The sequence below is a fragment of the Sapajus apella genome, unplaced genomic scaffold, assembly GCF_009761245.1.
Source record: "Sapajus apella isolate SASKATOON/1434 unplaced genomic scaffold, GSC_monkey_1.0 scaffold5, whole genome shotgun sequence".
NCBI lineage: Eukaryota > Metazoa > Chordata > Mammalia > Primates > Cebidae > Sapajus > Sapajus apella.
This window is the reverse complement of record NW_022436945.1, coordinates 5423380-5567558: the sequence shown is the minus strand read 5'-3', so window position 1 is coordinate 5567558 and position 144179 is coordinate 5423380. Positions and strand designations below refer to the sequence as shown.

At 39.7% G+C, this 144179-nt stretch overlaps 1 protein-coding gene, 2 long non-coding RNA genes and 1 pseudogene across 3 annotated transcripts; 3 read left to right on the top strand and 1 right to left on the bottom strand.

Moving 5' to 3' along the window:
- Positions 1-42540: 42540 nt before the first annotated feature.
- Positions 42541-125474, bottom strand: CD38 (CD38 molecule). Its single transcript, XM_032272932.1, has 8 exons — positions 124836-125474; positions 83829-83958; positions 70176-70311; positions 54340-54425; positions 49835-49908; positions 48211-48303; positions 47798-47884; positions 42541-44769 (listed from the first exon to the last, which is right to left on the bottom strand). Exons 1-8 carry the CDS (start codon positions 125084-125086, stop codon positions 44706-44708), a joined length of 921 nt encoding a protein of 306 aa, XP_032128823.1. The 5' UTR covers positions 125087-125474; the 3' UTR covers positions 42541-44705.
- Positions 80151-81912, top strand: LOC116546772 (annotated as a pseudogene).
- On the top strand, positions 89164-102296 carry LOC116546778. The gene is made up of 3 exons (XR_004266834.1): positions 89164-89176; positions 99882-99885; positions 102218-102296. It is a non-coding gene; the product is annotated as an uncharacterized LOC116546778 (long non-coding RNA).
- Positions 125475-129834: 4360 nt separating the features above from the next.
- On the top strand, positions 129835-139001 carry LOC116546757. Its single transcript, XR_004266828.1, has 2 exons — positions 129835-132684; positions 134768-139001. It is a non-coding gene; the product is annotated as an uncharacterized LOC116546757 (long non-coding RNA).
- Positions 139002-144179: the final 5178 nt, after the last annotated feature.

The following is a 144179-nucleotide window of genomic DNA, read 5'->3' as shown; positions in this document are numbered from 1 at the left end:
TGGGATGAAAGGTGCATGCCACCACGCCTGGCTAATTTTTTGTAGGGATGGGATTTTGCCATATTTGCCAGGCTGGTCTCTAACTCTTGGTCTTAAGTGATCTACCAGCTTCAGCCTCCCAAAGTGCTGAGATTACAGGCATGGGGCACCATGCCCAGAGAATGCACTGAGATTTTTATGAATGTAAATTATTGTTGAGTCATGCTTTAAGGTTACTGAGTAGTAAAATCTGCAGTCACTGTCTTCATTAACATGACTTTACTATTCTAGGAAACCCTTGCCCAGGAAGACAAAAAGACTTTATATCAGGAACTTCCTGGGAAACTGATTTAAATGAGCATGACATTGTTCAATATTTCAATGGACTGTATCAAATGACTGTTCATATACTCCAGGAGAACCTTCTCCTGGGAGTCTGTATTAATACATGCTCACACTGCTATAAAGAATACCTGAGACTGGGTTATTTGTAAAAGAAAGAAGTTTAATTGACTCACAGTTCCACATGGCTAGGGAAGCCCTCAGGAAACATACAATCATTGGGGGAGGCAAAGCGGAGGCAGGCACCTTCTTTACAAGGCGGCAGGAGACAGGATGCAAAGGAGAGAACTGTTAAACACTTTTAAAGCATCACATCTTGTGAGTACTCACTCACTATCATGAGAACAGCATGGAGAAAATCACCCCCATGATCCAATCACCTCCCATCAGGTCCCTCCCTCAACACCTGGAAATTAAAATTCCAAACCAGATTTGCGTGGGGACACAGAGCCAAATCATATCAGAGTCCTTAACTGGCTGTGTCTTCCAGTCCTGAAGGATTATACAATGATCCTTACCCAATCCTAATCAAGCCTCTGTTTTAAAAGACCCACCTTAAAACAAATCCTGAAGCCTGATGAGCATTTAAGCACCTTGACTTTGTCTTCTTTGCTCTGGAACGCTACTAAGGCTCTGCCAGGGTGGCACTAAACTCCACTTGGCTGACTAACTGGCCATTGCAGTGGTATTGTCAGAGAACAGGCATTTGAGAGTAAAAATGGGTGAGTAACCCTGCATCTGGGCTTTGTGAAAGTGTGCCTGGGGTGTGAATGTGCTGGTGTCTGTGTGCGCATGCATGCTCTCAGGGACTTCTGAAGAAAGTGACACCTAAGTGGAGTCTTTCTTGGGCCAGATAGTTTCATATCCTATTTACCTGTTTTTGTCTGACCTGCTGTCATTATGGATCCCCTTTTTTGGGCCATCACTGAAGTGTGAAAACGGTAACAGTACCTGTAATTGTAAAGGTCACATGGTACAATGGGTGGACTTGGAACCACAGTTGAATCTTTGCTCTGCCAATTACTCATACAATGGTTTAGGGAATATCTCTTAACCTTTGAGTCTCATCTTTAAAATGCAGGTAACACTATGAGTTAGTCATGGTACTCCAAGGAAACAGAATCAACAGGATGTAAGGAGACACGGAGAAAGAGAGATTGGTTTTAAGAAATTGGCTCACATGACTATAGAGGTTTGGCAGATCCGGACTTTTCAGGGTAGGCCAGCACGCTGGAATCCCAGAGAAGCGTTGAGGTTCCAGTCCAAAGGCCGTCTGCTGGCAGAATTTCCTCTCCCTTAGGGGACCCCAGTCTTTTCTTTACGACCTTCAACTGATTGGATGAGGCCTGCCATATTGTGGTGAGTAATCAGCTTTATTGAAAATCTGACTGTGGTGTTATGATATACATTAGTTTTCATCCACAGTTCTGGCTCATAACTCTCATAGCCCCTGTACGGTCCTTTGCTATAATGTTGAGGGGTTAGGCTTCTTGGCAGGCCTCTGATCTCCTGCCCTCCTTTCACTCTGTTGTTCCCTTATCTTTCTGACTGTGGGTCTTAAGACCCTCCCACAAGAGGGGCCCACCCTATACCCTGGGGAAAGGAATGCTGAGGTCATGAAGCTTCTGTAAAAACCCGGGAGGACTAGGTGCAGTGAGCTTCTGAATAGCTGACCCCATGGAGGTTCCTGGAGGTTGGCGTATTCAGGAAGGGCACGGAAGCTCCACGCCCCTTCCCCCCATACATCACCCTATTCTTCTCTTAGTATCCTTTGCAATATCCTTTATAATATATCAATAAATGTGTTTCCCTGGATTCTGTGAGCTGCTCCAGCAAATTAATCCAACTCAAAGAGGGGGTCATGGGAACCCTAACTTGAAGTTCTGGAGGTCCAGACTTACACCTGGTGTCTGGGGATATGGGGAGCAGTCTTGAGGACTGAGCCCCCAATCTTTGGGATCTGACACTGTCTCCAGGTAGATAGATAGTGGGTAGACAGTGTCAGAATTGATTTGGAGGACACCCAGCTGGTGTTCACTGCTTAGTGCATGGGGAAACCCCCCACATTTGATCACAGAAGCCTTCTTCTGTGCTGATGACTGTGGACTGAGAGTAGAGAAAAAAACACAGTTAGAGAAAATTTTCCCTTCACCCTGATTTAAATGTTAATTTCATCTAACAAAATACCTTCACAGAAACATCTGCAGTAACGTTTGAACAAATATCTACGTATTATGTGGCCTGGTGAAGTTGACATGTAACATTAATCATCACATAATACCAGACTTTGTTTCCGCAACAATAGCAAGAATCCGACTTGATCTTCTGTCATTTTTCCAAACCCCTAATATTACCATTTTCTTCTTTTCTAAGGTTACCAATTAGCAGTTACTATTTTTTTAAATTGACTTAATTTTGAATTTTTTATTTTATTTATTTTTTGACACAAAGTCTCACTTTGTTGCCCATGCTGGAGTGCAGTGGCATGATCTCAGCTCACTGCAGACTTGACCTCCCAGGCTCAAGTGATCCTCCCACCTCAGCCTCCCAAGTAGCTGGACTACAGGAAAGCAGCAGCACACCTCACTAATTTTTCTATTTTTAGTAGAGATGGGGGTCTCACTACATTTCCAAAGCTGATCTTGAACTTCTGGGCTCAAGTAATCCGCTTGCTTTGGCCTCCCAAAGTGTTGGGATTATAGGCATGAGCCACCATACCCAGCCTTAAATTTATTTTAATAAGAGGGTTTATTTTATTTTTATGTTAAAATAAAAGCTAGTATAATTTTATATATAATAAAATAATTATAAAATTAAATACCACATTAAGAAATTTAAGCTCCTTAAGTTTAGTTAAAAACTGCTGCCTCATCTAGGCTCTGAGACTGAGTACTGTTCCCTCTAGAAAGACAGAGAGAAAGAAAGAGAGAGGAAGGGAGAGAGGGAAGGAAGAAATAAAGGAAGGAAGAAAAGAAAAAAGAAGAGAAAAGAAAAATGATGGGCATAGGAGAAAAAAAGGAGAAGTAATCAAAGGAGCAAAAAAACCTAAACAAAATAGTTTTCTTAACCCAAGACTTGTTATTATGTTGTTTCTGGGAATTATCTAAAATCATTACAAGTACCACCAAAAATTGTCTTTCATGGATATTTATTTTACTTCTTTGAAAACATAGACTCCTAAGAAGGAAGCTCTTCTTTTGAACAAAGGGAATTCAGTGTCTAAAAGCTAAGAAAGAGAGAGAGAGAGAGAGAGAGAGAGTATATGTTTGGTGGATATTTGGGGAATGAAATGCTGCATGCGCTATAAACTTTTTTCTCTCTTTTCCCTAAAAACCTATCAGTAAAATCTACTTGGAATGCTAAGCAATGAGTTCCTTTGGAATGTAAAAAAAAGCAATGAGTCGTACTTCAAAGTTGCTGCTTGGCAAAAACAGAATCAGTCAGCCAGCCAACACATGGGCGATAAATGTCATTTTGCTCAGCAAGCAGGGACTGGACATCTGTTAGGTCCAGGCTCTGGCCCTGGCACTGGGAGTGTGGAAATGGAGAAGACCTGCTCCCTCCTCTTGTGATGCTCATAGTAATTAGATGGAAGTGGTGGGGGTGAGTTGTCTCCCATAGAACAAACAAGTTTTCACAAGGTTATATGTTGAATTCTCTATTCTTTTTAGAGTAAGAAAATAATGTTTAAAGACCATTGTGGTTTTAAAACAACTGTAATAAATGAATTTCACTAGCAGGTGATTTTTGTCTCAACCCATCCTGATTAAAGTTGGAGAAATCAAGTGTGTATCCCCATCAGATTCAAGGTTTCTTCTTCCTGTTTTAGTCTGCTATCAGTGGCATATGTTGGTAACCACTTCAGAATGTTGCTTCTTAAGGCTTCCCAACAGACTCATCCATCAGTATTCTTGAGTCTGGAGCCAACCAATGCCCTATTGTTCAATAAGAATCACAGTGTTCTGAAATTTAACCATGAATCCGATATCCCATTGGTGACTGATTGCCCTATAGATGATTCTTGGATTGTAAGAGCTTCCCTATGGAGGAAATCTAGAGGGAAATACTAAGCAATCAAACTTGTGTTGAACACTTTTGAACCTAAAGATAGCAAAAAGGACATCAAACCTCTGTGCCCACCAGACCATCAGGAAAGGGTTCAAAAAAGATTCTCATTGAGATCAGCAGTGAGTCACTTGCTTTAATCAGTTTCCTTATGTCCCACGATTAAGTGTTAGGAATACAGGAAGTGAACTTTGTATAAGCCTGGAGCATCTCTTAAAATTATTTTAATACTGGAATTGAACAGAATGTATTTTGCTTTCCAGAACCAACTCTTTGCTTAAACCAGTTGAGCAAAAAGAGACATTGAATATTTTATTATAATTATTATTATTAAAAATCCCTATTAGATGAGTCTTTACATTTGTTCCTATTTCCAAATATCCCATAGTAATGCATCTATTTGTTCACTGTCATTCATTAAACAAACATGTTATTCATATGTTATGACAACCAACAGGTGCCATCACTTCAGTCACACTGAGCATCTGCTGTTCCCATTCTTTTCCCAGATTTAGTCCTTCCTTTGTGCTGTTCTCTCTAGAATTTCATTCCCCAACATCACTGCCTGATTCAACCTTCAGGATGGGGCGCAAACATTGCCTCTTCCAGGAAGCCTCTCCTGACCATCCTGGCTTAGTTGCTGATAATGTGCCAAAATGGCCAATTTGCTTATTTATATCCATCCATTCTTCAAGGGAAAAGGCAATTTATGTGGTCGTCATAACATATGAAGTGTGTAGAGTTTTAGCCCAATCTTATTAACTTGGCTTCTTCAGTACCATGTAGATGAAGCAGTAGTAGCACCACTGACAGTAAGAGCCATGTCACACAATCTTTTTTTTAAAAAAAATGCATCTAAAACCACAATGCAGTATCTTCTCCCCCCCACAAGACTGGCTAAAATGGAAAAAATAAACAACACCAAGTGTTAGCAAGGATATGGAGCGACAAGAAGTCTCATACATTGGGAGAGTATCTGTTGGGACAATCACTGTTGAAATTTTTATTGGTAGCTATTACTAATGCTGAGCAGATGCGTAACCTATGACTCAGCAATCCACTCCTTAAACATTCGTAAGAGAAATGCACACACAGATTCGCCAAGAGGCATGTACAAGAATGTAGTATCACTACTCTTATTAACCCCAAACTGGAAAGTATGCAATTTCCCATTAAGAGTACAATAAAGAAACAAGTTATGATATATTCACATAACAAAATACTGGGTAGCAATAAGAGTGAGAAAATTACAGTGCACAGCAGGAATGAATCTTGCAAACACAGTGTCGACCTGAAAAAGCCAATTACAAAAACGTTTATGAAGTATGGTTCCGTTTATACATATTAAATAAATGTCATTGGAGACCATAATTCAATTAATTCAGGTCCTGAAATAAATACTATTCAAAAACATGTGTTACACATAAAACTTTGTGGTACACAAAGTTCAAAAGAGGCAAAAAGCCACTCTGTGGTGTTAGAAACCTGGATGTGGTTTTCCTTGGCGGGCAGTTACTGGTTGGAAAGGGCATGAGGGACGCTTTTACAGTGGTTACAATGTTGTTTCTTGACCTGGGTGCTTGTCACACAGTGTGTTCATGGGTGTTCATTTGCATGTGTGGTGAGAGAGAGAGCAGACTCTCTGGGATCTCTTCTTGTCGGGACACGAATCCTGTCAGACCAGGGTCCCATTCTTATGACCTCATGTAACCTTAATTATGTTGTTAGAGGCCCCGTCTTCAAATGCAGCGACACTGGGGACCAAGGCTTCAACCACATGAAGTTGGCAGGGAGGCAGACCACAGACATTCCACTCATAACAGGAGCTGCAAACACTTCACATCCATTTTTAGTTTGCTACACAGGAGGTGTTCAAGGTACTCAGGGGCAAGAAGTGCAGCAGGAGCTAATAAGAAATGGAAACTGGACACTGGAACCTCCTGGAAGCTGAGGCTGCCTCTCACTTCTTGGTCTCCCTCAGTGCAAGTGCTCCATTCTCCTCTCTCAACTGATGCCTGGGTCTATTGCTTGTGGGGTATTCCTGACCCTAGACCTTGAACTCTCAGCTTCTATGGTTGTCACCAGATGCCATCATTCCCTGGCCTCCTGTTTCAAGAGAGAAATCTGGTTGGCTCAGACCAGGCAATACTCCCCCCACCTTATTTCAACCCCACTCCCAACACACACCTCTTGAGTCCGGTTTCCATGAGCTGTTTCAAAGAGTGTATTATGTGATGTCTAGGGCTGCCCCTTCCAGAAGCAGATGACTTGGCAGAAATGTTTCTAGTATAAGTTCTTATGCGTCTTAAGTAGTTATTATGGAAAAGTTTAAAAATCAAAATCTTATAGTCTGTAATTTGAGATTTCCTAAACAGTTCAGAAGCAACCCACCTGTACCCATTAAGCATGCCTTCAATCACAAGCAACAGAAAATGAGGATCTAGATTTATCTTTAACATATTATAAGATGTTTAGAGTTGGGTAATTCTTGCCTTTGGTTCAGTGGCTTGATGTGCCAAGGCCAAAGTCTCTGATATTTTCTAGGCTTTAATTTCATGCTTATGACCACATAGTCTCAAGGTGGCTGCTACATCTCCAGACATCACATCAACTAGCAGTATATGTCTGCCTTTTCCAAACAAACCAAAAAACCAAAACCTTAATCAGACCTTCCAGAAAACTTCCACAGAGACATATTATTGGCTAGAATTATGTCAAATTACAACCCCAAGCTTCAAAAGACTCTGGAAAGATATATACATATGTGTGTGTGTGTGTATATACATGCATATATACATACATACATACACACACACAGACAGACAGATATATATATATATATATATATATATTTAACTTTTCTAGACTTTAAAAGGTGGCAAGAGAGAATAGAGCTGGAAATGGTAGTTGGGATAGCCAGCAGAAATATGTACCATATTCTTTTGGACAGTATTTTAGCACCTGAATTAACTCAGAATTCTTTCCCCTTTGGTCTCCAATGACATTTATCATATACAAAAAATAGAAATGTTAGAAAACAAAGAAACAGACACATGAAAAAATGATGATGTTATTTCCCAACAAATGCAGCCCCAGGTATAATCTAGATATCGCCCACGCTGACCCATTCTCTGAATGATTGGGTGTTGAGCCATCCAGCAACCCAGAGATGCCTCCTCTGGCATTTCAGAGAAGGGAGTGTCCACATCCTGTAGCAGTGTCTCTGCAAGCATGTCTCGGCAGCCATCCCAAAAAAACAGAAATAGAGAATCCATCCCAAAGAACAGAAGTTGAGACCTACAAGTTACCTTGTTTGGGGAATGCTCAACTGAGCCATCCAAACAATGCTCAGTTTGAAAAACTGAAAGATGCATTATTTTTCCTCTTGTTGAATAAAAACATTTAAAAATCAGAAACCATAAGTTTTAGATAACAAGGACTTTTGTGGGGAAATATGTAAGCTCTATATGTTTTCTTCCTGTTTCTGTCTTCCGGAAAGGGACCCATAAATCTTTACAATAATTTGCTTAAGATTAATCACCAGTTGTCTCACTTTGCTATTTCCATTTTAGAAAGGAAAAATCATTACGCAATAATGCCACAGGGCCTCAGAGGGACCCAAGGGATTTTCCAAAGGGTGCCCCAAGATGCTTCAGTTCAGCCAGATTGACCTCATTAGCCACACCTTACTTGTGCTGCCAAGACTTTGCTTAAACCCTACCCTTCACCTAAAAACCCTTTGCTCCTCCACCCCATTTATTAAAGTCATCTTCTTCCTTAAAGACCATTGCAGATAGAATTACCTTTTGCTGCAAGAAAACAGTAACTTACACAAGTAAACAGGTTTATGCCCCTAGTGTAACAAAAAACCTAGAAGAAGAAAGCCCCGGGCTGGTCATTAGCTCCTCGGTACCATTAGGGATCTGGCCTCATTTGTCTCTCTGCTCAGCCATCCTTAGTGTTGTGGTTTGAGTGTTTTTGTTCCCTCCAAATTCATGTGTTGGGAGCTGAATCCCCAATGCAATAGCATTGGGAGGCGGTGCTTGATGGGAGGTGTTAGGTCTGCCCTCATGAGTGAATTAAAGCCTTATGAATGGATAAATGTTGGAATAAAGCTCTTTACTATAAAAGTGGCCTATGAGAGAGGGTTTGCTTTCCTGCTCTTCTGCCACATGAAGAGCAGTTTCCCTCTCCCCTGGTGGATGCAGCATTCAAGGTGTTGATGGTTGATGTGATACCTCGGTTCTTGTCTTCTTGGTTTGAAATAATTTAAACAAGAGACACACAGCAAAGGAAGTGTGGCACAGAGCAATTTATTCTTTTGATAAAAGAATAGAGAATAGACAGTATACCCTGAGAGGGAGATTTCAGGGTGGGCTTCTTATAAGGGTGAGACAGCAAAGATGGTACTAGGGAGACTCCCTTTATGGGAGCCTTACATGGTTATTCATAAGGAGGTGGAAAGAGGTGTTACTAGTAAGCCTGTTCTGGGCAGTCGTCTTGATGCAAGTGGGCAGTAGCTGCTTGTTCACACATCGCATTCTCATTAACATCTTAAATCTCCACCCAGGGGTGTGGCTTTTACAATCATAATGAGCAAGGGGTCAGTTTGAGGACAGGTAAAATCAAACTGTGCATGCTATCTAGAGAGGAAAGTCCCTATTGAAGATAGCTTTTCTTGAGTGAACACAATTACAATTCGAATGCTAAGGCTTATTGTGTTGGCTGTACCATCACCACAGCTGCTACGTTCTGAGAACATGGTCATTTCCTTGACTACCTATCCTGCCTCAAAGGTACCATCTTGGAAGAGGAGACTCAGCCCCTCACCAGACAACAAACCTGCCCCCACTTGATCTTGAATTTCCCAGCCTCCAGAACTGTGAGAAATACATTTCTGTTCTTTATAAATGAAACTTTTCAGGTATTTTATCATAGCAGCACAGCATGGACTGATAAGCTGTGGTGTTCATCTTCATGCTTGTTGTTCTGTGACTTTCAGCTGGCTACTCCACTCCAGCATCTTACCCACATTGCAGATAGGAAGACAGGGAAAGACGAAGGATGAAGGACCAAATGAAGGCTTGGGCCAGCTCATCAGTCCTTTGTCAAGAGCTTTCCTGGAAGATTCTCATGGAGATAGGTTTATGCATCAGTCCTAGACTTAAAGTGAGGCTGTGATGGGATGTATGCCTTTTTTGCTGTTTGTTTTGGTTTTTTATTAACATAAATGTTCACATTGCAGCCCAAAACAAAAATCTATGCTATGTTTAGAGGAAAAAGAAGAAATTGATATTGAGTAGGTGACCAGCAGTACTTGCCACAAGAACCCATCACAAATTCTGTCTCCTTATGAAGATTTAGCTGACATTCTCAGCCTCAGTGGTTCCTGCTTCCAGACCACCCACAACACTTTATAAATGCATTTTGCGTTCTTAGCAAGATATTCATGCCTGTCTATCTAGGACGTTCTTTGGCAGCTATAAATCTTTTGTACATCCAGACCATGCACTACATTTCCTTGAACAGAGCAGATATAGTAATTGAATAATTCAATGGATAACAAATATGTAAGTCCTCATAACTTTTTCCTTTGGACAACAAAAATCAGCTTTTTGTTTTGTCTTTTTTTTTTTTCTAAAAAGTTTTAAATTTAAACTCCCATGTGTTTTATAAAGACAAATTCAACTTAGATATTTATCTGCTTAGTACGATTTGATGTTCTGATCTGACAAAACTCTTGTAAGTGGATTTGCCTCTCAGCAGGGTTTATTCCTGAGTCTTAAGACTTTCATTCTACTTGACATGTCTAAAGTCTTAATAAAATATTATTAAAATTATGTTAACATAATTTAAAAAATCATACTAGAACACATTTCTGTCAAGGTTTTGGGTTGATTTTACCACTTCCTTTCAGATTCCAATTGCAATGCTGAAGATCTGATTTTTCAAAGCCCTGTTGTATTAGTCAGTTCTTGTATTACTATATAGAAATACCTGAGACTGGAATACTATGCAGCCATAAAAAAGGATGAGTTCACATCCTTTGCGGGGACATGGATGAAGCTGGAAACCATCATTCTCAAACTGACACAAGAACAGAAAACCAAACACTGCACGTTCTCATTCATAAGTGGGTGTTGACACAGGGAGAGGAACATCATACACTGGGGCTTGTCAGGGGTGGTGGGCTAGCAGAGGGATAGCAGGGGTTTGGGGGATTGGGGAGGGATAGCATTAGGAGAAATACCTAATGTTAATGATGGGGTGATGGATGCAGCAAACCACCATGGCACATGTATACCTATGTCACAAACCTGCATGTTCTGCACATGTACCCCAGAACTTAAAGTATGATAAATAAAATTTAAAAATAAATAAACAAATAAAAACAAATACCTGAGACTGGGTAATTTATCAAGGAAGATGTTTAATTGGCTCACGGTTCCACAGGCTGTACAGAAAGCATGATGGTGACATCTGAGTGGCTTCTGGGGAGGCCTCAGGAAACTTACAAACATGGCAGAAGGTGAATGGGAAGCTGGTGCTTCACGTGGCCAGAGTGGGAGGAAGTGGGTGGGGGAGGTGCTACATGCATTATTAAACAACCAGATCTCATGATATCTCACTCACTGTCATGAGAACAACACCAAGGGGATGGTGCTGAGCCATTCATGAGAAAGTGCCCCCATGAGCCAATCACCCTCTCACTAGGCCCCACCTCCAACACTGGGGGTTATAACTGAACATGAGATTTGCGTGGGGACACGGATCCAAACCATATACCCGTCAACACTACCTGTAGAGCTGGGATGAGGGTGACGCTTTGCATTTTTACTATACAGTCTCTATGACCTGAAATTTTGTGTGCAAAAGTTTTCACTTTATGCTTCTTGGTCATTCTCATTAGATTCTTCAGAGCTCTTCAGAATAAAAGTAAACTCAGTTTGGGGAAGAATTTGATGAAGAAATGCCAATTTGCAAAAAGCTACTCTTCACTGTGGCGACCTCAATGAATGGAGGGCTAGAAAATTCTGTTTTGAACATATTGTTTTTCCTAACACCTAAAGATTACAGTGCTTTCAGGTGACATAGTTTAACCATTCAAATTTCTATTATTTATTGAACATGTTTATCGTGTATGCATTACACAGTAACAGGCACTTTGCTAGGCATTTTATGTATGTTTTCTCATTCAATCTACGCAACAACAATATGTGGCAGGAATTTTATTTCGACTTTGCAAATGGGAAAATAGGCTCTGAGTGGCTAAATATGCCCAATGTCACATAACTAAGGAATAGAAGAGGCAGGACTTAAACCTGGGCCGGTCACCTGCAAAGTCCACCCTCTAAACCACATGCTACCTTATTCCCCTCCTGCACCATGGTTTCAGGATCCCCTCTAGCAGAGGAAGGTAAAGGTTTTTTGTTTTTGTTTTTTGTTTTTTGTTTTTTGAAATGGAGTCTTGCTCTGTTGCCCAGGCTGGAGTGCAGTGGCACGATCTCAGCTCACTGCAACCTCTGCCTCCCAAGTTCAAGTGATTCTCCTGTCTCAGCCTCCCAAGCAGCTGGAATACAGGCACCCGTCACCGTGCCTGGCTAATTTTTGTATTTGTAGTAGAGATGGGGTTTCACCATATTGGCCAGGCTGGTCTCGAACTCCTAACCTTGTGATCTGCCCACCTCAGCCTCCCAAAGTGCTGAGATTACAGGCATGAGCCACTGCACCTGGCTAAAAGTAAAGATTTTCCAGGAATAATGGGTAACTTTCTGTGGACTCCTGGTACCTTGATATTTAAACCATGGAGGACAAAACCAAGATTAAAGGACCCCAAAGGCTCATTGTAGGTGCTGATGAAATTTATAAGCAGAATACAAACAAATCTCATATGGTACCTTACCACACCAATGATATGAGTTAAAGTAAGATTGGGCATTTGCTCTTCATACCTGGAACCTTCTTGCAGATGATTTTCCTGCATTGAAAAAGATCTATATCTAGAAAAGGAAAGTATAATTTTTTTAAATAATTGAAATGTTGTTAGTTCCAATAAATGGATAATATAGTAGTTTTCTGTCATATTAAAAGAATCTTACATATAAAATTGTATGAATATGAGGACATGATTTAATGTCCCAAGAAAAATTTAAATACTAGCCCTTCTACTTGTTGGCTGAGTGGGGCTGGATGAGTCTTTTTTTCACCTCCTTGAGACTTGGTTTGCTCATCTGAAAAATAAAATCTAATGACACCTGCTTTACCCACTTTATAGGATCAAAGTGCTTCAGAGATTGTCTGTGTTCAAATTCCAAGTCCATCGTTCACTATTCCTGAGGCCAGGAGCAAGTTATTTAATCCCATGATGACTTTAGCTTTCTCAACTGAAGTGAAAAACAATAACTTTATTTTCTTCATAGAATAATTCTGAGGATTAAATGAATTCATACAAATAAAGCTCTTAAAGCAGTGCTTGGCATAAAGTGTGCCCTAGAGGAATATTTACTATTATTATTAATTGTGGCGTGTGTCCATATGTGCTTGAAAAGAAGCACCACGCAGGGCTTGTGGTTGCCATTACTGGAAAAGTTACATCAGAGAGGGCCTTTTCTATCTGCAGACAATGACATCACGGTTATCTGTGTAACAGGTGAACTGGTGGACACAGTCAAGAGCAGTGCCAGTCTGGATAACAAGATCCAACACAAACAAAGATTTTGGGAACTGGAGGGATTAATCTAGAAGAATCCGAACCTCAGTGTGAGTGAGCCTTCCACATTCAACTAGCAGTTAATTAGCCATAAAAAACAACTAATTATCCTAAATGGATTATTCATGTTACATCATCTACCTGCTTGCATTTTGTTGTCTGCAACTAACTTCTCATCATCTTCATGGCCTTCGTACAAAGTCCTTCCTTGACTTTATTTAAAAATGCTTTCTAAAGTGATTTATCTTCTTTTTATTTTTTTTTAACCTTAAGTATGTTTATTTCAAAAGAAATCCTTATTTATTCATTACTGGTGATAATGCAAAATGATACCCTCTGTGTAGAGGGGAAATTATTCATGCATTTACCTTTTGTTCCAACAACTGAGCTCCTAGGAACTCATCTGATAGTAGACTGCATAGGTAAGAAATGCATGCATGCAAGGTAATTAACTGTGGAAGTGTCTGAAAAGCCAAGATTGGAAACAATGCACATATGTAGAAATAGGGACTGGTTGAATATGCTGTGGAACAGCCACATAATGAAGTATTGTGCGGCCACTAAAAAATAACAAGGGCTGTCTCTTTGTATTGATATGGAGAGATATCCAGAATGAATATATTGTTCAGTGGAAAAAAGCAAAGGGTTTAACCACATATAGTATGTTGCCTTTTGTATAAGAAGGGAGAGGATCACTATATATCTATTATATATATGTTTTTAGATGTGTGCGTGCATGTGTGTTCCTGCATGTATACAAATAAACCAGAGACTCATAAAAATGCTTTACCTGTAGAGGGCAGGAAGGAAGAAGATGGGAGACACAGAGCAGAAGGGCTTTTCTGTTGATCTTTCTAAATAATTTTGACTTCTGGATCATGTAAATGCCTTGCCTATTCCAAGGGTAGAATCCCATCACCTGACAATGAAATACATTTTTAAAAATTTAAAAGAAGCCCTCTTACTATCATAAATGGAAATTCTACTTGCCATAAATACATGGTAACCATAAAAATAAGTCATTACTAAAATCTCTCTCTCACACACAAACACACATATACACACACACATGCATGCACGTGCGCACATGCACGACACACACACACACATTTGTATATGCACCTCTCTGGGTACCACCCTTTGGAAAACATTCCTTTAAACACTGCCTTAGAGGTTGCCCCCTCTAGGAAGCTCATTCGAACCTCTTTCCAGGATGGGTTAGCTGCCCCTGCTGTGGGCTCGATCACTCTGTGTTACACTCTATTCTAATGATTTATTTGGGATCTTATTTTCTCTGCTGGACTTGAATTCTCTGATGGCAGGAAATATGTCTTTTTCATCATTATAACCCCAGAGTCTAATTACTTGTAGGAGAATAAGTAAATGCATACACATACATTAAGAAAGAATGAGTGACTCAGTGCATTTTTATGTAACCAGTGCTCTCTGTGGGCTGCAGTTATCTTTTCACAAAAGTGGTGTGGGCAAGGCTATGGTCCTGAATACACCCTGTGTGTTTCTCTCTGGCTCACAGCCTTCTATTAGTTGTGTGTCTCCAGAACAATTGGTTCAGAGGTTCTTTAACCTCTGCCTGCGTACACTTGAACCTAGTTGACTTCCCAACATTTGCAAGTCCTGCAGCCAAAGAAAATCCTCTGGTTTCACCCCATTTGCTCTTGGAATGCCGTTGCCTCCCCCAACATTTCCAGGGATACCTGGGTGATGTTGACAGTATCCTGTTCAACTCTCACTCTAGATTTCTTCTCTTGCTGAATTAATATCTCTGCTTGCCTTTTTGCCTGCCTCCTTGCTGTATGGCTTGGCCATATGGAAGATGAAGGTTTGGGGGTAAGAGCAGGAGGACTTTTTATAGTGTTGAGAAATAAAAATAAAATTATAAGACCCCCAACCAACTGAATTAACCTCTGCTTGGCCGGGGGGTGCTCAGAAAAACCTTAAAAACTAAGTTCCCAACCACGGAGCATGGAGCATCAGGCACACCTCATTACGGCCCCGCCTTTGATAGTCACCATTAGGCTTTCTTTACTGAGGGTTAATAAACAGGAACCAGCCCTTTTGAAGAGTTACTCTGCCGCTGGTTACAGCCAACTGCCTGCAGCTGCTCCTCCATTTTTGTGGGCTCAACACAGAAAATGACCAATGTTCTCTTCTGGTAAGGAACCCTGGGCCATGAAGTGGTTCTGGCCAGTTGATGGAGCCTGTGCACTGAGGGCTCCCATGTCCTCTGCTTCACCTTTTGACATATAAGGCCTAATTGTAATATATCTAAATGTTAAGCCTCCATCCAAAGCAAACATGTAGCATACATGTTAGCTTACTGCACATGTGCATGCCTCCCCTTCATGAATATTCACAACTCCTCCTAGAATCTGTTGAATATGTCTACTTAGCCAACCTGTTCAGCATCAATTCCTGCCTCATCCTTCCCTCTCTCAAAATGCCTGCTCCCGGTTTCTGCCAGAGGCTACACTTCCCAGCCTGCAGAATGGCCAGCCTCTAGGAGGCAGCCCTTTATAAGAAACAAAGCTCTCCTTTCCAAATGTATTGATTCTTCAGTTGACAGTGGGGAACATGAAGCCACTGAAAACAGATAATGAGACGTCACTGTTCAAAAGTGCCCAGACTCTCCCCTCCAACAGTGAGTGGCTCCTGGGCTGTCTTGGTCCTTGGCTCTCCATCCTGCCTCCACCTTGTTGGGGCAAATGTCTTCTGAGAACCTCTCCTAGCTCCCACTTCCCTAGGCTCCAAGACCCTTACCCTCTCTCTCCTTGGCATCTCCCAAAGCTGAAATTCCTGTTGGTATGTTTTATAGAACTGCTTAATGCTTTAATTGCCATTTTACTCTTGTAGGCCCTGTTCAAAGAACCTCATTCATCTCAAAGGTAAAGCCCTTTCCAAGATTTTGCTTGAGCCAGGGTGCCATGAAACCAGGCCCTGCTTTGAGCTCAAAGTATGATGGCGTTTTGTACTAGCTTAGGGAACCTCCTGGATAATAGCTCCTGTATGTAAAAAAGAAGTAGAAAATGGATTCTTTCCCACCCACCTGGAGTAAAGCCCAGAGGTTGTGGGGTGGGATGGGATGGTTCCTCCAGCTCCAGGGATTTCTATGAAACATGACTTCAACTTGACTATCACTGCTGCTTCCCTTGCTTCTGCTCCTCCTCTCTGTCATCAGGTAGTTTCCTGTGGCTGCTGTAACAAGTCACCACAAACTTGATAGCTTAAAACATCACACATTTATTCTCACAGTTGTAGAGGCCACAAGTCCAAAATTCTTTCATTGGGCTGAAATCAAGGCGTTGGCAGTGCACATGCTCTCTCTGGTGGCTGGAGAGCAGAATCGCTTGCTGGCCAGCCTCTAGAGCTGCAGTCCTTGCACTGCTAGCTGGTGGCTCTCACGTCTATTTTAGAAGCCATCAGAGTAGCATCTTGCCCTAGTGGTCACATGGCCATCTTTATCAGACTTCCCTCTTATAAAGACATTTGTGATTATATTTAGGGCCCACCTGGATGATCCAGGATAATGTCCCATCTCAAAATCCTTAATCTAAGCACATGTGTGGAGCTTCTTTTGCCAAATAAAGTATTATTATTCACACATTCCAGGGATTAGAGCCCAGATCTCTTGCAGGGTGTGATTCGGCTACCACACACCTGTGCTGTGCTGTTCAAATGGAGCATCGTGCTGCCTAGTAGGGGGTCCCTCTCTGAGTCCTCATTGCAATGGCCCCTGGCATCTCTGCTGACCTTCACATCCCATATGATTCTCTAGTCTGTCTGGCAGCATTCCAGGAGGAAGGCTAGATCTGGCCTCCGTTCACTGGGCCGAGAAGAAACAGCTTCTGGATGTGATGCCATCCTTAGGGCCATTATCCTGGAAACAACAGACATTATTTTTTTCTGTATGCTTTTCCCCAAACTTTTTGCTCTCCTGGAAAAAAACAGGACACATAATAACAAGGTAGAAAGTGTAGCAGAATCTCAAACTGCAGCTGTTCCTACCAAGAAGTCAGCTTAAATCCATCCTGTCTTTGCTGAACCTCTGCATGTGGGTTACACCTGTGTTTTATAAACAAATGTAGACATCATCAGGGTTACTTCCCACACGTTATCAAATTGGAAATGGCAACAGGAAAGGAAAAGAGGAGAGGTACTTATTGCTATTTAATCCCTTGGTAAATAAGAAAGTGATTTAGAGGGAACTGGGAAGATTTCTGCCTCTGCTAATTTGCATTCTGGGATCTACCAACTTTTTGCCCATGTCATCATTGGTGGGCCAGTGTCCTAACACTAAGAGGGAAGATTCATGAGTCATATTGCCTGAGTACAAGTCATGGTGTAGCCACTTACTAGCTATGCATCTTGGGCAAATTATGAATGAACTTTTCTATTGTGCCTTAGTTTCCTCATCTAGAACATTAATATCTGTCCTATAGAATTATTTTTGGAATCAAGTGAGATTGTTTGTAGAAAGCACTTTTAATACCCCCTGGGCCTTCACAAGTTGAACTATGGGACTATGGTAAAGGGAAGAGTACAAATACATTGAAGATGAGTAGACTAGGACTCAAGTCTGGACTCCACTACTTACAACTGGGAGTACAACTCACAGTAGATCAGGGGAGATCTAGCAATAAGACAACTTTTGGAGTCATCAGTATATGGATGGCATATAAATGGATGAGATTAGAGGTAAGAAAGGGAGTGAGTGGGGCTGGGCACAATGGCTCACGCCTGTAATCCCAGCACTTTGAGAAACAGAGGAGGGTGGATCACCTGAGGTCATGAGTTTGGGACCAGCCTGACCAACATGGTAAAACCTCGTCTCTGCTAAAAATAAAAAATTAGTTGGGTGTGGTGGCAGGTGTCTGTAATTCCAGCTACTCGGGAGGCTGAGGCAGGAGAATCATTTGAACCCAGGAGGAGGAGGTACGGTGAGCCAAGATCGCACCATTGTACTCCAGCCTGGGTGACAGTGAGACTCCATCAAAAATAGAAAGAAAGAGAGAAAGAAGGAAAGAAAAAGAAAAAAAGAAAGAAAGTGTACATGGGGTTCAAGGACTGAAATCTGGGCCTACAACATGAGACCTGGGTGAAAAAGAAGAAGCAGCAAAGCGGGGACAAAGGAGTGGGCCATAATACAGGGAATCAACCGAGAGAGAGCATGGCATCCTGGAAGACAACTGAGGAATTGCCAGGGATGCAATGATCAACTACGCAAATACCACGGTGAGCATTGATGAAGGACCAGTGGACTTAGCAGCACAGAGGTTATTATGACTTTGGCAAGAGCTCTCTTGCTAGAGTAGTGGACTAAAAGGGAGATAGAATGAGTTCAAGAGAGAATGGGAAGAGAAAAATAGAAGTCAGTAAGTTTGGTCAACTCTTCCATCAAATTTTACTGTGAAAGGGAGCTAAGAAATGAGTCTTCGAGTGCAGGGGTCCAGAAATTATTTTCTATTTGTATGCCTATTTTTTGTTAAATGTGAGAATTAACTGTATGTTTGTATGCTGATGAGAATAACCTAGCAAAAAAGAAAAAAATATATAGAGAACAGGGGAGAATTTCTCAAAAATGTCCTTTAAAAGGCAACAGGAGTGAGATCTAGTCCACAAAGTGATTGGCTTTCTGTATCACCTATGCTGGTAGCTGAGAATGTAGCCTATGTGGGTACAGACGCTGGTGTATGGAAAGCCTCTCTGGGTCTGTTTCCTTATCCCTAACTTGGGCTTATAATGCTCATCTCACATAGATTATGTGGGGACCAAATGAGTTAACATAGGTGAGTGTCTGGTTTCAAGCAGCACTAAAACAAACTACAGTCCCTGACTTGTCACATTGTCCCTAAGTCACAATTTTCCAGACTTGGGGACCTCTCCGCTGAAAAGTTGTACATATATTAGATAATTGCAGAAGGTAGTGAGATTGGATTTATCCATAAATAACTCATCGGATTTTTAAAACATTCCACTTTTAATAAAGTGCTTCAGGACACTGCATATAATGCATCTTATTAAAATAGTAAATCAAAGGCAATGACAAAATCTGATAGTGCATCATATTTCATATCTTTAGTGTCCTGTCTGGATAAGCTAGTTTAAAACTTAAGATTTATTTAAATGTTCCATATCCTTTATGACAAAATTAAGGTGCAATATCTGCTTCGGGCTATAGGTCAGAATCTGTAAGAAACGACCTCCTACCATACTAGGTTTCAAAGAATGAATTAACCAAATGCATGAGCCAAAAGTTTGAAGTCAGCCAAATTGCACTGGGCTAAGCTCAAGGCTTGAAGTTAACTTGCCCTAATGGACCTGACCATAAGAAAGATCTTTAACCTTCTGGATCTGTTTCCTTTCTGTAAAACAAAAAGCTTGGACCTGATGACCACACTTCTGCAGTCAGGTTCTATGATTCTGAGAGTTTAAGATTCAGTAACCATTTATGGGCAGTAGAAAATAGATTAGAGGCCACCACTATCCTTCTGTGGAATGTGGCCAGATTGCTCAACATTTTTGAGCCTCGGTTTTCCTATCTTTTATCTGTGTTGTGAGAACCGAATACACTCCTTCAAGAAATCTCTATATTAGGAGTACCCTGCTAATCCATCTAGGAGGTAAAGCAGCCGCTCTCAACGAGGAGAGGGCGGAATGTATCAGAACCAACCCGTGGAGTACTTTCAAAACACTTATTCTCCCACACCTCAGAAGCTGAGTCAGGGGATACGTAGGTTTCTTTTTTTCAAACTATGAGATGGGTATATTAGTCTGTTCTTGTATTGCTTGGTAATTTATTAGGAAAAGATGTTTAATTGGCTCATAGTTCTGCAGCCTATACAGGAAGCAAGGCGCTGGCATCGGCTTGGCTTCTAGGGCAGCCTCAGGGAGCTTTTACTCATGGCAGGTGAAATGGAAGGAGGCATGTCACATGGCAAGAGAGGGAGCAAGAGAGCAAGGGGGAGGAGACAGCTTCCTTAAACAACTAGCTCCTACATGAACTCATTACCACAGGGAGGGCACCAAGCCATTCCTGAGGGATCTGCCACCATGACCCAAACACCTCCTACCAGGCTCCACCTCCAACCCTGGAGAACACATTGCAACATGAGATTGGGAGTGGACATACCATATCAACTGGTAATGGTTGCCTAGACCCTTGAATTGAGAAGACTGCTAAGGTCATGAATGGACTTAATTAAACAGTTTTGTGGTTGATTAATGCTGTCTCTAAGGGATACAGGATTAGGGAGAGGTAGCTGTGTTTGTGTGTTTGCAATCCTAGGTTTTAAAAGTGTACAAGTCTGTCAAAATTATTTCTCACTTCCATTTCATTCTTTTTTCCTTTATTATTCAATTTCTTTCCCTTCAAGGCCCTGTTATTTCCCTAGATAAGACTTGAGTGCTCTTGGCATTTTAACTTCAACCAAAACTGAGAGAAGACAAGTTGGTAGAGGAATGTGAAAATGACTTTCCTCATTGGATTCTGTGGTAGACTCTGCAAAAATGGGCAATGTCTCTCTTCCACTCCCATCAGGAGAGGGAGTCTACTTCCCCAACCTGCAAACGGGCTGGTCTTGTGACCCGGTTTGAACAATAGAATGTAACCCATGTGACACTCTGAAATTTCTAGGCCTAGACCCTAAGAAGCCAGGCTGATTCTGCCTTCACTCAAAAGGGATACAGCCAACTATGGAAAAAGATAGAGAGGCTACATGGAGAAGAACCTAGGTTCCTGGCCTAGGAGTAAGTCCTGCCAACACCATAAGATGAGTGAGGCCCAGAGATCCTAGACAGTCCTGACTGTTCAAGCCATTCCAGCTAAGGTGCCAGACATGTGAACAGGACCATCTAGAATTCCCCCAGTCACTCGCAAGCCTTGTGAGACCACAAAGAGGCTGAGGTGATCTATTCTGGCTGGACCCTGCTGCGATTCCCAGCCCACAGAACCCTGCACAACACAGTGGTTATTATTCTAAGGCACTACATTTTGGGGTGATTTGTGATGCAGCAACACATGGTCGAAACAGTTTCTAGCAGGGCTTTTAGTTTATTTGAGCACAGAAACGTGTAAGTAAAGAACATTTGAATATTCAGGCTACAAGGGTCTTATAAACCATGCAGCTCAAACAGTTCATTTTGCTCATGATAATATCAAGGCTCAAATAAGTTACTTTACCCAAACTCTATAACATAGAGTGAATAGCAGAGCTGAGGTTAAAACACAGGTCTCCTCCTCTCCACATAGGCTCTCCAAAATTGATGACAGAATTCTTATTCTCCCTCCTCACACTTCATTCCAACTTCATAAAAACTTGAATTTTAAGATTTTAATACAGAATGATAGGCTTCAAAGTGCACACACGTTCAGTGGGTACCACACAATTCAGCTCTCAATTACATACTGACTTACCCTGCTCTCTAGTTACTTCATTAGACATATTTCAATTTATAAATTAAAATTTCTTAAAAAATTATGCAAGGGATAGAAAGTCAAAAAATAACAGATGCTGGCTATTCTCACTTATAAGTGGGAGCTAAACACTGAGAACACATGGGCACAAAGAAGGAACCAAAAAACACTAGGGCCTATTAAGGGTAAAAGGTCGGGGGAGGGTGAGAATCAAAAAACTGCCTATCAATGCTTATTACCTGGGTGATGAAATAATAATCTGTACACCAACCTCCTGTGACACACAACTAGCCTGCATGGCAAACCTGCACGGCAAACCTGCACATGTACCCTTGAGCCTAAGGTAAGAGTTAAAAAAAAAATAAATCTGAGATTCCTCTGTGAAAAAAAAAAAAAAATTATGCAAGGGAATGTGTTTCATAACAGTATTTTGAAGTGTATCCATTAGAGTTATTATAGATAGGCCCTACTTTTCATAACAAAACCAGTCTTTTAAAAGCTTTATGTAAACAAATCATATTTTAATGAAATAGAAGATTTCATTTAAAGAAAATCAGTGGTGAACTTTTTACAGTGCTTGAATCATTTTTAAGATGATGAATCGCTACAGGGTCATCTTCTGTCCTGAAAGCTGAGATGTTTATATTAGGTTTTCTTAAAGTCGGGGACAAATATAAAAGATGAAATGTACACAGTACATAGAATGGTCCCTTGCTCAAAGTAAGGGCTAGAAAAAAAAAAAAAGTAACCATTAACGTGTATATCATGTACTGAATTGTGTCCCCCAAAAGATATATTGAAATCCTAACTCACACGTGAATGCGACCTTGTTTGGAAATAGGGTTGTTGTAGATGTAAGTAAGATGAGATCATTAGTGAGCCCTAATCCAATATGACAGATGGCCTTAAAGACGTGAAAAACGACGTGATGACAGAAGCAGAGATGGGAGTACTGCAGCTGTGAGTCAAGGGCCAAGGATGACGGCCAGCGTTAGAAGCCAGGAAGCAGCAAGGAAGAATTTTCTAAGGAAGGTGGCACTGCTGACACCTTGGTTGTGAACTTCTAGCCTCCATTACTGCGAGGGAATGAATTTCTGTTGTTCCAATCCACCTGGTTTTGGTAATTTGTCACAGTGGCCCTAAGAAGCTAACATCACATACATCTTATTTTCTTTTTTAGAAGGAAAAATTAGACAGAGAAAGAAAAATTAAGAAACAGAACAGAAAAACATTTTGGCCAAAGCTATAGATACTCCCAAATTTTTCCTTTTATGCCACTTACACTCTAACAGCTAGAAGAAAAGTAAATACTTTCTCAAGCTTCATGCAGTTGGAGTTAGTCATGTGGCACAACTCTAGTCAATGAAATATAAAAATAATCCTGCTGGGACATTCTGGGGCGGCTCTTTTGCTTTGATTTGGTTTGTTTGTTTGTTTGACAAGAAGTAAAGGCATAGCCAGGTGAACCTTTCTTGTTCTTCTTCCTTCAATTCAAATGTGATCTCCTGGGGTAAAGCAGTTGTCTTACAACAAATCGGTGTAAGCATAAGAGAAAAACCAAGAGGATCATGAGGAGGAGCCATTGAGCCACTGAACCAAAGCCAAAAATACCTCTCTCTAGACTTCTAGTTATATGAGCAAAATAAATCCATATTTGTTTAAGACATTACAGTTTGGACTTTCTATTATTTGCAACTGGACACATTTCTAAGTCAGGAAGGAAACCATTGCAATTGTCAGGCTAGATGTAATATGTAAGGATGAGAAAAGAAGAGAGAGATGAGAAACCAAGAGAGAGAAGAGAAATATAGATATTGAATTAGCAGAACTTGGTGTTCAGTCTGGAGTGCAGTGGCACAACCTTGGCTCACCGTAACCTTTGCCTCCTAAGCTCAGACAATCCCCCCATCTCAGTTTCCTGAGTAGCTGGGATTACAGATGTGTACCACCACACCTGGCTAATTTTTGTATTTTTGAAGAGACAAGGTTTCACCATGTCGCCCAGGCTGGTCTTGAACTCCTGAGCTTAAGTGATCCACCCTCCTCGACCTCCCAAAGTGCTGAGATTACACATGTAAGCCCATTCTAATTCTTGATTCCTTTTATGTGACCTATCTGAAAAAAAATTTATTTCATTTGTCAAACTGTTCCCTGAACTCTCAAATTTCACAATGCTGTGCCGTGGCAAAATTCTATTTTCATCTCTGTTTTGAGTGTTTGGTGGCGTCTTCCTATTTTGAAATTCAGTCTTTCAGTTCAGAAAAATGTTCTGGATATTTTTAGCAATGATGTCTTCCTCACTATTTCTTTCTGTTCTTTCTTTCTGGAATTCTTATTATAGGATTCTAACCTTTGGGTCTGGTTCTCTCATTTTCTTCTCTGTCTTATTTACCAACCCTTTTTCTTTCTGTCCAAGTTTTTGGTAGCTCTCTTCAGCATTATCTTCCAATTCTTCCACTAAAATGTTCATTTGTTCTATAATATTCCAAAAGCCATTTTTTCTCTAAATAATCCTTTTTTATTTCTAAAAAATAGCATCCTGTTATTTTTTGACTTTCATATCTTTGCTTATACTTACTACAGCTTCTTGTTTTTAAAGTTTTCTTCTTCCATTTTAAATTTTCCTCCAGATTTCTCCCTGTCATTTGAGTATCTAGCTTTTATACTAGATTATTATATTTTTTTTAGCTGTCTGGTGATCCTTAGTTACCTTTTTATCCATTGGAATAATTAGATCATGTTGCAGTCACAAAGAGAGAAATTTCAATAGTGTAAAATAACCATGTTCATTTTTTGGTCATGGTTTGTGTCCTTCATGGATTGGCCAGATGATTGTTCTCATCGCCTTCACTCAAGCCCCAGGCTCCTGTCTATTTCACACTGTCTCATGGGCGTTTGCTTAAAGAGGCAGGGAAAAGAAAGCATACTCTGACTTTTAAAGATTCTTTCCTGAAATGACACACAAGACTTCCCTTCACACCTCAATTAGCCAGAGCGGCCCACATGGCTATGTCTGAGTCCCATATGGTGGGGATTACACTCGTTTCTTAGGAAGGGACACAGAATATTCATGGATAATACCATAGTCTGCCACATCTGCTCATATTATACAAGGAGGCATTGAAACACCAGTTGGAAGTTAGCAAAGGGGGGCGCCAGAATGGGGGCGCTTACTGAATGTGGACTTCATTATAGGGTGATCCTACTGGACTGTTTCATCGAGGAAAACTCTGATGTCTTGGGCTGGTTCAATTCACTAGAGACAATTCTTCAAATCTCTCCTGAAGAATTCAATATTCTGAAATCCATGCTTCAATACCCTGGTGACTGAGTGAAGAAAGAAGGCTGGGAGCAATGTCTCAGCAATCAGAATGTAAATTTTACTTGATCCTTTGTTTTGTTTTGGTCTTGTACTTTATTCTCTCAAGTGACTGTTGCCCTGGTCTAGAGATTCTCTCTACGTTATCCTCATAAGAAAATAGACCTCCGAAAAATCTCTAGAGATGAAGAATCAGTGGGAATGTCAATGGATTCTTAATCAGACCTTTAAGTAGTCCTCTGGTTTAATACATCACTCTCCTTTAACTTCCAGAGGTATTTGTTTTTATCATCTCCTTTTGAGGGATTGCAGTGTGTTAGTTTGCTAGGGCTGTCATATCAAAGTACCACAGACTGGGTGGCTAAAACAACAGACACTTGTTTGCTTACAATTCTGGAGTCTGAAAGTCCAAGATCAGGCTATCCATAGGGTTGGTTTCATTCTGAGGCTTTTCTCCTTAGCTTTTAGATGGCGCCGTCTCCCTGTGTCTTCACATCGTGGTCTTTCCTCTGCTGGAGTCTGTGTCCTAATCTCCACTTCTTCTAAGGACACCAGTCAAATTGAATTAGGGTCCACCTTAATGATCTCATTTTAATTTAATTGCTTATTTATAGGTTCTATCTCAGGAAGGAAGGAAGGAAGGAAGGTAGACAGGCAAAAGGAAAGAAAAGAAAGAGATAGAAAGGAAGGACGAACAAACCTAAGATTTTTTTCCAAATCATTGGGAACTCTTCCTAAAGCTAATTTTTATGACTGTATAAGTGAACCTTCTAACAGAAGGTTATCATGTTCTATTGATATGGCTTCCTTATCTGGGATAAATACCCGGGGTTTGTCATCTTGTGCCAATAAAATTTAGACATGGACAAATACAGGAGTTTAGGAGCAGAGGTTAAATAGGCAGAAGAAAGAAAGGAGAACAGCTGTCTCTCTAGTGAAAGAGAGGGGCTTCCAAAAGGGAAAGGCCAGCCAGCGGCAGATACGCTAGATTTTACAGACAGGCTTGAGGAGGTGATGTCTGATTTACCTAGAGCCCACAGATTGCAGGTGTGACGTTTACATAGCATTCAGGGAAGGCTGGCCACCCAACCCTAATCTTATTATGTAAATGGGCTTTCCATTTGACTGGCACCATCTTGTCTGCTCTTTACTGTACCCATGGCTGACAAAGAGAAGGGAAGATGGAATTGCCATTTTGAACATGATTGGCACAACTGCTGGGATGTATGTCTGCAACTCAATTTTATAGACTGCTCTCTGTTAGAAAGGAAAATTATTTGGGGCTGCTTTTCATTAAAAGAAAAACCTTACCAAGGACTTCCATACCCTCATGATCTGCCTAAGTAATTTTTCTTTGACTCCTGTGTCACCAATTATCTATTTGACCTATGGTTGTATTTCTAAATTTTCAAAAAAAATAACATATAGTAAGCAACTAGTCAAGAGTACATTTCTTGATAAATACCTCAATTCATCAAATCTGAAATATTATCTATTGTAAGAGACAGCAAAAGGGTTGAAGAAGTTTGTTTCTGATGAGGAGCAAAGCAGGGTTGATGAAGTAAAGAGATTGGTTTTTTTCCACGTTTTTCAAAAACAATTTAATTCTATGGACATCTATGAAATTTGATAAACATAAAAACTGAGGGGAAAAAAAAGAAGCCAGAAAATTGTGTATATGATATGTAGTCAATTATTTAAAACTAATTAAAAAAGTCATAGAAAAATACAGAGGATCAACAAGGGTAAGTTTACAGGTGAGTTTTATTTTCATTATCATGTATTTCTAGCTTTTTCAAAATATTTTGTGGTAAGCAGCTAGTTTATACAAAAGAAAAAATTTCCTGTTTTTGTTTGTTTTGTTTTATTCTAATAAGAAAAATGATCAGAAAGAAACTTACCAAACAATGGTACTTGGGTGGTGAAAGTATGAATGCTACTTCTTTTTTCAGCTTCTCTGAAGTTTCCCAATGTCTTCTAATGAGCTTGTTTTGGGGGCTTTCGGAGACCAAGAAATAGCACTCTGGTTGAGAAATAGACGAAAAAGTAAAGGAGTTGGAGAATAAAATATCACCCTTATAATTGGTAAACACTCAGTTGGAGGACTAGCTTAAAAGCCAGATTTCTGTGTTGGCTAGTTAATTAATCAAATTAACTGGAAACCTACCAAATACACACTCTGCGCTGTGAAGACAATCCAAATGTGCACTTGGACTCAGTTACTGAGGTATGACACAGCTTTTGGGATCTTTTATCATCCTAAACATCCAGAGAAATCACCAAGAAAATGTCAATTATTCCCATTAGTGTTATCAAAGGGTGGTTATATTTCTGTTACTAAGTGACAACTCACAATATTTAGCATGGGGACAACCAGGAATGGAAAATGGAAACTCTTGCTAAAGTGATTGATGTAAGTTTCATAAATGTTTGTTAAAGCTCTATAGTGAGAACAAAATTAAGAAATAAAAATGTAAATGTGGGTAGAGGAAGCCTGGATAGTTTCTAGAGCACACTGGGGAACTAGAATTTTCCCCAGGCTTCTAGAAATCATGCCTTGCTGGTCAATCTGGGATTGCCTAATTGGTGGATGTGTGCATCTTACCATTTGAAAATGAGCACTTTGATCTCATTTTAAAAAGAAAACAAAGAAAAGGAGCCTCTTCTTGGATCAATCCTAAAGGAGAGGGCTTTCAACCTAGATCAAGTCTCTACCTTCTCATTCTCTTCCTTGTTACCAAACTGTTACAGGAAAGAGAAATTCTGATCCAGGCTCCAAGAGAGGGTTCTTGGATCTCACACGAGAAAGAATTCACGGCAAGTCCACAGTGCAAAGCAAAAGCAACTTTATTAAGAAAATAAAGTGGTGAAAGAACAGCTACTCCATAGACAGAATAGGGCATTCCCAAAAGTAAGAGGAGGAACCACAAGATTAGGATTATAAGAGGGACATGGATCCTCCAAAAATGTAGGTGTAGCTAAATGATAACCAACCATTGTTCCATCTTACCTTTTTATAATCTCTTGCTGCTCAGGAGTCATGGGCCCAGAGGGCACAAGATTTGTGATTTCCCCACTTGCTTCTATAGATAACATCACTATTATAGAGTTTAAGATTGGTCTTCTGAGATGTTTGTTAGACTTTTACATTCTGGGCACCAACTGACTCCATCCAGACCCAGTCTCAGACTCAGTGCGTGAGGACTGTTTTCAACTATTTTTTTCCTTTTTTTGAGACAGATGCTCATTCTGTCACCCACGCTGGAGTGCAGTGGCATGATCTCACCTCATTGCATCCTCGCTGCGCCAACCCTCCATACATATATTTATATATATATATATGTATATAAATTTTATAATAGTAAAGCCTTGCTACTTTTTCAGATCCTACTCTTTGTCAGGCTTCAGTTAGGTATTACACTAAAACTATAAAAATGGTGATTAATTCTGGGTGGTGGAGTTAGAAATCATGTTCACATTCTTCTTTCTCTTCTCAGAATATTTCCCAAATATTGTTTTGTAATTAGATACAAAGTTATAAAAAATTTATAAATCAGCCTTACATAAATATTTACTACATCAAGCATTTTAATAAATTTTCTGTAATTTTATGTGACATGAATTTCCAAATTCTTCTATTCTCTGAAAAGCCCAAGACCTACAAGAATAAGACATGTCATTTCAATAGAAGTGGAAGAGCACGTTTTGAATGTTTCAGGAGTTGGGATATGCAGAGTTGACATTATCTGGTACTGAAAGTAGCCTGAGTTTTTTATGAATCATTTGCATTTTTAAGCCGATGAAAGGGGATTCTTAGGAACTTCCCACTGACCTCAGATTACATGACAGAAGGAACATAAAAGTTTCCCAATGTGGTCTTTGATAAGGACACCATAGACATCAAGAACACAAAGCTCGACTTCAGAGTTTGGGACCAACCCCCACACATCCTGACATTCTTTATCAGCCCAACCTGGAATCTGTTACCCAAAGATTATATTCATTTATTTTTCTTTGCCACAAGTTTCTTTAGAATATCTTCTTCACTGATTATATTGGTCTTCGATTCAGAAAGAAAATTTGGTACATTGTCATTCTAATGTGGGCATATTTTAGAGGATGATTCCTTTCCCCAAAATGTATTTGCTTTGATTTTTTTTTTTTCTGATGGCCCAAATAAGTATATTTTATTACATCTCTCTGGCAAAAAACTTTTGATTGAATTCAAACAAGGTCAGCCCGAAGGTTAATTGAAATGTGGACACTTCTATGGAATTTCCTTCAGTTGCTTATACATTCCTGCCAAGCCAAGAAAAAAAGTGAGATGTATGGATAAACTGACTCCAAATTACGAGTCCGCCAATTATGGTGATCTGAGGACAAGTCACACTCTGGGTGGCACTGTCTGATCTAATTGAACATGGTGTAACTAAGGCTATCAGAAGTGAGAAGTCAGGAGAGTAGACCCCTTTAAACAGCATTCCAGACTTTCCCTGGTCTTGGGACAAACAAAAATATAGTGAAGACTCCCAGGAATTGGCAGCATTCACCAATTTCAAGGATATCAGAGGTCTTCATTAGACAATTGCTTGAGTTAAGCCTTCCTGATTGGAGTGGGGGGTGATTATCATTGCTATGAACTGCTAGAAGCTAACAGTGTGTGGTGTTAAATGGCATGTGATGAGAAAAGGGAGGCCCAGGACCCTTTGGTCTCTTGATTCTGTACATCAAGAGGTCCCCTTCCTTGATTCTAATGTGTGTTTACCTAATTTTCTCTTTTATAGAATCTGTCAGATCCCCAGGCTACTGTTAATCTCCCTAAAGCAGCATTTCTTACCACTTGTACTTGTTGGTAGATGATTTGTTGACTCCATGGTTTGGGGATCATAAAATTTTAGAACAAAAAAAATTGTAGAACTCATCTTGATCAGGTGTGGTAGTTCATACTGTAATCCCAGCATGTTCGGAGGTGGAGGTTGGAGGATCTCTTGAAGCTAGGGGTTCAAGACCAGTCTGGACAACATAGCAGGACCCTGTCTCTACAAAGAACAAAAAAATTACCTGAGCATGGTGGCATGCCTGCTCCTGTGGTCCCAACTATTCAGGAGGCTGAGATGGGAGGATCACTTGAGCCTAGAAGGTCAAGGCTGCAATGAGCTGCAATTGTGCCACTGCACTCCAACCTAATAAGAGATAGCAAAAGGGTTGAAGAAGTTTGTTTCTGATGAGGAGCGAAGCAGGGTTGGTGAGGTAAAGAGATTGGTTTTTTCCACATTTTTCAAAAACGTTTTAATTCTATGGACATCTATGAAATTTGATAAACATAAAAACTAAGGGGAAAAATGAAGCCAGAAAATTGTGTATATGATATGTATTCAATTATTTAAATCTAATAAAAAAAGGCAGAGAAAAAGTACAGAGGATCAACAAGGGTGAGTTTACAGGTGAGTTTTATTTTCGTTATCATGTATTTCTAGATTTTTCAAAATGCTTTGTGAGAAAGAGAAGGAAGGAGGGAGGGAGGGAGGGAGGAAGGCAGGCAGGCAGGCAGGAAGGAAGGAAGGAAGGAAGGAAGGAAGGAAGGAAAAAAAGAAGTTCCTGACATATAACAGATACCCAAAGGATGCTAGTTTTATTCCTTCTTCCCCAGAGAAATTCAGCCTCTTTATTCTACAGGTAAGAAGATGGTGGCCCAAGAGGTACCAGGACTGTCCACTGTGACAGTGTCACCTGGCAAAGCTCTGAGAAGATGGAGCGGACAATCAGCTTTGAGCATCACAGCTTATGGCACAGAACAGCTGCTCCATGCCTGGAGGGACCATTTCTTTTCCAAGAAAGAGTCCTTGTTGGGATTTTAGAGTTTATCTGGTTTAAAAATCACAGTGTTGTGTTGGTGGGAGTGTAAATTTGTTCAACCATTGTAGAAGACAGTGTGATGATTCCTCAAGGACCTAGAACCAGAAATACCATGTGACCCAGCAATCCCATTACTGGGTATATACCCAAAAGATTATAAAGCATTCTACTATAAAGACACGTGCACACATATGTTTGTTGCAGCACTATTTACAATAGCAAAGACTTGGAACCAACCAAAATGCCCATCAATGATAGACTGGGTAAAGAAAATGTGGCACATATACACCATAGAATACTATGCAGCCATAAAAAGGAGTGAATTCATGTCCTTTGCAGGGACATGGACGAAGCTGGAAGCCATCATTCTCAGCAAACTAACACAGGAACAGAAAACCAAACACCACATGTTCTCACTCATAAGTGGGAGTTGAACAATGAGAATATGTGGACACAGAGAGGGGAACATCACACACCTGGTCCTGTCGGGAGTGGGGGGCAGGGAAGGGAGAGGATTAGGATAAATACCTAATGGATGCAAGGCTTAAAACCTAGATGAAGGGTTGATAGGTGCAGCACACCACCACGTCACATGTATACTCTATGTAACAAATCTGCATGTTCTGCACATGTATCCCAGAGCTTAAAGTAAAATAAAATAAATAAAATAAAATAGAATCACAGAGTTGGCCTAAGGACCACATACAGGTATGTTATGAGGTTTGGAGGTTTTTCTTTTACCTCATGCAATTTTTAAAAATTAATTTAAGATTTGAAAGATGTCACGTAAAAGTCTAGATTCCTGGCTTTTCTGGAGTGACTGGAAGACCCAGTGACCTGAGGCCTTCATATCTGCCTAGTGACACTGAGTTGAAGCCACTAGAGATAGGACCTAGGTTACAGGGCCATTTTACTCATTTGTGTTACCTGCCAACCCCCGTAGACATTGGAGCCTGTGACTCCTCCAGTTGTCCAGCTGTTTTCACTTAGAGATGAGGAAACAGAGACCCAGAGAGGTCCAGTGTTCTTGCACAGGGCGGTGTAGCTGGGATTGGCCAGGCCGGCTCTAAAACCCCAGTTCTTGCCTCCCTGGTACCTGAGGATACGCTCCATGGCAAATGAGCACAAACACTTTTATTGATGAGCTAGGTGATCCCAAAGGTCTTTTGCTGCCCCGTACAGCCTGTTCACTTTAGGAGTCAGATCAAGTTTAGCATCGCAAATGCATACAGCCCTTAAATGTTTTTCATTTACTCACTTTATTTATCCCTGTCATTATGAGCACAATTCTGGGGTCAGACCAAACCTGGTCTCAGTTGGGCTTTGCCTTTAACAGCTATGAGACCTACAGCAAGTTGCTTGCCTTTTCAATACCAGTCTTGTATATTACAAAGCACAGTGGGGCAGATTAAATGAAATATTTCATGTTGAGTACTGACTATAGTGTCTAGAATACAGTAAGCACTCAAGAGAGGAATTAAATGTCAGAGGAATTAAATATGGCAAAATAGCAATGTAGCTAAGTGATTTTGCATCTGCAAATATATGAGTACACAGTGAACCCACTGATTTAAATCTAACACTACACTGTTTTCCTCACTTTCCCCCTTTCATAAATATGTCATCTCTGTGCTCCTTTGGTCTTGAAACCACTTTTGCAAAGTTGATGACAGTGAGAGATGCCTAGCATGGCTGACTCCAATCTTGCCTCTAGCCTCCCAGGCTGGCTGTCCATGCCCATTTTTGAGCACAGGCCAAGCTAACTATGGGAGGAATTTAGCTTCTAGTTTGACTTTGGAAGCAAGGATGATACTAGAGCCTCCCTGAAATGAACCCCCTCCTTGCTCAGAGATAAAAACTGCCTTTTTAAGATGAATGAAAAACCACAAGATTAGGATTATAAGAGGGACATGGGTCCTCCTAAAATGTAGGTGTAGCTAAATGATAACTAGCCATCGTTCCCCATCTTACCTTTTTATAATCTCTCCCTGTTCAGGAGCCATGGAGCCAGAGGGCACAAGATTTGTGACTTCCCCAACTGCTCCTATGGAAACCATCACTATTGTAGAACTTAAGTTTGGCCTTTTGAGATGTTCGTCAGACTTTTGCATTCTAGGCACCAACTGACTCCATCCAGAACCAGGACTCACGACTCAGCCGGTCCTGTAGCCTCCTACCTGACTCTTGCTGAAAAATAATCATTAGTCTTCAGCAAAGAAAAGAAATTTTAGGCCGGGCGCGGTGGCTCAAGCCTGTAATCCCAGCACTGTGGGAGGTCGAGGCGGGTGGATCATGAGGTCAAGAGATCGAGACCATCCTGGTCAACATGGTGAAACCCCGTCTCTACTAAAAATACAAAACATTAGCTGGGCATGGTGGCGTGTGCCTGTAATCCCAGCGACTCAGGAGGCTGGGGCAGGAGAATTGCCTGAACGCGGGAGGCGGAGGTTGAGGTGAGCCGAGATCGCGCCATTGCACTCCAGCCTGGGTAACAAGAGCGAAACTCCGTCTCAAAAAAAAAAAAAAAAAAAGAAAGAAATTTTAAAACATTCATGCAGAAAAACTGGTCAACTGCCCTTCTACATCAATCCATAATATTTGCAGCCCATCCAGTAGCGAGCTTCCAGGTTATATGTCTTTAATGAGCCAAGGTCAGTGCTCTTAATGACACAGAAAATGGAAAAGCCTAGATCCTTTTTTCAAGTTGAAACTTGGCCTTGCTTCTCCTGATTTTCTTGAAAATCAGGTGACACCCGTATTGTAACTCAAAAACATGGTTTTCTTCAAATGAATTAAACATTAATGGTTTGTCTTATAAATCTCCCTGATATGACATTGAATACTTCAAAAACTTGAAAATATACTACAGCCTTGAAACCAAACACAAAATACATTTACCACCATAATCAGATGTCATGCCTCAGCTTGGGTCATAGCTTAATCTACCAAGGTTCAGAATTTTCTTTTGTTACTAAGGGAAAGGCATGCTTGAGTTACAAACATCTGAGGATCCCATTTCACTGAGTAGCAGACCATTACAGTCACTGGGAGGGATTATTGCCTTGATATTAGAAGCCAATAATAAATGTAAATTTAACCTTGAATTCTTGAGCTCCTCCTGAGTCCCAGGCACCATTTTCACATGAGATCTCCACAACAGGCCTGGGACAGAGGTGCCACCATTTCTATTTTATGCACAAGGCAAAAAACTCTGATAAATGAAGTGATGTGCTCAAAGCCCCACAATTAGTTTATGGAAAAGTGGCTCAAAGTCTCAAAGTCCCACAACTAGTGCTCAAAGTGTGCTCAGAGTCCCACAACTAGCTTGTGTCTCTGACTCCAGGTAAGGATGACAAGTCATCCCACTTGCCCAAAACATTGAGGATTTCCCAGATGTAAGACTTTCAGTGCAAAAACTAGGACAGTTCTGGGGGTGCAAACTGGGGCAAGTAAGCCGTTGCCTGTTCAAGACCAGAAGACCAGTGCTCCTTCTACCAGACAACTCTAGCTAAGAGGTTACATGGGCTGCTGTGAGATGGTCTTGTCATCCAATCACTGTTTAAAACATGGGAATTTCAAACAACTAGCTAAAGGTACCCTTTCATGTCCCTCCTTTAAGACAGTTTATTCATGGAGGCCCACAGCTCCACATTATGATTAGTGATTTGAACTAGGTTATGACCTAGACTGGTTTTCTTTTTTCTTTTTTTTTTTTCTTGTTTTTCTCTTTTCTCTCTCTCTCTCTCTTTTTTTTTTTTTTTTTTTTTGAGATGGAGTCTCATTCTATTGCCTAGGCTGGAGTGCAATGGCACGATCTTGGCCCAATGCAACCTCTGCCTCCTAGGTTCAAGTGATTCTCCTGCCTCAAACTCCTAAGTAGCTGGGATTACAGCCACCCACCACCACACCTGGCTAATTTTTGTATTTTTAGTAGAGACAGAGTTTCACCATGTTTACCAGGCTGGTCTCAAACCCCTGATCTTGGGTGATCCTCCCACTTCAGCCTCCCAAAGTGCTGGGATTACAGGTGTGAGCCACCACACCTGGCTGGTTTTCTGTATTTAACCATTATGCTGATGATTTAGAAAAAAATATTTATTCCTCATGGACTAATCACAGATGGGACAAAATGGCTTATTCTTGAAGTCCTGTGAAGGAGGTAGAAGGCAATCAGATTGCAGCCCTCTGTACATTTCAAGAGACCTTAAATTATTTGTTGATTTGCTGGACAGCAAAACACTTAGCAGAAATAAGAACATATCTAGTCTATGTCTGCAGACTTTATCAGACCAAAGAGTTACTGTGATGGTCACTCAATTGAGGACATAAAAGTAACTTAGAAAGATTATTTTATAACTTTAACTGGAAAGAATATCTTTTAATAAATTACTTTATTTTCACGATCCTCAATCTCAATGGTAATGAGAAGAATGTCTTGATTGAAAAAGATAGAATTACCCCTGACAAAACAGTACAAATTTGGCTTTCCTTGACCAAGCAGTATAATCCAAAGATGATCAACATTGCCAGATGGATATGCACCAGAACTGCTGGGTACAGACCGGATTGAGATGGATGTGAAGTTTCAGACCAATTTGTTATAGGATATGTCCTTGACTATAATTAATACTTCAAGGATTTGAATCATGCTTGTGTCATTAGCAAAATTGGAAAAGCAAAATACAAGGGCAAAAATGAGGGTCACATTGAGTAGCAGAGTTTGGGAACATCTGGAATCTCATGGGCATTGCCAGAAAAAGTGTCAGATGTTACATCTCTGTAGTCATCTGCATAGTATGGATCTTCCGAGAATGGATCTCCTGAGAATTTTATCTGTTGCGTATTTTAGATATAACAGTTACTGCCATCCTAAACTCACTGTTAGCGCTAGGAACCAATAGATCATCAGCTCCCTTTGGATAGGTTGTTTTTCTAGTTGTGAATAAAAACTTCTCAGAATAAAACAAAACAAATAAAAATCTCTTTAAGAAATATTGAAAGAGAAGATATATTCATTTGTTATTTGATATATTAATATTTGTTTAGTTATGAATTTATGAAAAGATCAGAAGTAATTAAATATAGTTAACTATTATACCAAAAAGCAGTCAGTTTTCTTATTCTACAACATATAAGAGGTTTTATTGTATTGTATAAACCATGTTTCCTGGAACCATCTTAGCAATGTTTCGATAGTATTAACTGAATTTTCCCATTTGTTTAGATTATTTCTGGTGGGTCTCCTTCTATGGTTTCTTCAAATATTAATCAGTGTGTTTAGAAAACTTTTACACATTTTGCATTCTTCGATGAAAAATCCTTAAAGACTGCCTCTTTAAAAATGAACCAAAAAATAGCCTTTTAAAACACCATCTAGTGATAAGCTACATGTTGAATGGCAGGGACAGAATTAGGGTGAGATGAATAAGATGTTTAGGGTACTCGTGCAACCCGAGAATGATGTCTCCTTAGATTTTGTGCTCCCAAAGCCCCTCTTGTTTACCCTAGTCCTGAACCTGCTGAATAGAATGGACTTGAAATACACACTTTACCTGGCTCTAAAGTTTTATAATTGCTTTGAAGTTTCTGATTCAAAACATATACACACACTCCCCATTTGGTGATATTTCATGAACAGAATGTCTTACTTGTCTCTTTACTCTGTTGATTATTTTCTGTGCTGAAGCTTTGTATTCTAATATGGTCGCATTTGTCAATTTTTGCTTTTGTTGCCCATGTTTTTGAGGTCTTAGCCACAAAATCTTTGCTTAGACCAATGTCTTGAAGTGTTTTCCCTATGTTTTCTTCTAGTAGTTTTATAGTTTAGGGTTTTGTGTTTAAGTATCTAATGCATCTTGAGTGGATTTTTTGTATATGATTAGAGATGAAAGTACAGTTTTATTTTTCTGCATATGGATGTCCAATTTTCCCAGCACCATTTAATGAAGAGAGTGTCCTTTCTCCAATGTATGTTCTTAGAGCTTTTGGTGAAAATCAGTTGGCTATAAATATATGTATTCATTTCTGGGTTATCTCTTCTGTTCTGCTGGTCTATGTATTGGTTTTTATACCAATAACACCATGTTGTTTTGGCTACTATACCCTCACCCTGTGACAGGCCCTGGTGTGTGATGTTCCCCTCCCTGTGTACATGTGCTCTCATTGTTCAACTCCCACTTATGAGTGAGGATATGTGGTGTTTGGTGTCCGTTCTTGTGTTAGTTTGCTGAGAATGATGGTTTCCAGCTTCATCCACGTTCCTGCAAAGGACATAAACTCATCCTTTTTTATGACTGAATGGTATTTCATGGTGTATATGTGCCACATTTTCTTTATCCAGTCATTCATTGGCCGATATTGGGTTTGGATCCAAGCCTTTGCTATTGTGAACAATGCTGCAATAAACATACATGTGCATATGTCTTTATAATAGAATGATTTGGGTATATACCCAGTAATGGGATTACTGGGTCAAATAATAGTTCTAGCTCTAGACCCCTGGGGAATCACCACACTGTTTTCCACAATGGTTGAACTAATTTACACTCCCACCAACAGTGTAAAAGCTTTCCTGTTTCTTCACATCCTCTCCAGCATCTCTTGTCCCCTGACTTTTTGATGATCGCCATTCTAACTGGTGTGAGATGGTATCGCGTGGTTTTGATTTACATTCCTCTAATTACCAGTGATAAGCTGTTTTCATATTGTTTTTGGCTGCATAAATGTCTCCTTTTGAGAAATGTCTGTTCATATCCTTTGCCCACTTTTTGATGGCATTGTTTATTTCTTGTAAATTTAAATTCTTTGTAGATTCTGGATATTAGCCCTTTGTCAGATGAGTAAAATTTTCTCCAATTCTGTAGGTTGCCTGTTCACTCTGATGATAGTTTCTTTTACTTTGCAGAAGCTCTTTAGTTTAATTATATCCCATTTGTCTATTTTGGCTTTTGTTGCCATGGCTTTTGGTGTTTTAGTCATAAAGTCTTTGCCCATGAGTATGTCCTGAATGGTATTGCCTAGGTTTTCTTCTAGAATTTTTACGGTTTTACATCTCACATTTAAGTCTTTAATCCATCTTGAGTTAATTTTTGTATAAGGTGTAAAGAAGGGCTCCAGTTTTAACTTTCTGCTTACAGCTAGCCTGTTTTTCCACCACCATTTATTAAATAGAGAATCCTTTCTTCATTGCTTGTTTTTGCCAGGTTTGTCAAAGATCAGATGGTTGTAGATCTGTAGTGTTATTTCTGAGGCCTCTGTTCTGTTCCATTGGTTTATATATCTGTTTTGGTACCAGTACCGTGCTGTTTTGATTACTGCAGCCTTGTAGTATAGTTTGAAGTCAGGTAGCATGACGCTTCCAGCTTTGTCCTTTTTGCTTAGGATTGTATTGGCTATGTGGGTTCTCTTTTGGTTTCATATGAAATTTAAAGTAGTTTTTTCTAATTCTGTGAAGAAAGTCAGTAGTAGCTTGATGGGAATAGCATTGAATCTATTAATTACTTTGGGCAGTAAGGCTATTTTCACAATATTCATTCTTCCTAACCGTGAGCATGGAATGTTTTTCCATTTGTGTCCTCTCTTATTTCCTTGAGCAGTGGTTTGTAGTTCTTGAAGAAGTCCTTCACGTTTCTTGTAAGTTGTATTCCTATGTATTCTATTGTCTTTGTAGCAATTGTGAATGGCGGTTCACTCATAATTTGGCTCTCTTTAAGTCTGTTATTGGTGTATAGGAATGCTTGTGATTTTTGTGAAATCTCACTCTGCCACAAGGCTGGAGTGCATTGGCAGTATCTCGGCCCACTGCAACCTCCATCTCCAGGGTTCAAGTGATTCTCCTACCTCAGCCTCCCAAGTAGCTGGGACTACAGGTGTGCACCCCCATGCCCAGCTAATTTTTGTATTTTTAGTAGAGATGGGTTTCACCATGTTGGCCAGGATGGTCTCGTGATACGCCCACCTCAGCCTCCCAAAGTGCTGGAATATAGGCATAAGCCACCATGCCCAGCCAAAACAACACACTTTAAAAATAATCCCACCTGATAGCACAGACTCAACCGTGTTCTAAAAGGCTGACAGCAGGAAGGTCTGATGAGAACCCATCTTGCTTCCTTCCTCTCACAGCACCAGACCAAACAAGCTGTGGCTGGAGAAGCTCATGACTTCTGTGGCCCAGCACCAAAGTCATCCAATTCTGAAGTGTCTAAGAAGAATCTGGGACTCAGCAGCAGCTCCCACAGGGCATCTCTCTCTCTCTCTCTCTCTCTCTCTCTCTCTCTCTCTCTCCAGCTTGTATCTGATTATTCCACCAGTGCGGGAAAATTCCCTGGAAGGCAACACTGAGGAAACTGAATGATTATTACATATTATTCACAATGGGAGATTTGTTCTTGTGCAGAAGGTCAGGGCCAGCTGTCCCATTTCTTCTTAGCTCTTCTGCTCTCTCAATGTTCTTTCAGTTCTCTGATTCCACAGGGAGAAAATTTCTACTCCCAGCACATCTTGTCTTCTGGCTTCATTGCACCAAGGAAGGCTGCATATTTCAACCATCATCAGAGCAGTAAGTACCTAGTCAGAAAAGCAGAGTCTTGAATTGGCAATGCCAAAGGGGACTGTTGAACTCTTGATCAGCTTTAAGGATGAAATTTGTACATGTGAACTTCTTAGATTTGTGAGCAGTGGAGTCTATCGCTGTATTTTGTCAACCCAGCTTGGGATGGGTCAGCTCTTAGTGAAAAGTATCTGGCCCATTTCTCTCTTAGGTGGGAGAGTTCTAACTATCTAGTATGATTCAAAGCTTGTGAGAGACTATAGCTGATCCTATAGTCTTGGTGGCAGGAGAGCCATTCTCTACCCTCTCCTCTATTGCCCCCAATGTCTCAGGGTCTCAGCATCTAAACTAGTTAGGCTGGTCAAGGAATTTCCTCCAGAATAAAAACAGGCTCAAAAAAAAAAAAAAAAAGCTAACTAACATTGGTACAGTTCTTCATATGTTTTAAGCATTATTCTAAGAATTTAGCACATCTCACATTACTTAATGCTCAAAACAACCCAAAAAGATAGACACTTTTATCACTCCCATTTTATAGACAGAAAAACTGAGCTATGTCCTAAGCATCTTACCTGTATTAGGCCCTACACTCCAAACAGACCTGTGCAACCATCAGTCTGTGGCTGTTGAGGAAGGGAAGCAGGCACCATGCACTATCTACCATTTTCTTTGGTTACTTCTATTCCCAGAAACAGCCACGTCTGTGTTCTGGCATGATAGAGCGACAGCCAAGTGTCCGCAGGGCAAGTGGCAACTTTTCTACCTGACAACCCAGTGGGGTAATCTGGAGTGTCATTCTTGACTAGGTGGCTTCAAACTATTTTCTTGTCTTCCTAGAGAATCTATAAGCTCTTGATAGTTTTTGGAAAATTCATTTTCAGGCTGTGATGGTTAATATTGTCAATTTGATTGAATTAAAGGCTGCAAAGTATTATTCCTGGGTATGTCTGTGAGGGTGTTGCCAAAGGAGATTAACATTTAAATCCGCGGACTGGGAGAGGCAGACCCACCCTCAGTCTAGGTGAGCACCATCTAATCAGTTACCAGTGCAGCAAGGATAAAAGAAGGCAGGAAAACATAAGAGGACTATACTGGCTGAGTCTTCTGACCTCCATCTTTCTCCCATGTTGAATGCTTCCTGCCCTCACATATCAGACTCCAAGTTCTTCAGCTTTTGGACTTTTGGACCTAAACCAGTGGTTTGGCAGGGGCTTTTGGGCCTTTGGCCACAGACTAAAGGCTGCACTGTTGGCTCCCCTACTTTTGAGATTTTGGGACTCGAACTGGTTTCCTTGCTCCTCAGCTTGTAGATGGCTTATTGTGGGACTTCACCTTGTGATTGTGTGAGTCAATATGCCTTAATAAAATCCCTTTCATAATACATCTATCCTATTAGTTCTGTCCCTCTAGAGAACCCTGACTAACACACAGCCAGAGTGGTGTTCTGTTGTCGCAGCTGAGATCACAGGCTTATACAGTATGTGAAGTGCCCTGTATAATAAACATTGGTTTTCTTGGCCGGGTGCGGTGGCTCACACCTGTAATTCCAGCACTTTGAGAGGCCAAGGCTGGCAGATCACAAGGTCAAGAGATCAAAACCATCCTGGCCAACATGATGAAACCCTGTCTCTATTAAAAATACAAAAATTAGCTGGGCGTGGTGAGAATCACTTGAACCCAGGAGGCGGAGGTGGCAGTGAGCCAAGATGGCACCACTGCACTCCACCCTGGCAACAGAATGAGACTCTGTCTCAAAAAATAAATAAATAAGAACAACAAAAGCAATAAACATTGGTTTTCTCATTTCTGTGGGTCTGCATTTTGCATCAAGATTTTTGTTTGTTTGTTTTTTTGATGTTGTTTTTTTGTGTGTGTGTTTTCTTTGTTGTTATTTTTGAGACAGTGTCTAAACATCTATCACCCAGGCTGGAGTGCAGTGACACAATCTCAGCTCACTTCAGCCTTGACCTCCTGTGCTCAAGCAATCCTCTCACCTCAGTCTCTCAAATAGCTGGGACTACAGGAACATGCCACCACGCCTGATTAATTTTCATTTAAATTTTTTTCAGAGATGAGATCTCACTATATTGCCCAGGCTGGTCTTGAACTCCTGGGCTCAGGTAATCCTCCCTCCTCGGCCTCCCAAAGTGGGAGGCTTGAGCCACCCTGCCAGGTCTTTTGCATCAAGTCTTTAAGTATTGTTCCATGTTTATGTCACTTATTAAGTATCACACACAAGATCATGTCCTTCGCAGGGACATGGATGGGACTGAAGGCCATTATCTTTCACAAGCTAATGCAGGAACAGAAAACCAAATACCTCCTATTCTCACTTATGCATGGGAGCTAAATGATGAGAATTCTTGAACACATAGTGAGGAACAACAAACACTGGGGCTTATTTGAGGATGGAGGGTGTGAGGAGGGAGAGGACCAACAAAAATAATTAATTGGTACTAGGCTTAATACCTGGGTGATGAAATAATCTGTACAACAGATGGGGTGCAGTGGCTCACACGTATAATCCCAGCACTTTGGGAGGCCAAGGCAGGTGGATCATGAGGTCAGGAGATTGAGAACATCCTGGCCAACAGGTTGAAACCCCATCTCTACTAAAAATACAAAAAAAAAATTAGCTGGGCATGGTGGCATGGGCCTGTAATCCCAGCTATTCAGGAGGCTAAGAGAATCACTTGAACCTGGGAGGTGGAGTTTGCAGTGAGCTCAGATCGTGCCACTGCACTCCAGCCCAGCAACAAAGCGAGACTCCGTCTCAAAAAAAAAAAAAAAAATCTGTACAACAAACCTCCATGACACAAGTTTATCTATGTAACAAGCCTGCATATGTATGCCTGAACTTAAAATGAAAGTTAAAAAAAAAGAATCATACATTTTGTTGTCATTACATTAAATCCTGCCAGGTCTCAAGGTGAATCTTGTTAATAGAGAACAAAAGATGTGTCATAATATGATTCTCAAATGTTAGACTCCTACTGAAAAACAACATTCTTTCTTCTTCAATGTGTCAAAGGATAAAGAGGTGTGAGTAAGGACTCTCAGGTCTTTGTAGACAGCAGCACTGGACTCTTGTTGGCGTCTGTTCCCACTTACTCCACCAAGGAGACACACCAGGGCAGTGACCTATCCTTGCTCCAGCTACCTAACTCACTCAGTCATGGGGTGCAGTAGGTGGGAGGTCCTGCTGTCTGCGGGGTGCCACCCACTTAACATGTCCCTTAATTCTTTCAAACCCGGAAACAACTCTTTTTAAAACAATTATTCAACACAGCTCTTTATTATACTTTTATTGTTTGTATGATTCATTTTTGTCTGTTACAAATATATTTCAAACTAGAGAGTCACAGATGTTAATAAACTTGCCCAATGTGTCACCTGCCTCTTAATTGCACAGTTTTCGCTGCCTTGTGCTACTTGCATTCCAGTTAGAGAATGGTAATTTGTGCCTCTCTGAATCAAGTTCAAGGATAAATGCCCTGTTGGGGAATAGTTCAAAGCCTGTTGTGCTTTGTGTGTGTGAGCTAAAGCCCACCTAATCACCACCTCTCTAGACAGCACCTCTCAGCTGGCTACTGAGTTCTTGGTGGATTGCTTAAAATATATATTAAAATGATCACTCTTCATAGTATAAGTAAATTAATTGCTTCATTATTCTAAGAAAAACTGTGAGAAAATAGCAATGTGTTTATAAAATAACTTAGTTATACAGTATTCTAGGTGTACTTTAATATTTTACTTTATACAATTTTTATCTGTCATACAGAAAAATTATCCAGCGCATACCATACAACAATTTGCCTTTTAAAAGCTCATAAAAGCAGTTTTTCTGTGCAGTATGGAACCTTCCTGAGAAACTTAAGTTACAGATTTAGGAATTGTTCTAAGGAAGAATAAGGCACCAAGAAGCAAGTCGATGCTGTCCCCTTTGTATCACAGTGTGCAGACATGGGTTGAGCTTCCTCCAAACAAGAGCTATGAAAGGCACAGAAAGTTGCCAAGACAAAGCCAAAGAAACAATATGTTTTGCCAAATTATTTGCTAGCTTTGTCTGCTGGTTATGTAAGAGATTTGGATGTGGCACTAAACAGGTTGACACAAATGGTGACCCAGGGCCAAAGTAAGACCTACTGAATGCTGTAATTACTGTGGACTGAGAGACACTGTTTTTGTAACAGGAAAGGATATATACAATCATGTGCCTCAGAACCACTTTTCAGCCAACAATGGACAAAATGATGGACCATGATGGCGATCTCATAGGATTATCATGCTGCATGTTCACTTTTTCTATGTTTAGATATACCAACATTCATCATTGTGTTAACATTGCCTGCAGTGTTCAGTACAGTCACATGCTGTACAGGTTTGTAGCCTGGGAACAAAAGGTTATACCGTGTAGCCCAGGTGTGTAGGAGGCTATACGATCTAGGTTTGTGTAAATACAATCTATGATGTTTACACAATGACAAAATCACCTAATGATGCATTTCTCAGAACATATTCCCATTGTTAAGTGACATATTATGTATATAGGTGTGTGTGTGTGTGTGTGTGTGTGTGTGCATATATATCATATGACTGTATACAGGCATGTGTTTGTGTGTATGCAGTCACATGCACTTACATATATATTTGTGTGTGTGTGTGTCCTTTCAAGTATTCAGTCTAAAATCAAATGACTATATTTGAAAATGTGCTTCAAACATTATAAGATCAAGAACCATTACAATAGGAAAATGGTGAGCCTTGGGAAGTTAGAAAAGGGGCATTAAAGCCCAGGTCATTCCCACAGCCTTTGGGTAAGCATGATGGTGAGTGAAAGTTGGGATGGTAGGAGAAATTTTTACAGCAAATGAGAATGGTGTAGGGAGACAGGGAGTAGTAGCACATTTATGAGTAAAATATGAGGTTTATGGGCAACCAGTAATCCAGTAGAGAAGTCACTTATAAGAAGAGTAATATACATTGTGAGAGAATATTTACACATGTAGGTCAGGAAGTCCTTGGGCCAGAGATGGCAAAGATACCCACGTTAGAAATACAGGGGAAAAAGAAGGGCACAGAAATACATCATGCAACAAGGCCATTCATTTGGAAATGTAATGCTTTCTGAAAACTTGAGCATTCATTTTCTTCACTTGCCTGTTCTAATAAGAGAGGTTTGGTGTGGTCATTTTTCAGTAAAAAGGATTAATATAAAACTTTCATTTTAATTTTATACCATAATTTTTCTTGACTATTGATAGATCACAATAAAAGCTATGCTGATGATGTAAGTTATTTTAAGACTTTGGGGGAAAAGGCTTCTATCTCTGGCGTTGACCTTATTGTGAAGGACCCTCCAAAATCTTCGGCTCTGCACCAGCAAGTCTGCTGAGTCACGTATGTTGACATAAACCACAAGGAGTCAAGGAGGTAAAACACCACAGCAACTGGCTCAGATCTCAGATATGCAAGATGAGTCCTCAGGATTTTTCACACACTGAAGAAACTTGGCAGGTCTATGACAAGAAAGCAAAAAAGGAAATCAAGAGGCCATAGAATACATCTGTGGTCCAATTTGCTAATGGAGGAAACCCCCTTTTTAGCTATAACAATATGCACAGACCACTTAGCATCCATACAAATTCATCTCCTGCAGTGACACGTCAGGAGAGGAGCTGTCCCTATCAGCTGATGATCAAAACACAGCAGGAGCAGCAACCAAGGCCAGGGAACCCCATTGTTTCTGTGGTTAATTTGCTTTCTTCTCTTCAGAAGATTCCTTAGGGAGTGTTGGATCCAGGGTAAAAGGCAGAGGTTATTGACCCTCTGGGAAAGGCTGGAGACCCTCAGCAAGGAGACCAAACTTCCTTTGCACAGAACAAACCTTAGATAAGCATCTAACAAGAAAATGACTATTATTTTCACAAAAAATAGTTAAAGCAAGAGGACCCAATGGGAGTGGCTAGCACATGAATAGGGGGATGGTAGACAGCGAGGAAGAAGATTCTTTAAATTTGATTTTGCTAAATATGAGCCAAGGAAGAGGGAGATCCTCAGAAGCAGCTGCCAACACCCCTGGGCTTCTGGAAGGAAGAGGTGTCAGAACCCGCCCTTGTGATGGGTCACCTCAGGCTCACCCCCAGTCAACTGTCATGACCAGTTGGGTACAGCAGCTCTAAATAGAGTCACTCCATCCTCGCCAATATGGTAACCTGGGATCACCTCATGAAGACATTCTGGGAAAACAAAGTATCCTCTTTATTAAGGAAATAGTGCTATGAAAAAGAAATCTTTCTAAGACTATTTAGGATTTTTGAAGCTACCTTTGCTTTACATTAAATGAAGAGAATATGACTATGTTTATTAATTTCAGTTTCTAATTGGGAATTCAATTTTGAAAAAGCAGTAGCATCTATGCTGTTAAGATGATCTCTGTCCATGAATATGTAAGTATTCATATCCAATGTCCCCATAAAATGGACATGACTTTTCATTTGTTGAATAACATTTTGATGGAGAGAATAACATTTTGATGGAGAGAGAACGTTCTGATGTTTCGAAGCAACATAAAGGAATTAATGTACCCTTTAGGGGTTTTTTTATATGCCACTAGAGGGCCTAGCCAGATAAATCGTGCTGACTGTTAATTTTATAATATCCACCGTTCATTCCACTGGTTAAGACATATAAACATATGTTAAGAAATTCCATATACATTTTATCAGGATCATGAGTATGTGTATTTAAAAGAAAGAGGCTTGGAAATATACATGTTAATAGTGTTTGTCTCTCAGTGATGAAATTTATTAAGGGGTTAATATTAGAGTCATCAGGAAGTCTAATTTGTATAGGTCTAATATACACATATATATGTGTGTATATAATTATACTTCTGGAAGGAAGAGGTGTTTGATTATTAAACAATAACACCAAAAGAGCTAGAAGGAAGTTTGCTAAAATGAAAAGGTTTCTTTGGAATGGAGAGATTTAAACTACAGTCCATGTCTGTATCCCTGACATTCACCTTGGGCTCCCCTAGAGACAAACAACTGTTCTTTAAAGCCACACAGCAGTTAGACACAACAAGGGGTCCTGCCGATCCAGTCATTCAAAGAGTCATGCTGAATATATTACAGCTTCATGGTTTGAGAAAATGAACAGTGATTTTAAGACAATCCCCAAGTTTAAAGTCGCATGATCTGATGCTCTGAAAAATAAGTGTTGGCTTATAAATGACCTGCTTCCCACATGGACCACTGTCTGTACAAGTCCAAATGGAAGCCATGCCCGTATTTTTTTCCAGATGAAGAATGAGTGAGCTCACTTGTATATTAGAGCAGACACAAATGAGGCGTTTGATGAATTGTAATATAAAAGCCCTCTGGTCATTTAGGAAAAAAAGGTTAATGTTTAAAAAGAGAAAAGAAATAAAGAGTATTGGGAATAACGGCATCTTTATTTCCCAGTCTCTATCCAGGTTTCTACTATTCTATCTTCTCCATGCAACACGTCTTTGAACAGCTTAGACTGGACAGGTATCTGCAAGATTTTTTTTATAGTGGCTCCTTCATTCATTCTTTCTGTTTTCCTGTATAACAGCTGTAGAATGATCACGTCCTTTTCTGGCAGTTTCCAGAGAGAAGCGAGCTGACTGATGAGGAATTCAGGTCATTTGGGAAACTAAAGCTATCAGAAGAATCCCTTAAATCTGTCCTTCTGCTTTTCTGATGTGGTTAACAGGAGAAGGTAATGGCAGGAGACAGGAACAATATTCTAGCATCTCAGCTTCTACCTTCTTTGAATAGCTTTTCCCTTCCGTATCAATCTTGTTCCAAGCTATTACATGTGGGAAAATCTCCAAAGATGCTTCTACCAGTGAGTCTTCTATCTACACCATTGGTCACAACTGCTTAAAAATGAGTGAGGGGGTCTTAGTTTTGAAACTAGAATTATAGGTAACTTTAAAAATATATATCCATCTGTAATTTTAAACTGTTTTCTAATAAATACAAATTATTAGTAAAATTTTTAAAATTTTTTTTATTAAAAAAGACAGATCTTTGTAGACTGCCATATGACACCTTATCGCATGTTAGGTATTTGTACTAAGATCCACCTAAGGAAGCTTCGGATGCAAAATGATGTCAAGTCACAAAGATTTTACAGCTTGGGAGAAAGGGCTTAGCAAATCGTTCCCTTGCTCTCTTGAAACTAGCGGGCCAGTGAACCCTGGGCTGGGCCACTCACACTGGGAACCAGTAAATAGGCTGTCAAAGGTTGGGTCAGCTTTAGAGGCAAGTCCTACTTGGGACCAGTAGAGAAGGTTGGGGAAAGGTGGCCAAGTGAAGGCCACTAGCTAAGAAAACCTTCTGGACTAGGCTTGGAAGGAGGGACAGAAATCACCAGAGGTTGCCATCTGAGATCATCATCAAGCCCCAAGAAAGATTCCCACAGCCCTCCAAGCTCAGAGGAGGCTGAGGATAAAAGGAAATTCTACAGATGGCAAGACAGTCATTTTTTTTTCTTCAAGAAGAAATCAATTACCTGTAGATATTCTTGCAGAAAAATGTAATGTTCCTTTTGCTTATAATCAATTCCAGCTCTTTTATGGAGGGATCCTGGCATAAGTCTCTGGGGAAGGAAGAGAAAGTAGAATATTACAAGACCTCACAAACATGTTTTGGGTCTCTTTGCTTTTGTAGCAGGCCCTGGACAAGACCTTTAGATAAAAAGGCAAAGCAGAAGCCCAGTGTCTAAGAGCTCCCGGATCAGCAGGAGAGTTGAAGTGTGAAACAGGTAAATATCCTTTGTAGAAATAAAGTTAAGAGGCTGTTGGGATGAGATTCATGTACATTCATTTTCTGAGTCAGTTTTCTCCCAGTGAGTTCTTGTCACTGTGGATTCTTTCATGAACTGATTCATGAAATATCCCTTGGGTACAAAGTAGTAGCATATACCTGGAATCTCCTCTTCCATCATGCATCACCCAGGCCTCTAGTGTGTGAACCTTCTCTGGTTGCAAACTATGGACTTCCACACTCCCAAAAGTGCTAAAATAGAAGAAGCAAAGAACACCGTCAACCCCAGGCTAAAGCACCCATGCTCCCTTAAAAATCAGCAGGCAGGATGGCAAACTGGCTAGGACCTATCCTTTGGAGTTGACCCATCAAATTGCAAATTAATAACATTTTCTTATTCTGCATGACCCTCAATTAACAAGATTCTCAAAATAAAATTCTTAAATTGTGCAATTATGTTGATTCCTTAAATACTTGCTATTTGAAGAGTGGTCCTTAGACCAACCTAATGAACATCACCTGGGATCTCATTAGAAATGTAGAACTTCAGCCACCACCACTTGCTGAAATGATCTGCAGTTGAACGATCCCCAAGTGATTCCCATGCTCAGCAAAGTTTGAGAGGCAGTGCTTTGAAAGACCACAGTGGCCTGCCCTAATCCCATTCCTAAACTCTTCCCTGTTAGTCTCTGGCAACTGACACTCCAGTACTTAAACCATAATATCAGATCATAAAGTTCTGAAATGTCAATGCTTTCACCCAAAAAACTGGGATCAGAAGAAAAAAGGACAAATGCTTCCTTGTATAATTAAATATCAAAATAGGAGAGAAGAAAAATTATGTGGAGCACCTAGAGTTTCCAAGGCAGATTAATATACGCTTCCTCCTTTCAGTCAGCCTTATGTGGGATTAGAGAACAAAAATTAGAGAGCAAAGACCAAAAAGGCAATTGATGCAGTAAAAACTGTAAGTGTAGGAGAGCAGACAAGAAGACACAGGTGTGGCCAGATTCACTGGTGAGGATCATCAAATGAGAATGACAGCTGATTCTTACTGAGCACTTTCTCTGTTGTCGGGCACAGAGCTCAGCATTTTTCATCCATTGTCTCAGTTAATCTTCCCATCACCATCACCTCTTCAGGTACATATACAGGGGCTTACAGAGGTTGAGTGCCCCACCTAAGGTCACAGAGATAATATGTAATCACCTCCAGTACCTGCTTTTAACCACTATAGCACATTGCTAACAACGTCTGCAAAAAGACAGTGAAGGCCAGGAGCCCAGCACAGTCCCCAATGTTCCCAGTAATGGTTTTACTACTGAATTGGGATACTACTTAACTGAGATTACTACACCCTTCCTGGAGGAAAGGGGAGGTAAGGCAGGTCTTCATGGATGGTGAGGATTTAGACAGAAGGGAGCAGGAGAGGCAGGTCATATGGGGGAACACTGTGAGCAACGGTGATCAATGGGTAGGGTGGAACGTGACGGGAAAGAAAGCTAAGAAAATTACACCATATCTGGAGAAGTTAAGAGCAGGAGATAGATATAGTGCAGTGGCCATTAGAACCTGGTAGAGGATTTTTGGCAAAGAAGAAATCAGACAAAAGCATTGACTTAGGAGACAACTCTCTCCATAGAATTCAAAGTGTTTACCTTTTTTGGCTCAGATCTTCAGAACTGACCTGAAACATGAAAAGCATGTTCTTTCTAGGGATGAAATATCCACTGTGAAATTTGCAACAGTATACTTGCAAACAGGATGCAAAATAAATGTGTACCTGTTTTTGTCAAAGATTTTACTGCGGGACCCATTGAGCATCACATGGACCACACCACAAGCAGTTTCTGCAAACTTAAAAAAAAAAAGAAATGTCCACCATTCATCATGAAAACTTGATCATCATGCTCCAGCAGTTTCATTCAGAACAATACTTAGCAATAGCTAGTTAAGCAAAGATGTTCTATATGGTTTTAGCACAGGAGTGTCAGATCTACGTAATTTTCATTCCAAGCCACTGAACAGATTACGCTTCATATCAGAATTCTTGAAGCAGTTGCTCCAATCTGTAAGTGAACAATGTTCAATGTTGTAGTTCATAGAGCTACTAAATTCAGTGGCTCAGAAGTTAGAAGTCCAGATGAATAAGAGGAATGTCTAAAGGGGGAAGATGAAAGTGTTTTCTCAGTGACAGGCACTGTAAACATTACACTTGTTTAGTGGGAGCAGGTGGATGATTCAGAGACAAGGGAAATGGGAACACCACAAAAGGGGAAACCGAGGAGAGAAGAGGGGACCCTCAGGCCTGGAAAGGCACAGAGAGAAAGGAGGACTGAATAAACGAATGAATAAATGTGCTTGAGCAAAGAGTCTTATTTCTTCATGCAACAAACATTCAGCAGGAATCTTTGTTAGGCTTTGGAAAAAATGAACAAAATAAAGTGGCCTATATGTTCCCTCCAGGAGGCCTCCCCAGACCCTGGAACTGGCTCAGGTACCCTTCGCTGACTCTGACAGCATCTTACATTCCCTCCACATTATCCAACTGTATTGTATTATAATGATGAGTTTAACCTACACACAAAAATTAAAAATTAAAAAAAACACACTGCCTCTGCTACCAGGAAAATAAAGGAATAAGTCTGAAAAAAGAAGGGCATCTGCATATGCCCGTGAGTGAATGGCAAAGATAAAAGTGCTGGTAGCTCACAAGGGTAGGATGCCTTCAATCCTGCACACTTCTGTACTCCCAGTGCCAAGGACTGAGTGGGGAACACAAGGATGTTCTTGATACATATAGAATGTGACTTGGTTTTAAAAGTTCTTAGCAACAGCACTGCCCTAAAACATACCACAGAGTGGTGAAACAGAAACTATTCTCAGAAAAAGAAAAAACAAACAAGCAAAAACTATAAAGTGCCCATGATTGCTCACTGTCCATAGTAAGTACTCAGTTTGTGTATACCTATTTATCTTGTAAGTTGCTTCAGTGTAAGCAACTTACAATTTAGTGTAAGCGGACAAGGAAGCATTTCTTTTTAAGTATATTAGGACAAAAAGAGAAAGGAAGGAAGAAAGAAATGAAAGAAAAAAGTGGGAGTAACAATATACTAATTATAATGCTTCAAAATTAAACTTAGATATTTGAGGTGCTGGGGCAGGTGGAATATAAATTATTTTCAAAGTGGGTGGATTTTGAGTCACATTACAGGATAGTGGTATCTCATTTTAAACATTGCAGTGACCCCATGGAACATGCATATTTTGATTTCCATTTGACAAATGAGGAATCTGAAGATCAGAATGAGTAAAAGAATCTGCCCAAGTTTAAACACAGTCTTCTTATGTCAGCTTCCAGGCTGTTTCCCTGTCTCCATCATAGCAGGGTTTACATGAATCCCCCTAAGACAGAGGTTTAGCTAGGTGCAACCCAGAGTTAAAATCAAACTGTCATTTAAAAGATAGAATTAATAAGCAGATTCAAAGAACAAAATTGAAGAGCATGGCTTTGGAATCAGGAAGACCAAGGTTAGGCTCTTGGCTCTGCAGCTTATCATCCCAGGGAATTGGATGAGTCACTTAACTTCTGAAGCTTAGTTTCTTCACCTTTAATGTGGGGATTTGTCACACTACCTATGGGGATGACTCAATGGGAATGACACAGGAATGTTCCTCAAGGCTTGTCACAGATATGCTGCTATGATTTGAATGTATGTGTTTCTTACACTGAAACCTAAACCAGTGTGATGGTAATAAGCGGTGGGTCTTTTAGGAGATAATTAGGCCCTAAGGGGATTAATACCCTGATAAAAGGGCTCTGGGGAACTAGCTAGGTTCCTTTAACCCCTCTGCCTCTGCCATGTGAGGCCACAGCAAGAAGGCACTATTTTGGAATCAGAAAGCAGCCTCACCAGACATCCAATCTGCTGGCACCTTAATCCTTGATTTCCCAAGTATCCAGAGCAATGAGAAAATAAAATTCCTGTTTTCAAAAAAATTACCAAGTCTCAGGTAATTTGTGGCAGAAGCACAAATGGACTAAGACATATGCACTTAACAAACATATTTCTACCTGGCCCAGCTCCTCAGATGTCTAAGTTTAATTTTGAAGAATTATAATTAGTATATTGTTGCTCCCACCTTCTTTTTTCATTTCTTTTTTCCTTTCTTTCTTTTTTTTTTCCTAATAAACTTGAAAAGAAATGTTTCCTTGTCCACTTACACTGAAGCAACTTACAAGATAAGTTACACAGTCATCTTTGAGTAAGGTAAGAAATAGATGTGGGTATATGTGCACAATGGAATTGTATTCAGGCGTTAAAAATTGTATTCCTGGCCAGGTGCAGTGACTCAACCCTGTAATAGCAGCACTTTGGGACACCAAGGCAGGTAGATCACCTGAGGTTTGGAGTTTGTGACCAAACTGGCCAACATAGTGAAAGCCCCACTCTACTAAAAATACAAAAATTAGCCAGGCATGGTGGCCCATGCCTGTAGTCCCAGCACCATGGGAGGCCAAGGCTGGCAGATCAGCTGAGCTCAGGAGTTCGAGACCAGCCTGACCAACATGGTGAAACTCTGTTTCTACTAAAAATACAAAAATTAGACAGGCATGGTGGCCCATGCACGGTGGCCCAGGTCCTCAGGAGGCTGAGGTAGAATTGCTTAAACCCAGGAGATGGAGGTTGCAGTGAGCTGAGATTGCACCACTGCTCTCCAGCCTGGGCAAAAGAGCAAGACTTTGTCTCAAAAGAAAAATGTATTCTTGTCATTTGCAGCAACATGGATGGAACTGGAGGGCATTATGTTAAATGAAGTAAGCCAGAAATAGATGCTTAAATACTACATGTTCTCATTCATATATGGAAGCTAAAAATAAGCTGATCTTACAGAGTTAAAAGTCAGAACAGAGGCCACTAGAGCCTGAGAAAAGTAGGAGGAGAGGGGATAGGTAGAGATTTGTTATAGAATACAAAATTGTAGTTAGATAGGAGGAATAAATTCTGTTGCTCTTAGCACTGTAGGCTGACTATAGCTAATAATATATTAAACAGTTTCAACAAGCCAGGTGGGGGATGTTGAATGCTCCCAACACAAAGAAATGATAAATGTTTGAGATGATAGATTTGCTAATTACCCTGATGTCATCACTACACCTTACATGTATTACATCACTACATATCCAATAAATGTGTAAAATTATTATGTATCAATTAAAAAAAAATAGGTAGAGTGTGCCATGGTGTATTTCCCAGCCTAGATTTTGAGCCTAGAGTCAGACAGCTCGGGATAAACTCCCACGTGTGCCACTTACTATGTCTGTACATTTAGTAGATTCCTTATTTACTTATACCTTCACATTGTCATGTGTTAAATGAGTACAATACTCACTGTACCTGCCTCACAGGGCTCTGGTGAAGATGCAAGTTCTTAGTTCACATAAAGAGCTGAGGACTGGCCGGGCATGATGGCTCACACCTGTAATCCCAGCACTTTGGGGAGCTGAGGCAGGTGGATCATGAGGTCAGGAGTTCGAGACCATCCTGGACAACATGATGAAACTCCACCTCTACTAAAAATACAAAAATTAGCTGGGTGTGGTAGTGGGTGCCTGTAATCCCAGCTACTCTGGAGGCTGAGGTAGGAGAATGGTTTGAACCTGGGATACGGAGGTTGCAGTGAGCCAATTGTGCCACTGCACTCCAGCCTGGGTGATGGAGCAATACTCTCTCAGGAAAAAAAAATACAAAAATTAGTCAGGTGTGGTGGCATATACCTGTAATCCCAGCTACTTGGGAGGCTGAGGCACTAAAATTGCTTGAACGCAGGAAGCAGAGGTTGCAGTGAGCTGAGATTGTGATGCTGCACTACAGTCTGGGCAACAAAGCAAGACTCCGCCACACACACACACAAAAGAGCTGAGAACTGTACCTGGCACATAGTAAGTGGTCTACACATGTAGATTGTTACGACTGTCTCAGGAATCTAAGACTGATTAATACCTGAATCCGAGAATTAAACCCCAGGTTCCTGGTAGCCAAAGTCAAAGAGTGTGTAAGAGCCAAGATTCTGCAACTGGAGGCCATGGACCATCTATGAATGTTCTAAAATTGGATGTGTACACTTTCTGGCATGTGCTTCTGAACCTTTTTCTCAGGGATAAATCCTATATTTTCATTCCTAAAAGGATCTGTAATCCAAAAGTGTTAAAACCAAGCACTGACTGGATGACATCTTAAGTTCTGTGGTCTCCAAAGCTCTAGAATTTCACTGCTTGGTACTTACCCTGCGGGAAACTGTTTTCCAGAATACTGAAACAGAGTTGTTGCTGCAGTCTTTTCTCCAGTCTGGGCAAGATCGATAGTTTAATTCTAAAAGACACAGTTTATAGAAAATAAAGTGGAAAAGAATGAATATAAATAAGCTCCACTCTTCCCTGGCTATTCAATCATAGTGGAACCATTTTCCAATGTGTCACTGCCAAGACAGAGGCTGGAGAACGGACACATTTTGACCCAATTTAACTAAGTGTCCCCTGAATCCCTTCCAAAGTTCTTACCTTATCTTCCAAATCCCAGATGGGAACACAGTGGCAAGTCATGATTCTGGGAAGTGCTAGCAAAAGTTCATCTGATAGAGATAAGCCCTCTACATTATTCCCAGTCCGGGAAGGATTAGAGGTGAGATCAGTCATTCAGTGGTTGCTTTTGCCAACCACTTTTCTGCTTCCTGACAATTCTCTTTGGCTGAGTTTCCTGCCCTACCTTCTTAAGTCTTCACCACTTACTCTCAGATAGGCTCAGAGTCTTCTTGCATTTGCCCTCATCAAGGCAGTCTTAGCCCTGAGTAAAGTACAATAGATATAGAGCATGAATACATAGTTTCTGTGTCACTTCTCCCAAAGAAATCTGCCTTAATGCACATTTATTGAATTTTAGGTCTTAGAAAGATAAATTTGATGGGAAACTTGCCTTCACAGGGTGCATGATATAGTAATTCTAGGAGTCTCATAATGATTAAATGCTTTAAAACTAAAACCACACAAATAAAAAAGACACATTCCCATGTACAGATGTAAATAATTATTGTGGAGTCAAAAGGAATTATCTTACTGATAGAGGTAAAAAGGTTGACGATGAAACGGACATACATTTTGTAAAGTGCTTTAAAGCATATATGTTTTCATGAATGTAAACCTCTTTTATCTTCACAATCACATCTAAAGAGATTCTCTCAGTTGTCATCTTTCCTCTCCCAATAGGATTCTTCCCCATTGCTGCCTGCCATCATGAAAACATAAACATAACATAAAATAAAAATTTAAAGTTAAGAATAAAAAGAAAAAGAATAAAATTTAGCAAGGAACAGAAATAAACTTAAGAATAAGAATAAGAATAAGCAAGAGAAAAAAGGAGATTTGAAAGTTATGACATAAATTAAGAACTTCATATTAAAACAAACAGACTGGATACAATGGCTCACACCTATATTCCCAGCACTTTGGGAGGCCAAGGCAGGTGGATCTCTTGAGCCCAGGAGTTGGAGACTAACATGGGCAACATGGTAAACTCTGTCTCTACAAAACATACCAAAATTAGCTGGGCATGGTAGTGCATGCCTATAGTCCCAGCTACTCAAGGGGCTAAGACAGGAGGATTGCTTGAGCACAGGAGGTTGAAGCTGCAGTGAGCTGAGATTGTGCCCCACAATCTGAGTGAGAGGGACAGACTGTTTCTGAAAGAAGAAGAAGAGGAAGAAGAAGAAGAATGAGGAGGAGGAGGAGGAGAAGAAGAAGAAGAAAGAAAGAAGGAAAGAAAGAAGAAAAAAAGAAAGAAAGAAAGAAAGAAAGAAAGAAAGAAAGAAAGAAAGAAAGAAAGAAGGAAAGAAAGGAAGAAGAAATAGTAAAATAAATAAACAAGGCAAAACTAAATCAGGTTAAAATGTTCAGAAAAAATAAGCCAAAATACTAAAAAATTAAAATATAAAAATTAGGCCTTTTTACTCCTCCACCTTCTGCCATGTAAGGACATAGCAACAAGCAGAGAACAAGACTTCACCAGACAATGACTTTTTCAGTGCCTTGATGTTGGCCTTCTCAGCCTCCAGAACTAAATACTTCATGCCTAGAGGAGTGACATCAGCAAGATGGCAGGATAGAAAGTCTCAGACTCAACTCTACAGAAAGTTCAACCAGCAATTATCCACAGACCAGGATGTCTTTTTGAAGGCTCCAATACTTGAAAACAAGCTTGAGACACCTAAGTGGTCCATAGAACTGAATGAAAACCAAATTGGATGGGTAAGAAGAAAGATCTCACTTTGACTATGGCACCCCTTTTCCTCCCCCAAAGAAGGACACAAAGCCAGATGGAGAAGATTTTCCTCGGCCATGGTTTCCACAGAGGGAAAGAGAACCAGAGCTAATTATCCATCTTCCCTAGCATTCCAAGATGCTTTCCAGGGAAGCTGAGTTCAGTCTCATTTCACAGGGAATGTTGACGATAGGAGGACAACTAGATTGCACCAGATTAGGTAGAAGCAAAGAAAGGAGGCAGAAGTCATAGTCACCAGCACATGGATCTTGATGGTAGCTCTGTGTTTCTGCCCACTATGGCATCCTATAGGAAATACCAGCCAGTTTCATGGCCCAAAACAAACTGAGCTGGTCTCCTTCAGAACCACTTTGGGAAGTTCAATCTAGCTTAAGTTCCTAGATAGCTAGACTCCACTCCTGGCCTCAGAGACCACCCCAATGACCCAACCCAGGCAGGTGGATGACTGTCTTTGCCCATCCTAGAGAAAGATAAAAGCTAGATTTAATTGATCCTGGAAGTCAAGCAGTGGCTCCACTCTGCCAAAATGCCTGCCAATGACCTACCCAGACAGGGAATCTTCTACCTCAGTGCATTTTGGAGAAGCATCAGAGATAGTCCCAGTTGACCAGGAAGGTCAAACAGCTGCTTACTTCAGCCAAAAGTCAACCCATGGCTCCATTCTCAGGATGGTGATCTTCAATTGTGCATTTCTAAGGAGCATAGCCTCTGATCTTGCCTGTCTACCTAACCTTGGAGTCCGGCCTGAAATGCTGCTGAACTTCAGATACCAAATATCATAATTGCCTTGCCAGGAAATATGTCCTATGAATGATGTGATAAGAAGCCATCACAGTACCTAGCCAGTGTAAAACAATGAAACCACAAGAAAGACAATAAGAGAGGAAGAAAGAAACAAAGTATCTTAAAAAAAAGCAGAGAACAATTAATAAAATGGCAGTAGCAAGTCTTTACCTATCAATAATTATCTTGAATGTAAAATGATTAATTCTTCAACAAAAAAACAGAGGGAATGAATAGATTTTTTTTAAGATCCAGTGATATGCTGCCAATAAGAAACTCACCTTACTTTTAAGAATACATATAAACTGAAAGTGAAGGAATGGAAAAACATATTCCATGTGAATGGAAACTGAAAGAGATCAGGAGTAACTACACTTCTTTCAGATAAAATAGCCTTTAAGTTAAAAACTGTAAAAAGAAACAAACAACATTGTATAATAATAAAGGGGTCAATTAATTAAGAAGATATTGTAAATTTGTAATATTGTAATAATTTGTAAAATTTGCAACAATTTGTAAAATTGTAAATATACATGCACCCAACATTAGAGAACCTAAATATAAATAACAAATATTTAAGTATCTGAAAGGAGAGATATAATGTAAGGCAATAATAGTAGGGAACTTCAATACCCACGTTCAACAATAAACAGATCATTTAAACAGAAAATTAATAAGGAGACAATGAACCTGAACAATGTTTTAGAGAAAATGAACCTAACAGACATATACACCAGCATTGACACTATCTGACAGTAATGTAATACACACTCCTCTCAAGCACACACAGAATATTTTCTAGGGTAGGGCACATATTAGGACATGAAAACCAAGCCTTAGCAAATTTAAAAAGGTTAAAGTCATATCAAGTATCTTTTCTGACCACAATGGTAGAAAACTAGAAATCAATAAAAGAAGAAATATTGGAAAATTCACAAATATGGGGAAATTAAACAGCATGTTCCTGAATAAACAATGAGTCAATAAAGAAATTAAAAGGAAAATTTAAAAATATGTTGAGACATGAAAATGTAAATACCACATACCCAAAACATAGGGGGTGGAGCAAAAGCAGTTCTAAGAGAAAAGCTATAGTAATAAATACCTACATCAAGAAAGAAGAGAGATCTCAAAAGAACAAAAACATTTAACATTATGGAAGGAAACAATAAAGATTATAAAAGAAATAAAACAGAGACTAGGAAAACAACACAAAAGATTAGCAAACTTAGAGTTGGCTTTTTTTGAAAAGATACACAAAATTAACAAATATTCAGCTAACTTAACTAAGAAAAAAGAGAAGACTCAAATAACATCAGAAATATAAAAAGAAGATATTACAATGGATATTACACAAATACAGAGGGTCATAAGAGACACTACAAACAATTATTAATATATGCCAACAAGTTAAACAGCATAAAGGAAATGAATAAACTTCTAGACATATACAACCTACCAGGACTGAATCATGAGGCAATGAAAAATCTGAACAGGAATAATGAGTAAGAAGATTGAATCAGTCATTTAAAAGCCATCAAAGGAAAGCCCAGGACCTGATGAATTCACTGCTGAGTGCTATGATATCAAACATTTAAAGAGCTAAATCCAATCCTCCTCAAATTCTTCCAAAAAAATTAAGAGGAGAAAATACTTCCAAACTCTTTTCATGAGGCCAGCATTACCCTGATACTAAAGCCAGACAAAGACACCACAAGAAAAGAAAATTACAGGCCAAGATCCTTGATGAACATAGATGCAAAGATGCTCAACAAAACACTAGCAAACTGAATTCAGCAATATGTTGAAAGAATCATCCACCGTGATCAAGCAGAATTTGTCCCTGGGATGCAAGGATGCTTCCACATACACAAATTTTAATAAATGTAATATAACACATTAACATAATGAAGGACAAAAAGCACGTGATCATCTCATTAGATTCAGAAGAACCATTTGAAAAATTCAACATCCTTTTATAATAACAACCTTTGCCAAATTAGGTATACAAGGAATGTACCTCAATAAAATAAAAGTCATATATGAGAAGCCCACAGCTACCTTAAACTCAATAGCAAAAAATCAAAAGCCTTTTCTCTGATATCTAGAAGTCAAGGATGCCCACTTTTGTCACTACTATTTAACATAATAATGGAGAAGCCCTTGTTGAGCAATTATGTGAGAGAAAGAAATAAAAGGCATCCAACAAAAAGAGTGAAATTGCCACTGTTTATTGATGCCATAATTATATATATTTAAAAAGCTCACTAAAAACTCCAGCAAAAAAACTATTAAAACTGACAAATATAGTAAAGTTGAAGCATGCAAAATCAACACACAGAAATCAATAGCATTTCTGTACATTAGCAACAAACTATCTGAAAAAGAAATAAAGAGAATAATCCCATTTCAATAGCTACAAAAAAACCCAAGTACTTAGGAATAAATTTAACCAAGGAAATAAAAGATCTGTATACTAAAAACTATAAAACATTGATGAAAGAAATTGAAAGAGACACAAATAAATGCAAAAATATTCCATGCTCATAAGTTGGAAGACTTCATACGGCTAAAATGTCCATATTATCCAAAGAGATCTACAGATTCAATGCAATCTCTGTCTAAATTCCAATATCATTTTTCACAGAAATAGAAAAAGCAATTACAAAATACATGTGAACCCACAAAAAAAAAATAGCCAAGGTAATCATGAGCAAAGGGAGCAAAGCTGAAGGCATTACGCTACCTGATTTCAAACTATAGGTATAGTAATTAAAACAGCACGGTGCTGGCCAAAAAAAAAAAAACACATATGTTTACCAACGGAACAGAATAGAGAGACCCAAAATAAACTCATGAATGAATGGTCAATTGATTTTTTTTTACAAAGGTGCTAAGAATATACAATGAGAAAAGAAAAATTTCTTCAATAAACGGTACAGTGAAAACTGAATACCAGCACACAGAACAATGAAATTGAACCTTTATCTCATATCATATGCAAAAGTCAACCAAAAAGTTTACATAAACTTTAAATTTAAAATTGATTTAAGTAAATTAAGCAATTAAATGTAAGACCAGAAACTCAAAACTACTAGAAAAAATCTTTGTTAGTCTGTTAGTATGTTACTATAAAGAAATACCCAGGACTGGGTAATTTATTAAAAAAAAAAAAAAAAAAGCGGTTTATTTGACTCATTGTGCTGCTAGCTATAAGGTTCAAGGCTGGGCATCTGCTTAGGAGTTCAGGTTGCTTCCACTCGTGGCAGAAGGTGAAAATGAATCAGTGTGTGCAGAGATCACAGGGTGAAAGAGGAGGTGCCAAGCTCTTTTAAACAACCAGCTCTCGTGGGAACTAAGAGAGTAAGAACTTAGTGATTACCACAAGGACAGCACCAAGCCATTCAAGCCATTTGTGAGGGATTTGCCCCAATGACCCAGACACTTCCCATTAGGCCTCACCTCCTCACATTGGAGATCAAATTTTAACATTAAGTTTAAAGGATCAAATATCTAAACTTCAGCAAAACCATAGGGAAAAAAACGACAAAAAAATTGGTCTTGGCAAGCATTTTTTTGCATTTGACCTCTAAAATGCAGGCAACACAAGCAAAATTAGCAAATGGCATTACATCAAACTAAATTGCTTCTGTACAGCAAAAGAAATAATTAACAGCATAAAAAAGACAAACTTGATTTATGGATAGAGAGATAATATTGGCAAACCATACATCTGATAAGAGGTCAATATCCAAAATATATAAGGAACTCGGACTTGAGAGTGGAACAAGATGGACGAATAGAAGGCTCCACCAAACGTCCCCTTCACAAGACACCAATTTAACAACTATCTATACAAGAAAAGCACCTTCATAAGAACCAAGAATCAAGGGGGACACTTATAGTACCTGGGTTTAACTTCATGTCACTGTAAGAGGCACTGAAGAGGTAGACAGAACGGTCTTAAATCACCAGTGCCACCCCCTCCCACCCTCCAGCCATAGCTGCTTGCTGTGGAGAGGGATTCTGTGTACTAGGGAGAGGAAGAGCATAGCAAATGTGAGGCATTGAACTCACTGGTTCCCTGTTACAGCAGAAAGCAAAACCTGACCAAACTCAACTGATGCCTGTCCCCAGAGGGAACATTTAAATCAGCCCTAGCCAGAAGGGAACTGTCAATCCCAGCATTAGAAACCTGAGTTTTCACAAGCCTCACTACTGCAGACTAAAGTGTCCTGGGGCTCTAAATAAACTTAAAGGGCAGTCTAGGCCACAAGGACTGCAACTCCTAAGTGAGTCATAATGCTGAACTGAGCTCAAAGCCAGTGGCACATGTGACCTACTGAGACACCAGCCAGGGTAGCCAAGGGAGTGCTGGCATCACTCCTCCCCTAACCTCAGGCTGCACAGCTCATGTATCCAAAAAGTCCCCTTCTTTCTGCTTGAGACGAGGAGACGGATGAGTGGGGAGGACTTTGTCTTGCATCCTTGGATACCAGCTCAGCCACAGGATAAGGCACCGGTGAGAGTTACAAGGCCACCTGGAAAGGCCCTGGCTCCCAGATGGCATTTCTACGCACACCCTAGGCCAGAAGAGAACCTGCTGTCTTGAAGTGAAGCACCTAGTCCTAACAGGATTCATCACCTGCTAGTTGAAGAGCCCTTGGGTCCTGAAAAAACAGAAGTGATACCCAATTCGTATGTCATGGGCCTTGGGTGATACTCTGAGATTTGCTGGCTTCAGGTACAGCCAGAGAGAGGTAGAACACCAACTGGACTTGGTGGTCCTGATTCCAGGATGTGGCTCTTTGATAGCATTTCTAGGCCTTCCCTGGGACAGAGGGGAGCTGCCTCCCTTGAAGGGTGAGTCCCAGGCCAGGCAGGATTACCACAGCTGACTAAAGAGCGCTTGAGCCTTGGAATATTTGCAGTACACTGGCAGTACTCCCTGTGGGCCTGTGATGGTAGTAGCCATGAGGTGAGGCTCCTCTGCCTTAGGAAAAGGGAAGACCACATGGGAAGGACTGTGTCTTGGGGTTTGAATGCCAGCTTAGCCACAGTACAACAGAATACTAGGTAGACTTCTAAGGTTTTTGACTCTAGTCCCTGGTTCCTGGATGGCACCCCTGGACCAGCCCAGGGCTGGTCTCTTGCCACCCTGAAGAGAATACAGGTCTGGCTGGATTTGTCACCTGCTGATTGTAGAGCCCCAGAGCCTTGAGCAAATATAGATGGTAGCCATGAAATAGTTACAGCAGACTTTGGGCAAGACCCAGTGCTATAGTGGCTTCAGGTCTAACCCAGCAAAGTCCTAGTTGTGGTGAAGTGTGTCACTCCATTCCCAGTTTTATGTGGGTCAGAACAAAAAGAGAGAGACTCTCTTTGGGAGAAAGTAAAGGGAATATAAAAAGAGTCTCTACCTGGTAATCTAGAGAATTCTTCCAGATCTTGTCCAAGACCATCAAGGTGGTACCTCTATGAGTATGTGCAAGACCCACAGCATTACTAGGCTTGCAGGGCCCCCTACAGCAGATCACAATATCTGAGTCCTTTAGAATATCTGGAAAGCCTTTCCAAGGACAGGTATAAACAAGCCCAGACTGTAAAGACTACAATAAATACAATGCCTAGACACAGACAAACATCTACAAGTATCAAGACCATCCAGGAATATATGACCTCACCAAATGAATTAAATAAGACATCAGAGATCAATCCTGAAGAAACAGAGATACGTGAGGCAAATAATTCAAAATAGGGGTGTTTAAGAAACTGAAAGAAATTAAAGATAATACAGAGAAAGAATTCAGAATTCTATCAGATAAATTTAACAAAGAGATGAAAATAATTAAAAAGAATCAAGTAGAAATTCTGGAGCTCTGAAGTGCAAATGACACACTGAAGAATGCACCAGAGTCTTTTAAAAGCAGAACTGATCAAGCAAAAGAAAGAATTAATGAGCTTGAAGACAGGCTACTTGAAAATACAAAGTCAGAAAAGCCAAAAGAAAAAAGAATAAAAAACAATGAGGCACACTGGCAGGATCTAGAAAACTGCTTTAAAAGGGCAAATCTAAGAGTTATTAGCCTCAAAGAGGAGGTAGAAAAAGAGATACAGGTAGAAAGTTTATTCAAAGTGATAATAGAAGAGAACTTTGCAAATCTAGAGAAAGATATCAATATCCAAGTACAAGAAGGTTATAGAACACCAAGCAGATTTAACCCAAGAAGATTGCCCCAAGGCACTTAATAATCAAACTCCCAAACGTCCAGAATAAAGAAAATATCCTAAAACCATTAAGAGAAAAGAACAAATAACATTCAATGGAGTTCCAATACATCTGCAGACTTTTCAGTGGAAACCTTATAGAGCAGATGAGAGTGGCATGACATATTTAAAGTGCTGAAAGAAAAAAAAACAAGTTTTTACCCTAGAATAGTATATCTAGTGAAAATATCCTTCAAACATGAAGGAGAAATAAAGACTTTTCTAGACAAACAAAAGCTGAGAGATTTAATCAACACAAGGCCTGTCCTAGAAGAAATGCCAAAGGGAGTACTTCAATTAGAAAGAAAAGGATGTTGATGAGGAATAAGAAATCATCTGAAGATACAAAACTCACTGGCAATAGTAAGTATACAGAAAAATACAGGATGTTTTAACACTGTAACTATGGTATGTAAACCACTCTTGTCTTAAGTAGAAAAACTAAACGATGAGTCAATCAGAAATAATAAGTATAATAACTTTTCAAGACATATACAGTACAATAAGATATAAATAGAAACAACAAAAGTTTTAAAGTGGGAGAATGAAGTTAAGAAATTGAATTTTTATTAGCCTTCTGTTTGTTGCTTGTTTGTTTCTTTATGCAAACAGTGTTAAGTTGTTACCAACTTAAAATAATGGGTTATAAGATACCATTTGTAAGCCTCATGGTAACTTCAACCCCAAAAACATACAACAGTTATACAAAAAATAAAAAGCAGAAAACTGAAAAAAAATCACCTTCATAAAAGGAAAAGAGAAAGGAAAGAAAGAAGAAAAAGAATTTTTTGCCATTTGTCTGGGCAAAAAATTATTGAGCAATACCCCATGAGCATAGGCAACCAAAGCAAAACCATAAACCAAGCAGAAAACAAGTAACAAAATAGCAGGAGTAAGTTCTTATTTATAAATAATAACATTTACATCAAATATAAATGGACTAAATTTTCCAATCAGAAGGCACAGAGTGGCTGAATGGATAAAGATGAAACTGGACCCCTATCTCAAATCACATACAAAAATAAAACGAAAATAGATTAAATATTTAGATCTAAGGCCTCAAACTATAAAACTATTACAAGAAACCACTGGGGAAATTCTCCAGGACATTTGTCTGGGCAAAAAATTATTGATCAATACTCCATGAGCATAGGCAATCAAAGCAAAAATCAACAAATGGGATCACATCAAATTAAAAAGCTTCTGCACAGCAAAGTAAACAATCAACAAAGTGAAGAGACAACCCACAGAATGGGAGAAAATATTTGCAAACTACACATTTGAGAAGGCATTAAAAACCGGGATATTTAAGTAACTCAAACAACTCTATAGGAAAGAAATCTAATAATCCAATTAAAAACGTGCAAAAGATTTGAATAGATATTTCTCAAAAGAAGATATACAAATGGAGAAGAGGCATATGAAAGGTGCTCAAATCGCTGATCATCACAGAAATGCAAATGAAAACTATCAAGAGATATCATCTCACCCCAGTTAAAATTACTTTCATCCAAAAGTCAGGCAATAAGAAATAGTGATGAGGATGTGGAGAAAGGGGAACCATCGTACACTGTTGGTGGGAATGTGAATTAGTACAACCACTATGGAGAACAGTTTTCAGGTTTCTCAAAAAAATAAAAATAGAGCTATTATGTGATCCAGCAATTCCACTGCTGGGTATATAAAGAAAATCAGTCTATAGAAGAGGTATCTGCACTCCCATGTTTATTGCAGCACTGTTCACAATAGCCAAGATATAGAAGCAAGCTGAATGTCTATCAATAGATAAATGGATAACGAAAATGTGGTAATTATATACAATGGAGTACTATTCAGCCATTAAAAAGAATGAGTTCCTATCCTTTGCAACAACATGAATAGAACATGAATAGTCATTATGTTAAGTAAAATAAGCAAGACACAGAAAGACAAACATAACATGTTCTCATTTATTTGTAGCATCTAACAAATCAAAACAACTGATCTCATGGACACAGAGAACAGAAGAATGGTTACAAGAGTCTGGGAAATGTAGTGAGACATTGTGTGGAGGTTGGGATGGTTAATGGGTACCAAAAAAGAGAATGAATAAGACCTACTATTTGATGGCACAATAGGGTAACTGTAGTCAATAATAATTTTATTGTACTTTTTCAAACAAGCTTAGCTTATCCAATCCATGGCCCATAGGTCTCATGCAGCCCAGGATGGCTTTGAATGCAGCCCAACACATATTCATAAACTTTCTTAGAAATTAGGAGTCTCTTGGCAATTTATTTTAGCCCATCAGCTATCATTAGTATTAGTGGATTTTATGTGTGGCCCAAGACAATTCTTCCAATTCGGCCCTGGGAAGCTAAAAAATTGAACACCCCAGTTTTAAAATAACTAAAAGAGTAAAATTAAATTGTTTGTAACACGAAATATAAATGTTTGTGGGGAAAGATACCTCATTTTTCATGATGCAATTATTATGCATTGCCTGTTTATATCAAAATATCTCATGTACCCCATAAATATATACACCTACTATGTACCCATAAAAACTAAAAGTTACAAAAACAAACAAAATCAAAATACATAAGAAACACAAACAACTCAAAAACAAGAAAAAAAGAAACAATTTAAAGGTAGGCAATGGACCTGAATAGACATTTTTCAAAAGACACACAAATGTCCAACAAATATATTTTAAAATGCTCAACCTTCCTAATCACTAGGGAAATAAAAATTAAAACCACAATGAGACATCATATCATACCTGTCAGAAAGATATAATGAAAAAGGTGAAAGATAGCAAGTGTTGGCAAGAATGTGAAGAAAGGGGATTATTTGTACACTATTGGGAAAGTAAATTAGTATATCCATTATGGAAAATGTGATGAAAGTTCCTCAACAAACTAAAAATAGATATTACCATATGATCCAGCAATCCGGCTTCTAGGTATCTGCCCAAAAGATTTCAAATCAGTTTGTCAGAGGTAGCTGTTCCTCCATGTTCACTGCAGCACTATTCACAGTAGCCAAGACATGGAATCAACATGGGTCCATCAACAGATTAATGGATAAATAACGTGTGGCATATGTACACAATGTAATACAATTCAGATTTTAAAAAGAAAGAAATTCTGCTATTTTCGACAATATAGATGGAACTGGAGAACAATATGCTAAGTAAAATAAGCCACCCACAGAAAGACAAACGCTGCGTATCCTAACATGCACAGAATCTACAACAATCAAGTTCATAGAAGCAGATAGTAGAATGGTGGATACAGACACCAGAAGTTCGAAAGAATGGGGAGATACTGGTCAAAGAGAATGAAAACTCAGTTAGAGAGAAAGGATTTTTAAAAATATTTACTGCACAGCATAGTGAATGTAGTTAATAATAGTGTGTTGTACAGTTCAAAATTGCTGAGAGAGTAAACTTCAAATATTCTCACTACAAAAAATAAGTATTTGAGGCTGGATATGGTGGCTCACACCTGTAATCCCAACACTTTGGGAGGCTGAAGAGGGTGGATCACTTGAGCCCAGGAGTTTGAGACCAACCTGGGAAACATGGCAAAACCCTGTCTCTTAAAAAATACAAAAAATTAGCCAAGTGTGGTGGCATGCACCTGTAATCCCAACAACCTGGGAGGCTAAGGTGGGAGGACCACCTGAGCCTGGGAGGTCGAGGTTGCAGTGAACCATGATTGCACCACTGCACTCCAGCCTGGGTGGCAGAGTGAGACTCCTGTCTTAAAAACTAAAAAAAGTATTTGAGGTGGTGGGTATGTTAATTAGCTTGATTTAATTATTCCACATTGTATTTATAAATTCATTTTACACCCAACAAATATATACAATTATAAATTGTCAACCTATGATAAAAATGAAATAAATATATATACGTCAGGAACTTGAAAGATAATCTATAAAATAAAGAAATTAGAAATGTAGGCCAAAGTATTAGAATGTAGATAAACAAAACTATATATACATAATTCTGTTTAAAAGAAGGCAAAAATAAAGAACTCTGAAATGTAAATTAATCAGTTTTTGAAAACAGATTATTTCATTTTCTCTACTTTATTTCATGAAAAATTGAAGTAATAAATTGAAAAATAAAACCAAAGGAAAGAAGTTTACTGAACTACATTTAAAAGCTAAAAATGGATGACCAATTAAACAGTCATTATTAAAAGGGAAATTTAAAAAGGAAAACATGGGACATGGAAAAAACTATAAAATCTTTAAAAGTTAATGGAGAAACATATTTACATACCATATTCTAAGTGGGAAGATTCAGATTTAAATATGAAAAATATTTTAAACATTGTAAAAGTAAAAGTAGTAGATGAAAATATAGAAGAAGGCTTGTCTAAGAAAATATTTTTAAGGAAGATATGAAACACAGAAGCTATAAGGAAGAGAATGGACAGGTTTTCTGCATTTCTGTGTTGCAAAAGACAGACCATAAACACTATGTAAAGTTCAAAATAAGAAAAATAGTTTTGCCACCTTGAGCCAGAAAGCAGGTAGAAAATCACGGCAGTTAAGAGCAAAGTTTCTCAAGTCAATCTGAGTTTGCTTCTTGCTTTGCCACTTACTGGCTGGCAAGTTACTTAATTCCATGCCTGAGACTCCTCATGTCTAAAATGGGATCATCATATGATCTCATGGGGCTGTAGAGGATTAAATGAGTGACTACTTACATAGCACATGGAACGCTGGCACTTTGTAAGTGCTCAATACATACTCTTATTACTTTATAAAAAAAACTTCTACTAATAAGAAAATAATAGATATCCCCTACAGATGGTTATAATATCTGAACTACCAGCTTACAGAAGAAATAGAAAATCTACTGTTTATATATATATATAATAGCCTCACCATCAAAGAAGTTCAAACTAAATTGAGGTATTAATTTCTTCTCAAATGGGCCAAAAAATATTATTCATATCTGTTGTTGGTGAGGTTATAGGCAAATAAACTACCTCATACACATTCTTCTTTTTTTCTATTTTTAGTATAAAATTGAGATGGGGTCTTACTATGTTGCCCAGGCCAGTCTGCTGGGCTCAAGTGATCCTCCCTCCTTGACCTCCAAAGTGCTGGGATTGCAGGTATGAGCCACTGCACCTGGCCTCCTTTGTTCTCTTGATAAGGGTATAAATAGTTACCATATTTTAAATGGCATGTTATTGGTTTCTTTTACAATTTATACTTTTAACACTGAAATTTCATTCATAAAAATTTATCCTTCAAGTATGCAGGGGTGTGTGTGTGTGTGTGTGTGTGTGTGTGTGTGTGTGTGTTCGTGTGTATACACAAAAGTGTTTTTTACAATAGTGATATGATAGCAACAAAAACTAAAGGAACTAAATGTCCATTAATAGGATTCTTAATGATAAAGCCTTTTAAAAGAATATGGCTATCTTTATACCTACTAATTTTAAGTGAATAAAGCAAGTTGCACAACAGTATGTGTACGTTTTAAATATATATGTTTACATCGGCATAGGAAAAAGTCTAGAAAGATCTATATCAAATTACTGACAATAGTTAACGCTTTGAGAAGTGATGTGGCGGTAGGAGGTGAGGGGAAAATTCAAAGCAACATTTGCTTTATACTTTTATGCATTTCTGTAATGTGTGAGTATTTTTTTCAAATAATCATGCTTTATTTTTGCATTTGAAAGTAATGCAAACCTGGGATGAAAAAGCTATAATAAGACAAGCTTTTAAAAACAATGAAAAGTAGCAAAAATAAGAATAAAACTATATAAAGTAAAAATATCTACCATATAAACAAAAAGAGAAAAAAGGAAGTTAAAACTGCAGCAGGGTTTTGGTTGTAGGAAATCCCTCCCACGGTGAGGTATTGAGTCTTTCCAACAGGATAAGGCTACATTTGAGAAAATAATGGCAAACCAGTGCCTGAGATGGAAGAGTCCAGTCCATGGCTACCGTGATGATTCTGAAGAGCAAGGACCTTGGTCTAGATCCCACTGAGACCTCATCCTATTCTAGAATTCTTTGGACCTGAATGATGACTTTATAGAGAGCAAAATACCAAGAATTCAGAAGCCGGCTATGTGAGCACTCAATAGAAGGGAATCAGGGAGTGTGGGCAATCCTAAACTCTGAAGTCAATTTTTCAAGAAAACAGAGAATGCTATTTTATATCAGCCTGAGTTGCCATTAAGGGTAGTGCTATAGTTTGGATATTTAACCCTCCAAAACTTACATTGAAATTTGATCCCCATTGTTGGAGCTGGGGCCTCATAAATAGCATCATTCCTCACAAATTGCATGGTACTGTCCTTGTGGTAATGAGTGAGTTCTTGCTCTATTAGTTTCCAGGATAGCTGGTCATTGCAAAGAGCCTGGCACCTCCCCCAACCTCTCTTTGCTTTCCTCCCTCATCATGTGATCTCTGCACATGTCAGCTCCCCTTCCCCTCTGAATGAGTGGAAACAGCCTCAGGCCCTCACCAGAAGCAGATGCTGGTGTCCTACTTCTTGTACAGCCTGCATAACTGTGAGCCAAAAAAACCTCTTTTCTTTATAAATTACCCAGCCTCAGGTATTCCTTTATAGCAACACAGCTGGACTAAGACAAGTACAGATGGCTTCAGGGTGGGTGCCTGTGGTCCTGTCCACACTGATCATTCAGGGCCCCTAGCAGAACTCACCCTGTATACCTACACATCCCTGGGCAATCCCACAGGGCCCAGAGCCTCACCAGAAGTCTGGAATTCTCCACACCATGTGAGGTCATCAGCAAGGTAGCCTAGCAGCGTGTCCTCCAGGGTGAACATGTCCCGATGGACTCGTGTGTACTGATGAGCCAGATCTTTTATTCTGCTCCAAAGAAGAGTCTAAGAAAAAATAAATACAATCTATTACTAAGATCAGTTTAGCATGTCAAAAAATAAATCCACAGTTTTGTGAGTGAAAGAAAACAGAGCATATCAGAGTAAATCACACTTAGAGTAAAAATTGTAGGCATCAATGATTTCTGTGTGCTGGAGAGTGGGGGAGAGAGAGAGAGAGAGAGAGAGAGTGTGTGTGTGTGTGTATCTGTGTGTGTGTGTGTGTGTGTGTGTGTGTGTGTGTGTGTGTGTTTTAGGTCATATTGTAAATAAATTTATTATTCCAGGTTGGAGTTAAAAAAAGTCTGAAAGCCACTGATCAAAACCTTATAATCAACATGGGATCACAACTGAAGGTGACATTAGAGAGTTCCAATATTCCTAAGGTTATTTCCAAAAAACCTTTGTCTATGTGCTATTTTCAGGAAGACGTACTCTTTGATTGTTAAAGAACTACATAACAACTTCCAATTTCCCTAAACATTCCCTACCCCTATCAAAAAATATATACAATAGATTTTTTTAATTTAAAAGTCCCTCTTAAAGGTACAGAGAGTCAAATTTCAGAATTATATTTCATGAATCCATTCTTTTTTTTAATTTTAATTTTAAGTTCTGGGGTACATATGCAGGATGTGCAGGTTTGTTACATAGGTAAATGTGTGCATGGTGGTTTGCTGCACCTATCAACAAGATATTAAGCCCAGTATGCATTAGATATTTTTCCTAATGTTCTCACTCCCTCTACCCCTACCCCGACAAGCCACAGTATGTATTTTTCCCTCCCGGTGTTCTCATTTTCCAGTTCCCACTTATAAGTGAGAACATGCAGTGTTTGGTTCTCTGTTTCTGTGTTAGTTTGCTGAGGATAATGGCTTCCAGCTCTACTATGTCCCTACAAAGGACATGATCTTTTTCATTTTTATAGTTTTTTTTTTTTTTTTCAATTTTCTGGATATGGCTAGGCAGTTCTGAAGCACCAATTACTAAATAGGGAATCTTTTCCCCATTGCTTGTTTTTGTGATGGTTATCAAAGATCAGATGGCTGTAGATGGACAGTTTTATTTCTGAGATCTTTATTCTGTTCCATTGGTCTACGTGTCTATTTTCATACCAGTACCACACTATTTTGGTGTCAGTATCCTTGTAGTATAGTTTGAAGTTGGGTAGCGTGATGCCTCCTGCTTTGTTTTTTTTGCTTAGGATTGTCTTGGCTATATGAGCTTTTTGGGTTCCATATAAATTTTAAAATAGTTTCTTCTAATTCTGTGAAGAATGTCAATGGTAGTTTAATGGAAATAGCATTGAATCTATAAATTACTTTGGGCAGTATGATCATTTTCAAAATATTGATTCTTCCTACCCATGAGGATGGAATGGTTTTCAATTTCCTTTTATCCTCTCTGATTTCCTTGAGCAGTGGATTGTAATTGCCCTTGAAGAGGTCCTTCACTTCCCTTGTTAGCTCTATTTCTAGGTTCTTTATTCCCTTTGTGAATGGGTGTTCATTCATGATTTGGCTCTCTGCTTGCCTGTTGGTGTATAGGAATGTTTGTGATTTTTGCACAGTGATTTTGTATCCTGAGACTTTGCTGAGGTTGCTTATCCCCTTAAGGAATTTTTGGGCTGAGACAATGGGGTTTTCTAAATATTCAATCATGGCATCTGCAAACAAAGGCCACTGGACTTCCTTTCTTCCTATTTGAATAGACTTTATTTCTTTCTCTTGACTGATTCTCCAGCCAGAACATCCAATACTATGTTGAATAGGAATGTTGAGAGAGGGCTTTCTTGTCTTGTGCCGGTTTTCAAGGGGAATGCTTCCAGCTTTTGCCCATTCAGTATAATATTACCTGTGGGTTTGTCATAAGTGGCTCTTATTATTTTGAGACATGTTCCATCAGTACCTAGCTTTAACATGAAGAGATGTTGAATTTTATTGAAGGCCTTTTCTACATCTATTTAGATAATCATGTGGTTTTTGTCTTTAGTTCTGTTTATGTAATGAATTACGTTTATTGATTTGTTTATGTTGAATCAGCCTTGCATTCCAGGGATGAAGCAAACTTGATCATGGTAGATAAGCTTTTTGATGTGCTGTTGGATTCAATTTGCCAGTATTTTATTGAAAATTTTTGTATCGATGTTCATCATGGATATTGGCCCTAAGTTTTCTTTTTTTTTTTTTTATCTCTGCCAGGTTTTGGTATCAGGATGATGCTAGCCTCATAAAATGAGTTAAGGAGGGGTCCCTCCTTTTCAATATTTTGGAATAGTTTCAGAAGAAAGGGTATCACCTCCTCTTTGTACCTCCGGTAGAATTCAGTTGTAAATCTATCTGGTCCTGGACTTTTTCCTTTCTTTCCTTTCTTTCTTTTTTTTTTTTTTTTGGTGGTAGACTATGTATTACTACCTCAATTGCAGAACTTGCTATGTGTCTATTCAGAGATTCAGCTTCTTCCTGGTTCGGTCTTGGGAGGCTGTATGTGTTCAGGAATTAATCCATTTCTTCTAGATTTTCTAGTTTATTTGCATAGAGCTGTTTACAGTATTCTCTGATGGTTGTTTGTATCTCTGTGGGGTCAATGGTAATATCCATTTTATCATTTCTTATTGTATCTATCAGATTCTTCTGTATTTTCCTTTTTATTAGTCTAGCCAGCAGCCTATATATTTTATTACTTGTTTTCAAAAAACAACCTCCTGTATCGATTTATTTTTTGAAGGGATTTTTGTGTCTCTATCTCCTTCAGTTCTGCTCTGGGCTTGGTTATTTCTTGTCTTCTGCTAGCTTTGGGATTTTTTTTATTGGTTTGCCAGTTCTTTTAATTGTGATGTTAGGATGTCAATTTGATCTCTTCCTAGCTTTTTGATGTGGGCATTTAGTGCTATAAATTTTCCTCTTAACAGAGCTTTAGCTGTGACCCAGATATTCTGATATGTTGTTTATTTCTTCCTATTAGTATCAAAGAACTCATTAATTTCTGGCTCAATTTTATTATTTACCCAAGAATCATTCAGGAGCAGGTTGTTCAATTTCCATGTGATTGTGTGTTTTTGAGTGAGTTTCTTAATCTTGAGTTCTAATTTGATTGTGCTGTGGTCTGTGAGACTGTTATGATTTTAGTTCTTTTGCATTTGCTGAGGAGTAATTTACTTCCAATTGTGTGATCAATTTTAGAGTAAATGGCATGTGGTGCCAAGTAGAACGCATATGCTCTTGCTTTGGCATGGAGAGTTCTGTAGCTATCTATCAGGTAAACTTGATCCTGAGTTGAGTTCAGGTCTTGAATATCTTTGTTAATTTTCTGTCTTGATGATCTGTCTAATATTGACAGTGGGGTGTTAAAGTCTCCTACTATTATTGTGTGGGTGTCTAAGTCTCTTTGTAGGTCTCTAAGAACTTGTTTTACAAATTTGGTGTTCCCGTATTGGGTGCACATATATTTATAATAGCTCTTTTTGTTGAATTAAGCCCTTTATCGTCATGTAATATCTTTTTTTATCTTCTTTGATCTTTGTTGGTTTAAAGCCTGTTTTGTCATGAACTAGGATTGCAACCCCTGCTTCTTTCTGTTTTCCATTTGCTTGGTAAATATTCCTCCATCCCTTTATTTTGAGCCTATGTGTGTCTTTGCATGTGAGATGGGTCTTTTGTATACAGCACACCAATTGATCTTCATCCCATCCAGCTTGCCATTCTATGTCTTTTAATTGGGACCTTTAGTCCATCTACATTTAATGTTAATATTGCTATGTGTGAGTTTGATCCAGTTATTATGGTGTTAGCTGGTTATTTTAAAGACTTGTTTATGTAGTTGCTTCATAGTGTCATTGGTCTGTGTCCTTCAGTGTGTTTCTGTAGTGGCTGATAACGGTTTTTCCTTTCTGTATTTAGTGTTTTCTTCAAGAGCTCTTGCAAGGCAGGCCTGTGGTGATGAATTCCCTCAACATTTGCTTGTTTGAAAAAGATTTTATTTCTTTCTCATTTATGAAGCTTAATTTAGCTGGATATGAAATTTGAGGTTGAAGATTCTTTTCTTTAAGAATGTTGAATATTGGCCCCCAATCTCTTCTGGCTTGTAGGGTTTCTTCTGAGACATCTGCTGTTAGTTTGATGGTCTCCCCCTTGTAGGTGACCTGGAGAATCTGGTGATCATGTCTTGGGGTTGATCTTCTCATGGAATATCTTACTGGGGTTCTCTGGATTTCCTGAATTTGAATGTTGGCCTGTCTTGCTAGGATGAGGAAGTTCTCCTGGATGATATCCTGAAGTGTGTTTTCCAACTTGGTTTCATTCTTCCTGTCTCTTTTAGATACCCCAATCAGTCATAAGTTCTTTTTACATAATCCCATAGTTCTCAGAGGTTTTGTTTGTTCCTTTTCATTCTTTTTTCTGTAATCTTGTCTGCCTGTTTTATTTCAGCAAGATAGTCTTCAACCTCTGATATTCTTTCTTCCATTTGGTCTATTTGGTTATTGATATTCGTGTTTGTATTGTGAAGTAATCATGTTATGTTCTTCACTCCATCAGGCCATTTATGTTCCTCTCTGAACTAGTTATTCTGGTTAACAGCTCCTATGTGTTATCATGGTTCTTAGCTTCTTTGCAGTGGGTTAGGACGTACTCCTTTAGCTCAGTGAAGTTCATTATTACACATCTTCTGAAGCTTATTCTGTCAGTTCATTCATCTCAGCCTCAGCCCAGTTCTGTGCCCTTGCTGGAGATGTGTTAGATAATTTGGAGGAGGAGAGGCACACTGGCTTTTTGAGTTTTCAGCATTTTTGTGCTGATTCTTTCTCATCTTCATGGGTTTATCTACCTTTTTAATCTTTGAGACTTTTGACCTTTGGATAGGTTTTTATGGGGTCTTTTTCATTGATGTTGTTGCTTTCTGTTTGTTTTTCTTTTAGCAGTCAGACCCCTCTGCCATAAAGCTGCTGCAGTTTGCTGGGGGTTCATCCAGGCCCTATTCACCTGGGTTCCTCCCACACTTGAAGGTATCACCAGTGGAGGCTACAGAACAGCAAAGATGCCACCTGCTTCTTCCTCTGGGAGCTCTGTCCCAGAAAGGCACTGACCTCACAATGGCCAGATGTCACTGTATGAGGTGTCTAGAGACGCCTTTTTGGAGGTTTCCCCCAGTCAGGAGGAATGGGATCAGGGACCCACTTAAATAAGCAGTTTGGTTGTCCTTTGTGGAGCACGTGTGATGTGCCGGGGAATCCCCCTCATCCTGGCTGCCCTAACTCTCCAGAGCTGACAGGCAGAAAAGACTAAGACCACTGACCCATGACACCTCAGCTTCCCCTCCTCCTAGGGGCTCCCCTGAGGGAGATCAGAGTTCTGTCCATAAACCCCTGGCTGGAAAGAAATTGGAGTCTCTCTTAATAGAAGCAGCGTGGCCAGGAACTGTCACAGCCGTTGTGTTGTGCTGTGGGGAACTGCTCCCAGTCCAAACTGCCCAGTCTTTCTGGTGCCAGCAGCAGAGGAAAACAGTAAACTGGAGCTGCTGTGATGGGGGCTGTCCCTCCCCAACCAGAACTCAGTCTTCTTAGATAGTCTCCAGCCTGCTGCACTGCCAAAGGGGATTCCAAGCCAGTGGGTTTCAGCTTGTGGGGTTCTGTGGGAGCGGGGACCACTGAGTGAGGCCGTTTGACTCCCTGGCTTCAGCCCCGTTCCCATTGGATTGGGTGGATATCCTGCCTCACTGGAGTTCCCAGATCCAGAGTATGCAAAAACTCCTATCTGTCAGCACCTGCCTGAGCTGTCCCCCACCCCAGCAGCCACTGTCAATCTGACCACTTCTGTGCTTGGGACCCTAGGCTCTGGTGGCATGGGCTCACAAGGGGACCTCCTGATCCACAGGTTGCAAGGATCTGTGGGAAAAGTGTGATTTTTAGGGAAGGGTAGCACAATCCCTCACCCCATTCCTTGGCTGTGGGAGGGAGCACATTTTGCCCCATGTAGCTCCTGATGAGCGGTCGCCCCACCTTGCTTTTCCTCACTCTCCATGTGTTACACCAATCATTTAGTCAGTCCCAACGAGAGAACCTGGGTACCTCAATTGAAGATGTAGAATTCACTCACCATTTTCATTCTTCTCAGGAGGAATCACAGACCAGAGTGTTTTTTTTATGCAGCCATCTTGGCTGCTCAGAATCTATTATGCCTTTTTTTTTCTTTAAGTTCTCAGATACATGTGCAGAACATACAGGCTTATTACATAGATATGCAAGTGATATGGTGGTTTGCTGTACCTATCAACCCATCATCTAGGTTTCAAGCCCCAAATGCATTAGGTATTTGTCTTAATGCTCTCCCTCCCCTTGTACCCTGCCCACCAACAGTCCTGGTGTGTGATGTTCCCCTTCCTGTGTCCACGTGTTCTCACTGTTCAGCTCCCACCTATGAAAATATGCAGTGTTTGGTTTTCTGTTCCCGTGTTAGCTTGCTGAGAATGATGGCTTCCAGCTTCATCCACATCCCTACAAAGGACACGGATTTTATTTTGCCAGTATTTTATTGAGGATTTTCGCATCAATGTTCATCAGGAATATCAGGCTGACACTTCTTTTTTTGTTGTGTCTATGCAAAGTTTTGGTATTCAGGATGATACTGGCCTCATGTAATCAGTTAGGAAGGAGTCCTTCTTTTTCTCTCGTTTGGAATAGTGTCAGAAGGAATGGTACCAGCTCTTCTTTGTACCTCTGGTAGAATTTGGCTGTGAATCCACCTGGTCCTGAGCTTTTTTTGGTTGGTAGGCTACTCATTACTGATTCAATATCAGAACTTGTTATTGGTCTGGTCGGGGATTTGACTTCTTCCTGGTTTCATTTTAGGATGGTGTATGTGTCCAGGAATTTATCCATTTCTTCTAGATTTTCTAGTTTATTTGCATAGAGGTGGTTATAGTATTCTCTGATGGTAGTGTGTATTTCTGTGGGATCAGTGGTGATATCCTCTTTATCATTTTTTATTGTGTCTATTTGATTCTTCTCTCTTTTCTTCTCTGTTGGCCTAGCTAGTGGTCTATCTATTTTACTAATCTTTTCAAAAATCCAGCTCCTGGATTCATTGAATTTTTGAAGGGTTTTTTCAAAAACCTTCTATCTCTATCTCCCTCAGTCCTGCTCTCATCTTAGCTATTTCTTGTTTTCTGCCGGCTTTTCAATTTGTTTGCTCTTGCTTCTCTAGTTCATTTAACTGTGATATTAAGGTATCAATTTTAGATCTTTCCAGTTTTCTGATGTGGGCATTTAGTGCTATAAATTTCCCTCCTAACACTGCTTTAGCTGTGTCCCAGATATTCTGGTATGTTGTCTTTTTGTTCTCATTGGTTTCAAATTTCTTTATTTCTGCCTTAATTTTGTTATTTACTCAGTAGTCATTCAGGAGCAGGTTGTTCAATTTCCATGTAGTTGTGTAGTGTTGAGAGTGAGTTTCTTAATCCTGAGTTCTAACTGGATTGCACCATGGTCTGAGAGACTGTTATGATTTCTGTTGTTTTGCATTTGCTGAGGAATCTTTTACATCTAATTATGTAGTCCATATTAGAATAAGTGTATGTGGCACTGAGAAGAATGTATATTCTGTTGATTTGGGTTGGAGAGTTCTGTAGATGTCTATTAGGTCTGCTTAGTCCAGAGCTGAGTTCAAGTCCTGAATATCTTGTTAATTTTCTGTCTCATTGGTCAGTCTAATGTTGACCAATATTAGATTGTTAAACTCGCCCACTATTATTGTGTAGAGTCTAGGTCTTTTTGTAAATCTCTAAGAACTTGTTTTATGAATCTGGGTGCAAATATATATGTATTGAGTGCATATATATTTAAGATAGGTGGCTCTTCTTGTTGCATTGATCCCTTTACCATTATGTAATGCCCTTCTTTGTCTTTTTTGATCTTCATTGGTTTAAAGTCTGTTTTGTCAGAGACTAGGATTGAACCCCTGTTTTCTTTTCTTGGTAAATATTTCTCCATCCCTTTATTTTTAGCCTATATATGTCTTTGCAAGTAAAGCAAAGGAGAAATAAAATGCTTCCTAGACAAGCAAATGCTGAGGGATTTTGTCACTGCTAGGCCTGCATTACAAGAGCTCCTTAAGGAACCACTAAATATGGAAAGAAAAAACTGGTACCAGCCACTGCAAAAACATACAAAAATATAAAGACCAATGATGGTTCTCCTGAATACAGCACACTGATGGGTCTTGACTCTTTAGCCAGTTAGACAGTCTGTGTTTTTTAATCAGGGCATTTAGCCCATTTACAGTTAAGGTTAATATTACTTGTGGATTTGACACTGTCATCATGATGCTAGCTGGTTATTTTGTACATTAGTTGAAGCAGTTTCTTCACAGTGTCATTGGTCTTTATATTTTTGTATGTTTTTGCAGTGGCTGGTACCAGTTTTTTCTTTCCATATTTAGTGGTTCCTTAAGGAGCTCTTGTAATGCAGGCCTAGCAGTGACAAAATCCCTCAGCATTTGCTTGTCTAGGAAGCATTTTATTTCTCCTTTGCTTTTGAAGCTTAGTTTGGCTGAATATAAAATTCTGGGTTGAAAATTCTTTTCTTTAAGAAAGTTCAATATTGGCTCCCACTCTCTTCTGGCTTTCTGCAGAGACATCTGCCATTAATCTGATGGAATTCCCTTTGTAGGTAACCTGACCTTTCTCCCTGGCTGCCTTTAACATTTTTTCCTTCATTTCAACCTTGGAGAATCTGACAATTATGTGTCTTGGAGTTGTTCTTCTCAAGGAATATATTAGTGGTGTCCTCTGTATTTCCTGAATTTGAATGCTGGCCTGTCTTGCTAGGTTGGGGAAGTTCTTCTGGATAGTAACCTGAAGTGTGTTTTCCAACTTGGTTCCATTCTCCCTGTCACTTTCAGGTACGCCAATCAATTGTAGGTTTGGTCTTTTCACATAGTCGTATATTTCTTGGTGGCTTTGTTTATTCCTTTTTTTTTGTTCATTCATTTTTTTTCCTATTCTTATCTTCACACCTTATATCAGTAAGTTGCCCTTCAATCTCTGATATCCCCTCTTTTACTTGATCAATTCAGCTATTGCTACTTGTTAATGCTTCACAAAGTTCTCATTCTGTGTTTTTCAACATAAAGGATCATTTATGTTCCTTTCTAAACTGGTTATTCTAGTTAGCAGTTCCTGTAACCTTTTATCAAGGTTCTTAGCTTCCTTGAATTGGGTTAGAACATGTTCCTTTAGCTCAGAGGAGTTTGTTATTACCCACCTTCTGAAGCCTACTTCTGTCAATTCATCAATCTCATTTTCCGTTGAGTTTTCTGCCCTTGCTGGAGAGCAATTGTGATCATTTGGAGGAGAAGAGGCATTCTGGTTTTGGGAATTTTCAGCATTTTTGTGCTTGTTTTTCCTCCTCTTAGTGGATTTATCTACCTTTGATCTTTGAGGTTGATAACCTTTGGATGGGATTTTTGTGTGGGGGGGTTCTTTTTGTTGATGTTGATGTTGTTGTTTTCTATTTATTAGTTTTTCTTCTAACAGCCAGGCATCTCTTCTGCAGGGCTGCTACAGTTTGCTAGAAGTCCACTCCAGACCTTGTTTGCCTGGGTATAACCAGTGGGGGCTATAGAACAGCAAAGATTAGTGCCTGTTCCTTCCTCTGGAAGCTTCATTCCAGAGGGGCACCAGCCTGATGCCAGCCAAAGCTCTCCTGTATGAGGTGTCTGTTGACCCCCGTTGAGAGGTTGCTCCCAGTCAGGAGACACAGGGGTAGAAGGAACCCACTTGAGGAGGCAGTCTGTCCCTTAGCAGAGCTGGTATGCTGTGCTGATAGAATCCCTCTTGTCAGGAGCAGCTGCTGTCTTCAGAGCTGGCAGGCAAAAACTATTAAATCCACTGAAGCTATGCCCACAGCTGCCCCTTCCTCCAGGTGCTCTGTCCCAGAGACGTGGAGGTTTTGCCTGTAGGTCCTTGTCTAGGGCTGTTACCTTTCCTTCAGAGATGCCCTGGGCAGTGAGAAGGAATCTAGAGAAGCAGTCTGGCCACAGCCATGTTGCCACACCCATCCCAGACTTCCCAGCCTCCTTAGCACTGTCATGGAAAAACCACCAAAAGCTTCAGTAATGGCAGACGCCCATCCCTGACACAGCTCCATCATCTCAGGTTGACTTCAGACTGTTGTACTGGCAGCAAGAATTTCAAGCCAGTGGTTCTCAGTTTGCTAGGCTCCATGGGAGTGAGACCTACTGAGCGAACCTGGCTTCAGCCCCATTTCCGGGGTAGTGAACAGTTCTGTCTCACTGAGGTTACAGGTACCACTGGGGATGAAAAAACTCCTGCAGCTAGCTTGGTGTCTGCCCAAACAGCAGCTCAGTTTTGTGCTTGAAACACAGGGCCCTGGTGGTATAGACACATGAGGGAATCTCCTGATCTCAGTTGGAAATGCAGAAGCCACCCACTTTCTGCATCGGTCTTGCTGGGAGCTGCAGACTAGAGCTGTTCCTATTCAGCCATCTTGCCCCTCCCCGCATTTATTCTTAATAGGAGTCAGAGGAGGATATTGGTTTAAAGCATGGGCCCTGCAGTAGCTGCTACACCGGAAAGATAGCAGAGCAAGAGCAAAGAAAAATCCCTTTGGTTCCAGAAAATCTCCTGAAAAAGAGGAAGGCTTATCAAGCCCTCAAAGCCACTCAGGCAACGCAGGCACTTTTGGCAAAGAAGGAGCAGAGGAAAGGAAAAGGGCCCAGGTTTAAGCGATTGGAATCATTCCTACATGATTCCTGGCGGCAGACACATGACAAGGTACGTGTCAGATGACTGGAACTAAAGCCTTATGCCTTGGAATTGCCAGATAAACATTCTTTGGCCTTTGTCGTATGCATTGAAAGGATTGATGGTGTGAGTTTACTGGTGCAGAGAACCATTGCAAGACTTCACCTAAAGAAAATTTTTAGTGGTGTCTTTGTAAAAGTCACTCCCCAGAACCTAAAAATGCTGCATATAGCGGAACCTTATGTGACCTGGGGATTTCCAAATCTGAAGTGTCCGGGAACTCATTTTGAAATGTGGACAAGCCAGGGTCAAGAATAAGACCATCTCTCTGACAGACAACACTGTGATTGAGGAGCACCTGGGGAAGTTTGGTGTCATTTGCTTGGAAGACCTCATTCATGAAATTGCCTTCCCGGGGAAGCATTTCCAGGAGATTTCATGGTTCTTGCGCCCTTTCCACTTCTCAGTGGCCCGTCATGCTACCAAAAATAGAGTGGGCTTCCTCAAGGAAATGGGCACGCCTGGCTATCGGGGTGAACACATCAATCAGCTCATCCGCCAGCTGAACTAGAACCAGGCGCCAAACTGCAATAAATTTTTATCAGTGAAGTGGAAGCATGTGTTTTTGGGTTTGGAGAATTTGTATCAAGTATCTTCAGAGAAGATTATTTCCTGCTTTATCTTTAAAAATCGTAAAGGAAGGGTCAAAGAAAAGACAGTAGCTGGCCAGGCGTGATGGCTCATGTCTGTAATCCCAGTACTTGGGGAGGCTGAAGAGGGCGGATCACCTAAGGTCGGGAGTTCGAGACCAGCCTGGCCAACATGGCAAAACCCTGCCTCTACTGAAAATACAAAAATTAGCGGGCATGGTGGTGGCCCATGCCTGTAATCCCAGCTACTTGGGAGGCTGAGGCAGGAGAATCGCTTGAACCCAGGAGGCAGAGGTTTCTGTGAGCCAAGATTGCACCATTGCACTCTAGCCTAGGCAACGAGCGAAACTCTGTCTCAAAAGAAAGAAAAAGAAAAAAACAGTAGCTTATGTTCATTACAAGCACCTCTCATCACAATCCAGTTCCAAGGAAAAATTCCAGCGTTTTCTACTTTGGCTGCTGCCTCATCTGAAATCAGCACATTCCATGGAGGAAGGAGTTCTGCTTTGCTGCATCTCTTATCCCAGGGTTTAATGTTGGTAATTGAGTAACTCTAGTGTTTGTACAAGGCTTCCTAAGACTCCTGCAGTAGTGGACAAGCCCAGGGACATAATTGAATCTGGTGATTCCTGGGGCCTTGTGAGAAAGACTTGAAATACACATAGGAGGAAAGGTACAAAAATAAATGTTTACTTGTCTCTGCAAAAAAAAAAAAAAAAAAAGAATGGGCCCTAAAATTCCAGTCCTTATTGAAGCCCAGCATTATCATCACTTACTAGGTGTTTCACCTTGAGCAACCAAAACATCACTAAGCCCCACTTTCTACACCTGTAATATGGTAATGATAATGACTGAAAGAAACTCATGGGTTGCTAGGGAGATTAATTGAGATAAATGCAAGTAAATTATCTAGCATACTATCTATTGCAGTCACTTATTTGACAAATGTCAGCCCGGGTTATCATTTTCCAGACAACTTTTCTGCATAGGGCATCACACCTGGTGAATGGAGAAGTTTCACAATGACTCCAGCTCACCGACAATGGAATGAGAGGCTGTAATTTGTGGATGGAGATAAGGGCTTCACAAACATAATTTTAGGCACATGGAATTTTGCCTTAAACATTGACTACAGAAAAAGTGTACTCTGATAGACCTTTTCCAATATAATCAACATATTAGAATCCAGGCCTCTGTGGCTCCAAGTATCATACCATTTACATTTAAACTGGTCACTTTCAAGCCTGCCAATTTGGGCAACACTGGTCACCTAAACGCACCAAGTCTCAGTTTTCTCACTGGTGAAATGGGGATCCTGACATCTGACCTGCCCATTCCACAGAATGGCTGTGAAAGCCTAAGAAGATAAGGATTAGGAAAGTCTTTTGTAAGCAAAAAAAAAGTGCTCTGCAAGTGTAACTTGGCATTGTTGTTATTATTACTGCTACTAATAATAATATCATTGGTCAGGGAAAATTTTGTAATTATATAGTTTGGTTTAATTTGTTTGTTTGTTTGAGTTGGGTTTGGTGTTTGGTTTTTTGCCTAATTTTTGGCTAAATCTCCTTTCCTATTTATCTGTCCCCATTTCCCTCTCTCACCTCTTTTCTCCAGATGTCCTAAATCTTTATTATATCATGGCTCCTCAATGGCCTGCAAATTCCATTCCCATCAACCACACCCACACTATAATGTCTGGATTTTTCCTCTTCCTCATTCCAATCAAAATTTGGTACTGGCTGGCCACAGTGGCTCAAGCCTGTAGTCCCAACATTCTGGGAGGTGAAGTCAGGCCTCGAGGCGGATCACAAGGTCAAGTGATCAAGACCATCCTGGCCAACATGGTAAAACCCCCCCTCTACTAAAAATACAAAAATTAGCTGGATGTGCTGGCGCATGCCTGTAGTCCCAGCTCCTTGGGAGTCTGACATACAAGAATCGCTTGAACCCAGGAGGCAGAGAGTGCAGTGAGCCGAGATCACACAACTACAGTCCAGTCTGGTGACAGAGCGAGACTCTGTCTCAAAAATAAAAATCAAAAAATAATTGGTCCTGTGCATTTTTACCTTTGGTTTTTATCCCCAGTTATAAAATCAATAGCTTGCCCCCAATTACCTTGTTGCAAGGTACTGTCTGCTTTCCCAGCTTCAGTAGTGGCTGATAGTCTTCTTCTGTGATGTTGCAAGGATGTTTTGAAATAAATGCACCCTTGAATGCATCCCATACGTTTTGACAGTCTACATATCTGTGAGATAAAACACAGAAAATAAAACATGAATTATTACACTTAAAAATATTTTTGGAACATAATTGGAAACAACTATTATGTGCCAGGTAGTCCATACATATCATTTCATCTAATACATGGTCTACCAGAGATACAAAGCGGAGCTGGTACCATTCCTTCTGAAAATATTCCAAACAATAGAAAAATAGGGACTCTTCCCTAACTGAGGCCAGCATCATTCTGATACCAAATCCTGGCAGAGACACAACAAAAAAAGAATATTTCATCCCAATATCCCTGATGAACATAGATGCAAAAATCGTCAATAAAATACTGGCAAACCAAATCCAGCAGCACATCAAAATCTTGTCCACCATGATCAAGTCGGCTTCATCTCTGGGATGCAAGATGGTTCAACATACACAAATCAATGAACATAACACATCAAATAAACAGAACTAATGACAAAAACCACATGATTATCTCCATAGATGCTAAAAGTCCTTCAATAAAATTCAACAACCCTTCATGCTAAAAATGCTCAATAAACTAGGTATTGATGGAATATATCACAAAATAAGAGCTATTTCAGACAAATCCATAACCAATATCATACTGAATGGGCAAAAGCTGAAATCATTCCCATCAAAAACTGGCACATGACAAGGATGCCCTCTCTCACGACTCTTATTCAGCATAGTATTGGATGTTCTGGCCGAGGCAATCAGGCAAGAGAAAGTAATAAAGCGTATTTATGTAGGAAGAGAGAAAGTCAAATTGTCTCTCTGTGCAGACAATATGATTGTATATTTAGAAAACCCCGTTGTCCCAGCGTAATAAAACTCCTTAAGCTGATAAGCAAGTTCATCAAAGTCTCAGGATATAAAATCAATGTGCAAAAATCACAAGCATTCCTAGACACCAATAATAGACAAGAAGAGAGCCAAATCATGAGTTAATTCCCATTTACAATTGCTACAAAGAGAATAAAATACCTAGGAATACAACTTACAAGAGACATAAAGGACTTCTTCAAGGAGAACTACAAACCACTGCTTAAGGAAATAAGAGAGGATACAAACAAATGGAAAACAATGCCATGCTTATGGATAGAAAGAATTAATATCATGAAAATGGCCATTCTTCCTGAAGTAATTTATAGATTCAATGCTATTCCCATTAAGCTACCATTGATTTTCTTTGTAGAATTAGAAAAAACTACTTTAAATTTCATATGGGACCAAAAAAGAGCTGGTATAGCCAAGGCTCTACCTGACTACAAACTATACTACAAGGCTACAGTAATCAAAACAGCATGGTACTGGTTTCTATGTATCTGTATCAAAACAGATACATAGACCAATGGAATAGAACAGAGGTCTCAGAAATAACACCACACATCTACAACCATCTGATCTTTGACAAACCTGACAAAAACAAGCAATGGGGAATGGATTCCCTATTTAATAAATGGTGCTGGGAAAACTGGCTAGGCATATGCAGAAAACAGAAACTGGACCCCTTCCTTACATCTTACATAAAAATTAACTCAAGATGGATTAAAGACTTAAACATAAAACCACAAAAACCGTAGAAGAAAATTTAGGCAATACCACTCAGGACATAGTCATGGGCAAACACTTCATGACTAAATCACCAAAAAAAATTGCAACAAAAGCCAAAATTGACACATGGGGTCTAAACTAAAGAGCTCTGCACAGCAAAGGAAATTATCATCAGAGTGAACAGGCAACCTACAGAATGGGAGAAAATTTTTGCAGTCTATCCATCTGACAAAGGTCTAATATCCAGAATCTACAAGAAACTTAAACAAATTTACAAGAAAAAAAAAAAACCCCATCAAAAAATGAGTGAAGGATATTAACAGACATTTCTCAAAAGAAGACATTTATGTGGCTAACAAACATATGAAAGAAAGCTTATGATCACTGGTCATTAGAGAAATGCAAATAAAAATCACAATGAGATACCATCTCACACCAGTTAGAATGGTGATTCTTAAAAAGTCAGGAAACAACAAATGTTGGTGAGGCTGTGTAGAAACAAGAATGCCTTTACACTGTTGGTGGGAGTATAAATTAGTTCAACCATTGTGGAAGACAATGTGGTGATTCCTCAAGAATCTAGAACCAGAAATACCATTTGTCCCAGCAATCCCATTACTGAATATACGCCCAAAAGCATATAAATAATTCTAATATAAGGACGCATGCACACTTATGTTTATTGCAGCACTATTTACAATACAAAGACTTGGAACCAACCCAAATGCCCATTAATGGTACACTGGATAAAGAAAATGTGGCATGGCCAGGCGCGGTGGCTCATGCCTGTAATCCCAGCACTTTGGGAGGCCAAGGCAGGTGGATCCCGAGGTCAAGAGATCGAGACCATCCTGGTCAAAATGGTGAAACCCCGTCTCTACTAAAACTTCAAAAAAAAATTAGCTAGGCATGGTGGCGCATGCCTGTAATCCCAGCTACTCAGGAGGCTGAGGCAGGAGAATTGCCTGAACCCAGGAGGCGGAGGTTGCAGTGAGCCGAGATCCCACCATTGCACTCCAGCCTGGGTAACGAGCGAAACTCCGTCAAAAAGAAAAAGAAAAAGAAAATGTGGTACATATCCACCATGGAATACTATACAGCCATAAAAAAGAATGAGTTCATGTCCTTTGCAGGAACATGGATGAAGCTGGAAATCGTCATTCTCAGCTAACTAGCACAGGAAAAGAAAACCAAGCCCTGCATGTTCTTACTTATAAGTGGGAATAGAACACATGGACACAGGGAGGGAAACAACATATACCAGAGCCTGTCAGGAGGTGGGGGGCAAGGGGAGGCAGAGCATTAGGACAAACACCTAATGCATGCCGGGCTTAAAACCTAGATGATGGGTTGATAGGTACAGCAAACCACCATGGCACATGTATTCCTATGTAACCTGCACGTTCTGCGCATGTATCTCGAGCTTAAAGTAAAATTTTTAAAAATTAGCATACAAAAGTCAATCAATGTAATATGCTACATTTTGTAGAATAGATGACAAAAACCATATGATCATCACAACAGACACAGAAAAACCATTAGACAAAATCCAACACCTTTGTTTTGAAAAAAAGAACACTAAGCAAGTTAGAAATAAAATGGAATTTTCTCAACCTGATAAAATTCATCTGTTAAAGTCCCACAGCTATCATTTTACATAATGATAAAAGACTGGATGCCCCCTCTTAAGATCAAGTACGATCCAAAGATGTCTATTTTATCACTTATAGTCAACATTGTATTGGAGTTCTAGCCAAGGAATTTAGGTAAGAAAAAGAAACTAAACTCATCCAGATTAGAAAGGAAGAAGTAAACCTATCCCTTCATAGATGACATGATACTGTGCATAGAAAATTCTAAGAAATCCAAAAAAAGGAAACTATTAGAACTAATAAACATTTTCAGAACTAATAAACATTTTCAGCAAGGTTTCAGGTTACAAGATCGATATGCAAAAATCAATTGCATTTCTATATACTAGCAATAAAAAATATAAAATTGAAAATTTTTAAATTCCATTCTATATTTTAACAAAATTCCATATTCCATAATAGCAGCAAAGCAATAATATTCTTAGGAGTAAAAACAACAAAGAATTACAGGACAGGAACACTGAAAACTACAGAACACTGTTAAAAATTAAAGAAGAACTTAACAAATGGAAAACAGTCTACATTCATGAATCAGACTTAATATTAAGATGGCAGTATTCTCCAAACTGATTTACAGCTTCAATGCAATCCCTCTAAAAATCCCAGTTCCCTCTTTTGCAGAAGTTAAGTTTATCCTAAAATTCATATGGAAATGCAAGGAACACAGAAAAGCCAAAAATCATGAAAAAGAAAGCCGAAGTTGAAAGACACATACTTCCTGATTTCAAAACTTACTACAATGCGACAATAATCAAGACAATTGGTACTAGCATAATGACGTATTCCCAGGACCAGTTCTAACTGGCCTTACTCCATTGATAATAGGATGTCAAGTTATTCTGCAGGCACACAGCCAAAAAGTTGTAAGTCACACAGCCAAAGCAAATGCAGAAAAAAAGACGTCAACTTTGAATAATACCCAGAAGTAAAATTTTATTCCTGCCCCACCACAGAAGCAAAGGGTCAAGACATGGCTGGAACCTGAGGGCCCAAACATTTTCAAAAGCAAAAAACCTGAGCCCAGGCATATCCACTGTTAAGACCCCTTACCATATCTTACCATAAATGGTCTTGTTTAAAGTTCTTCCAGTCAAAACCTGCCCTACCAGTGCTTCTGCATACCAGCTTGACCTCCCTAACCCATAAAACTGGACCCACATCCCAGATGGGGAGACAGATTTGAGCTTTGCCTCCTGTTTTCTTGCAAGTCAACCGCACAATAAAGTTTTTGCTTTTCTCAAAAACCAGTTCCATAATATTGGTTTCTCTATCTGTCAGGCAGCAAGCACATTGCTCAGTAACAATGATAGAAATATTGATCAATAGAATAAAGAGTCTAGAAATAAAGTCCTATAGTTATCATCAATTAATTTTAGACAAGAGTGCCAAGGTCATTCAATGGAGAAAGAAAAACACTTTTCAACAAATGGTGCAGGGACAGCAAGATATCTACATCCGAAAGAATAATTTAGGACCCATATTTGACATCATATACAAAAATGGACTCAAAATGAATGAAAGACCTAAATTAGAAAATTCTTAAAGGCAAACATAGAATAAAAAATTGTCATAATCTTAGATTAGGCAATTTCTTAAATAGGACACCAAAGCACAGCAACAAAAGAAAAAAGAAATAAATTACACTTTATCAAAATTAAAACCCTATGTCCTTCAAAGGACACCATCAAGAAAGTGAAAATAAAATTCACAGAATGGATTAAAATATTTGCAAATATTATATCTGTTTCAGGACTTGTATCCAGAATAATAAAGAGCTCTTATAATTAAATAATAAAAGAATAAAGTAACAAATTGGCCAAGTATTTTAATACACATTTTTTCATAAGAGATATAAAAATAGCTGATAAACACATATAAAAATGTTCAACATCCAATGAGAGCCCATGGACACAGGGAGGGGAGCACTACACACTGGGGTCAGTTGGGGGGAAATAGGGGAGGGACGGTAGGGGGTGGGGAGTTGGGGAGAGATAGCAAGGGGAGAGATGCCAGATGTAGGTGATGAGGAGGAAGGCAGCAAATTACACTGCCACGTGTGTACCTATGCAACAATTTTGCGTGTTCTTCACATGTACCCCAAAACCTAAAATGCAATAAAATAAATGAGAAAAAAAATAAAATAAAAGAAGAAATGAAAAACAAGTGAAAAAGATTGTTGCTGTATTTCTGTATGGTTAATGTATAGAAAACAGCCTGACTGTCCAACAATGGAATAATGATCGAGTATAATATGGCATAGACACATTATGGAATATTATGTAACCATTTCACATTTTCATTTTGAAGACTGTTGTAACCTAAAAAAGATCTAAGGCATGTAACTTTGAAACCAGAAAGCAAACTCCTTTCTATTTTAGGATTACAAAGCTGTACAGTTTTTTCTGTATATAAACTAAGACAAATAAAATAACAGTAACATTAAAAAAAATGTTCAACATCATTAGTCACTAGGGAAATGAAAATCAAAACCAAGAGATACCACTTACTACTCAGTAGGATTGGGTTAGGGTTTGAATTATGTCCCATCTGAAATTCAAATGATGACGTCCTCACCCCAGTACATTAAAATGTGACCTTTTAAAAACAGAACAATTGTAGGTGTAATTAATTAATGCCAGCGTGGCATCCAACAATCATCTTTTAATAAGCCCTCCAGGCAATTCTGTGGCAAGTTTAGGTTTGAGAATCATTGGGTCATACACAAAAATGTGAAGAGTTCAGCAGTGGTTTCTTTCCAATATCTGAGCAGCATATTTCCACTTCATCCACACTTGCCTTTGAAAGCCATGCCAGGAAACCATTATCAATCTTGTTTTCTCCATACATTATATTTAAGGAAAGAAAGCTTATTACATTATGTACTTCAATGTCAATCAAAATTTATGGGGCACCATTGTGGGCATTTTAGAGAAAAGAGATTTGGCAGCTATTTCGCTTTAAGGGATCTTGTTTTAATTCCATTAATTCATGCAGTGGCCTTCTCAGGTACTTCTCCAACTCCCTCATAAAACTCTTCTACGTCTCTCCTTCGCAGCACCTTTGCAAACAAAGATGGAAGAATAAGAGAATTTAACACTACAAAATATCTAGCAGGAAAGAGAAATTAATGTGCAGAGCACCTACATGTACCAGATGCTTTCATAAGTGTGTTCATATATAATTACCAAAACGTTTATTGAATCCCACAGAGAATTAAAAGACCTCCAGAATTATTTTTATGCTTCTTAGGTATACATACCATACTTCAAGAAACATTACCTCAGCATTCAACAAAGTCCAGGTTTCAAATTTAACAGAATTCCTTGTTTACATAGAGCAGAACTATGGAGCATTAGAGTTGAAACAGACTTTGGAAGAGTTTGTAACTTAACTCTCTGCCCTTTCTACATCTTATGAATCTGAGCTTTCAGTGTGCCCTACAAATAAGAGAAAATGAGGAGAGGCAATGAGAAATTGGGGGCAGGTTTTATGAAGCTATTTGTTTTGTCCTTAAAACCAAACACCTCACCTTGGTTGTGCAAGTCGATTTTTTTGTTGGTTTAATTATATATGATGAAATAAAAAGAAATTGGGACTGTGGTAGACAAGGATGGGGGCAGATCTTTCTGGCTAAAGAGGCAGCAGAGAAGGACTGAGTCATTTCTGAAAGTTCAGTAATATTTTTCTTCAAAGATTCTTCTGTTCCAAAATTGGAAGCCTTAGTCATGGGAGTTCTAGAGGTGCTGCAGTTGGGACAGGGACATAGTGTGGCAATTGATAGCTCAGCAGCTGTTCCTGAGAGTTCACTCTGTGCCTGTGATTTGCTCCTTCCTAAGCCAGAAGTGCTGTTGGAAGTCCTCCTATTAAGACGTTCTCAGTTCTGGCCATACTTCAAGGTCACCCAAAGAGCTTCGGAAAAGATGCAGTGCTGGCTTTCAGACCCACAAAATCAGACTGGGGAAAGTGGAAGACGCCAGAACCCAGAATATCTAAAAAAGTCTCACAAATGATTCTAATGGTCAACTAGGGTTGATGACAAGTAACCTAACAAAACCCTTTCATTTCACAAATGAGGAAATGAAAGTTTAAAAAGGAAATGTGACTAGCTCAAGGTCACACAGCAGTTAAATGTTAGACCACCAGTTATTCAACTGAGCTTTCCTCAGCACTTAAATTCAGGCAGAACCAGAACCCACAGTGTCCCCTGATTCCTTCTACCACCTCCCTCCACTGCTACTGCCTTACTTTACTTTCATTTCTTATAGCCAGTTAGCCAACAATCAGCAATGACTAATCACTGTAATAATTATAACAACCACAACAGTTAGCATTTAGCAAACGCTTTCTTCACGCAGGCATCTGGCTAAGTGTTTTACAGGCATCACATTGGATCACACAAACCTATTGTTATTATCCCCATTTTACCTATAAACTCAGAAGACCAAATAACTCGCCCAAAACTCCACAACTAGAATATCCCAGCTAGAATTTGCATCTTAACTGTCCAAGTCTGGACCCCATATCCTTAGCCACTTCATCAGACAGTCTCCCAAGCGGCCATCCCAAACATTGCTTCTAAGAACAGAGGGCTGTTCTGCAGTATTTATAGAGAAAGAAAATCTTGTCTTAAATTGCTCTTTTTCAGAGCCACCTGACTAGCCACCGTGATGGAACCAAACAGTTACCGGAGGGCCCAGATAAGGCTAATGCAAGCAAGCAAACAAATCTGAAAGTAATTCATAACATTGTTTTGAATTGTTCAACTATAATTCCTTTACCCTAAGACTTTAAAACCAGGACATCCTCAATGATTGTCTATCCAAAAGAAAACTTGGAGAAACTACCCCACACTGTTCAATCCATGTTTTAGGAATAGCTATCCATGGACAGTAGGAGTATAAAGTTGTTTTGCGACCTTCTATTCTCCTCCTTATATTCTCAATTTTTTCTGTGATAAGCGTATATGACAATGGGGGTCCTAATAAAACTTTGATTTTCTTGTTAAATTGCCTGAGCAACTATACCAAAAGTTGGAGAATCTTGGAAGGTCTTAGGAAATGGGAACATATCAGGTCCCATTTCCTAAGAATCAAAGGCACTGTGACAATCAGGCTGTCATCATCAGTGTTTATGCTTGGCTGAAGCTCCGTGATCAGCTTCTGAACAAGACAACTAACCTACTGATGAAAATTTTCCTGGAAGGCTGGAGAAGCCTTGATCTGATAGCAGTTTTCTGCTCGCCTCTTCAAACGGTGACCTGGAGGCTCAACACAGCATAGGCTGGACACGAATGCCAAGAATCAAGGTCAATGGCATGACCTCCCCTTTCCTACCATTCCGCTCCTGCCAGCAGATCCCAGACCTCTCATTCACCCTATCCCCCTGTGCGTCATTCCCTCGAGTTCACCTCCCACCACTTCCTTCTACCTTCTCTGACCTACCCAAGGTAGATTGACTCCAGGTGCTCAGAGGGAGGCAGCACTAGCAGGAGAAAGGGAAAGTCATGATCACCACAGAGCTTTCACCACCTGCCAGTGTGCCAAGTACCTTACATTTAAATCTCACACTAGTCCATGGGCAAGGTAGTAGCACCATCCCTGTTTTAGACATAAAGAGACTAAGCCAGAGAAGCTTATTACTTTGTCCAAGTGGCAGAGCTGCCTTACCTGCCAAACTCTGTTCTTTTTGCTTAACAATGCTGCCTCCCACAGGAAATTTACAGCCATGGCCCTACCTGCAGAATAGGATTGGCTTTAACAGAAATGAGGATCTGAGAGCCCGAGAAGAGTTCTTGTTTCCCCAGGTGGTACAAAAGTTTCAAGACCAGACTAGGGCACAGGTATTCCCAAGTGCTGGGGTAAAATGAGTCAGGTAAGAGGGCACATGGCAGGAAGAGGTGAAAACATAGCTATATTTGGTGGTTAAATCCAGTTTGTCGGTTGTCAGCCTACTTCAGGTGTCATACCTCTGTGCTGGCACCTCTCTCTAAACCTATATCATACTCACAAAGAGCAACTATGTTTCAAAGTCCCTGTCAATTAAGCAACATCACCTTCATGAAAATTTACATACCCTAAATCCTCTTGCCTAAAAGCACTTAGATCTTGAGGGGTAATTACACTCATTGTTTGAAGTTTACAGCTGTCAAGTCCCATAGGGCGGGCTGTGTGGGCTCACAGAAAACAAGCAGGTTAACTCAGCTATTAAGTCTCAAATTTGAGGCTACCAGACCTGTGTTTAAGGTAAAGACTGCCACCTTGTGGGAGAAGTGAGTGATTGGTGGGAGTCACTGAGGAAATTAGGATTATCTTAGTAGAATCTTAAAATCAGATACTCTTCAGACTGAAGGAAAGCTTAGAAATCATTAATTCATCAACCCAGAAAATATTTATTGAGCACATACTAGGTGCTAGAAACACTTATGAGCACATAGGGTATATCAGTGAACAAAACAAAGATCTCTGTCCTTCTAGGAATTTACACTTTACTGGAACAAGACTTACAATAAACAACAAACATAATGAGTGTGTAAGTTACAAAGCATGCTAGAAATTTATAAGTTCTATGGGAAAAAGGTAAAATAGAGTAGAATGAGCATCAGGAGTGACGGGAGAGGAGGTGTCAGTGGTATTAAACAGGGTGGCATTAAATAGGGTGGACATATTTGAGTAAAGAATTGAAGGAAGCAAGGGACTTAGCTCCACAATCATCCCAGGAACATTCTAGGCAGAAGGAACAAGCATCACAAAGATCCCAGTGCCTGAAATTTGGGGATAAAAGACTACAAAGTGTAACTGCTCAGGTGATGGGTGCAGCAAAATTTCACAAATCACCACCAAAGAACTTACTCATGCAACCAAACACCACCTGTTCCCCAAAAACATATGGAAATAAAAATTTAAAAAAAAAAACAGGAAAGAAGCCAGTGTGAGTGGAAGTAGTAATAGACAGAAATGAGGTCAGAAAGGTAAAGAGGGAAGACCTGAGACTTCATTAACTATTTAAGAATTTGGCTTCTACTCCTGGTGAAGTGAGGAGCCAGAGAGGATTTTGAGCACAAGAAGCACATGATATCACTTAAATTTCAGAGCCCTGCCCCGGCTACTTTGTTGAGTGTAGTCTGAAAGAGAGAAAAGGCAGAGATCAAGATTTCAGTGTTATCTGGGCAAGTGCAGTGATTTGGACTAGGGTGGTAGCAGTAGGGATGGGGACAAGTAACAGGTTCTGGGTTCACTGTGAATTTCCTAATGGTTTGGAAGTGTTACAGAAAACAAAGAGTCGAGACAATCCCAAGGTCTGATGCCTGAGACACTGGAAGGTTGGAGTTGCCATCAACCAGAATGGGGAAGGTTTTGGGTAGAGGCATCACTGATCAGCACAGCTGATCACTTCCCCCTGCTTAATGTACTTTCTACTCACTAATTCTATGAGATCAACCCCTACTTCTACCCTAAACATTAACTAGAAATGGATCAGAAACGTAAAGCATAAGCCATACAGGAAAAAAATAACAAATGGAAACTTAACTAGATTTTTTTTAAACTTCGCTTTTTAAACGTTTCCATTAAAGAAAATGGAAAGGTAAGTCACAAAATAAAAGAAAATATTTGTAATACACATCTGAAAAAGGACTTGTTTTCAGAATATATAAGGTTCCTACAAGTCAATAATAAGAACAAAAAAACTAATTTTTCTTATCACTTTTAAATGACACATAATTGCACATATTTATGGGGTGAAGGGTGACATTTCAATACATGCATACAATCCATAATGATTGAATCTGGGTAATTGGCATATCCATCATCTCAAAAGTTTGTCATTTCTTTGTGCTGGTAATGTACAAAATTTTTCTCCTCTCAGTATTTGAAAATATACAATAAATTATTGTTCACTGTAGTCACCCTGCAATGCTACAGAACACTAAAACTTATTTCTCCTATCTATATGTAATTTGGTATTCATTAATCAACCTCTGTCTTCTTTACTCCCTACTCTTCTCAGGCTCTAGTAACCACTGTTCTACTTTCTGCTTCTCTGAGATCAACTTTTTTAGCTCCCACATGTAAGGGAGAATATATGAAACTTGCCCTTTTGTGCCTTATTTCACTTAACGTAATGTCCTCCAGGCTCATCCATGTTGCCACCAATGATAGGATTTTATTCTCTTTTATGGGGGCATCCCATTGTGTATATATACCACATTTTCTTTATTCATCTATTGACAGACACTTAGGTGGATTCCATATCTTCATTACTATAAATGAAACTGCAGTAAAGATGGGAGTGCAGTTATCTCTTTGATATACTGTTTTACTTTCTTTGGCTATAGTCCAGTAGTGAGATTACTGGGTCATATGGTAGTGCTATTTTTAGCCTGTTAAGAAACTTCCATACTGCTTTCTATAATAGCTGTACTAATTTACATTCCTACCAACAATGTGTGAGAATTTTCTTTGTCACTTATACACTGTTGGTGGGAATGTAAATTAGTTCAGCCACTGTGAAAAATCAGTTTGGAGATTTCTTAAAGAACTATTAATAAAAACTGACACATCATTAAACCTAGCAATCCCACTACTGGATATATGCCCAAAGGGAAATAAATTGTTCTACAAAAAAAAGTCATGCACTTACATGTTGGTTATAGCACTATTCACAATAGCAAAGACATGGAATCGACCCAGGTGCCCATCAATGGTAGACTGCATAAAGAAAATGTGGTGGTACATATACACCATGGAATGTACCTTAAAAAGAGGAATGAAATCATGTCTTTTGCAGCAACATGAATGCAGCTGGAGGCCATTATTCTAAGCAAGTTAACACAGAAATAGAAAACCAAATACTACATTTTCTCACTTATAAGTGTGAGCTAAACATTAGGTACACATGGACATGAAAAACGGGAATGATAGACCGTGGGGGGTATAAAAGGAGGAAGTGAAGGGAAGGAAGGTTGCAAAACCACCTATTGGGTACTGGAAGGGTTGTAAAGCCACCTGTTGGATACTATGCTCACTACTTGGGGCTTAAATGTAAGACCCCAAATTATGAAATTACTAAGAGAAAACATAAAGGAAATGTTCTGAGCAAAGACTTTATGGATAAGACCTCCAAAACATCGACAACAAAAGCAAAAATAGACTAATGGAATTATATCAAACTAAAAATTTCTGTGCAGCAAAGGAAACAATCATACTCCGAAACTTCATCATCACGCAATATACCCTTGTCACAGACCTGCACGTGAACCCCCAAATCTAAAGTAAAAGCTGAATTTTTTTTAAGTTTCCTTTTATCTGCATCCTTGCTAGGTTTGTTATTTTTTCCCCTTTTTGAGAATAGCCATTCTAGCTGGGGTGAGATTATATTCCACTGTGATTTTGATTTGCATTTCCCTAATCATTACTCACATAGAGCATTCTTTCAAATACTTAGTGGTCATTTGATGTCTTCTTTTGAGAAATGTCTGTTCAGATCAATTGCCCATTTTAAAAATCAGATTATTGGGCTTTTGGCTGTTTTTTAAGTACCTTGTATATTCCGGATATTATATATTTGTCAGAGAAACCATTTGCAAATATTTTCTCCCTTTCTGTAATTTGTCACACCACTCTGTTGATTGTTTCCTTTGCTGCACAGAAATTTTTAGTTTGATATAATTCCATTAGTCTATTTTTGCTTTTGTTGTCGATGTTTTGGAGGTCTTATCCATAAAGTCTTTGCTCAGAACATTTCCCTTATGTTTTCTCTTAGTAGTTTCATAATTTAGGGTCTTACATTTAAGTCTTTGACTCATTTTGAGTTGCTTTTTGTATATTATGATAGATGGGGCTCTAGTTTCATTCTTCTATGTATGAATATCCAGTTTCCCCAACAACATTTATTGGAAAGGGTGCCCTTTTTTCAGTTTATGTTTTGGTACTGTTGTAGAAAATCAGTTGGCTAAAAATACGTGAATTTATTTATGGGTTCTCTATTCTGTTCCAGTGGTTTATGTGTCTGTTTTAATGCCAATACAGCGCTGTTTTACTATGGCCTTATAGTATATTTTAAAGTAAAGTAATGTGATCCCTCTAGTTCTTTTTGCTCAGAACTGCTTTGGCTTGGCCAGGAGCAGTGGCTCATGCCTATAATACCAGCACTTTGGGAGGCTGAGGCTGGTGGATCACTTAAGGTCAGGAGTTTGAGACCAGCCTGACCAACATGATGAAACCCTATCTCTACTAAAAATAGGGCATGGTAGTGCATGCCTGTAATTCCAGCTACTGAGGTGGCTGAAGCAGGAGACTTATTTGAACCCAGGAGGCAGAAATTACAGTGAGCTGAGATCATGCCACTGCACTCCAGCCTGAGTGACAGAGGGAGACTCTGTCTCAAAAATAAAATAAAATAAAATAAAATAAAATAAAATAAAATAAAATAAAACAATTGCTTTGGCTATTTGGGTTCTTTTATGGTTCCTAACAAATTTAACAATTTTTTTCTATTTCTGTGAAAAATGTCATTGAAAATTCGATAGTGATTGCATTGAATCTGTAGATTGCTTTGGGTAGCATGGAATCTTAACAATATTAATTTTTCCAATCCATGAACATGGGATATCTATCCAATTTTTATGTCCACTTTAATTTATTTGATTAGTGTTCTGTAGTTTTTATTCTAGAGATATTTCACCTCTTTGGTTAAATTTACTCCTAGGTGGGTGGTTATTTTTTTATAGCTATTGTAAGTGGGGTTCCATTTTTTATTTCTTTTACAGATAGTTTATTATTGGTGTATAGAAATGCTACTGGTTTTTATATGTTGATTTTGTATCTCACAGCTTTACTGAATTTGTATATGAATTCTAAGAGTTTTTTGGTGGAGTCTTTAGATTTTCATACATATAAGATAATGTCATCTGCAAACATGGTCAATTTGACTTACTGCTTCCAAATTTGAATATCTTTTATTTCTCTCTCTTGCTTAATTGCTCTGGTTAGAACTTCCAGTACTAAATACTGTGGAATAAGAGTAGTAAGGGTGAGCATTCTTGTCCCGTTCCAGTTTTCAGAGAAAAAACTTCCAACATTATCCTGTTCAGTACAATGTTAGCTGTGGATTTGTCATATATGGCCTTTATTAAGTTGAAGTGTGTTCCTTCTTATTTTTTGGGAGTTTTTATCATGGAGGGATGTTGAATCTTATCAAATGTTTTTCTGCATCTATTGTGGTGATCATATGATATTTGTCCTTCATTCTGTTGATGGGATGTATTATGTTTATGGATTTGCATATGTTGAACCACTCTTGCATCCCTGGAATAAATCCCTCCTGGCTATAGTAAATAATCTATTTAATGTGCTGTTGGATTCAGTTTGCTAGTATTTTGTTGAGGAACTTTCCATTTATGTTCATCAGGGATACTGGCCTGCAGTATTCTTTTGTTGTTGTATCCTTGTTTGGTTTTTGTATCAGGCTAAATCTGGCCTTACAGAATAAGTTTGGAAGAATTCTCTCCCCTTCAAGTTTTTGGAATAGTTTGAGAAGAAATGGTGTTAAAAGTTGGTAGAATTTAGTAGTAAAGTCATCCATTCCTGAGGTTTTTTTTTTTTGTTTTTTTTTTTTTAATTGGGAAACTTTTTATTGTTGTTTAATAAACATTATTTTTGCCGTTCCTCAAAGCTTGTTATTGGTCTGTAGATTTTGTACTTTTTCCTGGTTCAATCTTGATAGGTTGTAGGTGTCCAGAAATTTATCCATCTCCTCTGGGTTTTCCAATTTGTTGGTGTTCATAATAGTCTCTTATGATCCTTTATATTTTTGTGTATCAATTGTAACATCCCCTTTTTCATTTATTTGGGTCTTCCTTCTTTTTTCTTAGTTTAGGTAATGCTTAGTCCATTTTCTTTTTGAAAAACAACTTTTCATTTTGTTGATCTTTTGTGTCACTTTTCCAACCTATTTTATTTATTTCTGTTCCGATCTTTATTATTTAATTCCTTCTACTAATTTGGAGTTTGCAGGTTTTGTTTTATTGTTTTGCTTTTGCAGTTTCCTGAGATTCACTGTTAAGTGGTTTGTTTTAAATCTTTCTACTTTTTTGTTGTAGGCAATCATTACTATGAACTTTCCTCCTAGTACTGCTTTTACTGTGTTCCATAGATTTTGGTATGCTGTGTATCAATTTTTATTCATTAGACATGTTTTCAATAAGTTGTTTTTTTTTCTTAATTTAGTCATTGACCCATTGGTCATTCTGGAGTATGTTGTTTAATTTCCAAGTATTTGTATAAAAAAACCCTAATTTTTAAAGAAGGGCAAAAGATTTGAACATATACTTCAATAAGCCTATGAGATGATACTCAGCATCATTAGTCATGGGGGAAATGCAAACTATGACCAGCATAAAATAATAGTAAAAATTTTTAAATTGCTAAAATATAAAAGCCTGATAATACCAAATGTTAACAAGGGTGTAGAACAACTAGAATATTCACACACTGATGCTATACATGTAAAACTATACAATTGCCTTATAAAACAGTCTGGTGATTTCTCAAAAAGCTAATCAACTTATCTACCATATGTCTCAGCTATTCTATTTCTGGATGTTCGCTCAAAAGAAATAAAACAGTATGTGTAAGAATTAAAGAAAGAGGAAAGAAACATGAAAGGTGGCTTGCCAGTTAAGATTTTATTTCAGAGAAAACAAACTAGAGAGGAGTTTCTGGCCAAGTTAGGTTGGAGGCACATTCTCTTACAGACTAAGAGTTTTCAAGGATTTAGTGTGGGAGTTTATTAGAGGCTTGGACTCCTTTTGTGGGGCTTTTTATTTGTGTGTGTGTGTGTGTGTGTGTGTGTGTGTGTGCGTGCGTATTTATTTGGGAGGGAGAGTTGTGTGTCTGTTTTTACACATTTTTCTACACCTGCAGGCATACCCCCTGAGGTCTGCTTTTAGCTTCCTTATTTTAGTGCACTTGAAGGGAAAGGAATGTGCTTATTAAGGTCTACTGTTTTACTGAGGTCCATTGTATGAGGGTGAAGCTTGCCAGTTACCCAAGAGACTTTTCTTCCACCTTCCTCTGTGCCCAAGCTGTTTTATCTATGTTTTACTGTCTTCCCTTTTTGGCTGCTTGTAGTTAGAAGAGAAGTGATTTCCTTGAAATACATGAGGCTAGAAAGGAAGCTGGAACTTACAGTGGTGGTGTTTGTCCAAGATGACACTGCTCCTGCTCTGACAGTATATCCATATAATAACTTGTACACTAATGTTTATAGAACCTATATTCATCATATCCAAAAAGGGAATACAAGCCAAGTGTCTATCAACAGGTAAATAGATAAACAAATTGTGATATATACACACAATAGACCCAGTAATAAAGAGGAACAAGCTATTAATACATCCAAGAACATGGATGAATCACAAAAATATTGTGACACAGACATGCAAGTCAGACAAAAGAGTACATAGTATGCATTCCACTTATATAAATTTCTTTAAAATATAAATTTGTCTCCAGTAATAGAAAGCAGACCATCTCTACTAGATATCAAAGCATTAGTAATCTAAACAATGTGGCAGTGGTATAGTGACAAACAGACCATAAAACACATTAGATTGTACAGAAACAAACTGACATACATAAAGAAACCCAATACGCAACAGAAGTGACATCATAAATTCCTTGATAAAGGATGGATTATTTGATAAATGGCACTCACACAACTGACTGTCCATCTGGGGGGAAATGAAATGGGCTTCCTAATTTCACCACACGCAAAGATAAATTCCAAGTGGATAAAAGATCTAACTAAGGAAAGCAAAAGTTTAACATTTTTAGAATATATTTGACCCTTTTGTGATCTCACATTAATCAGTTCTTAAATAAGATACAAAAGGCACAATCATAAAAGAAAACATAAATTTGATCAAATTTAAATCTTTAATAAGATAAGGAACATGATCAATAGAGTCAAGAGTTAAGCCATAGACTGGGAGACTAAATTTACAATCCACATACGTTGCAGAAGATTGGAATCCTGAATGTAGAAAGAGGCAATTCAATATAAGAACAAGGAAAATAAAATAGGCTTTTCATAGAAGAAACAAGAAATACATAAAAAGATAATCACTTGTGTTAATGATCAGGGAAGCAAAAAAATAAAACACAAAGAAATGAGCAAATTTTTTTTTAATTTGAGAATTCCAAATGATGAGGAGGATGAATAGCAATGAGGACTTTATACCGCTTTTGTGAAAATAAAGTGCTACAACAATTTTGGTGACCATCTGGCCATAGGCAATGTGGCAGACACAGTTCGTTCCCTACTCTGGAAGATTTCTTTTACCCTTCTTCCCTATTGGGAAAGTATATCTCCTATTATGATTCAAAATATCAAATTCACGCTTCTCTGGCCTCTTTTATAGTTTTGGGTAAGCCTGTGGCTTGGTTCTGGCCAGGGAAACTTAAGGAGAAGCCTAGAGAGGGTTGAAAGAGGACTGCTGGGAAATATGTTATTTGGGGATGAAAGGAGACTTGAAATGAGGGTGTGTTCTTGCCCTTCTCCCTGCCTTCTGTTCCAGGTATATGAGGACATAATGCAGCAACCTTGTGACAAAAAGCTGGAACCCACCTCAGGGAGATGGAAGAGTGGAAGGAAAGAGCCTCAGCCATCACTGAGCTGCTGAACCAACCCTTTGACCACCCTACTTTTGGATGTCTTATTATATGTGTCAAATATATTTTAAAGTGGCCAGGCACTATGGCTCATGCCTGTAATCCCAGCACTTTGGGAGGTCAAGGTGGGAGGATTGCTTGAGGCCAGGAAGTTGAGACCAGCCTGGGCAACAGAGTCAGACCTCATCTCTATAAAACATTTGTTTAAAATTTAAAATATATTTTAAACCTTTTCAGTTGAGTGTTCTGTGACTTGCAGCCAAAATCATCTTAAATTGGTATATCTGCTGTTATTTGTTGAATTTTATCCACCCAAAGAATGTTGAAATCCTAACCCTCAGTACCTCAGAATATGACCTTATTTGGAAATAAGGTTTTCCAGATAATCAAGTTAAGTTGAGGTCATTAGGGTGAACTTAATCCCATACAACTGGGTCCTTATAAAAAGGGGAAATTTGGACATAGAGACAGAGAGAAGACAATATGAAGACACTGGGACAACACCATCAACAAGACAAGGAATGCCTGAGGTTACTAGCAGCTTGGCGGAGGGCATGGAGCGGATTATCTCTCACAGCCTTCAGAAGGCACCGACTCTTCTGACACCTTGATTTTAGACTTCCAGCCTACAGAACTGTGAGACACTACACTGCTATTGTTGAAGTCACCCAGCTTATTGTACTTTATCATGGAAGCTGCAGCACACTAGCACTGGTGGAGATGGCACACCTTACAACCTTAGTCATTCCACCTTTGTCTTTCTGTTAAACACACTGGAAAAAAATCATATGCACAAGTAGACGTGTATGTTTTAGCATTGTTTATGCCAGCAAAAGCTGACAAAAAGATAATAGACTAATGAATAAATAGATAATAATAAATAAATGAGTTGTATGGTCATTCAATAGGATACTATGTAGCACTTAAAATTGATGAACCAGAGTTTATATATTAGCAGGGGTAAATCTCAAAAGTGATGTCATTAAAATCACTAAAATATATTGTTAGCTAGAAAAGCAAAGTTCACTCTACAGGACAAAAACACATAGTAAATGCAAATGAAGATTAAACTGAGGTAACAATCCCTCCTTATCAGACTGGCAAAAATAAAAATCAGAAAATTTGAAGATACTCTGTGTAGGATAGGTATGGGGAAATAGGAGTACTCATTGCCTCAAGAAGATAATTGCCTTGTGAAGAGAAGTGTGACAATGTTTTCAAAATTAAAAGTAACATATGCTTTAACTTAGCAATCCTACTTCCAGAATTCTATCTTATACACAGATCCACCCATGTATACATACAGAAGGATTTCATTGCAGCATTGTCTATAATGTTGCCAAAGGTTTAAAACAATCTGAATATTCATAGATACAAGTCCAAAGTATAGAAAATTCATAAAATAAGATCTACATAATTATTAGAATGAAACATAGCTACACTGATCATCAACATACATGGTAGAATGAAAAGAAAGTAAGACACAGAAGAGGGAGAGGGGACCCAAGATGGCCGACTAGGAACAGCTCAGGATTGCAGCGCCCAGTGAAAGTGCAGAGGGTGAGTGGACACTGCATTTCCAGACAGATTTTTATTGCCCACAGACCAGGAGATTCCCAGGCGGAGGAGCCCCACGGGTCGCCAGCGCGGCTGTTTTGGCCAGCGCGGCTGTTTTGGCCAGCGCGGCAGACGTGGCTACTTTGCCGGCGCCCTGGTGCAGGGTCCTCCATACCAAATACACTGGTCCGCGTGCCCTTTTAGCTGGCGATTGGAGACCCAGGAAGGCAGATTGCCCATTCATCTGATTTAAAAAGGAACTGAAACAGGGAGCCAGGCCAGGAGATTCCTAGGCAAAAAAACCGCCACGAATCTCAGTGCCGCTGTTTCAGCTGGTGCAGTGGGTCACTGCACGGGAAATCACACAGATGCTGGTGCCTTTTCAACAGGCAACTGGAACACCTGGGAGAGAGTTGACCGTTCAACTAAAAAAAAAACAAAACAAAAAAAAAAAAAACCAGACTCAGAGTCAGGGAGTCAGGCGATCAGGCTCAGCTGGACCCACCCCTCACACACACACACAAAAACAGCAATTGAAAACGCTCTGGGTTGAGAGTTTCACAGCAAGCACAGCTGAACCCCGGACGGTCCAGCTTTGTGCGGGGAGGGGCGTCTGCCATTATCAAGACACTCCACCACTACGGAGGTAGTCCACCATCGCTTAGGCAGCCCACCATTGCCAAGGCAACCTGCCATTACAGAGAGAGTCTGCCATTACAGAGGCAGGCCACCATTGCCAAGGCAGTTCTAATTACACCTACACAAACAGGACTGCAGGGAAGATCACACAGCAGCTGGGCAGAGCCCACAGCAGCTCAGCAAAGCCTCTGCAGGCAGACAGTAACTAGGCTGCATCCTCACTGGGCAGGGCAGCCCTGAAAAAAAAAGGCAGCAGCACAATGGAAACTCATAAATAAAGCCCTAACTCCCTGGGACACAGCACCTGGGGGGGAAAAAAAGGAGTTTATGAGTTCTGCTGCAGCAGACCTAAACGTACCTGCCCAGCAACTCTGAATGAACAACAGAGCTCACAGCCCAGCACTTGAGCTCCAGTAAAGGACAGACTGTCTCCTCAAGCAGCTCCCTGAACCCCGTATGTCCAAAGAGTCACCTCATAAAGGAGAGAACACACTGCCATTTGGTGGGTATCCTTCTGGGACAAAGATAGCAGAAGAAGAAACTGGTAGCAACTCTTACTGTTCTGCAACTGCTGCAGGTGATTCCCAGGCAAGCAGGGTCTGGAGTGGACCTCAGCAGTCCTACAGCAGAGGGGCCAGACTGTTAGAAGAAAAACTAAGAAACAGAAATAACTTCATCATCCACAAACTGGAAGTTTACCCAGAGACTGAATCTGAAAGTCAGCAACTACAAAGACTACAGGTGGATAAATACACAAAGATGGGAAGAAGCCAGCACAAAAAGGATGAAAACACCCGAAACCAGAACACCTCTCCTCCTACAAAGGATCACAACTCCTAACCAGCAAGGGAACAAGGCTGGATGGAGAATGAGTGTGATGAAATGACAGACTCAGACTTCAGAAGGTGGTTAATAAGAAACTTCTGTGAGCTAAAAGAACATGTTCTAACCCAATGCAATGAAACTAAGAACCATGAAAAAAGATTTGATGAAATGCTAATGAGAATGGACAACGTAGAGAGGAATATAAGTGAATTGATGGAGCTGAAAAACACAACACAAGAACTTTGTGAAGCATGCACAAGTTTCAACAGCCAAATTGACCAAACAGAAGAAAGGATATCAGGGGTCGAAGATCAACTCAATGAAATAAAATGAGAAGGCAAGAATAGAGAAAAAAGGAATGAACAAAGTTTCTAAGAAATGTGGGACTATGTGAAAAGACCTAATCTACGTTTGATAGGTGTACCTGAATGTGATGAAGAGAATGAATCCAAGCTGGAAAATACTCTTCAGGATATTAACCAGGAAAACTTCCCCAACCTAGCAAGGCAGGCCAATATTCAAGTCCAGGAAATACAGAGAACACCACAAAGATATTCCTCAAGAAGAGCAAACCCAAGGCACATAATCATCAGATTCACCAGGGTTGAAATGAAGGAGAAAATGCTAAGGACAGCCAGAGAGAAAGGTCGGTTTACCCACAAAGGGAAGCCCATCAGACTCACAGCAGGTCTCTCAGCAGAAACCCTACAAGCCAGAAGAGAGTGGGGGGCCAATATTCAACATCCTTCAAGAAAAGAGCTTTCAAACCAAAATCACATATCCAGCCAAGCTAAGCTTTATAAGTGAAGGAAAAATAAAATCCTTTGTGAACAAGCAAGTACTCGAAAACTTCATCACCACCAGGCCTGATTTACAAGAGCTCCTGAAAGAGGCTCTACACATATAAAGGAACAACCAGTACCAGTCACTCCAAAAACATAGCAAATGGTAAAGAGCATCAACACAATCAAGAATATGCATCATTAACAGGCAAAACAGCCAGCTAGCATCAAAATGGCAGTATCAAATTCACACATAACAATATTAACCCTAAATGTAAATGGACTAAATGTCCCAATCAAAAGACACAGACTGGCAAATTGGATAAAAAGCCAAAACCCATCGGTGTGCTGTATCCAGGAAACCCATCTCACATGCAAGGGTACACAAAGGCTCAAAATAAAGGGATGGAGGAAGATTTACCAAGCAAATGGAGAGCAAAACAAATGCAGGAGTTGCAATTCTCATCTCAGATAAAATAGACTTTAAAGCAACAAAGATCAAAAGAGACAAAGAAGGACATTATATAATGGTAAAAGTATCAATGCAACGAGAAAAGCTAATGATCCTAAATATATATGCACCAAATACAGGAGCACCCAGATACATAAGGCAAGTTCTTCATGACTTACAAAGAGACTTAGACTCCCACACAATAATAGTGGGAGACTTTAACACCCCATTGTCAATATTAGACAGATCAACCAGACAGAAAATTAACAAGGACATCCAGGACTTGAACTCAGACCTGGACCAAGCAAACCTAATAGACATTTACAGAACTCTCCACCCCAAATCCACAGAATATACATTCTTCTTAGCACTACATCACACCTATTCTAAAATTGACCACGTAATTGGAAGCAAATCACTCCTCAGCAAATGCAAAAGAATGGAAATCATAACAAACAGTCTCTCAGACCACAGTGCAATCAAGTTAGAACTCAGAATTCAGAAACTAACTCAGAACCACACAGCTTCATGGAAACTGAACAACTGGCTCTTAAATGTTGACTGAATAAACAATGAAACGAAGGCAGAAATAAAGATGTTCTTCGAAACAAACGAAAATGAAGACACAATGTACCAGAATCTCTGGGACACATTTAAAGCAATCTCTAGAGGAAAATATATAGCAATAAGTGCCCACATGAGAAGCAAGGAGAGATCAAAAATTGACACCCTATCATCAAAATTGAAAGAGCTAGAGGAGCAAGATCAAAAAAACTCAAAACCTAGCAGAAGACAAGAAATAACTAAGATCAGAGCAGAACTGAAGGAGATAGAGACACAAAAAACCCTTCAAAAAATCAATAAATCCAGGAGCTGGTTTTTCGAAAAGATCAACAAAATAGACAGACCACTAGCCAGATTAATAAAAAAGAAAAGAGAGAATAACCAAATAGTTGCAATAAAAAACGATAAAGGGGATATCACCACAGATTCCACAGAAATTCAAACCATCATCAGAGAGTATTACAAATAACTCTATGCACATAAACTAGTAAACCTGGAAGAAATGGATAAATTCCTGGACACTTGCCTCCTCCCAAGCCTAAACCAGGAAGAAGTCGAAACCCTGAATAGACCAATAACAAGGGCTGAAGATGGGGCAGCAACTAAGAGCCTACCACCCAAAAAAAGCCCAGGTCCAGATGGGTTCACAGCCGAATTCTACTAGACATACAAAGAGGAACTGGTACTATTCCTCCTGAAACTATTCCAAATAATCCAAAAAGAGGGAATACTTCCCAAATCATTTTATGAGACCAACATCATCCTGATACCAAAACCCGCCAGAGACGCAACAAAAAAAGAAAACTTCAGATCAAAATCCATGATGAACACAGATGCAAAAATCTTGAATAAAATACTGGCAAGCTGATTGCAACAGCACATCAAAAAGCTTATCCACCATGATCAAGTAGGCTTCATCCCAAGGATGCAAGGCTGGTTCAACATATGCAAGTCTATAAATGTAATTCACCACATAAACAGAACCAAAGACAAAAACCACATGATTATCTCAATTAATGCAGAGAAGGCCTTTGACAAAATTCAACAGCCTTTTATGCTACAAACCCTCAATAAACTAGGTATTGACAGAACATATCTCAAAATAATAAAAGCTATTTATGACAAACCAACAGCCAATATCATACCAAATGGGCAAAACCTGGAAACATTCCCTTTGAAATCTGGCACTACACAAGGATGCTCTCTCTCACCACTTCTATTCAACATAGTACTGAATGTTCTAGCCAGAGCAATCAGGCAAGAAAAAGAAATAAAGGGTATTCAAATAGGAAAGGAGGAAGTCAAATTGTCTCTATTTGCAGATGACATGATTGTATATCTACAAGACCCCATTGTTTCAGCCGAAAATCTCCTGAAACTGATAAGCAACTTCAGCAAAGTCTCAGGACACAAATCAATGTGTAAAAATCACAAGCATTCCTATACGCCAATAACAGACTTAAAGAGAGCCAAATCAAGAACTAACTGCCATTCACAATTGCTACAAAGAGAATAAAATACCTAGGAATACAACTAACAAGGAACGTAAAGGACCTCTACAAGGAGAACTACAAGCCACTGTTCAACGAAATAAGAGAGGACACAAAGAGATGGAGAAATATTCCATGTTCATAGTTAGGAAGAATCAATATCGTGAAAATGGCCAAACTGTCCAAAGTAATTTACAGATTCAATGCTATCCCCATCAAGCTACCAATGACCTTCTTCAAAGAACTGGAAAAAAACACCTTAAACTTCATATGGAACCAAAAGAGAGCCCGCATAGCCTAGTCAATTTTAAGCAAAAAGAACAAAGCGGGAGGCATCACACTACCAGACTTCAAACTATACTACAAGGCTACAGTAATCAAAACAGCATGGTACTGGTACCAAAACAGAGATATAGACCAATGGAACAGAACAGAGGCCTCGGAGGCAACACAACATATCTACAACCATCCGATCTTTGACAAACTTGACAAAAACAAGCAACGGGGAAATAATTCCCTGTTTAATAAATGGTGTTGGGAAAACTGGCTAGCCATGTGCAGAAAGCAGAAACTGGATTCCTTCCTGACACCTTACACTAAAATTAACTCCAGATGGATTAAAGACTTAATCATAAGGCCTAACACTATAAAAACCTTAGAAGAAAATCTAGGCAAAACCATTCAGGACATAGACACAGGCAAGGACTTCATGACCAAAACACCAAAAGCATTGGCAGCAAAAGCCAAAATAGAAAAATGTGACCTAATCAAACTCCACAGCTTCTGCACAGCAAAAGAAACAGTCATTAGAGTGAATCGGCAACCAACAGAATGTGAAAAAATTTTTGCAGTCTACCCATCCAACAAAGGGCTGATATCCAGAATTTACAAAGAACTAAAACAGATTTACAAGAAAAAAACAAACAAGCCCAATCAAAACTGGGTGAAGGATATGAACAGACACTTTACAAAAGAAGACATACATGAGGCCAACAAACATGAAAAAATGCTCATCATCACTGGTCATCAGAGAAATGCAAATCAAAACTACATTGAGATACCATCTCACGCCAGTTCGAATGGCGATCATTAAAAAATCTAGAGACAACAGATGCTGGAGAGGATATGGAGAAATAGGAACACTTTTACACTGTTGGTGGGAGTGTAAATTAGTTCAACCATTGTGGAAGACAGTGTGGCGATTCCTTAAGGACATAGAAATAGAAATTCCATTTGACCCAGCAATCCCATTATTAGGTATATATCCAAAGGATTATAAATCGTTCTACTATAAGGATACATGCACACGAATGTTCATTGCAGCACTGTTTACAATAGCAAAGACCTGGAACCAACACAAATGCCCATTGATGATAGACTGGACAGGGAAAATGTGGCACATATATAACCATGTAATATTATGCAGCCATAAAAAACGACGAGTTCGTGTCCTTTGTAGGGACATGGATGAACCTGGAAACCATCATTCTCAGCAAACTGACACAAGAGCAGAAAATCAAACACCACATGTTATCACCCATAGGCGGGTGTTGACCAATGAGAACACATGGACACAGGGAGGGAAGCACTACACACTGGGGTCTGTTGGGGGGAAATGGGGGAGGGACGGGGGTGTGGGGAGTTGGGGAGAGATATCATGGGGAGAAATGCCAGATATAGGTGAAGGGGAGGAAGGCAGCAAATCACACTGCCATGTGTGTGCCTATGCAACCATCTTGCATGTTTTTCAAATGTACCCCAAAACCTAAAATGCAATTTAAAAAAAAGACACAGAATAGATACTATGTGTGGAAAAAATATATGGTTATATGTGTATATATACAGAGAATATTTATAAAAAGATATGAGAAAAACAAGAAGCAGTATTTGCCTCTGAGACAGGAGAAAAGGAAATTGGAGGAAGGGGTATTTTGATTTTATTTGTAACATGTTATTTCTTTTAAAACTAGAAACAATATGCAATATTTAACACAAATATGGCAAATTTTTATTGTCTATTAACTCTATGTGGTGGGCAAATGGGTATTTGTACTTCTATTCCATGAGCTTTTCAGTGTGTTTAAAATGCTTATAATTTAACATTTTCAATTTTAAAAAGAAAAAATTGGGAGGAGATTGACTGAGAAATACTGAAGGAGGATATGATGATATTGAAGGAGGAAAAGATATTGAAGTTCTGTCAAGTAGGAAAAATGAAGAAAGCCAAACCTGGGGAATACAAAGTTTACAGTTTTCACAGGTAAATTGATATGTTCAGATCCTGGGGTTCACAAGTACCTTTGAAAAAAATGTTATATAGAAGTATTAACACATAAAAGCAGGTCCCCAAAACGTGAAGAACTAAATCTTAAATGGCTTTGTGTGTGTGTGTGTATGTGGTTTTAAATCCCTCTCAGTTTCAACAAGGTGTTTTCAGTCCTTCTTTGCCTTTGAAGAATTCCCATGGAGATCTAATTACTGCTAACTTAGACACTGCTACAGACAATTTTACTCATAAACTATCTCTCCTAGGAACCAAGATAATAAATGAAGCAATTTTATTATGAATTTCACAGTATTTCATCTATGAAGTGCCAAATTCACAAAAAACTTTAAAATATTTGCTTCATAGTCATAAGAGAAAATGAACATTTGAACAATATCCAGGCAAATATGGATCATGGCCAGGAAAATATACGCCCTGGGAAATTGATAATGTCTCTTCAGATCAAACTTGGCTAATTGCTTCAAAATATCCAAAGACCAAAAATGTAGAATAACTGTCTACAATGTGGACGCACCATGTTTGATGCATTCTAACAGGAAGCACACAATTGAGCTTAGCAATTTTTAAACATATCACATGATAGAAAAAAACTTAATTGTATCTGTAAGAATACTTATGCTGAGGCTGTTCATTTAAGTAGGTATATATCTTCCTTTTGTGGATCTCCTTGTTAATTTTTTTGAACTGTGGTTTTCTCCACTATTTAGAATTCTACTTTGGGGCTTAAGTGATTTTACATTCTTTTCTATATTTTTGTATTTATCTAAATGTTCTACAATGGGCATGTTTTACTTTTATAATTAAAAAAAAAGAAGAGTTATTAGAGGAAAAAAGAATGTTAGCCTCTTGCTACATTTACTCTTTACATTTCTGACCTCAGTTTTCACCATTTTTGGTCTTTAAAAACAAGATTCTTATCATCCTCCTTTTCCAGAATAGACATTTACTGGTAATACTTTGCTGAAAAAAGATAATCTCCTACTCCCTATTAAGATCAAGTATACAACTCCGTGACTATTACCATTCCTCCCCTTTCAGCCCCTTTCTGTGAAACACACACACACACACAAAACAGTAGGTTTTCACCTACTGTTAAGTTTCTTGTTTTTTTCTCAGCATCTTACATACATATTTTTCACCACCCCCTTATTTCAGAAAACTGTCTTTGTGGTTTTCTGACCTGGTCTATTTCTTCTTCTGCTTTTTTTTGAGATGGAGTCTTTCTCTGTCACCCAGGATGGAGTGCAATGGCATGATCTCGGCTCACTGCAACCTCCATCTCCCAGGTTCAAGCGATTCTCCTGCCTCAGCCTTCCAAGTAGCTGGGATTACAGGTGCCTGCCACACCCAGCTAATTTTTGTATTTTTTAGCAAAGATGGGGTTTTAGCATGTTAGTCAGGCTGGTCTTGAACTCCTGACCTCAGGTGATCCACCCACCTTGGCCTCCCAAAGTGCTGAGATTACAGGCGTCTGGCCTGACCTGATCTATTTCTAAGAGTTTCCTTTAATGGCAAGAATAATGCCTAGACAATTCTAAAAGCACTTAATGCCCCAAAAAATTCAGCTGATATCTATTTAACTGACTCACTATTTAATTGACTCACTATATTAAATCAACACTATTCATTCCCTCTATAAAAGCAAGTTTTCTGTCTTCTACACAGCTAATAAACTACTCTTTTGCACACCCAAGACTTTTTGTTTCTATCTACTTTATTTTTCTATTTATAAACATGTTCCTGTTTGTTGCTTTTACTTAAATAATTTAATTAAATTGTGCACAAAATTGAATAAGTAGAAAAAGAAAAACTTTTTTTCTATGAAAACTAAGTTTTATGTTTTGGAAAACATCCAGCCCCTACTTCATTTCTGTTTTCCTGGACAGCAAAACCCCTTGCAAGAATTGTTTATGTGCAACAGTCTCTAATTCCTCTCTCTTCTCATTTGTTTTTTTCTTGAATTTGTTTCACATAGGCTTTCATCAATACCACTTATCCCAAACTGACCTTGTCAAGTCACCAATCCACTGGTCAATTTCCAGTCTTCGCCTTACTTTGCTTATCAGAATCACTTGAACTAGCTAATTATACCCACTCTTTCTGAAATATTTTCTTCCCTTGTGTCTGTATACACTGCTGACTTCCAAATTTGTATCTCCAGCCCAGACATCTCTCCAGGAACCCCATACTCATATGAACCAGTCTTCTGGTCAACATCTCCACTAAAACAGTAGTCTCTCTTACCTGCCAGGGCTATGTTCCAAGTCCCCCAGTGATGCCTGAATCTGCAGATAGTACTAAACCCTTTGTATATGTACTGCTTTTTCAATCTGATAACTGAGATGGCTACTAAGCAAGTAGCCACGTACTTGCTTAGGCAAGTAACAGGCAGGTAAAATATGCAGAATGAATATGCTGGACAAAGGGATGATTCACATCCAGGGCAGAAGAGAGCAGGACATCATGAGGTTTCATCATGCTACTCAGAAGAGTGCTCAATTTAAAACTCATGAGTTGTTTATTTCTGGAACATTCCATTTAATATTTTCAGACCATGACTGGCCATGGATAAGTGAAAGTGCAGAAAGTGAAACCCTAGATAAGGGAGGGTTATTGAATGTGCAAAGCCGAGCTGCTGCTTCCTTCCTTACTTGCTTCACCACAGCCTTTCTCTCTCTGATAAAAGGAAATTCATTTCTTCAGTACCTCTGCCCCAAAATTTTGGAAGCATTGTTGTTTCTTCTTTTTTCTCACATTCCATATATAAGCCCATAGCAAATCACATGGGATCTACTTTCAAAATGTGTCCAGAATCCACCTACTTTTCAACATCATCCATTACTATCCAAGCCAAAATCATCTCTTATCTGAATTACTAAAGAGCTTACAAATGGCTTCCAGGCTGATGTCCTCGTCCTGCTACCATCTATTCTCAATGCAGCAGCCAGAGAGATTCTTTGATTAAGGCATCAGAAACGGGTACATAGTATTTCGACTACATATCGCTAGTGGGATAAATCCTGTACCCCAAAGATCAAAAGAACCATAGAGAAAACTGATATAATCAGTAGACATTTCATTAGCAATTATATATGTATATATACACACACATGTATATATAAAACAATTATGTACAACATATATATGGGAAGTAAATACATAATTATATTAATGTCATTGGGAACTAAGATTTTCAGTGTAAAAGAGAAACAAGCATAAAATTAAAATGTTAAATAAAAACTTTGTGCCCTTTACTTTGAAGTGAAATTATCAATGTGAGCTCATAATTTGTCTGTTTCTCAAAAATGGATATATTTTCTAGCATTTGATACTAAAAAGATCAGAAAGTTATAAAAACACAGTAGTAAGGTAAGCAGCACTACTGGAGAGAGGTCTGGGCTGGAGACACAAATTTGGAAGTCAACAGTGTATACAGACTCAAGGAAAGAAAACGTTTCAGAAAGAGGGGGTGTAACAGCTAGTTCAAGTAATTCTGATTGTCCAAGCTCTCAGTCGACAGATAATAAAGGGATGTAATTGGCCAAACCCAGAAGGTGGGAATTTCTAGAAGATGAATTGCCCAGTCTGTTGAATAAATTAATATGCATTCTTAAAGGGAGGAGGGAAATGGTTGTAAATTAAAAGAAATTTAAGATACATATCTTTTTAAAACAATCTGCAAATCTTGATTAGAACAAATCAATTATTGAACTACATTTTAAAGAAAATCATGGAAAATTAAACATATGGTCAATATTGGATGGTATGAAAATTACTCAGTTGTGTGAGGTAGGATGACGGCATGATTGTTATGTTTTTTAATGTTCTTTTTAGAGACACAGACTGAAAGATTTGCAGACTGAAAGATTAAGAGATACAGACTAAAAGATTTACAGACAAAATTATATAAAGCCTGGAACTTGCTTTAAAGTACACCTTTTTTTTTTTTTTTAAGTGGGAAATAGGTGAAATAAGAACAGCAGAATGTTGATGGCTGTTGAACTCAGGTAATAGGTAAGTAGGGGTTAATTGTCTTATTCACCCTAGTTTTACATCTTTGAAATTTTCCATAAGAGAAAGTTCCAAACACACTGGCTGATTGCTGCTTTTCAAGGCCTTTGCACATATCATTCCTTTTACCTAGGGTGCTCTCCTCAGATATTTCTATGTTTTGCTCTCCCTCTTTCCTTAGGTCTTTGCTAAAATGTCACCTTCTAATAAAGCCTGTTTTAGTCACTTTCTGTTGCTTATAGCAGAATACCTGAAACTGGGTAATTTATTCTAAAAATGAATTGATTCCTTACAGTTATGGATGCTAAGAAGTCCAAGATTTAGGGGGTACATCTGATGACAGCCTTCTTGCTTATCAGAACTCTGCAGAGTCTTGAGGCAGGGCAGGGCATCACACGGTGAGGAGGGTGAGCGTGCTGGCCCAAGTCCCTTTTCCTCTCCTTGTAAAGCCTGCAATTTCATTCCAATGATAACCCACTGATCCATTAAGCCATCAGCATATTAATATGTTACAAGAATACCTAAAATGTGAAAATAAGGCAAAAACATGGGCAGCATGTCTTCTCAGAGTCACACTGTGGCACTGTTTGCCAGGTTTACCAAAAATTATTTAATTATCTGGTAAAACATATATTTTGTTTGTCTTTTCTATTTACCATTGATTAATAACTCAAACTTTACGAAGCTGGATGGTAGCTTGGAGATCTTTTCTGTTAAGCATACAAATAATTTCTGTCTTACAAAAAAGAAATCCCCAAAGTTTAAGGCTTTTTATTGCCCTGAGAAACATTAATCGGTTTTATATCTACTCAGTGCCTCAAAATGTTCTTTGACCTAAGTTTATTGTTTTACTGATTCCTTTATAAATGAGTAAATAAATCTTTGATGTGTGTTGATTCTGTATGCTATGAAAGCCACGCCCTTACCTTTTTGAAAAATGATTTTAAATTGTGATAAGCTGGGCAAATTCAGCTGTTATTCTTGCCTATTTACTATTTGAGGTTCTGATTCAATGTGTGTTTACACAGCACACACCTACCCACTTGCAACAAGGCTATTCTTCATCAGCACAGGACACTTGGATGCACCCCACCTCCCATCAGATTTGTCCAAGCCAAGCAGCCCCAGACCCTTGACCCTCTTCATCTGGCTCCTCATCCTGCCACCCCTCTGTTTGGGGACCTGAACTCATGCATCAGTCATTTTTTGAACATAAGTTCCCAGGACTGAACAGAGAATGCAGAGAGTGATGATGGGATCTTCCTGGGGGCGGAGAATGTTTTAGGTCTCCCTGCTTATGCTGACAAACAACGTGATTCTAATGCAGAATCACAAGGAAATGTTGTCTCTCAGAACAACTCCAACCAACCGGTAGCGTCTCCATGGTGCGCTGGGTGAAAGACTCTGGGCTGAACCAGGCTTATCCAACACACTCTCAACAATCAGCAATGCCCTCCATGGGCACAGTATTAGGAGTGCCAGGTGCATGCTGCATACTTCCTGACCCAGCTCTAAGAAGTGATTGTTAAAGAGGTGAGATCAAACCACAAAGAACATGTCCTGGCAACCAGGAGAGGACATGGCATTCTGCTGCTTTACCTGCAGAGATTCATAATCTTTCCTGAAGTACAAAGACTAGGCGTTGTGGCTCCCTGAAAAGCAGCCAGTGACCCTGCAGCCTCAGGACTTACCTTTGAAGTCTACAGGAAAAGGAGCAGAGACCCTGTCCCTGCAAGTGCCCAAGGGGGCTCAACATTAAACAGCACCCAAACACCACCATGGCAGGTGGAGGGAGAGACCCGGGAAGAAAGGAAAAGCTGTTTCCTGCTTTTTGAAAAATGAGCCCCACATTTTCATTCTGCTCTAGGCTCCATAAATTACATAGCCAGCCTGACTATAGCATATCACCAAATTACTTAATCTCTCTCAGGGTCCATTTCTCCAACCCTAAGATGTGGATCCTAAGACTTTCCTGACAGAATTCGGAGAAAGTTTACAAAGAACCAACTATGTAGTTTCCAGTACATTGCAGGAAACCTGAAAACATTGATTCTCAACTTTTTTCCCTCCAAAATATCTAAACTGACATTCACCAGCTGTTTTTCAAATGTTCAAAGACAAAGAGGAAAGGAGGAAGTGCAGAAGCCATGAGTGTTCACTGTGATTAAAAAAAAAAAAAAAAAAGAAACTTTCTGCAGGCTAAATACCACCACTTCCTGCACCTATTAATTATGGCACCAGAACAAGAGCGAGTGTGTGTCTTGAGCAGTGGGCTTCACTGACATTCCCGTAACTGTGTCTGAAGCAAAACACAAGGCCAAAAGGCACAGAAATAGGTCTCTTCTTCTCCCTCTCCTGATATCTCTGTTGTCTCCCACTCGGCCTTTTCACCCACTCTGGAGGCTTCCAAATAGCCTTTGCTTCCAGAAGATTCTATTCCTTGGCTACATTTTCCCTGCTATCCTGGTAGCACCCCAAGCCCTCTACAATCAGCTAATTTGCATAAATACTCCACTCCACCCTTCCTTCCATAGGTAACTCTGCCCTATGGTCTCACTTCCTCATTTGTAACCACAGCAGCACCCAGGCTCCACACCCTGGAGGCTTGTTTCACTGTCCCTTCCACATTCAACCTGTCTCAGGTGCACCTAAGATTCTTAGAACAAAAGGTAGGACTAAAGGAAGCCTTCCACCATAACACTAAGCATTGAGAAGACACAGGTGAGCATGATGCTTTCCAGCGCTCTAAAGAATCTCACGGTCTCACCAGGCACACTGTTGTTGAGCAGGTGGTCATTCCATCACTCCAGGGGGAAAGCATGCTGGAACTCTCTCTTGTGCAAAACGGTCACCCTCATACTCTCTTGCGTGCTGAGAAGGTCCAGGTAAGCACAGGCCAAGATGAAGTCCATACCCTCTCATCAACAAAATCCTCCCCAAGATCCCTAAACGTTTAAGGGTTTGGTCAATCAATTGACTGATCTTCCCTGGCAGTAGCATCTTATCTGACCCCCAGGATTCTCTCAACAGGGTAGTACACACTCTTCAGAGTGCCCTCTTCTTGAAATTCTACCTTTAAAGGAAGACCTGAAATGCTATTTCTTTCATGAAGTGCTTCCTGACTCTGCCCCACCACATGGTATGCTTCTGTATCTCCGTGGCATCGTGCTGGCACTCCGCTAACATATTCAGCAATTCACATAGTCTTTCTTGTTTGATAGGGGTACATCTGTTACCTCCCTGCAGAATCTAGCACAGGGCTAACAGCACAGAAGCAACGGCTCCTTTCTCAGTAACCTCTTGGCTGCGTACAGGCTTCTTTGTCATTACAGATCATGTGGTGCTGCATTGCTCTGTTCCCAGGTTGGTCCTCCCTGCACCTCCCACCGCAGGATCCTGGAAATCAATGCTTGTGTTTCTTCATTTGTGAATTTCCCATGCCTCTCTCTAGCACTAGGCAGACAGTTAAGTCTTTGCTAAGTGTTTGCATAAATTTGCTCTTTTGCACACTTTGTATTAACAAGTTTTGCTGAGTAGACACTAAGAAAATCCTATGGTCATTAAAATGAGAGACATGGGGAAGTAAAAATGGAGAATTTACTTCTGAGAAATCCTGCCAGAAATTTTGAAGAGGAAGAAAATTAAAAAAAAGAAATTCACATGAACATGAAAATGTAGTCATTGTGAGCACAGAAGTGATCATTAGAAGACAAGGTAAGACAGATGAAGGATTTTCTCTAAGTCTCCCACTATTTCTATTTATGTTCAACCAGCATGATGTGGACTCAAGGCAGCTCATTTTAGCAAGCTTCTACTAAGAGATTATAAGGTGATGAACAATGTGTTAGACAACTGGAGATGCAGAAGTGAATAAAATAGTCCCTCCCCACGGGGCCCGCAGCTTGTCTTGGGGCAGGGATAAGGGGAGTTCTCAGAAATGCCTGCTCCCATCCCTGACTGCTTGCCTAGACCACCGGCAGTCTGCCACTGTCATCAATACCTGCAATCACCAACATCCATGGAGAGGGCTGGTTTTCACCAAGGCGAGGAGATTGGTGGAACCAAACTTACACTCTCTGGATATCTTCCTACAGGCTCAGTTTCCCGTAGGGGCTGGCTCTCCATTTCCTCCTGCAGGCCCCTCCCCATCCCTAACATCACCTGGGTCCTGACTATCACCCAGACACTGGGCTCCCTCCCACAGTACCGAGATGCTGTCAGGGCTGGCAGTCGCCATATGCTTTGTTGAGTCTTGACCATGTGTCTTCTAGGTCTCATGTACCCAGAGCCATCTTGGTCAGAAGGTAGCTCCTGTGCGTGGCCCTTGAGAGAGCAGAACCAGGGTAATCTATTCAGGAATATTCTGCATGTAATGCCCCTGGTTCAACTCAAATAACCTGCTTGGTAATGCGAAGAACAAGCTTCAGTACTCTCCTACCTAACTAAAAAACTGGCAGAAAGAGACTTTTGTGAGGGTGAGAGAATTTTTGAAAATGACAACCAAGGAAAAGGGACACTGAGGAAGATAAAGTGCTACAACTCTAAAGAAATACTCAGAAGCTATTACACAAAGGAAAAATTAACAGTTTCTATGCTCAAGACAGAAAGTGAGGGTTTGGGGAGTAATCGTATTAAATAGTTCACTGGGGAGGTTTATTTATTATGACTTTGTTTATGTTGTATATTTTTAATACCCTGGCTTAGATACCATTCATTTAATTCAACTGAGTGTGTAATGCCTATTATATTTCAGGCACTATTCTAGATCCTCAAGATATATCTCTAAACAAAAGTCCCTAGGCTCAAGAAGGCATTCCAGGAGGCATGTATTAGATTATTATCATCTTAAATGCTAATTGATAAAAGGTAATAAAATAGAGCACTAAATGTAACAGAAGGACAAAAGACCAGAAGAAAATGAAAACAGAAATGCTACCACATCCAAATGTGAAGGGTAAAAGCTGTCTGCAAAATTTTTGTTATTTCCTCCACAAAGGGCTGGAGTTTGTTTCCCCTTCTTTTGAATCTGGGCTGGTCTGGTGATTGTTTTAATCTATGGAATCCATGGAAGGGAAGCTGTGCCAGTTGTGGATCTGAAGCTTTGAGAGGGCCTGCCAGGCTCCACTTTTGAAAGTTTAAGCACCTTGAAGAAATTCAACTAAGCAAGGGAAAGACCATGTGGAGAGGCCACATGGATAGAGAGAGGCCCTGTGGCAGCACAGAGAGGAAGGGAGGCCTGGCCAGCCAGCTGAGCCCAGGTGCCATCATGTAAGTGGGACATTTTGGACATTCCTGCCAAGACAGTTGTGCAGATGCCTGCACCCCCAGCTGACAAGTGAAGCAGGCCACTCAGCTGATCCCAGTCAAACCACAGAATCATGACAGACAATAAATGATTGTTGTTTTAAGTCATTAATTTTAGGGCGGTTTTTTATTACACAGCAATTGATAACCAAAACAGAAAGCGATACCAAGAAGCGAAGCAAGGTGCTGCGTAACAAAACCTTAAAATACGTATGTGACGATTAATTTTATGTGTCAATTGGCCTAGGCCATGGTACCCAGGTATTTGGTCAAACACACCTGGTTGTGGTGTGAAGGTGTTTTTTAGATTTTAAATCAGGAGACTTGGTGTGAAACACATTACCCTAATGTGGTGGGCCTCGTCCAATCAGTTGAAGGCCTTAAGAGAAAGACGGAGGCCCCAGGAGTAAAAGGGAATTCTGCCAGTGACTGCCTTCGAACTCCAGCTGCAACATCAACTCTTCCCTGAGTCTCCAGGCTGCTGGCCTGTCCAGAGATTTGGGGCTTGCCAGCCTCCACAATGATGTAAGCCAATTTCTCAAAATCTCTTTCTATTAATATATTTACATTATGTTATGTAAATTTTGTTTCCCTGGAGACCCTTACGACTATACTGTGGCATTAGTACTAGGACTGTGTGGCAGGCAGGAGAGGAGAGGTATAAAGGAAACTGCTAGTGCAGGCAAGATGGACTTGGGGGAAATCGTTGTTAGCAATGAGAAGAAAGGCAGCCCGTATTATGTCCTGGTAGAAAGTTTGGCAACACTGCCACCTGTCGCAATACAGAGAGTAGAAAATATACTTAATGAACGTGTAGGTTTGGTAAGGAGATTTCCAGGCGGAATGTTGAAAGTGCCAACTCTTACTTCTGTTTCGTTTTGTTTTGTTTTGTTTTTTGAGACGCAAAAAACCTTGCCCAGGCTGGAGAGCCATGGTGCAAGCTCAGCTCACTGCAACCTCTTCCTCCCAAATTCAAGCAATTCTCTCACCTCAGCCTTTAGAATAGCTGGTGTTATAGGCGTATGCCACAACACCCGGCTAATTTTGTATTTTTAGTAGAGACAGGGTTTCAACCTGTTGGCCAATCTGGTCTTGTACTCCTGACCTTAAGTGATCTGCCTGCCTCAGCCTCCCAAAGGGCTGGGATTACAGGTGTGAGTGACACTGCACTGCCTGGCCCTACTCATTTCTTTTAACTGTTTCTGATAAGGTACAGAAAGAAAGAGAGAAAAGAATTCTTTATTTTTTAAAAGCAGAATTAAGAGCAAACATTTCCATGTGAGGATTTGTTGGGTTTGAAAATAAAGCAGTCATTCCTAGTCTTTCAAAGAACATCAAAATAAGAAATAGTCTTAAGGCAATTATCAAGTCCAGAGTGCTGCCAGTAAGACATGTTCACAAGGTCAAGAGTTCAGGGATGTGGTTGTAAGGGTGAGTGTGTGTGTGTGTGTGTGTGTGTGTGTGTGTGTGTGTGTGCAGGCACCCGCATGTTATCTAAAATATATAAAAAGCTTCCATAAGAAGAAATAAATAAGCAGCTCAATAGAAAGTATCAAGTATCTGGACAGGAAAATCACACAAAAAAATAAATGACAAATAAACATAAACAAGTTGCTCAGACTCACTTATACTTTGGGAACAATTAGATGCTCTTTTATTGTTAAGTAAAATAGTGGAAAATATTCAGCAATGAAGAGATTGTGAGAAATCATCCCCTCTGATAGACTGATGATGGGGGAGTAAAATGGCACAACTATTTTGGAGGGCATTTGGAATACCTGGAATTTGGAAAAATCAAAATTTAAAATATGCATAATTATCCCCCTTTACTCAGCAATTTCAGCATTAGAAATCTATCCTACAGAAATACTCCCACATATACACACAATACATATATGAAGATTTTCGTTGCATCATGTTTCTCCCAACTAAAGTGAAAATTTCATGAGTGAGAACTTTGTCATTCACTCTTGTGTCCTCAGTAGCTAGATCACTGCCTGGGACATAGTGGCTGCTGAACAGATACCTGCTGGATGAATGAATGGGATTGAAAAGTTGGAAATAAACTAATTTCCTGTCAGTTACATCTAATTCATGAAATACTACAGGCTGTTAAAAGGAATGAGGTAGATCTATAGGAACTCACTTTGAAAGATCTTCAAGACTAGTGTTAAGTTAAAAAAAAGATTAATAGGCCAGGTGTGGTGACTCACACCTGTAATCCCAGCACTCTGGGTGGCTGAAGTGGGTGGATCACTTGAGGTCAGGAGTTCCAGACCAGCCTGGCCAACATGCAGAAACCCCATCTGTACCAAAATACAAAAATTAGCCGGATGTGGTAGCACGTGCCTATAATCCCAGCTACTTGGAAGGCTGAAGCAGGAGAATTGCTTGAACCCGGAGACGGAGGTTGCAGTGAGCTAAGATCATGCCATTGCACTCCAGCCTAGGGGACAGAGTGGGACCCTGTCTCAAAAAAATAAAAATAAAGAATAATTGTAAAAAAAGTGGAAGCAACATAAATTCCATTGTTGGAGGACTGAGTTACTGCATCATGATTTAAGTAAATAATACTAGGCATTCATTTTAAATGATTGGTCTTGATCTAAACTTAAGATTGTGGGAAAGTATCTGTGATAAAGTGTTTTCAAAAAAATAACATTTTGTGCACTTATTACATGTTAAGATTATTCCTCTTAATTCTCATAAATTCCCTCTGTGGTTGGTATGACATTTAAGGCTTCCATGTTAAAGTTGAGAACAGGTTGGCTCAGATAAATTAATTTGCCCAAGGTCACACAGTGATGGAACCAAGATTTAAACCCAAGCAATGTGACTCTAGCATTCACACTCCTAAAGCACCCAAGGATATGTTCTGGTTTAAGCATGTTGCCTCAACATACTCATTAATCCTATTTTCCTTTTCTTTTTCTTTAAATAGGGGCTCACTTTGTAACCCAGGCTGAAGTGTAGTGGCACCACCTCAGCTCACTGCAGCCTCGACTTCCTGGGCTCAGGCCATCCTCCTGCCTTAGTGCCCCAGGTAGCTGAGACTACAGGTGTGCAGCACCATGCCTGGCTAATTTTTCTATTTTTAGTAGAGACGGTGTTTCACCATATTGCCCAGGCTGGTCTTGAACTCCTGAGCTCAAATGATCCACCTGTCTAAGCCTCCCAAAGCACTAGGATTATATGTTTGAGATGCCCGGATGCTGTTTTCTATTATCATCCTGTTTCAAAACTCTCTAGACATAATCAGTACATTTTATAGTCAATATAGCCAGTTTTATCTTAGGAACATATATAGGCAGTATAGTTTAGTGGCTAAGAGTTCAGTCTCTGGTGCCAGTTTGGGCAATTTAATGAAACTCTACCTCAGTTTACTTATCTGTAAAATGGGGATATCAATAGTAATTATGCCATATTGTTGTTAAAAGACTAAATGATTTGACAGTTTTAAGTGCCTGGCACATAGTAAAAACCATATTAGTACTAACCCATTTATATGTACATATATATATATAGAGAGAGAGAGAGAGAGAGTATGTATACAGTACGAGATGTTTGGAAAGATGAATTCACCAAAAAATTAACAGGCTATATATACCCTGTTAACTGTTTTAAGTAGCTTCTGGTTTAAGTAAGTATTAATTTGTTAATATTTAGTTGAATATATATGCATACATGCATATGTATATGTTGAACAAATGTCTATATGCATATGTGTACACACACCTGTGTTCAATACTGAGCTCGCATCCTGACAGACATAAAAAGCATAAAAAGTCATGTGATTTCTGTGGCATTTTGCTTGCCTTGTGGATGTGCTAACAGAGTTAACAGCGTGAATTTACCAAAGGTGATTGGACATTAACCAAAAAAAACATTTTAACTGCTAAATTAAGATGAAAATAAACATGAGGTTGCTTTGAATTTCGCTTCATACTTTACAGGGCAGCCTGAAGGAACGCCTTAACTTCTAGTCTCTCTCTCCATTATGTACCTAATTATGTGTAAACAAAACAACTAACGGGACACTGGGAATCCCAAGAGGTGAAGATTTTTTTTTCAACCAGGACCGTTGAGTAAGCAAGGGGAGGCGAGGGAGGCTTTTTCGCTCATTTCTTCGGATTGGTTAAATGCGGGGTTTTGCAATCGCAAGCACAGAGCATAAAGCAGCAGCTCTCCCTGCCTGTCTTCCCGGCATGTTCCGTTTTACATGCAACGAAAATGAGCCCTCCGGGTGAAAGCGAGCGCTGGGAATGAAGTCAAAACAGCAGTTCCCCTAAGAAGAGGTTAGTAGCTGGGAAAGCTCATGAGAAACCTGGAAGGTCCCATAGAGTCATGTGGTGGTTTTTTCCGAGGTTTGTACAGATTCACCACGTTGCTGCGCCTTATCATCTAAGTGATATTCTCAGTTTTCAGAAACTGACGTTGTTTTGTTAATTACTTCTCTGGTCACATGCATTTCAGGCCGCGCAAAAAGAATCGGAGTGCTATTTTACATAAATCAATAAAACTAACTTCCGTGGTTTGGCCCTTCCACACCCTCCTCCTTGTCCACAGGTTTTGCAAGCCACGTAACCCAGCGTCCTCTGTAACCGTCTGCGGCACTTTCGGGTCAGAGACAGTGGGCGGAAACCCCAGGAAAAGTTGAAAATGCCAGCGACAAAAAGAAAGAAACAGAGAGAGAGAGAGAAAGAAAATGCCAGCGACCCCCTGCGCCTGCGAATTATTTGTGTCCCCAAAGCGGTGAAGCGGGGCTGAGCGCTCCGAGAGTGGGCTGCGGCCAGGAGAGGGTCTGGGCTCTGGGCACCTCGCCCAGAAGGCCGGCATCGGTGCCAAGTGTTCACTGGCTACGCAGCAGAGCCCACCGAGCAGCGCCCCCTCCGCGGGCACGCTGGGCGCCAAGGCCAGCTGCTCCTGCAAGCGGCCCGCGGAGCCCCACGCCCTGGACTCCCGACTTGGCACCCCTCGGAGGTCTCTCGGCTGACCCGCCGCGGTAGATGCCTGGTTCCAGGCGATCCTGGAGGCTCCCCCGCGCGCGGGGCCCTGCTGTCCCCGCGGTGCCCACCGGTGCGCCTTAGTCGCCGACCCACCTCATCTCAGGATGGAGGGTTTGAGTGTAATTGACGCATCGCTCCTGGACGATCTCCGGAAAGCGGTGGGTGGTGCCCCGCCCTCCCCACTGCGAGCGCTGGGACTGCTGGTGCCACCTCGGGACGACCACCGCGACCACCACGACGAGGGTCAGGACCAGGAGACCGACGCCAAGACAGAGCTGGGCTTTCCTAGAGAGCCGGCAGCAGGGTTTGTCCCCAGACACCGGCCTGAACTCACAGTTGGCCATAGGGCTCCAGGAGGGGTCGGCTGGGCGAAGATGAGGCTGGTGGGAGGCTAGGCAGCAGGAGCAAGGCGGGCCGGGTTCTGAAACTGCACCTCCCCTTCTCTTTCACTTGCCTTTTCTCTGTTTCCCTTCCCACCCCCAACCCCTTGCCTCAGAGTTCCGTGGCTGGTTAAACCAATAAGAGTTTAAAAGACTAACAACTATAGGTTCCTGTGCAGTGACCCAACCACTCCACAGAGAGAAACAGCCCTCTTAATCCTCTGCAGGTGTCCTAAGGCAACGGAGAGTACATCCTTATACTCCCTCCATTAACTTCAGCAACGTGTGCCTTGCACTTGCGCCACATTTGCTTCCTGGAAAGAATGAGGGTGGAGTGCCCGCTTCTATACCTGTGTGCACACAATGCCCTCTGCCTTGAAAAGGTTGTCCTACTTCTCCCTCTTAGCTCTGACAAATGCCTGGTTAACCACCTTCAAAGACTCAAGTCTGACTCCTTCTCTCAAGTGGCATCAGTAGCTAAGCTCTGGGTTCAAATTTCGTTCTTGCTGGATGACATGGGGCAAGTTACTTAACCCTCTGTGCTTCAGATGTAAAGCCAGGATAATAGCAGTACCTACTTCATGGGATTGTTATGAGGATTAAGTGAGTTAGTATTTACAACATGTTTAGCTCAATATCTGGCACATGGCAATCACCCAGTAAATGTAAGTTGTTACTACCAGCTCCATGGAGCTGCTCAGAGATGCAATTTTTTAGTGCATGGAATGTGTTTGAGGCAGGGTCTGTCATACAGTAATACTGCACTCTATGTGGGAGTTTAATAAATAATAAAGTGGCTTTTCTTGCCTCTTGCTTAAGAGAACATCTGTGACATTCAAGCAGACCTAAGTAATGTGAGCAATCAAGTTACCAAACTCCCTTGGGGCAAACATTTGGAAATGGCAGATGCAAAGACTCTGAGGCAGAGATGCCCTTGGCCTGTTCCAGGAGCAGCAAGGAGGCGAATTGTAGTTAGGCTAGAGAGTTGAGGAAATCAAAGCCGAAGTTCGGAAAGCAGCAGGAGGCCAGATCGCCCATGGCCCTGTAGGACAGGGTGACTTTTTTGCACTGTGCATTTTATTTACTTTTTATCTATTTAATTTAATTTAATTTAATTTAATTTAATTTAAAGTTCTAGGACACATGTGCAGGACTGCAGGTTTGATGCATAGGTAAATAAATGTGTGCCATGGTGGTTTGCTGCACCTATCAATCTATCACTTTAATATTAAGCCCCACACGTTTTAGCCATTCTTTCTAATGCTGCCCCTCCCTCCACTTCCCCCAACAGGCCCCAGTGTGTGATGTTCCCCTCCCTGTGTCCACGTGTTCTCTTATCCTTAAACTCCCACTTATAAGTGAGAACATGTAGTGTTTGGTTTTCTGTCCCTGTGTTAGTTTGCTAAGGATGCTGACTTCCTGTTCCATCCATGTTCCTGCAAAGGACATGATCTCGTTCCTTTTTGTGGCTGCACAGTATTCCCTGGTGTATATGTACCACACTTTCTTTATCTAGTCTGTCATTAATGAGCATTTGGGTTGATTCCATGTCATTGCTATTGTGAATGGTGCTACAATGAACATATGCATCATGTATCTTTATAATAGAATGGTTTATATTCCTTTGGGTATATACCCAGTAATGGGATTGCTGGGTCAAATGATATTTTTGGTTCTAGTTCTTTGAGAATCCCCACACTGTCTTCCACAATGGTTGAACTAATTTACGTTCCCACCAGCAGTGTAAGTGTTCCTATTTCTCCACAGCCTCACCAGGATCTGTTGACCTTCTAATAATTGCCATTCTGACTGGCATGAGACAGTATTTCATTGTGGTTTTGGTTTGCATATTTCTAATGATCAGTGATGTTGAGCTTTTTTTCACGTTTGTTGGCCATATAAATGTCTTCTTTTGAGAAATGTCTGTTCTTGTCCCTTGCCCACTTTTTAATGGGGCCATTTGTTTCTTTCTTACAAATTAGTTTAAGTTCCTTGAAGATTCTGGATATTAGACCTTTGTCAAATGGATAGATGTGAAAATTCTCATTTTGTAGATTGTCTATTCACTCTAATGATAGTTTCTTTTGCTGCACAGAAGTTCCTGAGTTTAATTAGATCCCATTTGTCATTTTTGTTTTTATTGCAATTGCTTTTGACATTTTCATTATGAAATCTTTGCCTATGTCCTGTATGGTATTGCTTAGATTTTCTTCTAGTATTTTTATAGTTTTGGGTTTTACATTTAAATCTTTAATCCATCTTGAGTTAATTTCTGAATAAGGTGTAAGGAAGGGATCCAATTTCAATTTTCTGCATATGGCTAAGCCAGTTTTCCCAGCACCATTTATTAAATAGGAAATCCTTTCCCCATTGCTTGTTTTTGTCAGGTGTGTCAAAAATCAAATGGTTGTAGATGTGAGGTCTTATTTCTGAGATCTCTATTCTGTTTTGTTGGTCTATATGTCTGTATTTGTATTTTATTTTTAACCCATTCATGTATATTTTATTTTTAACCCATTCAAGGTCACCAAAAGACTTGATCTGGCATATTATTTTAAAGGCTCAATCTGGCATTAGTATTGAGAATAAATTGTAGGAGGATAAGGATGGAGAACAGCTAGTAGAAGTAACACAGATGGCAAAGGAAAAAAAGATGGATTCTGAATATAGTTTGAAGGTAGCAGCAGCAGGATTTGCTGATGAATTGGATGTAGCATTTGCAAGAAAGTCAAATATGATGCCAAGATTTTTTACATGTGTAACTGACCAAAGGAAAGAGCCCACTGCAATATAGAGCTATGGGAAAACATGAGGTAAAGTAGATTTGGTCTTGGGAAGAGGAATAAATCAAGAATTCTGTTTTTGATGTGCTAAGTTTGAGATGTGTATTATCCCCGTACAGGAGGCATCAAGTAGCCACTTGGATATAAGCATCTGGAGTTTGGGCAAGGTATTAATGCTGGGGACAATGATAAGGGAGGCTTTAGCTTTGGACAGTTTTTAAAGCCAAGAGCATATATAAGATCCTGTGAAGAGTGTGTGCAGAAACAGAAGAGTTTCAGAGTGTCAGCCATGAGCCAATCCTCTAGCAGAGGCCAGAAGGATGAGAGACCCTCAGCAAAGAGAACTGGGGAGGGTGACCCCTGAGACAAGAGAAAGGGTACCCTGAAAGTTATTGATGATATTGACAAGAGGAATCATTTTAGAGGAACAATGAGGACAAAGCCCACTTACAGTAGGTTCAGGAGACTATGTGAGAAGAGAGGTGGTATCAGTAAGTTAGCTGGGGTTTGTATGTGTGGAATAGAGAAATAAAGTCATAGCTAGAGGATGCTGGGCAGTCAGGAGAGAGTATTTTGTTCTGAGGTGAGATTATCACAGTGTGTTTGTAGGATGCTGGGATGACCAAGTAGGCAAGCAACAATTGACGATGTGCCAGTAATTTCCCGTAACCTGCTGAGCTCAAGAGATCCTCCTGCCTTGGTCTCCCAAGTAGCTGGGACTACAGGTGTGCACCACTGTGGGCCTGGCCAGTTTTTTGTATTTATTTATTTACTTTTATTTTGTAGCAGCAGGGTTTTGCCATGTTGCCCAGGCTGGTCTCGAACTTCTGGACTCATATATTGATCAGAGGTTTCCAAAGCACAGGTGAGAGTGTGGGTAGGAGCTCCACCACCTCACAGAAGAAAGACGAAAAACACTGCTCTCGGGGTTGGGAGGTTCATGGATTTCGTGATGATGACATATGGATGCCCTTTTCTGCTGCTTCTCAGTGAAATGAGAAAAAAACGTCATCTTCTGAGAGTGGGTGGGGTGCTGGTAGACCTGGAAGGAGGCCAGGAGAGCAAACGGACTGTGGGTTCTCAGGGTGTCATCAAGTGGTCAGGAATTTTTTTAAAAGGTCAGTTAGTACGTTGTGTTCTTTTCCCCAGCCACTCCCCACTGCTTAAATAAAGGGTGAAAGTGAGAAGAGCTGAGTTTGCCAGGGTGGAAGTTTGATGCGTGTACTTGTGTTCTAGGATTGCGGTAATAAAGTGTTATAACTGGGTGGCTTAAACAACAGAAATATATCGTCTCACAGGTCTGGAGGCTGGAAATCCAAAATCAAGGTGTCGTCAGACTGATTTCTTCTGAGGCCTCTCCCCTTGGCTTGTAAGTGGCTGTCTTCTTACTCTGTCTTCACATGGTCTTCCCTCAGAACTCCTGTGTGTCCCATTTTCCTCTTTTTATAAGAACACCAGTCATAGTGAATTTGGGCACACTTTAATGACCTCATTTTAACTTAACTACCTCTTTAAAGCTATTACCCTGTCTTCAAATACAGTCATATTCTAAGGTCCTAAGGATTAAGATTTCAACATATGAATTTGGGGGGTACACCATTCAGCCTCTAACACCAGTAAGTATAATGGAGAAAAAAAATCAAGGAAGTATAAACTTAAAGCAAAGATGGGTTTTGTTTTGGGTTTTGTGGGTTGCTTTGTTTCTGTTTTTTGTTCTTTGCTCTTTGGTGCTTTTTTGTTGTTGTTGTTGTTGTTCTTGGGGGTTTCCTTGAGACAGGGTATTGCTGTGTCACCCAGGCTCTGGATGCAGTGCAGAGATCATGGCTCACTGCAGCCTCAGCCTCCTGGGCTCAAGCGATCCTACTGCCTCATTCCCCTGAGTACCTGGGACTACAGGTGTGCACCACTACACCTGGCTAACTTTTTTTGTATTTTTTCATAGAGATGGGGTTTCACCATGTTGTCCAGGCTGATTTTAAACTCCTGGATTCAAGCCATTCACTCTCCTCAAGGATGGGATTTTAATAATGATCCATTGCATCTAAGTCCCACAGAAACTGAAGTGAGGGCAAAAGGAGGGTGAGAGATCACGAAAAGATGAGAGAGCTCATGGCTGGGAGGTCCTGAAGGGACCAAACAGTTGTTACAAGAAGATAGCATTTGCACTTGAGTGCTTTCATAGGCAATGCAGGCTCACTCTGTCCCAAACTGAACTGTTGAACTTTCTCTGTCAAACCAGCTCCTCTTCTGGTCTTTGGCATTTCTGTGAAAAGAGCTAACATCACCCGCAGTTACTCAAGCTAGGAATTTCAGTCTTTGACTCTTCCCTCCCCCTCATTCCACATATACACATGGACGTTTGTTCCTACTGCCTGCAAATTGTTCATTAAATAACCATTTTCTTCATCTCCACTACCACCAATTTAGTCCAAGAGAAAGTTCACCTCCTCTCTCACTCAGGAAGAGCTTCCCCACCATTCTCCCCAATCCACACTTTCCACCTTCCTCCATGTATTGTCTACACCACAGCCAGGCTGGTGGAGTTTTTTTTTCCAAGCTACCCCTTTTAAAGACATAACTTTTACAATGTAATTCTGACTTCTTCCCCTCTTGCTCTGGATATGGCAAGTAGCCTTTCGGTCAGCCTGTATCTGCTTCTTCAGCCACCATGAGAACCTCTGTCCCCAACAACTCCTATGCTTCTCCGCTCTTGCTGGCCTTCTCTCTGCCCCCAACCAGCCCAAGGTCTCCTCTTCCCCTGGGCCTTCACAGATGTCATGCCCTCACCCTGCTGACTCCTACTGCCCCTTCATGTCTCAGCTCTAATGCGACATCCTCAGGAAGCCTTTTCTAACCCCACTCAGCTCCCAAGCTAGGTTCTATCTGCAAGTTGTTGTACACACTTCTTGCTGAATAACATAGATGCCAGCAGATCTCCTGAGACAATGCCTATCTCAGAGGCTCTGGTCTAGACCACCTAGCCCAGGAATGCACACTCTGAGAATTTCTTTGACGTGTTTCCTCCTCAGGAGACCAGAAGTTTCCACAAGGCTAGGTTGGCAGCAATTGAAATTTATTCTCTTAGTACCCTGGAATCAAGTTGATATCTATAAATGCTGGCTGAACAAACGAGTTTGTGAATGATTGAGAAATGTGGATTTTGCCCCCGGATTCATTTCTGTCATTTCTGACCTTACTGGTTCCCTGCCTTCTTCTACTCCCTCGTTCTGGGCATGTGCTTTCTTTCATGAGGCCTATAGGCTTATAGTGCAAGGTACAAAATCAGTTACCATGCAGGAAGGTTTTCCACCTGTTCTTTACAAAAACTGAACTTTATAGTTCAGCTTCCCATCTTGCGAAATTTATAGCTTTCCAGCTTGTGAAACGAAACACTTAAGATCTGCCACAAAACACACCCCTTTGAAAAGGCTATTTGGTTCTGACAATAAATATGATAAACACACATGGAATAAACGTCAAATAGATCAAAGTGCTAGATTCAGAAACAATTATTTCTTCTTCCCTGAACTCCTCTCTTCCCATTTTAATGAACAAGCAGCACACGCACGCACACACACACACACACACACACACACACACACACAGAGAGAGATCTTCATTGTTCCATAAAATTATAGCATCAGATATACCCTATTGTTACCTGACTTTCTTCACATAGTAATATATGTTGAAGATATTAAATATCAGCCCATGTTGCTTACCCAATTCTTTTAGGTGACCCCTAGAATTCTATTGTATGTTATGCTAGAGTTTACTTAACTAGACCTATATAAATGGGCACAAAATGCTACCATAAATATTCTTGTGTCATATATTTTTAGGTGTTTGAGTACATGCACTCCTAAAAGTAGACTACCTGGGTCAAAAGGCACAAGCACTTAAAATTTTGAAAGATATTGCCAACCAAAGAGGTGATACCAGTTGTGAGGGACTGTGCCCGAGAATGTGGGTTTTTCAACACTCACACAGTTACAGTTTCAAGTTTGTTTGTCTTCATTTCTGATTATTAATCATCAGGGATTTGGGGCAACTTCAGATTTTAGTTCCTCTTCCTGTGAAATGTAATAAACTCTGAGTGAATAAAACCTAAAGAAAATCTATAGCCCTTTACTTCTGCTACATCACTTCGTTGTGAATATTCTCTTTTTTCACTTTATCTTTCTTCAGGTAAGATGCTTGGCTACAAACATCTAATACTCTGGCATATTTGAAGGGTAGAAGAAAAGAATTGCACAAGAAACTACCCAGATCTTCCTACTACACCCTGTTGCTGTGATATGATTTGGGGCAAGTTACTAACATTTTGGAATTTCTACTTTCTCATCTGTAAAATGGGTACAGTGTATTGTCTACTCATCAGGTTGCAGTGGGGATTAATTGAGATAATATACACACCTAGAACAGGCTAGACACTCAACATATGATAATATCGTTAGTGCAGACTTATTTGTGCGTAGTTATACTGCACTGAGGCTTGAAAAACAGCATATTCTGACATTCGTTCATGCCACAAATATTAAGGACCCACCACCATGGGCCAGGTACTGTGTTGAGTATTGAGGGCACAGAAATAAATGGGTCTTGAGGAATCTCAGTGCAGCACAGCACTTAAGAGCACTTTGTGGTCAGGTGGGCCGGGGTGGGCTTTACTATTTGGTCAAATAATAAAGATTCTCTGAAGGACAAGTTCCTCATCTGTCGAACAGGCTGAAAAATATCTGTGGGCATTGTCATTGAATCCTTTGAGAGTTGAATCAGGTAATGTATATAGAGAACTTAGCTGAATGCCTGGCCCCTAGCAAGTATTCAAGAAATAAGCACTAATATTCTAGTGCTGATGTATCAAACAGGGGGAATCACAATGAATTGGAGTAGTTTTTAGGAAGGCTTTGAAAAGACGGTGACACTACAGCATGCTGCTGAAGGGCAAACAAGGTTTGCAAAAAGGAGGAACAGCATTTAAGCGTAACTTTAGGGAGAACAACAGGGTGGATCTGGGGACACCTGGGGACAAGAGGCATGACTATCTCCAGACCACAGAGCTGGTTAGTAAATACACTGGTTCTAGAATAAAAATTACACGTGTTCTTTCTTTGGCCAACTTCTTTAGAAATTTTTAAATCATTCAATTAAAAAAAAATCACATTTTAGCCATGCTTGGTGGCTCATGCCTGTAATCCCAGCACTTTGAGAGGCTGAGGCGGGTAGATCACTTGAGGTCAAGAGTTGGGGACTAGCCTGGCCCACATGGTGAAATCACGACTCTACTGAAAATACAAAAGTTAGCTATAACCCCAGCTACTCGGGAGGCTGAAGCAGGAGAATCACTTGAGTTTAGGAGGTGGGGGTTGCAATAAACTGAAACTGCCCCACTGCACTTCAGCTGGGTGACAGACGGAGACTGTCTAAAAAAACAAAACAAAACAAAACAAAAACATTTTAAAAAGTGGAAATAGAGAAAAGAAGAAAAATGCTCCCCCTCATAGCCCAACTACCATTAACATTTTGGTGGTATCTTTCCTTTTTCATCTAATCTTTGATAGCTTTAAAAATGATTACAAAATATTATATTCATTATATATATATATATTTATGTATATATATATATATAATAAAAATATATAATGAAATATGTATTTTCTTTTCATATTTTAGTCCAGGTATTGAATATTGAGTGAGACCTTGCCTGGTCCTTTATCCAAAATTGCAACCCTCCCCCCAGTCCTTGTCCTGCTCCCTGCTGAGTTCCTTTCTTAGCCCTCATCACCACCTCACATGTGCTATAGTTTACTTATCTTGTGTATTACATGTCTATTCCCCTTTAAAATATAAGCTTCTGGGGACTGAATTTGCTTAACTGCTATATACCCAGCACCTAAAACAGTGCATGGTACTCAGTAAATATTTAGTGTATGAATGGATGAATAAGGGGGTGGAAGTAAAAAAAGAATTGCATTAAAGTGCGATACTCATCAACAAATAGTTGTGCAGTGCCCTCTAAGCACCAGGGACTTAAGGACGTACCTGGGACAAAGATTGATTTCCTTCTACAGTCTAGTAGCGGATGGAGGTGAGGTGGCAAAACTGTTCCCAAGAATCAGAAAGTATAGGATGCATATGGTTATCCATGATACGAGCTTGTAATCCAGACATGAAGGCCTGTAAAAGATGCCTTGGATTTGGAGTGTCTAAGCTGTCATCTGAAGGTCAAGGAGTAGTGACTGGGTGAAGGAGGTGGGGCAGTGGGAGAGCTAAACAGTGAGATCTGTTGAGCTGCGGTCAGACTTAAGGAAGGATGTGGCTGAGAAGTTGACTTCTCATGAACCCCTATCTTTACTCTGATGAAATAAACAAGGAAGTCTAGAAGGAAAGAAGGAGCCCAAGTGAATTAAAAGCATTTTGAGGCATCTTGCCAAGTTCTATTTATTCTTATTTCATTAAAAATACAGAAAGAGGGCCAGGCGTGGTGGCTCACACCTGTAATCACAGCACTTTGGGAGACCGAGGCAGGTAGATCACAAGGCCAAGAGATTGAGACCATCCTGACCAACATGGTGAAACCCTGTCTCTACTAAAAATACAAAAATTAGCTGGGTGAGGCGGTGCACCTGTATCGCACCACTGCACTCCAGCCTGGGCAAGAAGAGCAAAACTCTGTCTCAAAATTAAATAAAAAAAAATGCAGAAAGAGTAGTAATACAAGCTGCAGCCTTGCTTGGTTTAGGGTGTGGGAGGAGAAATCATGCAGCTGTCTTACATGAATCTGTTAGAAAGAAGTAGGTCACAGGTGTGATCTGTGTGGCATCAACGCGCATGCTTTTCTTTTGTTTTTGATATTCAGCCTTTATCCATTCTTCTTTTCGTGATGGTATCTTGACTTGAGGAGACACAAAACATACTGAGAAGACAAAGACCTCCCTAAAGAAAACAGATCAACTCTGAGCTTCCTGGTGACACTCAAAGCCTTGTGAGAGGAGCAGTGTGAAGAAAAGGCGAGAACAATCCCTGGACCAACCAAAGTCCACAGGCTGCTGCATCCCGCACCCAGTTCCTACGTCCCATCGCCGGTGCCAGCATGCCTGAGAGAATGGCTGAAAGCGGTGCTAAAGGAGATAAGACCAAGGTGAAGGATGAACCGCATAGCAGATCTGCAAGTTGTCTGCTAACCCTGCCCCTCCAAAGCCAGAGCCGAAGCCTAAAAAAGCACCTGCAGAGAAGGGAGAGAAGGTACCCAAAGGGAAAAAAGGGAAAAGCTGATGCTGGCAAGGAGGGGATAACCCTGCCAAAAAGGGAGATGCTTGAACAGACCAGGCACAGGAAGCTGAAGCTGCTGGGGTTGCCGAGGGGAGTGTGTGCATTTTTGAAAACTGTGTACTTCTGGTGGCTGTACAATTTGAAATACTACTTTTTATCAAGTTCTATAAAAATCAGAATTTTGTTTTACTCTTTTTAAAGCTATGTTGTTATTACACAGAACACTTTATTGTTGTTTTTGGAGGAAGGGGCATATGTCACTAATAGACTGTCTCTGAAACTGGACTGATGTGGGGAAAACACCTTTCCCTTCAAGTTTTTAATTTTTTTTTTTTTTTTTAGTAGAGAAGGAGTTCCACCATGTTGGCCAGGCTGATCTCGAGCTCCTGACCTCAAGTGATCTGCCCACCTCGGCCTCCCACAGTGTTGGGATTATAGGCATGAGCCACCATGCCCAGCCCCCTTCTAGTTTGGAAAGACTTCCTCTTGGCTCCCAGGAGGAGGGATTCCCTGACTTTGACCACATGGTCACCTTGGCACAAAAGTCTTATGGTATGAAAAAACAAATTTATTCGTTTTTACGTCTTCTTCCTTTCCATCTTTCAGTGTAGCCTTAACTCCCATAAACCCAGACACCTATGGGGACCTGACCCCCAATAATGGTTACCAGTGTGTCAGGCAATCTGGACTTTCCAGTGAGGCCTCTGAGATGGTGCCCCTCAAAGGAGTAGCAGTTCTGATTCTAGATTGTGGATCTTCAGATAAATTCTGCCATTTTTATTTCACTTCCTGAAAGTCAGAGTTGGCCCGTGAGAAGCTGTTAGACAGCATGCAAATGTGAAATGTCAATTGTCAATCTAAACTTTCCCTGTTCAGGGCGTCAGTCAAAGACTTCATGGGTTTTACAGTTGCTTCCTGATTTTTGGTAGTTTATGGAGGAAGAAAGTTTGAAAGTTGTCGTATACTGTTTATGATTGTCTAGCCATGTCCTGCTGAAATACCATGACTGTTGATGGACAGTATCTCTAGCAAAGCTAAATACAATTTAGCTTGGGGAAAAAAAAACAAAGGTCTCCTGACAGCTGCCACAGACCTGCACCCAAGAGCATGTTTCCAGAAGTTCCCGCTATACACCCTAAATCCCCTTTGAGAACAGACTGGTCTGTCAACTGTAAGTCTTTGTTTTCACATTTACAATATGAAAATCATCACATGTTTACATGATGGCAGTGTTGTGAGGGTATTGTTCACAAAGGACTGACGCTCAAAAATGTTAGCAATTATTGTTGAAAGAAAAAAAACAAGAATTAGGTAATGAATTGTAGCATCTCCCTTTTCTCCCTTTAACATTGTGCCTTATTCCTCAGCAAATGAGCAAAAGATGCTGTTGGCCGCCTGACAGATGGTTTTAGCTGGTGAATCCGATGAAGAATCTGGATCTGCTGGTGAATGTCCAGCCTGTTGTTGCTGAGTTTGAACCATGGGAGAGGCAGTTGTTTATTCTGCAGGCATTGCTTGAGTGCCAGCCACATACTGGGCATGGCTCTGGTGCTAGGGACAGAGAACTTGGTATTTCTGGTGAACAAAGGCAAGCAATTGCCCTGTTGGCATGGAGCTGACCTTCTAGTGGGGGAACTGAAAACAGACGGCACCCCCATGTCTAGAGGCTTTCCCAGGTATACACTTTCCCATGTATACACTCCCATGTTCTTGCAGCAAGGCTGAGCCACAGGGAGATTACATGAGATGCTCAGGCTTAAAGGGCTAGTGGGGGTGGAAAGCTGGTATTGGAGTCTGGGCTCTGGTGGTTTGGAAGAGGAGATATGGCCTGGCAGGAATCGTGTGTACACAGTGAAGTAGAAAGAATAATACAGAAAAATATATCTTTACTTAAATGGAAAAAAATACGTATACATACTCATGGAAAATATATATTTTTTCAGTGGAAAAAAATATATATATATATATTCATTTAAGTAAAATAGGAGTAAAGATAGGAGCTCATGAGAAGTCAACTTCTCAGCCACATCCTCCCTTAGGTCTGACTACAGCTTAACAGATCTGGTGACTTTTCGGCTCTCCCACTGCCCCGCCTCTTTCACTCAGCTACTATTCCTTAACCTTCAGGTAACAGCTTAGACACTCCAAATGTGAGACATGTTTTACAGGCCTTCACATCTGAATTACAAGCTCGTATCATGGATAACCATACGCATTCTATACTTTCTGGTTTTTTCAGAAAATTTTGCCACCCCACCTCCATCCCCTATTAGACTGTAGAAGGAAACCAAACAATCTTAGTCTCAGGCGCATCTTCAGTGGCTAGCAAGTCCCTGGTGCTTAGAGGGCACTGCGTAACTATTTGTTGATGAGTATCATACTTCAATGCAATTCTTTTTACTTACATCCCCTTATTCATCCATTCATGCATTAAATATTTACTGAGCTGTTTTAGGTTCTGGGTTTATAGCAGTCAAGCAAATTCAGTCCCCAGAAGTTTATATTTTAAAGTGGAATAGATGTATAATAGACAAGATAAGTAAACCATAGCATATGTGAGGTGGTGATGAGGGCTAAGAAGGGAACTCAGCAAGGAACGGGATAAGGACTGTGGGGAGGGCTGCAATTTTGGATAAAGGACCAAGGAAGGTCTCACACAGAGGGTGGCACTTGGGTAAAAGTCTGCATACAGGGAGGTGAAATCTGGGGAAACAGGGCTCCAGACCGAGAAGAGCAATTACAAAGGCCCTAAGGCAGAAGCAAGTCTGGTGTGTTCAGAGAACAGCAGAGGTCAAGTAACAGGTCCATGGTACAGGAAGAATAAAGAGAGAATAAGTGGGAGATGAAAATAGAGGTGTAATTAATTGTGTGTGCGTCGGGGACCCAGAGATAGCTAAACACTAGCGGAGAAAAGTGACATCTCCTGACATGTTTTGTCAGGCTCACTCTGGCTGTGTGTTGAGCGGAAACGGAAGTGAGGTGGGGACAGAAACAATAAGGCCATTTTGGAAGCTATGGTGCCATAATCCAGACAAGGGATGATGGTGCCTTGAACTGGGTTGGCATCAGCAGATGCAATTAAATTCTGAATATATTTTAAAAGTACAGCAGACAAGATTTGTCGATGGAGTAAAGAGATAATGAGAGCGGTCAGAGACAACTCCATGATTTTTGGCTTGAGCAACTTTAAGGATGGAGTTGTTATTTACTGAGTAGAGAAAGACTGTGAGAGGAGAATTCATCTGGGGTATGTTGAGCTTAAGATGCCTGTTACGTGTCTAAGTGAAAATGTTGAGACAAACACCATACCACGCTGCACAAAAGTTAACTTATTCAATCCTCATAAGAACCTCCCCATGAGGTAGGTGGTATCCGTGACGCCATCTTACAGGAAAGAGACTGAGACCTGAGGCCCAGAGAGGAAGAGTGACTTTTCCAAGTTTACCTAGCTGGTTGGTGGTGGAAGTGGAGAACTGGAATTCAAGCCTAAGCAACGAGGCTCTGGAATTCATGCTCACTTTGCAAAACACACACACACACACACACACACACACACACACACACACACTCACTCTCTCTCTCTCCCTCTACCTCTCCACCTCATTCTAGTCACTTAAGAAATTCCTTGTTCTGAGCACTCATTGAGCCCATTTGTGAGCCAGTCACTGTGGGTGCTCTGATTAGAATGGGTATGAGTCACTTTCTGTGGGCCTGATCTTCGGAGTGGAGTCCCACACGGGCTGAGAATAAAGCAATGGGCAGCCTCTCCAGAGCAAAATCAGCATGTCATCACCAGAAATAAGATGAATAGATGCTAAATATATATATATGTGTGTATATATATATATATATATTTCTCAAAACCTATTCTGATACCAAATTTAGCCCATCATACATGGACAAAGTTTATATATGAGCCATTCCTTACATGTATTTCAAACACACCCAGAACACCAACTGTGCCAAAATTTTTTCAACAGATTTTCTAATAAGATGTTTACTTGATTCCTTGGGACAATTACACTTTCCATTCTTATATTCTAACACAAAGAGGCTGAAGGTCAAATATCTCAGCTGAGGGGAGGAACACATTCTTGAATATTTAAGAAGCAACTGTGAAATGCTTTCTCAATGCAGCATTTTTCAAAGCAAGTTAAAAGCAAAAGCAAACAAAAATTCCAGAAGAAATCCCCAAATATAATTCATTGAAAGTAGGAATACTAAATATGATTCACTGATTTTTTTTTTAATCTTACTTTATGTTTTAGAGAAGCTTTAGGTTTACAGCAAAATCCAGCAGAAATTACAGAATGTTCTCATATGCTTCCTTCTCCCTACACATGCACAGTCTCCCCTAGAGGGGTACATTTGTTAATATCAATGAGCCAACATTGACATGTCATTATCACCCAAAGCCCATAGTTTACATTAGTGGTCATTCTTGATGATGTACATTCTAGAGGTTTTGACAAAGGTAGAGTAACGTCCACACACCATTATAATATTACATAGAATACTTTAACTGCTCATTCATCACTTCCTCTCTGCAACCTCAGACTCATATTGGATTCATTCACTTAGCAATATGCATTTAAGGTTCCTCCATGTCTTTTCACAGACTGATAACTCATTTCTTTTTAGCATTGAATAATATTCATTTGTCTGGATGTACCACAATTTATCTATTTACCAATGGAAGAATGTCTTGGTTATTTTGTTTTGTTTTCTGAAAGTACATTTTTTTCACTTTAACAAATTGCAAAATTCTGCTTATTAATATTTTACTAAATAGTAATCAAAGTTCAAATGTATATTTCAGAAAGACATTCTTTAGTAAAAAGTAATAAGCTCTACAAATAATTTTTCAGGTTGTAATAGCAATTGTGTGCTTATATATAATTTTGAAAAATAAGAGTACAGAGAAAAAATAAAACTATTTGTAACTTCAAAATTCAGAAATAAATAGCATTAATATTAATATTTTTGTGTATTATGTATACATTTTTCCCAGAATTTATATCCTAAGGTTTTAACTCCATATTATATGATACATATCTTAGCTTATCTTTAAATTTTCTTCCATTTTAATTTTTTTTCCTCCTCTATACATACATGGATAAATACTCTTTTAAAATAGTATTTTTATTTATTTTATTTTAAAACATATTCTAAAGCTATGATCTTTAAAACTCATATACAAACAAAGTAACTCAGCTCTTTATTGTCAAAAACATCATCAAGCACCTATAAAATTTTTTTCTTTTCAAAAATGCATTTATTACATATTTCCTGACCAATGGTGCAATACACGTTTTTTTTTTTTGCAAAGAAATAGGAAAATAACTTCAGTTCATTACATTAATCACAATAGCCAAGATATGAAATCAACCCAAGTATTCACCAATGAATGAAAGATAAAGAAATTGTGGTACATATATACAGTAGAATTTACTCAGCCATAAATAAAGAAGGAAATCCTACCATTTGTGACAATTTGGATGAACCTGGAGGACATTATGCTAAAGTAAATCAGCCTGACACAGAAAGACAAATACTGTATGATTGCACTTATATGTGGACTCTAAAAAAACCAAACTCAAGTAGCAACAAGTAGAATGTTAATTGTCAGGAGCTTGGCAGTGACAGAAATGGGGAAATGTTGAGTATGAACTTTCAGTTATAAGGTAAGTTCAGAGAACCTAATATACAACATGGGTGGTGATGGATGTGTTAATTTGATTGCTATAACCTTGTATGCCTTGAATATATTCAATCTTTATTTTTAATTAAGTATTTTAAAATAAAATAAACTTTAAATATGGTAAGAAAATATATGCAATTACTAACAAGGTAATAACAACCACTCATGATCATAGTACCCAAAGAAAGCTATGTTTATACTTATTCTATTTGTGTGTGTGTATGTGTGTGTGTATATATGTGTGTGTGTGTGTCTGTGTGTGTGTATAAAAAGAGAGTTGTATACATATATACACACACATGTATGCATGGTTTTGAACTAAGTTATTAAAACCATCTACAAAAAAAAGCACATAAACACAAAAATCATGTAAAAAATGCTCACCCATTTATTCACTGACACTCAAAACCTGTGTTGAATCTCTGCTATTTACCTGACTGTGGGCTGGATTCCAGGAATTTAAAGATCTTCAAGACAAGGTGTCTGTTCTGTGCTTGTCTATATTCCAACCAGGAGAAGGAATTCCTATCACGTAAGAGTAATTGATCACTATGCACACCATCATGCAAGCTCAACCACAGAAATATGGTGGCAAAAGTGAGAGAATGGCAAATTAACTAAAATTACAACTTCATCTAGATTGTCATTCATAAATTACTTTCTCATATTTTATGTCCTAAACCTCCATCTTCTAGCTACTGAGCTAGCAACAGACTGGAAGATAACAATAAAGAAACTACTTTCCTATTTTTTAGCACTTTAACATGTTCCCTATATGATTGTATACATGTATTGCCACATACAATTTTATCACACTTAAGTTTCATGCTTAGTTAATTTCTTTTTCTTTCTGAGTGAGAAAATGGCACACAGGACAACACACACACAAAAAAACCTCTTTCCCAGGAATGTACAGCTAGAGTAGAATTGTAAAACTCCATTTCTTAACAAACATAAGTTACCAGTCTAAAAAACTATATGCCATATGTAATGTTTAAACAAAAATTTGTTGGCTGGGTACAGGGGTCACACCTGTAATCCCAGCACTTTGAGAGGCCAATACAGGCAGATTACTCAGGAATTTGAGAGCAACCTGGGCAACATCATGAAACCCCATCTCTACTAAAAACACAAAAACAAATAGCTAGCCATAGTGGCGTACACTTGTGGCCCCAGCTACTCAGGCGGCTGAAGTAGGAGGATCACCTGAGCCCAGGAGGTGGAAACTACAGTGAGCCAAGATCATAGCACTGCACTCCAGCCTGGGTAAAAGAGAGATCCTATCTGGTAAAAGAGAGAGATACTACGTACATCTATAATGCATATATTTACAGATGTATAAATTTATTTATTCATGTTTACATATATAAGGAAAAATTATATCTTTACCAGACAACTATTAATTCATATATTCCATTTATTTAATAAATACTTGTAAGTTTACCGTATGTCAGCACTGGATCAGCGATGAACAAACCAGATAAAAATCCCTGCCCTCAGCCGGGCGCGGTGGCTCAAGCCTGTAATCCCAGCACTTTGGGGGGCCGAGGCGAGTGGATCACGAGGTCAAGAGATCGAGACCATCCTGGTCAACATGGTGAAACCCCGTCTCTACTAAAAATACAAAAAATTAGCTGGGCATGGTGGCGCGTGCCTGTAATCCCAGCTACTCAGGAGGCTGAGGCAGGAGAATTGCCTGCACCCAGGAGGCAGAGGTTGCAGTGAGCCGAGATCACGCCATTGCACTCTAGCCTGGGTAACGAGCGAAACTCCGTCTCAAAAAAAAAAAAAAATGTTAAACTGAATTAACATGACCTGGAAATTCCACTCCTGGATATCTACCCAATAAATATGAAAACATATATTCACACAGAAATGTACATGAAGGTTCATAAAGGCACTATTATAATAATTGAAAAACAGAAACAACCCAAATGTCCTTAATTAATGAATGGATAAAGAAAATGTGATATGCTCACACAGTGGATTATTATTGAGCCAGAAAACAGAATGAAGTGCTAACACATACCACAACATGGATGTACCTTGAAAACATGCCAAGTGTAAGAAGCTAGTCACAAGAAGTAACATACTGTATAATTCCATTGACATGAGATATCCAGAATAGGCAAATCCATAGAGACGCAAAGTAGATAGGAAGTTCCCTAGGGCTGGATGTGGGGGGAATGAGGAGTGACACCCCAATAGAGATGGGGTTTCCTTGGGGCTGAGAGAAGTATTCTAAACTTGTGTGATAGTCACAAAACTGGATATACTAAAAACTACTGTATCATATACTTTCAGTGTAAACTTGATGTATGTAATTAGATCTCAAAAAAAGATGTTAAACAAAGTCCCTCCTCACATAGGGTTTATATTCTCTAGTGCAACTCGCTTCCATTTTTCCTGGATCTGATATGAAGATAGCCCATTCCAGATTTGATGCCACTGGGAGTGGAGGGGGGAAAGAAAGGAGAAAGAGGGGTATTGAGCATTTATTAATTTATGATACTATCCAACTAAATAATAGCTCTTTGGCACTGTACACCATGACACCTCCTGTCCCAGAAACAGGGAAAATTGTTTCCGTTGGCAGAACTAGTCATACGCTGCCTCTGACCAACTCTTAGGAAGAGAAAGAAGGAATGAGGAAGAAGAAAGCGGATGGAAGAGAAGTGAAGAAGTGAGAAAAAAGGAGGAGGGAGAAGAAGGTAAGGAAAAAGAAAAGAAGAAAAAAGAAGATAAAGGAGAAGTTAATGTAGAAGAACATGAAGGAGTAAATGAAGAGGAAACATTAACTGAGCATTTACGCAGTGCCAAATGCCATACTGGGGTATTGCTATACACAGTGTTATCAAATCTTCAAAATGAAGTAAATAGTCTTACTATACCTGTTTTACAGATTTGAAAACAGTGTGGTGAACTCAGCATTTTCAGAGGTACCACTGCTGGGAGTTCTATCAGTCAGACCTTGAGCAGCATATCCTTTTTCTTTTGCCCAGAAATCTGGGTAGTGGGCTTCATAGTGGACCAGTAATATAATCTGGATGTTATCCTTGGCTCTTTCCTTGGTCCTTCCCCATCCCTGAGATGCTGGAGCTTCCTAATATTCTGTGATATGCACCAGGAGATAGTTTTGATATAGGTAACTAAGAATTTTGCCTGTGGCAGGCAGAGGTCAGTTAACTTAACTGAGGGCACACGGGTATATGTGGTGGAAATGGGACTCGATCCTTGTCCACTTGATTCCAAGCATTGACTCTTAGCCATCATTCCATAACCAAAGGCACTGAGCTGT

Bases quoted from the DNA above. Each gene is read 5' to 3' on its own strand.
- CD38 (XM_032272932.1), bottom strand. From the start codon at position 125,086: ATGGCCAACTGTGAGTTCAGGCCGGTGTCTGGGGACAAACCCTGCTGC. The intron at 70,312-83,828 runs GTAATTGGGGGC...ATTTTTTCTTAG, and splicing joins AGACAGTACCTTGCAACAAG to ACTCTTCTTTGGAGCAGAAT. The intron at 47,885-48,210 runs GTATATGCTACT...TTCCTTCCCCAG, and splicing joins GATGGAAGAGGAGATTCCAG to AGACTTATGCCAGGATCCCT.